The sequence below is a fragment of the Carassius gibelio genome, chromosome A23 (assembly GCF_023724105.1).
Source record: "Carassius gibelio isolate Cgi1373 ecotype wild population from Czech Republic chromosome A23, carGib1.2-hapl.c, whole genome shotgun sequence".
Classification (NCBI taxonomy): Eukaryota; Metazoa; Chordata; class Actinopteri; order Cypriniformes; family Cyprinidae; genus Carassius; species Carassius gibelio.
Window position 1 is genome coordinate 13020358 of NC_068393.1, and position 121896 is coordinate 13142253.

General features: G+C 37.3%; 7 protein-coding genes across 18 annotated transcripts in view; 6 read left to right on the forward strand and 1 right to left on the reverse strand.

Moving 5' to 3' along the window:
- The window catches only part of LOC127945001 (activity-dependent neuroprotector homeobox protein-like), a 10006-nt gene extending 2434 nt beyond the window's left edge, over positions 1-7572 (forward strand). The window contains exons 2-4 of the mRNA XM_052541480.1: positions 1066-1181; positions 3911-4003; positions 4116-7572. Coding sequence (XP_052397440.1) covers positions 1074-1181; positions 3911-4003; positions 4116-6905 — 2991 coding nt within the window. The 5' untranslated portion in view covers positions 1066-1073 and the 3' untranslated portion in view covers positions 6906-7572. The remainder of the gene's footprint in view (positions 1-1065; positions 1182-3910; positions 4004-4115) is intronic.
- Positions 7573-20306: 12734 nt separating this feature from the next.
- On the forward strand, positions 20307-57895 carry LOC127944390 (caM kinase-like vesicle-associated protein). The gene is made up of 11 exons (XM_052540279.1): positions 20307-20546; positions 46157-46263; positions 46476-46607; positions 46947-47021; positions 47683-47821; positions 48760-48880; positions 48969-49044; positions 49770-49906; positions 50019-50097; positions 50210-50297; positions 55299-57895. The coding sequence occupies exons 2-11, from the start codon at positions 46169-46171 to the stop codon at positions 56610-56612; spliced, it is 2256 nt and encodes a 751-aa protein (XP_052396239.1). The 5' UTR covers positions 20307-20546; positions 46157-46168; the 3' UTR covers positions 56613-57895.
- A 3555-nt stretch (positions 57896-61450) lies between these two features.
- LOC127944618 (ubiquitin-like modifier-activating enzyme 1) lies at positions 61451-80584 on the forward strand. Of its 4 annotated transcripts, none has more exons than XM_052540685.1 (26): positions 61451-61603; positions 70928-71044; positions 71241-71299; positions 71401-71569; positions 71759-71893; positions 72017-72123; positions 72208-72298; positions 72458-72590; positions 73285-73382; positions 73472-73618; positions 73815-73988; positions 74102-74209; positions 74324-74404; positions 74863-75015; positions 75120-75285; positions 75396-75592; positions 75694-75758; positions 75847-76042; positions 77000-77074; positions 77166-77355; positions 77534-77622; positions 77707-77799; positions 77888-78079; positions 78168-78269; positions 79306-79406; positions 79525-80584. In XM_052540685.1, exons 2-26 carry the CDS (start codon positions 70928-70930, stop codon positions 79658-79660), a joined length of 3174 nt encoding a protein of 1057 aa, XP_052396645.1. In that variant the 5' UTR covers positions 61451-61603; the 3' UTR covers positions 79661-80584. The 4 variants fall into 4 exon arrangements, with proteins under 4 accessions (XP_052396645.1, XP_052396646.1, XP_052396644.1 ...); XM_052540686.1 differs by having other exon boundaries at positions 61539-61694; XM_052540684.1 differs by lacking the exon at positions 61451-61603 and adding an exon at positions 63955-64243.
- A 996-nt stretch (positions 80585-81580) lies between these two features.
- On the forward strand, positions 81581-90847 carry LOC127944981 (rho guanine nucleotide exchange factor 3-like). Of its 2 annotated transcripts, XM_052541438.1 has the most exons (14): positions 81596-81650; positions 81736-81809; positions 82013-82070; positions 82183-82245; positions 83587-83631; positions 83905-84012; positions 84323-84487; positions 84955-85017; positions 85092-85188; positions 85267-85343; positions 86136-86393; positions 86756-86926; positions 87059-87251; positions 89713-90847. In XM_052541438.1, the coding sequence occupies exons 2-14, from the start codon at positions 81769-81771 to the stop codon at positions 89928-89930; spliced, it is 1557 nt and encodes a 518-aa protein (XP_052397398.1). In that variant the 5' UTR covers positions 81596-81650; positions 81736-81768; the 3' UTR covers positions 89931-90847. The 2 variants fall into 2 exon arrangements, with proteins under 2 accessions (XP_052397399.1, XP_052397398.1); XM_052541439.1 differs by having other exon boundaries at positions 81581-81809.
- A 306-nt stretch (positions 90848-91153) lies between these two features.
- LOC127944413 (ubiquitin carboxyl-terminal hydrolase 21-like) lies at positions 91154-94974 on the forward strand. 5 transcript variants are annotated; one of them, XM_052540315.1, is made up of 13 exons: positions 91154-91332; positions 91803-91971; positions 92371-92424; positions 92523-92640; positions 92856-92970; positions 93104-93265; positions 93352-93416; positions 93539-93642; positions 93724-93810; positions 93893-93971; positions 94089-94196; positions 94295-94409; positions 94614-94974. In XM_052540315.1, exons 2-13 carry the CDS (start codon positions 91840-91842, stop codon positions 94702-94704), a joined length of 1230 nt encoding a protein of 409 aa, XP_052396275.1. In that variant the 5' UTR covers positions 91154-91332; positions 91803-91839; the 3' UTR covers positions 94705-94974. The 5 variants fall into 5 exon arrangements, with proteins under 5 accessions (XP_052396275.1, XP_052396274.1, XP_052396277.1 ...); XM_052540314.1 differs by having other exon boundaries at positions 91155-91332; positions 93349-93416; XM_052540317.1 differs by having other exon boundaries at positions 91156-91332; positions 93143-93265.
- Positions 94975-96701: 1727 nt separating this feature from the next.
- Positions 96702-113000, forward strand: LOC127944619 (coiled-coil domain-containing protein 30). Of its 4 annotated transcripts, XM_052540688.1 has the most exons (29): positions 96702-96940; positions 97280-97328; positions 98350-98529; positions 98670-98790; positions 100174-100364; positions 100686-100754; positions 100913-100987; positions 101437-101590; positions 102324-102395; positions 102611-102726; positions 102839-102913; positions 103065-103129; positions 103204-103396; positions 103479-103568; positions 103662-103787; positions 103935-104072; positions 104138-104316; positions 104475-104679; positions 105526-105609; positions 105712-105882; positions 106005-106214; positions 106292-106449; positions 107336-107501; positions 107592-107713; positions 109675-109816; positions 109895-110031; positions 110114-110231; positions 110335-110399; positions 111038-113000. In XM_052540688.1, exons 2-29 carry the CDS (start codon positions 97314-97316, stop codon positions 111249-111251), a joined length of 3651 nt encoding a protein of 1216 aa, XP_052396648.1. In that variant the 5' UTR covers positions 96702-96940; positions 97280-97313; the 3' UTR covers positions 111252-113000. The 4 variants fall into 4 exon arrangements, with proteins under 4 accessions (XP_052396648.1, XP_052396649.1, XP_052396652.1 ...); XM_052540689.1 differs by having other exon boundaries at positions 96702-97328; XM_052540692.1 differs by lacking the exon at positions 110114-110231.
- Positions 113001-113511: 511 nt separating this feature from the next.
- On the reverse strand, positions 113512-121689 carry LOC127944620 (zinc finger protein 362). Its single transcript, XM_052540693.1, has 9 exons — positions 121550-121689; positions 120009-120075; positions 119313-119559; positions 118004-118108; positions 117601-117922; positions 117265-117489; positions 117087-117165; positions 116420-116578; positions 113512-116326 (listed from the first exon to the last, which is right to left on the reverse strand). Exons 2-9 carry the CDS (start codon positions 120069-120071, stop codon positions 116210-116212), a joined length of 1317 nt encoding a protein of 438 aa, XP_052396653.1. The 5' UTR covers positions 120072-120075; positions 121550-121689; the 3' UTR covers positions 113512-116209.
- Positions 121690-121896: the final 207 nt, after the last annotated feature.

Sequence of the window (121896 nt, forward strand, 5' to 3'; positions counted from 1 at the left end):
ATATAATGAAGCATTTCCACAAAAACATTAAGCAACATGGCTGTTTTCGACAAAATAATAAATGCTATTAATAAAATATTATTTATAAAAATGTTGAAAATTTTAGTAATAAAATGTTAATAATAAAAGCCCCTGCAAAACGAGCATATTAAAATGAGAAGACTGGATTAACGGTGCTGAAAATTCAGCTTTGCCGCCACATGAAATAATTAATCTTAAAACATATTAAAATAGAAAGCAGTTATTTTAAAATGTAATAATATTTCACAATATTACTGGTTTTACTGTATTTTTGATCATATAAATGCAGCTTTGGTGAGAATAAGAGACCTCTTTCAAAAACAATAAAAAAGCTTTCCAACCCCAAACTGTGTATTTAAATTTAAAGTATATTGTGACGTCATAATAATAATAAAAAAAAAAACATTAATGCATTAAGTTCCTTTTTAACAAAGCATGTGTAAGGTTGTGCCACCTTGCTTGGATCAATTATAGACTACCACATATACTCCAGACAGAGGTTGATTTCTTTAGTTGTCACCTCGTACATTGATTCTCCTCGTTCAAATTAACATTCTCATGTAGAAGTGCCCTTGATGGTAATTGCATGCCACCATACAAAGGCCGCAAATTAGTTTCCTGTTGTGAAAAGTCTCTTTGGCATTTAAATCATAAATACATTTGTTGATTGTGGTTTTTGATGAAGAAATAAAAGGTTGAAAAACACTATTGTAAAATAAGAACGCAATATTGTATGCTGTCAAAAGTCAGTTGGCTTTTTTCTGTAGGTGTTAAGGATGCAGCTCATTTTCCCTGGTTGTGATGAGAAAGATGCAGTCCGACTCATTTGTTTTGTTTAAGACCTTTTCTGGCAGTTTCTCTGGCTTGAGCCTGTGATTATGATTTGGCTTAAGATGCATTTAACTGGTCAGATTGATAGTGTCATAGTGAGATATACAGTACTGATATCTTATTCGTGAATTATTCCCTGAAATCATTCAAAACAATACAAAATGTGTGTATTATTCATTCACAATGGTTATAATGTATTGAATTTATTTTCAGGTGGCAGAATGTTTCAACTCCCAGTGAACAACCTCAGCAGTCTAAGGAAAGCGAGGAAGAATGTGAAGAAAGTGCTGGGTGACATTGGCGTAGAGTTTTGCAGGGAGCACATCGATGTAAGTAAATTTCTCTCTATTGTCTTCATAGGCAAGGAAGTACATGCTCAACACCATGGATCATCTGACTCGCCTTAAAGGGATAGTTCACCCAACAATTAGAATTATCCCATGATTTACTCACCCTCAAGCTACCCCATGATTTACTCACCCTCAAGCTATCCTATCTGTATATGACTTTCTTCTTCCAGATGAATACAGTTGGAGTAAAATAAAAAAAATATCCTGGCTCTTACAAGCTTTTTAATGGCAGTGAATGGTAGTCTAGATTTTGAAGAAAAATAAAAGTCCTTAAATCAATCATAAAAAGTACTCCACAGGGGGGATAATGAAGGCATTTTGTGTAAAAATAATATCCATATTAAAACCTTTATAAACTGTAATCCCTAACTACTGCTAACTGTCCTGTGTGTGTCCACGAGAGAGTGGTGTCCAGCCGATGACATAGGACGAGAATATGCTAGTTTTTTAGTCTCCTCATGGAATACATCCAAATCCTCAGATATTTTTTCAGACTTAACAAATTCTTGTTTTATACTTCTAATTAATTACTGGTGTTTTGTTTTGCTCTCTCCTCTGTGCTTCCGCATGGAAACTATTGACCACTAATCACTTAGCCAGGACATTTTCTAATATTACTTCAGTTGTATTCATCTGAAAGAAGAAAGTCATATACACTTAGGATGGTTTGAGGGTTAGTAAATCATGGGGTAATTTTCATTTTTGGGTGAACTATCCCTTTAAGACCACTCCAAATGATTTAGTGCAGGGATGCTCAAATCTGAGATCCACTTTCCTGCAGTTTAGCTCTAAAGGCGAGCGTACACGGTGCGAATTCGGATGGTCGGAAGATCGTATGTCCACGCACATGGCACGAGTGAGTTTATCTGAAAATCGTACGGACGAGATGATATACGACACGATTTTACAACCTGCGAATTCCAGAAGCAATCGCACGAAGTTGATAGACACGTTCGGCTTGAAGCAGCGCTGCACGCACAGGTGATCATTCTGTGCGTGCAGCGGTGCCTCAAGTGGAACGCGCCTAATATAACTGCTCTCCCTCTCTCATAACTGCAAATAAAATATTGATACGAGCCGTGACTGTTTCCTACACGTACAGGTTATTTTTCAGCAATAGGAAACCGGGACGTTTGGTTACCCTGTGTGTGTGTTCTTGTATATGGTTTATAAATATCTGAAATGGGTATTAAAATGTAAACATGGTTTGTGAGGACAATTACTGTGCCCTCGTAAACCAAATGGCTTTAAAAAATAATATACGGTGTTTAATAGAAAACATGCATTTTTCGTGATGGATAGAGGTAGTGTATGGGATATAGCCTACAGTATAAAATACCGTTACGTTTATGGAGAGTCCCTGTAAACTACATATGCGTGTGTGAGCGAGAGAGGGAGGGAGAGAGAGAGAGAACTAAAAAGGCATTGGAATACGTTGCTAGAAACATCATACAGCGCTCGATGTTCCTGACAGATTTCAGCTGCCGTCTTCGCATTTCTTCTTCTGTGGTTTTCCTAGTTCGTGATTGGTCAACTTCAGATAAATCAACAAATCGGCTCGTTCAACCGCACAAATGGCACGAATTCAAACCGATAGCTCACGAATTTTTTAGACATGTTTAAAAATGATCGGGAGGTCGGGAAGTGCTCGTAAGTCACTCTGCTCGGCTCGTAATTCATCGCAAATGATACGAGCCGCGACCATACGAGAATACGCGATTTCCACACGATTGAAAAAAATCGCATGCGAACTCGTACGACAGCAAAAATCGCACCGTGTACGCCCGCCTTAACCCTAATCAAACACCTGAGCATGCTAATCAGTTTCTTCATGGTCATTAGAAAAACACAGCTAGGTGAGTTTGAAAAGGGTTGAAGCTAAACTCTGCAGCGCATTGGCCCTCCAGGGCAAGATTTGAGATTTAGTTTTTCTACATTACATTCTTTTTCACAGTGAAACCATTAGCTGTGAAATCTGTGGTCAATCAGGTTTTCGGCATGCTTTTATTATCATCATCTAACCTTGAATCTTAACAGAATTTTTATTTATTTATTTATTTATTTATTGGCATAAGCAATAACATATGGTTCTGTTTCTTTAGCTTATAAAGTAGGCCCATGTAAACTTTTTGCATTTAAGGTTGCCAGAAATAAAGCCGCCTCTCTTGCTTTTGAATAAATTTACTACTGACAAAATAACTGCACCTGCCACTAGTTCCATTGTTTACAATTTTATGGAGACAAAGCACCACAAAGGAAAATCTGTGTGGATGTTAAATATTTGAATTGATTATAACAAAAGGCTGTATTTTATGTTTTGTTACTGATAAAATTAAGCAACATTGTGAATATCACTGTGATTTGTAATGCACATTTTGGCCATTCAATTTCCTAAAGACCATGCCAGGTATCTAGTTGCTTGCTTGTGATCTTTAAGAAAGAGCTTTTTTATTAACAGCTTTGATTGAAACCTCAAGTAGCAAGACTCTAGGCAAAGTTGGGTTTTTAATTGTTTTAGCTAATCAGTTTAGCTGAATCGATTTATTGATTTGAATTGATTTCTTTTTAGTCTAAATTCGTTTCCACACCTTTCTCTTTTAGACTGAAGTATAGATGCAAAACATTAAAAAAAATTCTTTATATGGTCTTATCTTTAGTGTATTGCGACAAAGTCATTTTCACTCTATACTTTTCTTTTTCCCCTCCAGGACTATAAGGACTTTGTTCCCAATGAGTTCTACATTAAGAACACCACATGGGACGATGTGTGCATGTGGGATCCCTCAATGACCAAATCACAAGTGAGTAGTAACTTAAGTCATTAAGAAACATTTTTTTATAATCTTCTTTCTGATTTTTAAACCCATCTCCATATTTCTTTACCCATATTTCTCATATTTCATATCTTTTTAGGAGTACCGCTCAAAGCCATTCTGTTGTTCAGGATGTACATTCTCCTCCAAGTTTTTCTCCGCCTACAAGAGTCACTTTCGTAATGTGCACAGCGAGGACTTTGAAAACCGCATTCTCCTTAACTGCCCCTATTGCACTTACAATGGGAACAAAAAGACTTTGGAGACACACATCAGACTCTTTCATATGCCCAACAATGTTGTGCGTCACAATACTGGAGGACATCAAGGGGCAGGGGTTGGCATGAAGGATGGTGCTCGTTTGGATAAGACACGTGATAATATAGAGCAAGCAGTGTACTATTGCAAGAAATGCACTTACAGGGACCCACTATATAATGTGGTGCGAAAGCATATCTACCGGGAACATTTCCAGCACGTAGCAGCACCATACTTAGTGAGGCCTGGTGAGAAGACAACACCAGCCACTGGGACAACGGCAGGCTCTGGTACAGGGAGTAGTACTGATTCTTGTGGTACCATCAGTACGAGCACAGCCATCCACTGCAAACGGTGCCTCTTTGTTCCTCGTACCTATGAAGCCCTTGTGCAGCATGTCATTGAGGACCATGAGCGCATTGGTTATCAAGTTACTGCTATGATTGGACACACCAATGTGGTGGTACCTCGAGCGAAGCCTGTGATTATGGTGTCCCCTAAAGCTCAGGGTGAAAAAGGCATCATTGGTGTTATGCCAAAAGGCACAGTAGTTACTGGAGTACGACCTTTATCTGCTCAGCAGCTGAGTCGAATTGTTATTCCTAAAGGGAGCTTGAATTCAAGTGGGCTCCTGTCAGGTGTTCATCTGAAGCAGGGGGCATTCGGTCTGAAGCCAGGTACTACACATTCCTTGACCATTGGAGGGCAACAGGTGCAGCTTTCAGTCCCACAGCAGTCTCAGACAAGCAAACTGCAGCTTTCTGCTAGTCTTCGTAGTTCAGTTTCTGGATCATCATCGACTTCCATACTAAAGATCCCGCAACTGAACTCACGAGTTCAGGCAGCAGCTACTACGGTGTCATCTGTTACTTCCAAGAAGGGCAACTCTGTCATCGGCACGTCGTACACTCAGAAATGGAAGATCTGCACCATCTGCAATGAGCTCTTTCCAGAAAATGTGTATAGTTCGCATTTTGAAAAGGAGCACAAAGCAGAGAAGGTTCCGGCGGTGGCCAACTACATCATGAAAATTCACAACTTCACTAGTAAATGCTTATACTGCAACCGTTACCTACCTAGCGACACGCTTCTTAATCACATGTTAATACATGGCTTATCTTGCCCACACTGCAGGGCCACGTTCAATGATGTGGAAAAAATGGTGACACATATGCGAGGGGTGCATCCCAAAGAATTTGTTGGGCCACGGACAGACTCCCCACTTACATTTGACCTCACACTTCAGCAGGGAAATCCTAAGAATGTCCAGTTGATTGTCACCACATATAACATGCGGGATGCCCCAGAAGAATCGGTGGCATTTCATGCCCAAAACAATGCATTACCACCATCATTGCAGGGCAACAAACAGGTGTTGCCACCAGTCCCAAAGATACCCTCAGATGCCTCAGGCGCCATACCGGCTAAGGCTACACCACAAGCAGCTGTACCTTATAAGAAGGATGTAGGCAAAACTCTTTGTCCTCTGTGCTTCTCAATTCTTAAGGGTCCCATCTCAGATTCTCTAGCTCACCATTTGCGTGACCGTCATCAAGTTATACAAACAGTTCATCCTGTGGAGAAGAAGTTGACCTACAAATGCATCCATTGCCTTGGCGTCTACACTAGTAACATGACAGCTTCCACGATTACTTTGCATCTAGTGCACTGCCGCGGTGTCAGCAAAACTCAGAACGGTCGGCCTGCTCTCTCCGCAAGAGTTGCACAGGCCCAGGGGGCTGGTCTCAAACGGGCGGGTTTAGCAAACGTCAGTCAAACTGAGCCAAAGAGACAGAAATCCGGAAGTGATGACCAGACTGGGCATAGCCCACCACTTTCAGCTGACAAACAAGATGAACCTGTAGTCTTTGCCTTGGACCCGAAGGGTTACGATAATGAGTCCTACGAGACACGAAAAGCTTTTCTCACTCAGTACTTCAACAGGCAGCCTTACCCCACTCGTCAAGAGGTTGAGAAGCTTGCGTCCAGTCTCTGGCTTTGGAAATCTGACATTGCAAGCCACTTCTCAAATCGAAGGAGGAGATGTATGCTGAATTGTGAAACCTTAAACTCTCGGGTCCTGCTGGGATTTAAAATGGAAGACATTATAGATTTGCAGCATCCCATGAGCTTTGAGTCAAAGTGCTATTTCAAGAACCATAACCGGGAACATAAAAGACGAACTACTAGATATCGGATAGGCAGATCTGCCAATGCCATTCGCTTTCGGCAAAGAGCTACAACCAATGGTGACCTGCAGCAGAAGCATGGGATGCTAGCAAGGGTTTCCGCCAAAGCCTCTCTCTACTCCAATGGTCAAAAGGCCATCATAGGGAGCAACTGCAATGATTCACTGATGAGCACCTTAAAACCTGGAGCACTTGTCAATTCTGAACCAATTGCTGTGGACTCGGACAGCGATAAAGAGGAGAATGTGCAGACTGCACAGTCACTTAGTAGAGAGGAACCAGAGACAAATGATAATGTGGATGGGAGTAACTCTGACATCAGGGAGGACGTCCACAGCGAAAACGGTTATGGGTCAAAAGACTTGTTAAACGAACCAAGCGGCGAAAGGGAAAGTACCAGTCAGGTATCTCAAACAAGCTTGAACAATCAGAGACTCAGTTAACCAAGCAACAGGTCTGATTTCTGGACAGGGTTAATAAAATGCACATGTATACCTTTGCATTAAGTTTAACATACTCCAACAATGCTGCCTCATTGAACTTCTAGACCTTGGTTACAGACAGTAGCTTTAAGGTTCTGTTTTCCCCTTAACTCCTAAAGCCATTTGAGAAAGGCAACAAAGTCATATTTTACAGTTTGAAATATTAAGATGAATGCAAATTGTGATTGTGAAGCTTGGGTCAACTTTTCCACAGGATAGGGAAAGAAAAAGCTCAACATTTACCAAACAATCTATAATTTGCCTTCAGTTTAATATTTCTTTAACATAACCAGAAACATACTTGTTAAGCTGTTACACATTGTTGCTAAAAAGAGTGTTTATTAGAGCCAATCTTGAATTTCATGTTAACATATAGTACTGGTTGTGTATATTTGTACAGTCTTTCAGATATGTTTAAGGAGATGTTTAGGTGTACTCACTGATGGAAAAATACTTTTTGTGCTCACGCTTAATGGTCATATGTTCAACTTTGGTTCACATAGACAATGGATGTGGCTTCGGTGGCTGTTTTTTCTGTTTACTTTTATTAACAAAAGTATAGCATTTTGCTTAAAAAATATGTATATCAAAGTATAAATAATGCAAAATAAAAGAACATAATATCTTGCTTTTGTTTTGCCTGTTTATAATTGAAGAATCTGTTTTTTTTTATAAATATGTATTTACGATCCTGTAAATTGTTTTGCTTCCAGAGCAGCTTCTCATACATCTGCGTCTGCCCTAACGTAAGAGTATATGGCAGTTAAATTGACCACTATAGCATTTTGCTAGTAGATTAGCCAGGTTTGGTTCAGCCTCCACTGATTGTTTTCTTTTTCAGCAGTTACACACTTTTTCTCCACCAGCTGGACTCCTGTTGTGACCTCGGGTCCCGAATGAGCATATCTATTCAGTCTTAACTTTCTGTATGTTTAAATTTGTGACCTCCAGTTTATGTTGTCTGTTGTTTTTGTTTTGTTTGTCCACTTTATTCTATTTTCCTTCGTCACTGCAAACATTTCTGAACAATAAAGTGCTGTTTTGTCCTTCTCACAATGTTTCTAACCCTGGTCAGTCTCTGTTTTCTTTGGCTTTTTCTACTTCTTTATGACTAATGTTGCAAAAAGATGAAACATTTCCAGTAAATTTTGGAAATATTCCAGAAATTTAGAACACATTCCAGGATTTTTTTGGATTATTAATCTGACTTTTGGAAAGTTTCCGGTAAATTTCCACCCCTTTTCAACCCAATTCATGATCCTCTGGTTTGGCTGTTTTGGTCTACTGCAAGCTACACATTTTAGGACTGACAAGGTTTTTTTTTAGGACTAATAAGTAAAATATGGTGTATAATATAGATAAAAATCTAATATTGTATAATTTGAGCAACAGTGTTCTCGAAACACCTCGTAATGCAATTCTCTGGTCTCCTTGCCATCTTAGTTGCATGGCCACCAAAATTATTAATGTGTTATATTTTTAGTTCGTAATAGATTTGCCAGTTTTATTAAATTTTTTTGGACAAAAAGTAATGTATACAGTAAAGGGGAATTCACTTGCATCACTTTCACGTCTAACTTTTTTTTACTCATCTTGAAATTAAAATGAAATGCGATTCACAACCCTTTTCAAATCTGAAATATAACATATATTGAGTAAAACGGGATATTTATTCACTTGGGTTGTTAAAAAGGGTCTCTGAATGACAAGTGGAAAGAGGTGAGGGATTGATTAACAAAAGGGGCTTCAACCTTGAGGTCAGACAAGGTGTCCACGATTGTTCTCAACCCATTGGATTCAACCCAGATTGATTGAAATCTATTTCCCATCCATGCTAAAGAAATGTTTTTGTAATATGTATGCAATGAACTGTGTCATGCGAGACCCTGAGGTCAATCTACTCATGCCTATAAATTGAATATATTATGTAAGAGGGATTTCAAAATGGAGGGATGATAAGAAAGTGCACTGTCACTCTCAGAGAAGGACTTTCCTGCTATGCAAGTCTGAAGGAAAGAGAGCAGCATGTGTGCTTCAGTTACTGGGTGTGTGTGGGAGGGTTGGGAACTGAGGGACAGAGGCTGAAAGGGCTGATGGAGGCCTGTGCATGTCCACAGAGCAGAATCAAATGGGGGATGGGAACACGAGAATGTGTGTGGGAAAACTCTATAGTGCCCCCTGCAGCCAGAGAGGAGCTCTACCATTTCTGAAGTGAGAAGTCCTCTGACTAACTTTAGCTCATGCTGAACCCCTTCTGCACATGTACATTGTTACAAATCAGATGTTTCTTTAGATCTATTCTGTGATGTCAAGGTATGGTCGACTAAAATTCATTTATAATTGCCGGAATATAAACACAGTGTTGTTAACGAAAACAAAATTTTTTAAATTATCCTTCATTGTAATAAATCAGTAATAAAACAAATCTTTGTTGAAAAAAAAAAATGAAAATGAAAAGTGCTAAAATTCCTCAGATTAAAACTGAAAAAGTAAGCTAAATATAGAAATTTGTATTTAAAAAATCAGACAACAACTACAAAAATTTAAACATTTTATTGGAAATATACAAATAAATTTCATTCAAAGTATTAATTAATACTATAATATATTAATAATACAAAAATAATACTAAGAGACTTGATGCAGGATTCACTTAAAAGTATTGAACATCCAGAAGATAGAAAGATTTTAAAACAGGTCTTAAAACACACACTGACCAATAGTGGGGCATGTTGTCACAATGGAAACCTGCCCATTTCGGCTGATTTTAAATAATGAGACCATTATGAAGAAGATAACAATTCATAAACCAGCAAATATGTATGTAGTCACAGCCGAAATGACAAAACCCACGTTCCGAAGACCAATGCATTAAAATGCGATTTTAGTGTATTCCCAGGAATTATATACAGTAATTTTTGATCTTGACATCTGTGTTTGTTTAATTGGATTTTTAACTTTTTAATACTTTGCCAAATTCACCCACACAAACTATTAATTAAAAGAGATTTAAATTAAATCATCAGATGTTTTGTCTCATTATACCATGTTGACATATAAAAGGCTGTTCTGTTTTTAGTTCATTTTCAGAAGAACCTGTCTGAAAGATGCATTTATTATTTATATAGATTTGGCTTCTACTTGAGAAACATGCACATTGAGCATAAAGGTTTGAAAAAAGAAGAAGAAGTGAAGTCTTTTGGTCATGGTCAGAGCACAGCTAAGGTATGACACAAGAGAGTCGGGGACTGGGCCATACGTTTGGAGAGAAGAGTGAACTGCTGTGAGGAAAAAAGCTGGCAACTAACCATTAAAAAACACCTTGAAAAGTAAAGCGACAGCATAAGCTTTACTGAATGCAAAGAGGTCTTTTGACTTCTCAAAACATTCAAGGACGTAGACATGCTGAAAGGTTGCTCTAGTTTAGAACTGTATTAAGCATGTTATAAAATCTCTTAAAAGCTGCTGCTTCTGCTGAAAAAGCTTTAAAATGTTTTGGGTCTGAGTCAACATCTGTGTGTCTGATTTTGCAGAACTGCAGAACTGTATGAGTAACTGTTGTTTTCTGCAATTTCTGTAAAACATTTTTATATTAAGTTTTCATCTTCTGACTATATATATATATATATATATATATATATATATATATATATATATATATATATATATATATATATATATGAAAGATAACTACATTTTTGTAATGCAACATGGCATAAACAAAATGTGCTGTGTTGCGTAATGAAAAAAAAAATTGTGTATCTTTCAGTTTTTACTGTTAATATTTGTCATAGATTAAAATACAATTGAATGGTAGTGTAAAGTAAGGTTCAGGGTAATGTTATTGTTGTCTATTATCACTAGATGGCAGTGTTATAAAAGAGTGTTGTGCAGAGCAGTGAGAGGCTAGCCTAAAAACAAAATCAAAAAAGAAAGAAAGACACTAAAATAAAAGAGCTGCAGAAACGTGTTACCTTCATGACCACAATAAAGAAAGTATTTGATGCCTCACAATTACTGTTGTTTATTTTTTCTACACACACACAACAGGAAAGTTACTGCTCCAATGTATCTGCTGTAAAATTACTTGTCATATAACCGTATGGCATTTTAATTGGTACATCTATATTCTGCTGTCTGTGCTGATGGCCGGTGGTGTGTTATTGGCCGGCTCTGGGGGTCTCAGTGGAGTTTTCCATTGCAGGGTTGGAACGTTCTCCACTCTGCTCCTGTTTTGGTCTCTGGCCACAAGAGCAATCTGTGCCCCGCTTCGAGTTCCTGATGGCCGGAACTATAAACTGTTTTCTGCTTCATGTACTATGATTATATGAACCACACATCTAAAATAATCTCTGACGTTGAACGTGTTTTTAAAGTATCCCTTTTTTGCAGTGAAAAAAAGAAAAGAAAAAACAAGTTCTGTTAGATATCAATGCACTTTCCTATTTGTAAGGTAAATTAATAATTCAAAGTGTTTTTCAATTCATGTCTATTGATTATTCATTGCATTTTATTCAGAGAGCAGACAACTGAAATCTTTATATGCTCGGAGACAGGCTGTTGTATATTGGTCCTTTAGCTATTTTGAATATTTTTTTTTTAGGCTTGAGTTCTTGAGTCATAAATTATTAACAGTTTTTTCTCTTTAAAATTATTCATACTTCACAGCTTCTGCTCATTATGCAAAATTTCTGTAACTTGGAAGTGATGATATGTTTCCGTCTTTGTTCTCATATCACCTCCTTCATAACATTTTGCAAACGTGTTTTTAACTGCAGTGACTTGCAGTACATTGATTTAAGTGAAAGTTGATGTACCAGGGCCTTTATTAAAACGGTGGCAATCTATATACAGTGGGGTTACAGTTTATAGGTCTCTTATATCTGGTCAAAGCTTGGTGCTCGATAGAAACCAGTTTCATTCAGTCATTCTTATCCTGCCTCAACATGACTCTGATCTTCTTTAACAGAGTGAAGCAGAGTTTTTTTGTTTCCAGATAATACAAGCTCAAGGTCAGCAGAATAGTTCGAGGGAAACAGCTTACAAAAGCAACAGCCATAGCCCCAGTCAACACTAAAGAAGTTGCTGATGGTGTGTGTGTGTGTGTGTGTGTGCATGTTAGGGTGCGAAAGGTTAAAGCTAACAGCTCTTGCAAAAAATTTGACGAGCCAAACTGGATACAAAGGAAAACCTTGAAAGGAACGTGTGCAAATGAAATATTTTCATGTAGAAACCTGTTACAGGCAAATTGGTATGGTGTAAAATGAGGAAGAGATTGATGCTGCTTGTGAATGTTTATATTTATCTATATTTGTATGTTAGATATTTAAGCAATAAGGCACACAAGGTCATGATATTGGAAATAGAATTGATCTCAAATGAATTTGATTGTATCTTGTTGTCATGTCATTTTTTTGTTCTGTGAGAAACTGTGGAAATAATATGATGTGGGAGAAAACAATACTTCTAGTTTATTTTATGATGTATCTGCTGACTGTACATCATTTCCATCTCCTTGGCTTTTTATGATGTTATTAGTATATAATAGGCATACAGTATATTGTTCTGTGATTAAATTTTTTTTTTTTTTTCTGCTGAATTTTAATGAAAGTATTGGTGTTTAAATCTATCTTTGAAGTACTCTTAGTATTATTTGCTTGAATTGTGCATGAATGAAACAGTTAAAAAGCCTTTCAAAAGCACCTAGTGAGTGAAAGAATCTCCACTCTGACCCAGTTCATGCGTTCCCTCTTCAGGGTATATCTCTTTTCATTAGTGACCTCTAAAATCTGGGGGAAAGACTGCTCTGGGTATAGAAATATTCATTTTCTAATACTGTACAACCTGTGTCTTCTGCGTGTAATAATACAGATTAATAAGGAGATGAAACTGGAACACAGAAATTAAGGAAGGATAAGAAAAATATTAGCTTAGCTGAAGTTTGGAGTGGGCTGTGGATCAACATGACATCACAATATGTTTTTCGTTTGGAGTTATTCCTTTTTCAAAAATACTGTAAAATGGGGTGGAGGTCTGCTATGCATTATGACTTACTGTTAAAGAGATGGATTCTTATGCTAAACAAGTCTAAAAAAAAAAGTTTTTCTCGAGTATGGCTCTTCATGACATCCTAAAGGGCAGAAATCCTTGTGCCAATGCATTTCTTCAAAAGAATTATCAGATATATAAGTCAGAAATATAAAAGTTTAGATAAATTCACCTTTTACTAACAAGGCAATGTTAGTGCAAGTTGTAGAAACATACAGAAATTATGTTTTTGAAAATCAATTATATGATGTTGAGAAACAGGACTAAAAGATTTCTAAAAGCTCTTGTAATTTTTGTTTTAATATTTATGATTATTATTGTTTATTCTTTACATTGGACACTATATGTCATTGACCCACAGCTTCAGAAGTGGTGTATAATGTAAAGCCATACATAAGGAAAAGTTCAACTTTGGTAGAAGTTGAAGTCAACGTTTAGAATATTACTCGTGTAAAAGTCTTAAAATAGGCTATGTGATATTTATTGTACTTAAGTATGAAAAGTATCTTTGGGTAAGAATAAGAAGCACTACATTGGGAACTTAGTGTCTTTCAATTCAGCAAAAGAAAACATTTCTGGAATCTGCATCTGAAATAGCATTTAGATATATTTACACAGTTTAAAGTAACTCAAAGGGGTCATTGATGCATTTAACCTGCAGTTACAAATGCATAAATAACATGAAAAACATACAAATATTAGTCGAAATGTGAAATTAAAACCGCCGGTAGGTGGCAGCAAGTGACTGCTAATGAGTGAGTCTTTGAGATTCAACCGATTCATTCAGGAACAAAGCATTTGACTGTGTTAATAAGTGAATCACTGAATCATTTATTCAACCGATTCATTCAAAAAGTTGATTCAATCAATAAGAAGGCTAAACCTTTTCCATTGCTCAGCGACGCAAAACAGTGCTGTGATCTTTGTTTGGAACTATGTTCGTTGGCCAAATTGAGAAAAAATAGGCAATATTGCATTTAAAATGTACGTCCCTTAATGCTAATTTGATTAAACTTGCACAAAATGACTTTTGTTATGTTATCATGCTGATATCTGGAAAAAAACTGCACTCTTTGTGTGATAACTAGTCTATATTAAATTATATAAATATAAAAAACATGCAGAAATTTTTTTTACCATCTTCATTTAGAATGCCTTGAATTTAGAATTTTAATAGACTAATAAATCACTCCGTGTGTGATTTGGTGATATGGCTCGATAATGTCAGATCGCAAATCAGTACAACAAAACTTAGCATATTATCGCAGAAGAGAAAATTGTATATCGCACAACACACCTCAGTATCGATTTGAGTGGAAAATGAATCATCCGCGGTTGTGAACGTAGGCCTACATGTTTGCATGAAAAGTCTAACTTGCAAGCGACAGAGCACTAATTCGTCAAACCCGCTTGCTTGCAGTCTGTGTTCTTCTGACTTTATTTTGTAGTAAGTAAAGAATATGCTTTGGGTAAAAGTCCAGCTCACCACCGGGTGGTGATCAGTTGACAGCTCAGCCCCTCTCTTTACCCGAGTGTCCAAGACAGAAATGGCCGAAGATCATAAGAAACAACTAAAAAGTAAATTATCAACAGACCTGGGGTGTCCTGGTGCCACATGCACTGATGGACACCCTTATGCTTGAACATGGTGTTCGTTCATTCGTTAAAGTCCCCAAGTAGAACAACAGAGTGCTCAGTGAGAGAGCTTTCCATCACGCCACCCCAGGGACTCTAAAAAGCCCGGGTACGCTGCACTGTTGTTAAGCGCATAAGCACAAATGACAGTTAGAGACTGTTCCCTGACCCGTAGGCACAGGGAGACAACCCTCTCATTCACCGGGGTGGTCTCCAACACATGGCAGTTGAACTGGGGGGCTATTATCAAGCCCACACCAGCCCACCGCTTCTCACCCTGGGCAACGCCAGAATAGTGGAGAGTCCACTCTTGGTTGAGAAGAGTGGTTCCAGAACCCAAGCTGTGAGTGGAAGTAAGCCAGACTATATCTAGACAGTATCTCTCAACCTCCTGTACCAGCTCAGGCTCCTTCCCCGCCAGGGAGGTGACATTCCAAGTCCCAAAAACCAGAGTTGGCATCCAAGGTTTGGGTCGGCCGGGCAGCTTCGGGTAAATGTATCAGAGTAAAAGTAAACATTTTATTTAGTAAATGTAATGGAGTAAAAGTGAAAATTGACACAAATATAAATACTCAAGTAAAGTGCAGTTCCTCCCAAAAAATACTTAAGTAATGTAATGAATTATTATTACTTTGTTACATTACAGCACTGAGCTTCAGTGTGCATTGACCAGAAAAAAAGTGCATTTAGCACCTATATCAGATGCGCAAACGACAATACTGTGTGCAAGACTACTGTAGATTTCAAAGGCTTCCAAGAGGAAAAGGCAGGATAATTGGAGACCTCTGTCTGAAAAAAAGACAGCTGTTGCGCACACAAGACATAAAAATAGCCCATGTTTTTGACCAGCTCAGAAATCCCAATAAAGACAGAAAAATCCAGTTTTCTAAATAAATTTCACCTTTTTCAAAATATCAACCATCACACACTGTCCCATATTTCTCCTCACCATTATGTCCATGTGATTAATGAATCCTCCGACTCACTTCAGTCAATGTGTACTGGGACAGAAACGCTCAGATCAACTTTAACTGACCAGCCAATTAAGGACTTTGAAGTTACGATCACACAAGGATGCCACTGTCAATGTGCTCATTTACTGGATTGGTGACATTCATGCAGTTCAGATGTCAGCACACATGCTGAACCGGACATATGCCTTTATGATTTACCTCTAGACTCAGATGTGTCAGAGAAATCCCTGCCCTACATCCCCATTCAAATATAGCTTCATAATTAAGGCCGTCTAGTACACGTGACCAATAACCCATTAGCCTGGGAATGATTCCTTTTAACCGTATTGTTATACCAGAAAATCTGTACCAGACTAAGTGTTATTCTGCTTATAACTTATTCTTCATCTGCTTACAATATGAAATAGCATATTTCCCATCATTCTCTGTAGAAGCTTGACCTTTATGTATCCTTAAAGCAAGTTTTTTTTTTTTTTTTAGCTGAAAGAACCAATGAAGCAATATGGAGCCAAAAGAGTCTCAATAAAGATAAATGCACACACTACATTCACATATGCACACACAGGATTCATACATGCACACACATGATTAATAAATACACACACAGGAAACACAAATGTGCACAAAATTTACAAATGCACACACAAAATTTAAAAAGCACAGAAGATTCACAAATGCATACAAAATTCAGAAATGCACACAAAATTCAGAAATACACACACAATTCAGAAATGCAAACAACATTTACAAATGCACTCAAGATTCACAAATGCACAGGACAAGATTCAGAAATGTATTTCTGATGCACACACACATATATCTTGATTTATAAACTGCTTGCGGTCTGTGAACTTCACTGCATTTGTGTGTGAATTTTGAGACTCCTCTGACTTGGCTCGACACACAAATGCATGGAATGATCAGCAACCAGTTAGATATCTCCCTTCTTTTAGCCAATCACAAGAACGCACTCCACCTGGTTGTTTACTTATAAGCCAATTACATGAACGCATTCTCACTGAGCGATATGCCTGTGGTGCGGCATATTATAGCCTACTTATTTATGAAATTGTATGAAAATACAGATGTTTAGATTACAATTCAGGTTTATTTTTTATTATTTTTTTTACAAAATATAGATTTCAAAATGTCTCAATACATATAGCCCAGTGACTGCAGAAAAAAAGTTAACCATGGATTCAGAAATTTGCAATAGGCAATTATTTCATTTCATTGAAATATTTTAATGAAAGTAAAAATAATTTTTTTTTACAACTTTTTGAATATTTAAATATATCTAAATATTCTTTTGGATGCAATATAGAAGTCACTTTAATTATAATATTCGATCCCTACATGAAGAGAGAGTCAGTGGTCCGCTGCGAGAGGAAAGTGACTCTCCGGCTGAAAAGTGAGTTGCCGGCTGCGTGAGGAAAGTGAGTCGTTAGCTGAGGAAAGTGAGTCGTTCGCTGCGTGAGGAAAGTGAGTCGTTCGCTGATTGAGGAAAGTGAGTCATTCGCTGATTGAGGAAAGTGAGTCGTTCACTGATTGGCTTATAAGTAAACAATCCCCCACGTGGGGTGCATTCTTGTGAATGGATCAAACAAGGGAGATATCTGATTGGTTGCAGATCATTCCCTGTTTAAAAAAATGCAGTGAAGTTCACAGACTGCAAGCAGTTTGTAAATCAAGAGATATGTGTGTGTGTGCATCAGAAATACATTTCTGAATCTTGTCCTGTGCATTTGTGAATCTTGAGTGCATTTGTAAATGTTGTTTGCATTTCTGAATTGTGTGTGCATTTCTGAATTTTGTGTGCATTTCTGAATTTTGTATGCATTTGTGAATCTTCTGTGCTTTTTAAATATTGTGTGTGCATTTGGGAATTTTTTGTGCATTTGTGTATCCTGTGTGTGTATTTATGAATTATGTGTGTGCATGTATGAATCCTGTGTGTGCATATGTGAATGTAGTGTGTGCATTTATCTTTATTGAGACTATTTTGGCTCCATAGTAATGTTCTTGATTTTTTATTTTAGATGTTTAAAATGTCTTAACGATGGACTTTTATTATCATTATTATTATTTATTTATTTTTTTTACAAATATGTAGCTTCTTACTTCACAAGACACTGAACTGGAGTACTTGTGAATTATTGTGATGCTTTTATCAACAGTTTGGAGTCTCATTCTGACAGCACTCTTTCACTGCAGAGGATCCATTGGTGAGCAAGTGATGTAAGGTTTCACAGTTACTGCACATTTTTTTACAGATATCTTTCTGAAGGATATTATTTTTCTCTTAAGAAGGCTTTGTCACACAAACCCAAGGCCACAGTGTGAACTTGTGTGGGCGAAAGCCAAATTTCACCCTGAAAGGCTATCTGAAAAAAGACAAAAGCGTGTTAGGTCCAGCATAGGAAATAACCGTATGATGAATAGCATTGCAAAGGCTGCCTTCATCCTTTGATCCCTAATTCAGAAGCACATGAACAGATCACTGTGTGTAAACCACTGCAAATACAGATCGCTTATTTATGTGCGTTGAACACATTGCCATTTAAGTCGCGATCTCTTACTTAGATTGTATTGCAATACTGCATTTGGCCAATTTAATTATTACAATTAAATGGTAATGCATGATACAGGGACACTGTGTAGCTGGTTCAATGGTGGGTGTGCCTGTGGTCCAATTATAGGTTGTCTTACACAGGCCTCTGCCAGTAGGGGCATTTCCTCACTTCTAAAAACCCAATTGCTAATTATAGAGCTTTTGGTTTTCTAGACCATGGGTCAAAGTCAAGACTGCCTTAACAAGGCTTTGTTATATTTTATTTTGGTGTTTTATTTTAGAGTACTCTGGAAAGCCGATAAAGAAAAACATTATTGAAAGTCTTTATCCAAGACTGAAAAATCACTAGTTGGGATTTTCAGTTGCTCTTTCTGCAGGTTATATTGTTATACCAGTAGGTGGCAGCAAGTAACAAGTGAATCAATTGAATCTTTAAAAGTGAATCAATTGAATCATTTGGTAAACTGATTTGTTCAGAAAAGCAGATTCATTTAGGAATTAAACAACTGACCTGTCATTATGAGGGTGTCATTAAATTATTAATTAATTCCCTCTTTTTATCTAACCACATTTTTCCTTCATTGAAAATGACCTCAGAGGACTTCTGTATTTATATTAATGCAATATTGTTGCAGTCTTCATTTGAAAATGGAAGCTACACACACACACACACACAGGGGTTAGTTCCTGCGTTATTGCTTAGCCATCTGTCCGTATCCCCCTGGCACAATATAGACCACTGGCCTGATCTCTGTGTGGTTCAATGGTTCATCCCATTAAGAAGAGACTAGCTCTTCCCAAAGAGACATAATGGTTATAGACTGGAAGAAAGGACTTCTCATTTCCTCATCTGACTGATGAACTTCATAATGTTGTGAGATCATGTATATTACCAAACTCATCCCTACATGCTGAGACGCCAGTATTATTTCATTTGTGGAAGACTATTGGTATGTCTAAAGCCTGTAATGACAACATAAATCCCCACAAAACTCATTAATAAACTCCAATATAATAACTCTTGTCGTTGCATATTAATGCCCATTGTGCTTTCCTTAGAGAGAGCCTATAAAATGTCGAAGTTTATAAAAACAAAACTGGACACAACAGTGAGAGATTTTCGCCACCACACCATGCTTTTCATCTGATGCGCAGATAATGAAATGATGTTTGTTGCAGTTTAATCCGACATAGTAATCCCGTCCCTCGCAATCTGCTAGTGCTTCTCAATCCTAGTCCTGGAGGGCCTGAGCACTGTACGTTTTGGAAATGTCCTTTATCTGACACACCCAGTTCAGGTCACTACAGAGCTGATCATAAATCAGGTGTTAAATAAGAAAGACACAAAATGTGCAGTGATGGGGTCCAAAATTAAGAATGACTAAATTAGTCAATGCAAATCTTTTTTAAATACTATTAAATACTAGAGATACAGTCCCATCAGTTGCAGAAATATGAGTTCATGCTTACTCAGTCCAGTCACATCTGAGGATCAGAATTAGATTTATTGCCAAGTATGCTTATACAGATAAGGAATTTGTCTTGGTCTTCCAGTACACATTAAAAATGTAACATTAAAAATACAAGATAGATAACAGAGTCAAGTGAATTATACATGTGTGTGTGTGTGTGTGTGTATATATATATATATATATATATATACATACACACAATTATGACTATTATGAATTATGTATAAGAAAGGTTTAAATAGTGTGTTAGATACTGCACATGCTTTTGAGGTTGTTGTGGGAAAAAATAAAACCTATTCATCTAAAACAATTTTTTTATGGGTCAGATTTTGCCTACATTGCCTTATGATGAAGGGGGTCCAATAAGGTCCAAAAGGACATTTCCTTCTCATTGGGTCTGTCTGGGGAAGTTGGGGTCAATAAAATGTAGTCCCAAGCACTGTGAATTTTAGTGATGCACCAATTCACACAAACTGTGGGGACCAGCCAATAGCCACAAGAAAAATTGCCTTTTATTTTAATATAATATTAATTGTGTTTTAAATAGGTATGCGAGGGTTGACATAAAATATTAGTAACACTAACACAAGAGTCAATAAAACGCACGCGTGTGTGTGATGGAGAGAAAAAGACAGATAGAGATAGATAGAGAGCGCGCAAACTGGAGAGGGAGGGAGGTAGAGATTCGGTGATCCAGATGAAAGCAGAGATTATTTATTTCTCTGGGGGAGCGAGAGAGAGGGAGGGAGAGAGGGACAGACAGCAGCATAGTCTTGTCAGGACTGCGCCGATCTAATGCGTCTCTTACAAACGAGCCATTAAAAGCCGATCAAGCGCTCGCAGTCTTCAAAGTTTGGATTTCCTCATCCCTCCCGTGCGTACTCTGTGCCATTCCGAGCAGGTAAAACAACTTTTGATGTTTTGGTGCATTGTCTGAAAATGTTTGTTTTATGCATTTCCTTTCAAGCTTTTCCTTGACATATTGGCACCGCGAAACAGGCGGAACATCTGTTGAAGCAAACTAGATGAAGCAAAAAATCACGGTTTCTCGCATTTCGACCGTGTTCAAGTTTATAGATTGCGATGGAGTTTGTGAGCGCAGTAGTCCTGAAGATGCCACATTGAACCCCACCTGTCAATGAACATGTTCGGTGTGTGAGGTAAAGATGCTGTTTCCCTGCGCGCGATCGCCTCCAGTGTTGCGTGTTTTAATTATACCTGGAGTAATTCGAGTCCTGACCGCATTTACGCCCGAAAGTTGTTAAACACGTGATTCTAACAGTTGAGAAACAGTTGAGATATGAGATGAGCGACATTGCATCGCTTTGCCTGAGATTTTATTGAGAGCAGGTGCTCTGAGTAATGTGGCAATAAATAGTCATGAAATCACAGCTAGTCTGGGTGGAGAAATTAATTTATTAATAACGGACATATTGTGACATAACGTTCCCTAAAGATCTTATTATTGTTTTTTGTCCATACCAGAGACACGATGTTGTGTTCATGCATAAGTAGATCATTACTTGGGCATTTGTGTACTAGTCACATTTTTTTTTTCCTATTATCATGTTGTCCTTGCCATTTCTGAGATATTCAGCCATTTATTGTAGCTACAAGTAGGCTTAACTCTAGAGTGGCTTAGAGTGTGTTTACAGCTTTATTATACTTGTGAGGGCCAAATGTCCTCACAAATACTGTGACATAACTTGTGTAACATGACAAAAACCAAGGACATTTGATTTTTACTATTTATAAGACTGAAAAGATGTTTTGCATTGTGTCTAATAAAATAAGCAGGTTTTAGAGTAGTTTATATATATATATATATATATATATATATATAGAAAAGAAAACAAAAACATTTATATGAAGTTCTCACTAATATAGATTCAAAAGTGTGTATGTTTTAAATGCATAAGATATCCACAACCACACACTAGCATTTTGATGACATTTTAAAAATGTCTTCGGAGTTGCTCCTATTAACTATTAAAGTCATTAATATTTGGTTTTGTAACATTTAAAAGTGTGTCTGTCAAAGCACTGCATTTTTAGAGCCCCACACATCTATTTTTCTGTCGTTAATGTTCATTATTGTTTTCAGTCAGTAATAATAACAAGAGGTCTTTTTTCAAGGACTTTGTTATGGTGCTATTACCTACTCAGTATTAAAGAACAGAGTCTTGTTTGGTGTGTTTGAATTTTACTTTTAATTGTTATGTGGGAGGGAAAATAAAATATTTAGTTGAACTTTACTGCAATAGAAAGGCAAAGTTACACACTTCTTTGAATCTGAGCATACTTGAACCAAACCCATCTGGCATTATCTAAAAGACTTAAAATGTGTTAGTGCATTCTTTTTTATTAATGCATAATTTCATTTTTCCTGGTCTTATAATTAATAACCCTGTGAAGATACTCTCTGGCATCACGTTGCAATAATTTGTTCTATCAATTGCCAAACACACTAAAAGAAATCAATTCTTTTTGTAGACAGATCGGAGATCTTCATCATAATAACATTTCAGGTAATCTTCTTAAATGAAAACATGAAAATGGAGGATTTGCTATTAACAGTATAGCAAACAGTACTTGCATTCAGTAATGCCATGCCTTGCGGATGCAATGATCACTGTCGAATCTTCTAGAGCTTTCAGCTGCAGATCGTAGCTGCTGAAACAGATACCATTTTACCCCATGCCACACTTAAACAGTCTTTGCAGCCAGAGAGGTGTTTGTGAAAGTGACAGACGCACCCACAGGTGAGCTGTGAACGCGACTGAAATCTTGCACATCCTTTTAGCACATAGCAGCATGATGCAGGATTTCCCAGCTAACACTCATTTACAGGATTTCACAAATGCTAAGCTTCTAGATCAGATCAGTTATAAATGGTCAATGGCCGTGACGGATTCAGATTCAGAATGTGCCAAAAGCCAGCAGCTAAACGGACGGCAAATGGTCCTAGCAAGAAAAAATAAACAAACAACAACAACAAAAAAATCTTGGTAGTACGGATGTGGGATTAGCTTGATATCCGTGGAATTGCGCTTAGAATATAAGAAACTCTCATAAAATGTAAATATACCCATTGGCGGTCTAGAAAAAAATAAAATAAAATAAATGTATTCTTGCAACATAAATAAAGGATTCAAGTCATGAGGGTCAGCTATGGGGTCGAATCTCTGCCAGGTTGTTTTTGTTTTATTTTTAAGTTATATTTGTGGCATTTTTGCCATTATTTGAATAGGACAGTTAAAGAGAGACAGGAAACAGAGGGGAGAATAGGACTGGGAAAGGACCAAGAGCCAGGACTCGAACTCGTGTCAGCCAAATGCTGTTGCACCATATGTCTGTGCACTGCCCACAAAGATAGAAGAGCTGTGGTTAAATCTGTCTGATCGATGGACTCAAGTCAATGAAATCAAGTTAAGACAAGTTCCCAGACAAGATTAAATTCCCAGTTGAGGTTTCCAAGATGCCCATGAACACCTCTCCCACTTTTTACAGCAAATCTGAATGACGGCTTTAGCCCACCACATGACATTAGACATGATTTAAACAAAATGTAACATAACATCTTAGACATTATCCAATTAAGCAATGCAAATAAAGACATCATTCGCTGTTTTATTGACGTAATGGTGCATCGAATTCATATAAAAGCACCCCTGAGTCTGCTGATATGCCGAATGTCAGCATTATTATCTGTGTTTCTGCTGGATGGAGCTCTGAATCATTTCAGCCCCCATCCTGTGTTCTATCACCTCCAGCTACTCAACAAATTACGCCACTTATGAGAGTAAGTGCTGGCAACCCTCAGCTAGACAGAGTGGAGAACCTTTGCGGGAACATATGCTATAGCGAGTTAGCATTTTTCAAAAGGCTTGTTATCGCAGCATGGAAACATTACATATTAGACTCTCCTTAACAGTGGTGGAGGGAAATCACAATCAATGAATCACAATTGAAGCTATATATGCAGTCGGTTATTTATAAGCATGCTAATGCCCATTAACACTGTGTCTCACAACATTGTTTTCACCTCTTGGATGGTGCCAATTAAGAGGTTACTTAATTTTGGAGACTAATCACAGCAGCTCCCCTCAAGCTCTGAGACAAATATATTCAGTGAAAAATAATGTATACATGTAACCCACCATATGAGCACGATATGAAGCCTTTCTCTGTTCAGTTTCCAACCAGTGCAGCATCCAATCCAACTCCTGTGGGCCACCTTGATGCTAGACTACATATAGCAAGCACTTTCAAGTTCGATTCGTACCTTTTGCCCACACACTACAGGCCTCCCACAGATGCGTTTGGTAAAGTCAGTGTATGGACGGGTGTATTTCAGTTCTCCAGGCGTCTAAGTCTTGTCCAGCATTCAGCTGATAAGCTCAGATTTACTATTTGCCGTTTTAAACAAATGAAGTAAACACTTAATAATCATGTCAGCCTACAACTAATGATCTACTCTCCTTGATGGACTTGTAATGTCTGTAAACACCCTCGCATAATGATAAATGAAATAGGAATCATAAAATGATCGTGGAACATATTCTCATAGGTTGTATAGCTCATATTTAATCAGCTTCACAATAACTATAAAATTGTGATTGTGTTATGTGTGGCCTGTATAGATAGAGGGTGCTTTAATAAACACACAAGCCACTCTGATCTCATTATTATTTTTAGGTATTCATATATAATTTTTACATATCCATTTTGCTTGTGTGTGTGTATACACGTGTTTGTGTGTAGATAGATGATAGAAATAATGATAGAAAATGGCATGTAACGCATTCAGTTTAAACATCACGTCACAAGTAGAAAGACTGAAATAATATTTTCTTGTACCATGTATTTCAATAATCCTATAACCATAGCCATAAACATATAACATTTTATTTGCAGCTTCAAAAAATATTTTTTTTACACTGTGTATGTGTGCTAGAACAACCTGAGATTACTAATGAGATCACTTAAACGTACACACTTGATAACAATTACTAAATGAGTCAGCTTGAAGACACATAGTATGTATATGTCTTCCTGTAGTTCAAACAGTAGAGCTTGATGAGAGCAAGACCAAGGTCACAAGCTTGAATGCATTTACTGATTAATTGTATTTGGATTAGAGTTTCTATCAAATGTTTATTCGTGTATATGAAAAGAAAGAAAAGAGAGAGTGTATCAAACGGGTCACAATATGTCAGAACTTGTTAAGATGTTAATTGTTGCTTTTAAGTGCCCCATTACCTCCAGCACATTCCCTCATTAATGCCCGCTGAGGTTCTTCTCGTTTAGTAATCCCTCTTCGGCCAGGGGTCGTAAACAGTTAAGTAGAGAGCTTACAGCACTTTTGAGATGCCATACATCTACAGCCACGCTGAACACCAATAATTTTCACCCCCTGCAGCACTCTTCACTAACATATTAAAGAAAGGCAGAAGTGTCATCATACCCCCTTTAGCAGGAACTAACACGGGACAGAGCGGCAATTATAGTGTAATCAAGATACACAGACAACTAAACCATTATGAGGATCATGTGAGTCTTAATACACTCGATCACACGCACACATTCTCATTCTCTCCCTCAAATTACTTTTAATCATCTACATTATATCATTTCAAGCAGAGGTGCTCTCCACCAACTCCACCTCGCTTAGGCACCTTTTCATGTGAAAATAGACAGAACAGCTTCCACTTTAGCATTTGTGATAATAACAAAGCTAAAAAGGCTTTGTGAGAGAGATATGCACGTCTTTCCACATCACAATTAAAGCTGGTGCTTTGGTGTGCGCTTTTATGACGGGCAACACTTTCTATTACATTCAAAGTGAGGTAAATATATGCGAGACATGGGAGCAAACATAAATTGGTGATGAGGACTCTTTCCTGTAGCCTTGTTTTGTCTGCCATTCCTCCCTACCTGAGGATGAAGAGAGATAGAAAAAGAAAACCGAGAATGAGATGAACAACAACAAAAAAAAAAAGAAAAAGAGATGAAGCCTTTGCCATTAAAAGCTTGAGCCTCATTATGACAGCGGTGCTATAAATTCTCTTGTCCCACACTGAGCCACTAATCGTTCTCTTTCTGTTTATTTATCTGGGGAGGACATAAAAAACACTGCAGCACTGGAAATTAAATTACTGCTGTTGCTGTCGTAATATAAATGTCTGATAATCTAATTTCATTTGCAATAAAGACAGTGATAAATCTCTGCTGTTTTTTTAAAAGCGCTATGAACGAGAGGTGTGTTATTCAGCTCAGATAGCAAACCACAACCGTGGACATGTGGAAGTGTTGGTGAGGACAATTTGGAGCCTTTGTCCATGTTTTAAAAGAAAATTTCATAAATTGTAAGCCTTCAAACGATTAAATAGCAGTACAGATTGGCATCAAACAGAACTGACCTTTCACCAAAGCCCCGCCTTAAAACATTACCGACCAGTCATACCTTAGCAACTGTTGCCAGCCAACATTTTCCTATAGACCTACAGGCTTTTGCTCTTTTATAATGTAAGTCTGTGGAGAACCTGTTTATATACAGTTTTAAGTTCAAGTTAAAGGAAATTATCCAAATATACAAAATCTTAACTTTCAATCTTAAAATCAATCTCTAAATTAATCACTTAAGTGAACAAGTTTATTTTGGCATAAATCAGTACTAATTTATGTAAGTAAATTAAATGAAATATTTTTTACAAATATATATTTTACATTTGTTTTTATTTTTGTGCTTTCTGTTAAAGGTATTTTGTGTTTGTCCATGGATTAATTTAAAGATTTAATTTAATTTAATTTAATTTAATTTAATTTAATTTAATTTAATTTAATTTAATTTAATTTAATTTAATTGACTTTTTGCAATTTTGAGTTTTTTTTATTATAGTTTTTTTGTTTAAAATATATGCCTTTATGTTGTTGATTTTTTAATTTTTATTTTAGTTTAAAAAAATAGTTTTAGTAATTTTAGTACACCAAATTGAAACTCAATGAAAATTTTTTAAATGAAAGAAATGTTCTTTTGGCTACTAGCTGAAGTAAAATAAGTTTTCAGATTTTATTCTGATCAGATTTTATTTTAGTTAACATTCATTTTATTTCAAGCAAATAAATGTTTATGGCTTTAGTTTTAACTATATATTAACACTGTAATGGATTAAATTGTTGTAGAATTATTAAGAACAGGTCTGTTTTTATAACTTTAAATAGTTAGCAAATGTGTTTCTTTTTTTCAATTTACTGTGAATTTTGTTTTGTTTTGTTGTGCTACTACATAATTGAACTTTTTTTTTTCAAAGAAAAACATCAAATACAAATTATGAGTAATGTCACAATTCATTCAAGGTTATGTCAATATAATATTCAATTATTATATATATATATTTTTTACCATTTTATGAATGCATCTCACTGAAAACCATGTTGCCAGAGCGGAGACCAGTTAATACCTTTGGGACCTTCTGTAAAGCAAGGGGTGAGGATTAGCGGAAGGGTTAAAGTAGAAAATAATGCTTGTCTTAAAAATAAAAAAGTTAAGTCTAATAGGTTTCCTCACCATTAATCATGTCTTTCATTGGTTGAAAAACAGCCCATCACCAAAATTACACACTTTACCTTTAAATTGATTGACTCAATGTTGAAAATCAATGCAATTTCCTTTTAGAGTATAACTATTTTCTTCCATCTGTAAAAAAAAGAAATGAAAGATTTTTAAGCTGTAAACTTTCATTATATTGTTTCAACTTTTTCACAATCTGACTCATGTTTTCTGTCCTCCTACAGATGTTCTTCGTATTCTGCCCTTTGGCCTCTTGTCTCCTTGTTTTTCCTCCTTCTCCTGTCCTCCTTTCTGCTGTCTTTCCCAAGCAACTTCTTTCTTTAAAAACATTTACCCATCCGTGATAGCAAGTCAACTGCTGTAGCATAATACGCACAGTCATGCGCACACATACGCTCTGTTGTTAATGTATTCAGTTTTAGACTCATTCACCCCTCACCACACTTCTGTCCCTCTCTGGGTGTGCTTTAAATAACCAAACCTTTGATGTCTAAGCTAATGTTCTAGATTTGTACGAGGCTGAGACGATTGACTACTACAGTCCTGACAGAGAGGAGAGGTATTATGCAACAGTTTATTGGAGTATCGAGCAAATACAATTGGAAGTAAAGGGAAATTAGCCCTCTGATGTCTTTCACTGACCTGATTTTAGATAATCCACCTAGTTAAAACTTTGAATAGTCACCCCAGGTCCTATATTTGGCTGAGTTATAGCCATGGTGCCTTAGGTTAGAATATAGGAGATGATGCTAAGTGCTAATCTGTTAGCACTGTGAGTTTTTGTGTGTTTATGTGACAGGCCGCTTTCACAGTTGGCATCACAGTTTAGAGTGAGAGGAAGCATCCAAACTGTCCAGATGGGCACTTTCCAGTGACTTTGTCCTGCTGATTCACTTTCCTCTTTGGTCACCGCTTCTGACTTCTAGTCAATGTGTTTTTCTTCTCTGTGCTAATTTGCATGTGAGCTATAGCATACTGTAGAGGCAAGAATTTCTTAGTACCATTTGCAATAGTATGGGAAAATTTTCAGCCCCGTGGTTTATGGTTAAGAGGTTAAATGACGCTGAGCGTTATTGTAACATGGCCACCATTATCTTTATTTCAATCATTAGCTCTCCCTTCACCAGGGAGCGGATTTAACTGCTGAATATTTTACACTTGCCTTTCTGTTCTCCCTCCCCTTTCATTTCCCTGCTCTGGTGCTTTCGTGCAGCTTTCCTGGTCTTCGATCTCTGAAGCTGATGCCTTTAGCTGAGGAGTTGTCCCTTCATTACACCTTCGCAACATGCCACTTCTATAAAAACAATCATCTGTAAAAGAGTTGAAGTGCTGAAGTTGACTGCCTTTTACATTTAATATTACATTTTGCTTATATATTGATGATTTTTATCATACATGTTTAAAATTCATACATTTGCCTTTTAAGTTGCAGACATAAATGTGCAAAAATCTGGTGCATGAACTGAATTTGGCAGACTGTTGACTGTCACCTGTATTAGCCAGTTATCTATTTTCTGTTCACTGTCAATTGCCATGTTGAGGGCGGCTAAATTATTGATATTTTCCAGTTAATTGCATCTTAATTTAAAGCTCGATTTTGATTGATGTCCGGTATTGTTAAATATAAAGCAAAATAAGATAGGCGTTACCTGAATTTACAGTCTGTAATCAAATTTGATGAGACATAATGTCCACGGCTGGAAGTATGTAATAATATATAGTCAGCACGGCAGCCGTTTTTAACAAGAAATAGAATTTAAATTTGAATTAACTTGCTCTCCATTGAGCCAGTTGTGTTTATCATATGTGTGAAAAACAATATAAATAAAAAATGATTAAAAAAATAAACCAATATTGAAGTGTACCTTAGAAGGTACTTAGAATGTTAACCGTATTAGCTGAGAGATCATTTCTTTCATATATTAGCAAAATAAGATATTCCAAAATGAATCAGAATTTAATTTAATGGAATCAGAATCAACAGCTTCAGAATTTGAATCAAATCTGTATCAACACCCAGCTCGAGGACACATTTATGCACATTCCCATTTACAGTGGGTCTAGAAAAGAACTACCCCCCCCCCCTTTAAAATAATCACAATTTGAAGCTTTGCAGCCTGAAATGAAGACGGACACAGTTTTTGCTGAACCACGTTTTGCTTTAATTACAGTCTTTAGTCTGTTGGTATATGTGTCTGTCTCTACAAACTTTGCACATCTAGACGTCACAATAGTTGCCCACTCTTCTTTGCAGAACTGCTCAAGTTCAGTTAAATTTGATGGCGAGCATTTGTGGACTGCAGTCTTCAAGTCATTCCATTTTCAATGGGCATTAAGTCTGGGCTCTGATAGGCCATTAACCTTTTTCTCCTTCAACTACTGTGTGCTCAATTTGTGCTTTAGGTCATTGACATGTTGGAAGGTAAACCTTCATCCAATTGAAAAATTTCTGGCAGAGAGCAGCAGATTTTCCTCAAGAATGTGACAGTATTTTACCCCATCGGTTTTTCCTTCTATCCTGACAAGTGCTCCAGTCCTTGCTGCAGAGAAACACCCCCATAACAGAACATTACCACCTCCATGCTTTACTGGAGGAATAGGGTTATTTGAATGGTGAGCTGTAGACATATCATTTCCATGTTGAGGCCAAAATAATTACATTTTAGTGTCATCTGCCTCAGGATCTTCAAGCTGCGTTTTGGCAAAGCTCAGTCGTGACTCCTTGTGGCATTTCTTGAGGAGTGTTTTTTTTTCTTGCAACCCTCCCATACAAGCCACATTTGTGGAGAATTTGTGATATTGTTGTCACATAATCACTCTTGGTCATAAATACCTGCAGCTGCTTCAGAGATGCTGTAGCCCTTGGCTCTCTGCTCAGTTTCCTCCTGGCTATCCAGTTTGGAGGGACGTCCTGATCCAGGGAGGATGTGTGTTATACAGTACAGTACCAAATACCTTCCATTTCTTAATAATAGACTTCACTGTGCTTCTTGGCATTGATAAACTTTTGAATTTTTTTTTGTATCCACCTCCTGACTTGTGGCTGTCCTAAACTTTATCCCAGAGATCGTTTGACTTTGCCTTCCCACCTATAGTTGATTGATTGCTTGCTTCAGTTGCACTACCAAATACTGAAATGCTCCTGGAAAGCTCTTTTCAAGCTGAGCTAATCAATATGACCACAGATGATCACAGTTGAAAGTCAGATGGCTCTGTGCGCCAGAGAAGGCGATTAGCTACACCTGATTGAGTTTAAAAGTCATTTTTAGGAGGGGGGTCCTTTTTCCAACTCTGTGTTGGTGATATATCTTTCACTTAGATGTCATAATTTGCACTGAGTAACAACAGCTTTATAAAAACAAAAACAGTCAATCTTCATTTCAGGCTGCAAAGCAATAAAATTTGTTTTTTAAAGGGGATGATTCTTTTCTATACCCACTGTATTTTTTAGTTTAATATAAGCATCTCTACATCATTCCATTTTGTAGAGATACTTTTGCAGTCTACAAATTAAGACTATAAAAAGAAAGTGTTCACAGAACTTGAATAAAACATAAGGCATAGATCATAAGTTTGTATGCTTTTTTTCAGATTTCGAAGAATTTATTTGCTTTAAACTCTTAAAAAAAGCTTTTTTATTGACAGTGATGTTTGCATGAAGAACCTTTAACCTCCATGGAACCTTACCTTTGCACAAAAGGTTCTTTATAGTGGGAAAAGGTTGTTTAGATTATCAAAATGTTCGTCACCACAAGAAGAAATTGTTCTTTTAAAGAATGAATCACTGAAAGGTTCTCATGATTTGAAATCTGTCAGAAATGACATTATAAGAAACCTTAAGAAAATGAATCCTGACATACTAGACAACACGTTTCTACACATGGCGACAAAATCAGCAACGATAGGGTAAATAAAACTGGCAAAAGGTCAGTACAACTATATTAAGTATGTCCCAGTGCATGCCCAAGGACAAATTTGTAAACATTCCCTTTTATTTTTTTTATTTAGTGCATATTTCCAGTTTTTCAGCTTGGCACATTTCCAGAAGGCCAGCAAGATTTTCATTTGAAGTTTGGTCCCATTGGAAGTCCCTTAATATTTCATACATCTATTCCAGCCACTAACTAATTACCCCAGTACAGTGTCAAGCCTTACAGTACAGAGCGGGAGATGAATCTGTGTTGTAGAATGAGTGAAGGGGGATGGAGGAACACATCACTGTACTTTGAGATTTGAGCTGAAGAGCTGTTGTGACGTGCACAAGATCTGTGGTTTGCTTTAGAATCACGTACATCTTTACTCTCTTGTGTAAACTTTAGTGCAGTTATGTCGGGTTTTTCTCTATGATGCTTCATCTTAAGAATGTTTCACAATAGCATCTGTACATCACTGCAGTTTGTATAGACACTTTCACAGTTTATGCGGTAAAATTAGGTTTTAATAGAACTTGACTGAATAAAGCATTCAAGGCAATAGTTTGCATGTCTTTTTCTGAGTTTTTTTACGTAAATATCTTGACTGAGCATAATGTAACATTCTCATTATTTAAAATCAGTCATAAATGATCATACAGGTAACTAAGAAAATGAATCCTGGCACACAATACGACTAAAATCTAAATGTGTCAACAAAATAATCAACAGTGTAAATAAAACTGGCAAATGGTCATTAAAACCCTATTAATTGTGTATGTCCTAGTGCATGCTGGGAAGAGGGTGCATGGGCCATACTACAAAGGTTTTTTTTCTTCTGTCTTTTCCCATGTTAGGGCTATTTGACCTCAAAAAGGGTAAATAAAAGCATTATTTAAACTCAAATGCTATTGAGATTGACAACATGACAGATATTTCATATGTTCCTGAGTTGTTACAAGTAAACTGAAACACACGCACACACACGCACACGCACTCGCACACGCACACACACATACACACACACACACACACACACATCCCTTTGGATAAAAACGTCTGCAAATGTAAAAAGCATGCCATTGGTAAGTTTGTCATTATTATTCAATGCATCATTTAGTTGATCTATGAATAATTTTTTGCAGTGTACATGTTTTTTTTACAATTGTGTGGAGGCTTGTAGTCAGAGCATTTAAAACAGCAAGTGTTGCACTGATGCAGAGCTGTTTTTCTGTTGGTACCATCTACTGAAATCATTTCAGGTGTTTTCTCTCTCTCTCTCTCTCTCTCCTTCATCCTTCACATTTAACCTTCTACTTTGTTCAATCCATCCCTTGTCCCCACTGTCTTCTCTGTTTCACTAGTTTGTTCCTGCTCTTTCTCTCTCTTTTTCCCTCTGATTCTCCCAGGAGCCCAACTGACCTAATTCTCCTCCGAAGACATGGCTGCACTCGCTTGGGCGTGCAACGCTGTTTCTCACACTCATATCTTCCATATCCCAGATTCACCTCACGTTATGAAAAAAAAACAAAAACAATATTTTTATTTCATCAGCCGCAGTAGTTTCATGCAGTGTCCTCATTAAACTACCATGAAAGCCTTTTTTTTTTAATTCACAGCAACTTTAGCGTGGTGCTAGCAGCTTAGAAGTTTGTTGAGTTTACTTCCTCAGTGGACCCATTACTCTTGTTTGTTGCCAAGGACTTCATTAGCTTGAAGACCCTTCTGATAAAGGTCTGATTAATGAAGATTAAAGCAGTGGTTCTAATTTGGTGGGCCACTCACAAACCAAAATGGGTCACAAGTCTGTTCTGATTGGGCAACAAGAAAAATAGGCTTAATAACTTTTTTAAAAAGTGTGCTATGTCAAGTATCCTTCGTTCTTCTGAATTTTGATTTAATATTGAAAAATGAGAAAACAGCACCTTTTCATTTCTTCAAAAAAAAAAAAAATAAATATATATATATATCGCTTGATTTTTAGTTTTTGCATTTAAACAACGATTCATGCTGAATTGTTGTTTTTCAATTATTTTGAAATAATTAAAAATGAATGTCAGAATGAATGTCAAAAGAATGTCAGGAATTCAAAAAAAAAATTCATAAAGCTTTTCATTAATTAAAGCTGCGGTAGGGAACTTTTGACGCTCTAGCAGTTAATAAACAAAACTGCTTGCGTCTTGCGGAAGAACATCATAGCCGGAACTACTTCTCTCTGTTTATGTCTGTGAAGAATCACAAAGGTACTGGGTTACTCCGCCGCGGTATCCCGGAAGCAATCTAAAATAGTCAGAATATAAACACTTATTATAGGTGCACCCTAGTGATTCAGGACAAGCTAAAAACACGGTTTGGAAAATGGATTCATGGTGTACTCACTTATTATGTTCATTTTTCTACATTTTGAACACAAACAAAGTTACCAACCGCAGCTCTGATTGGATGTTTTTTACCGGGAGCGCATGACTTTCTGCAAATGGCAATAGGACCACTGGGAGGAGCCAGAGGAGCTTGATTTTTTTCACAGATTATCTGTCTCATATTCTACTGTCAGGACATAATGACAGGTATAATAGATATGTAAAAAAATTTTTTTTTTACAAAAGTTCCCTACAGCACCAACGCCATTTTATTTGAGAAGTATCAATGTGGCATTGCAAAACAGCGCTACAGTGTTGAATTTTTCAGAAAATATTTCCACAAAAAAGTTTTCTCTGATGGTTGTTTTGAATCTGCACAAGCCATGCCCAATTCAGGACTTAATGACTCTTTTGAATTTCTCATATTAAATTAATTGTTAGAATCTTTTTAAATAATCGACTTTGAAATGATTGGAGCGGTTCCAGCATAGGTGACTTCAATTGAATCTGTTGACACATATGCGTGCAACATGCAAAACTACACATTTGGACAATCAATAGCAAATATTTAAACCAATAACAAAACATACTTACAGTAGCTGAGTCAGAAGCGCCAGATTGTCATAGCAGAGTCAGAATGACCTCCTCTCCTAGGTTTACGAAACGGTCGTCCATAAAATGCGATGCTGTTCTGTTGTAAGTAATCTTAAAGATTCCTAAATGCATCTACCTTCGGAAGGCCAAATGAAGTCCTTTTGCTTTCACCTAGATACACACAGCATCTCCCTGACATGGCTGCTTTAACAATAACTGCAGTTACTGAAACCAAGCTGTCTTTCTTTGCTGAACATGTGGGCGGCGTAACGCAAATATTCCCACATCGTGACATAGACATGTGGGGGTGCGTTTGAACGAGCCTTTTAAGGGGGGCGTGACAGAGTCTTAACTTTTATAAAGAATATCTCTTTGGATTCGAGACTTTAGTCTTTGCAATTTTACAGATCTTCTTCATGCACCAAGAGCTTGTAACACTCCAAAGAGAAAGGAAAACTTGAAATCGCATCATGTGACCCCTTTAATATGATGAACTGCAGCCCAAAATACATTATGAAGAGGGTTTTAGTGCAAGAATAATTGTGCATTATGAAAGATGTGCTTGTTTGTAGTGTGGAGATTGTAACATTACATCTTATATTTTGCATTATGATCTTAAATACTATTTAATATATATATAATCTTTTTTACACCTATATATGGGCATAGTAATATTATTATGTATGATCATTTGTGGTATGCTCCTGTGCTGGTGTCTAATGTAAAACCAGGATCCTAAAGCTGAATGAGTTGATAATGGGTGAGAGTAAAATTTTATAGCATGTGCAGATGTGTCATTTTTATAGGAAACATTATAGATGCTCATTTTGAGATCATTCTAACTATATTTTGTCATTATGTCTGACATATACAGTATTTGACCTGCAAACTACTTTGCAGGTGTTTTAAGGTATTTCTGTATTTCTTTTCATTTAATTTGTGTGTGTGTGTGTGTGATTGTGAGCAATGAGTGACATAACAGTTTTTTAATTGGCTGTGTGAATAACAGATGCTCTCCATTTCTGTTGCCAAATTTGGCTTGTATAACAATGTTAAAAACAAAGCTTTTGTACACTGCTGATTTAAATCTGAAAATTGTATCATCCCAGGTTGTGCCCTTTATTCGCTCTTCTCTTCATGTGTTCTTTCCATTTTCATATTTGAAAACAGAGGCTGAGCAGGAAGAGGGGGAGCTGGGTAAATGAACAATAGTGTAAAGGTTCAAAGCTTCGTGAGAATAGAGATATATAGTGTGAAGACCAAATGTTTAGAGAACAATCATCAATTGGGGATTGAGGGGAAAAGAATATAACACAGCTTTTGTAATGGTTCATTTTATATGAAAAAAATTAAGTAGTATGGAGTAGTGGAAGCATTTTTCAAACACAATCTTGAACAGTCTGCAATGCTAGTTTAGCATCACAGCTGGTGAAAGAAAGCGCCAGAAGGATGTGTGTGTGTGTGTGTGTGTGTGTGTGTGTGCGCGCGTGTGTGTGTGTGTGTGTGTACTTGCACATACGCAATTATCAATCAACCTAAACATTGTGCAGAAGAGAAGGTTCTTAGAAACAAATCAATAATTATTATGCCATAGATTCTCCCTTTCCAACACTGAATTTATCAGCAGACAGGTCCATTTAAAGGAATGGTTCACCCTAAAATGAAAATGTACTCACCCTCAGCCCATCCAAGAAGTAGATGAGTTTGTTCCTTCATCATAAGAGATTTGAAGAAATGTAACATATCTCTTGCTCACCTATGGATGATCTGCAGTGAAAAGGTGCTGTAGGAAAGAAACAAATCCATTGTTAAAGTGTAAGTTTCTGGGCAAAATACTAATCCATAATCCTTAAAGGGATACTTCACCCAAAAATGATATTTTGATGTTTAGTTGCAGTCTGTTAGTCATATAATGGAAGTGAATGGGAATCACAGGTTCGAAAGTCAAAAAAATATACACAAACAAAACCAGATTAAACCCTGTGGCTCGTGTCGATACATTGATGTGTAAAGACCATAGACTGTATAAAAACATGGACGTAGTGTCCGTGACGTCACCAGTAGACTCCTGAAGTCTATTTTTGAAGCTTAAAGTGTGCAGAATGGCCGCCGCCATCTTGGCAGCACGTCACCATGCGACTCCCGTGGACAATCAAAAATGGGCAAAAAGGCGGGAGCTGGTTGCTGAAGCCACGCCCACCTAGCTCGACAGCAGTGTCAGCAGCGGCAATCGACCCGTCACTCAAGTGGCCACACCCTTAATTATGCAGAACTTTAAATCTTAATATAATTTAAACGAATGAGTAATAAAAAATTCACCCCCTCACAGTTGTCATAAAGGACAAAATTAGCTATATACACCAAAAAAAGTTTTTGAACCAGGCTGTAAATATGTTTTTTCCTGCTGTGAAGTTGGGCATTTTAACATTGGGAGTCTATGGGATTGACACCCTTTTACAGCCAGCCTCAAGCGGCCAATCGATGAATTACAGTTTTAGTCACTTCCTTGTTGGCCTCACAAGACCGAGCGGGAGATTGCCGCTCGTTAAAAAAAGAAACAATCTTCTTCTTCTTGCAGACTTATAAGTGCATTACCACCACCTATATCTCAAATGCAGCATTGACACTCCTAATTGAGATTATAGAGTCAATGGTGGTAATGCAGGAGGAACACATTCAGGACAGTTCAGAAAATGCAGTGAATCAGAGGTAAAAAATTATATAAATATTGTTCCGTTTCTTGCACAGACCGATTGTTTTGTGTCTTTACACATCAGTTTGTCATCAAGAGCCGCAGGGTTTAATCTGGTTTTATTTGTGTATGTTTTCTTGACTCAAATCTGTGATTCTCATCAACTTCCATTATATGATTGACAGTCTACAGTGGTTTGAAAAAATCTTTGTTTGTGTTCTACTGAAGAAACAAAGTCACCTACATCTTGGATGCCCTGGCGGTAAGCAGATGAACATCTAATTAACATTTTTGGGTGAACTATCCCTTTTATAACGTTTCCTCAAAGTTAAAAAGTCCACGATCCACTGGTGAGAAAGTGATGTGATTGTAAATTTCTCTTAATGAAAATTTTAATGCAATATTTATATGAATCTAGCATGATCAACCATGACATGTAGATAAATTTTGCATTTTTCTTCCATCTAGCAATTAAAGGTGGAAGCACCACCTTCCTGTTTTCACAGGTCTGCAAGCTGTTTCTTGCTGTAGGTTAGCACACGCGGCCTTGCATAACATTAGAAACGTGTAGGTAAGGATTATTTTTATAGAAATGATCTGGGTTTAACAAGTTCAGTGTTATCAACAGCATTTGTGGCAGGCATGCTGTCGATTACCACAGACAATTTTTACTCGTCCCTCAGCTTGTAAAATGGGTCTAAATTGTTTTCAGTGGTAATTGACAGTATGTCACAGATATTTCCGATAGAGCTTAACTAACATGGAACCAGAAACTTTCCTTTAACAAGGTGCCTGATCGAATCAATCTGACCTTTACACCTGAGTCAAGTAAGCATTGTTACTCATGTCACATTTGAAATGAGCATTTAAACAGATGCAAAAAAACAACCCATTAAAATGAATATTTTGGGTAAAAACAGTTTAAGCACTGTCAACAGCATGACAGGCTGTCAAGTATCACATAAAATAATTTTGATAGTTTTTTCAGTTTATAAGAAATGTTTTTTTTTTTTTTTTTTTGCATCCATTCCTTTTTTATATATAATTTTAGTGTATAACTTTTCATACAATTTTAGTATATAACTTTTTATTTAACCTAATATTTTATTTCATTTAGCCGCCAAAACAACTTTTGCAATTACAGAATTTTTTACATTTTTTTTTATACTTTTAGTTTGCACTATGAATTTGACAATCCACATATTGTCGCTTATTTATCTGTATCTCTGTTCTTGTCTTATCCTTATTCATACGATAAGCTTGCAATACTGGTTTAGCTACAGTATCGAGCAATCAGGTTGGATATGGTGGAAAATCATTTGTCCTTGCTTGTGTATGTCATGTTTATACTTAGAGAAAAAAGATCCAGGCTATTATGGTGGCAGATGTTACTTGCTCACATGAAATATTTTTCAGAAATATGCCTTGTAGGACTTTCTTCTTACTGTCAGTGGTGAAGAACGACAGATTCACATGAACTTATAAAATGTCGAACACAGCTGTCATAAAAAAAACAACTTCACAAGTGTCTTGCGATTTATGTATAAGCCACAGGTGGCGATAGAGGGGCCAGAGTTCTGTTGTCAACTATTAACGTTTAGTCAGGTGATGTGTGATTGTCTTAGATTTCACAAACTACATTACTATAAACAGTTTTTTGCCTGGGACAAAAATGAGGGACAAAATGAAATGCTAAAATACCACTGTTTTTGGTGCAGGAAAGCTTAACATTGTGAACCTAAGGGAAAATAATAATAATAATTACAAATGTATGATCTGACCCCATTATTACACTCATCAAGCTGAAAATGTGGATATGTGGGTGGTTTTAATTTCTGGATCGCACAAATCCTCCTATTGCTAACATAATCATTAGACTTTCAAACCATCAGTGACCGTGTGTGTGTGTGTAGGGGCGTTTTGTATGTGTGTTCACTTGAGTAACCACATCTCAGACCAAAACACTGAGCAACCCAAAGGTTTGTGCATAATACTGAATTAAAATCACTGTTTAATAAGTAAGTGTATCTTTTTTTCATTACGGCATTTAAGCATGAGTTACCGTGCTGCCTTTCAGCGCTAATCCACTCAACGCTAATGCATAATTCATAAACAATAGTAAGTGAACGCATATTTACCCTCCTAACACTCTATCACAAACCATTTTTCTCAATCCATCAAATGTAAATCTGCCAATCCAGAACGAGAATGTTTTATTCCTCAAATATCGTGTTTGTATCTCAGTTTTGGACTATAGCTGTTTGTCACTCATGAAATGTATTTTTGCTTCAGTAAATCGCTGCTTTTATCCGCAGGTGTCCACTGACCAAAGGTTATACACACCAGCTCCTGTTTTAGCTCCACTGTCTCCCCACTGGGAGATATAAAGTATCTATAGCTGAAGAACAGCCTGTAGGGAGACAGAGAAAGGTAATGATGCGGATGTCTTGTATGTGGCCCCGGCTGTGCAAGACCCCAGGGACCTCATTTAGATTCTGCTAGGACACAGGCATCTGTGTTAAAAAAGCAGCAGAATTGCAGAAAGAAGGGTCTCATGAAGAGCCCTTTTACCACAGCTGCCAGCATGCTTTAAAAACTCGTTATATAGCAAACCGGAGAAATAGTCGCATCTCCTGCTGTCCTAGGCAGGCGACAAGCCCGTCTTCTAGCTTTTAAATGTCTTCGGTTAAATTTTATTTTCACTAATGGGTTTAATGTAACAAAAAAAAAATGTTTTTTTTTTAGTTGCAAAGAATTGGGACCTGTTCGCAACTCCAAGGCTTCATTTGCATTTGTTCTGGAGCTTGGTTTTATAATATGTCCATAATTCTGACAAAAACAAAAAAACATCTGGCATTCCTCCTGTAGACTGATGTTGTACATTTACATTGGCGCACTGAGCTAAGTTTACTTATTAAAAAGGCAGGTGTCAATTATTTTCTGCTCTGTTGTTGCTTGCAGACAGTTCAGTGATGAGGGAACTATGAACTTTGTGGAGATTGCTGATTATAATTGGGCAGAGGGTTCGCTCATGCAGCGTGCAGGCAAACGGCTTAAAAAAGGAAATCCAACATTTGCATTGGCTTCTCAGAGGCATAAGAGAGTACAGCGAGCAGCAGGAGTCCCTCATTATATTGTGGCAAAACCACAATGAAATCAATTTGTGTCATCATAAGTAACGATTCCACTTAATATTAAAGACAATAGGGAATGAGTAAAGACACAGACGAGAAGACGAATGAAAGCTTTGATGGTTTCTGTCTTTCTAATGAATAAAATCTGTCCTCCCACAGTCTTGTTGTACCTGCGGTCTTTTAACACAATGAGTTCCTCTCCTACACGAGTCTCAAAATACCATTATGGATACTTTAACATTTCTCATGAATCATTGAACCGACTTTTACTGTACATTTAGAGTTTTCCTTTAAGATTTCTTTCCCTTCCCACTTGAATATGACAAACATGTCAGTGGCACATGGTTTTTTCTAGCTCCGTGATGCAGTTTTCACTTTAAAGACATATTGGACATAATTTTTTGGTTAGCAATATTTTTCTATATGTATATTAATTATTAAAATAAATAAATATATAAAAATAGTATGTCCCTGTAGCTTGAATAGTAAAATATGGTTATAACAATTCCAAGGTCATGGATTTGATTTCCAGGGGACGCATGTACTAGTAAAATTTATATCTTCAATAAAATCTTCAATAAAATTACAAATATCAAAACCACAGTAAAGTATCATTAAAAATGTAAATTATGTTGTCATGTCAATGACTCTTCTGCTTTGGAAAACAATACACAAGATTTTTAAAAATGTCTTTAGTCAGTGAAATTTAGTGCTAATGGTAGTATACCATTGTCTTTCATTTTATGGACAATTGAACCATTTCTCAAATTATCTTCTTTTTCCCCCCCACAGACATCAGGTTTGGATCAAAATGAGAGTGAGTAAATGAAAACAAAATGTAATTTTTTGGGTGAAATATCCCTGTTTTTGACAGTGTGATCAGCCAGTCAAAGTGACGTGACCATGCTTTCTGTCCTTACCTTCCTCTGCTGTACTGTTGATTATTGTCTCATTGAAATCTCCTCCTTCATAGAAAACACCCTTGCTAAACATTTGTGTGTCACAAATGGTGCATTCTCCCAGTTCTTTTCAATCTATCCTCCTTCTTTTTTGTGTTCCCCGTGTATTAACCTATGTGCACTTAAGCTCAGGGATATGGAACTCATTCTGGTCACGTGCATCATCATGTACAACCTACAGAAGCGGGCAAAATCTACATCCATGTCTTTGGCATCAGTCCTGATCAATTCATAGCATTCAACCTGAAGGGTAACAGATTGATTTTAATCCTGACCTACGCTGCCCTTCCTGTACAGAAGCTGTCCTTTTGATTCAGCTCCAGATTTTCTGAGGCTCCCTCCTGAGGAGCAGACAGTTTGGATGAGCATCTTGTGTCTGAATGAGAGCTCTTCCCTCCTCCCTCCTCCCTCCTCCGATCTGTGGAGCATCCAGCTGCTCCAAGCAGCAGCCCAGCTGGACTCACTCAGCCTGGGTGCACTTAACACTGCCCCAATTACATTCATGCCAAAGTCCATTCCAAGAATTCAGTAGTGAAGTCCGACAAGATATTGATTTTGGAGTTAGTCTAAGTCATGGATGGATAACTGAAAAATGAACCCAAGGCTGTGTTTACACTTGGTATTAACATCTGTCTCAGGTGATCTGTTCACAAGTGGTCAGGCCAAAAGAGTCAGTGTGTTTCTGCATGTTGATGAAGCAGGAACAAGTCTAAAAAGTTCATTTTGACATCATGCAAACATAGGAAAAGTTATGAATGTTTTAACAGTAGAAGAATATAATTTTGAAGAATGTCCTAGTCACTTACTCTATTTCATGCAATTAAAATGAACAGAGAACTAGAGTTTCAAGCTTCGAAAGTATCCACCCTAGTTCTCCTAGCCATGCTCATGGGAGAAGTTGCAATTTTTTAGTTTGAGTCAGATATTTTGAGGGGAATCATTTGAATCAGTTCACAAAATGATTCAGGATGGTATGAAGTTTGGATAAATTAATTAGCATTTTTGAACAAGTAATTCGTCATATTTTTTAACTGTAATTTTAAATAAGATTTGAATAACTATATCTTCCAGTGACATATGCCAGACTTCTCTAATCATTTCATCTATATATAAACCCTGCCCCTTTCTTACAACTGACTGCAACGTCACATTCAGATCTGCCTGCATCCAATCAATAACGAACTTGAGTTGAACTAAGTGCCATACTTACATTTTATTTCCCATTTCAATAATTAGTTTCATTTGGATGTATGTAAAAGTACGGGGGAAAACACTACTTCCATTCTGTCACAAGAGTACATGGTGTCCTGTTTACATTTCCCTTACAGCACTCTGTGATACAGTTGTTGATTCTACATGAAACTATACCCCAAGATGACCTGTAATTGTTACAAAAAAGCTGAACTGAAGGCAGAATATCTGCTTTACTAATTCAGTCTTTTCTCAATATTTTCACTACATCTCAGGCTTGAGCCGAGGCTCTGGCAAATATTGCGCCTAGCGGTGCCAAAATTCTGTTTCAGAACACCAAATGCATAATAAACCCAGCAGGATGATAATGATTATAGTGTTTGTCTGTGAGAGGTGGACATGAACATGGGACTGCATGCTATAATTTAGCACCAGATTAAGCAAGGAGAAGAAGGGAGGACATCAAACTTCTATGCTCCATGCTGTGACTTTTGAACTTGTTGCTGTGCTGGATTGTGAGGAGGTGTGTGTGCTTGCTTGTGTGTGTGTGTGTGCGTGTGGGAGGGGGTTTGGGTTCAGATGTGTTTGGAGAACAGCACAGCTCCTCTCATCCATCCCGTGGGATTGGATCTGCTGTTTAATGTGTCTGTCTCTGGAGATGAAGATTCATTGCTTTAATAAGAGCAATACAGACAGGAAAGAGAAAAGCGAAGCTTTACAGAGAAGTGTCTTGGGGAAGGCTGATGGTTGAGGGTCTTATGGTCTTTAATGATGGAGGGAGGCATCTGTTGCAAGCTCATCTTTGTAGAAGGCACCCCTCGAGCCTTTTGTCGCTGCCTCGTCTTTGTCTTCGTATCTTTCTTGAACTCTGTCTCCTGTGGACGCGTTGTCTTCTGTGAGCTGGGAGAATGTTCGAATGCTAATTTTGGACCCAATGATGGGTGTGTGTATGTGAGGCGTGGGCGTGTGCAAAAATAGCCATTATGAATATGCATGGACCCCAATTAAAACGACATACATTTTTGCCAGAACTGATCTGAGAAATCGCAAGCTCCTCATAATGGAACCTTAAAAAGTCTTCCCTACGAGATAGAATTTTTCCACACCGCAGAGAGAAGGATGTGTTTATGGTGCACCTGAGTCTTGTGACACAGGGCAGATGCTCGTGTTGAGAGCAAATAATGAGCGAGAGCTGTCAGATGTGATCCATCCTTCCAGTGCAAGGTTACCATCAAAACATGCGCATCACTACCCTAATGTAAGCATGTCACCTTTATTTGTATCCATCTCCAGAGGGAATAGATGCTCGTTGTGAATATATCTTGTCAACATGTTCATGCCATACAGAAAGAGTGTTAAAAAGTGCCTGTAGGATGGAAGTAGCAGCTCTGGCTCAAAATGTATAACTTCCTCTGCATTACAGCTTGGCCAAAGTTGTCAGCTAGTCATCCCCAATGAGTACTCTTATTTAATTTTTTTCCATAAAAAAAAAAAAAAGCTACAGAGCGTTTTTTTTGGCCCTCTTGTGGTTGAGGGATAGGACTGCAAAACACTTGCTGAGTAACATTGTTTTGGTCAATACATGAGTTTCAGCATTGCTATTCTGTGTGGATGAATATGACGTTTCTGTCCTGTCAGCTCTAAAATATATATTATCATTGGCTTGCCATTGTGATTTAGGGTATGGCAAAAACACTGTTTGAAAGGTGGTTTTATGATGTACTTGCTCTTAATTTTGCTAAAACTTTTACATAGTGTAGGCCTAAAAATATTTATTAAAATATTTACATTTGAGATTAAAGATTACATAATGTCTATTTATATATAATTTAAAGTTATTTATTATTCTAAAAGTATTTATTATTAATAAATATTATAAATAAAATATTTCTTTAAAACTGTATTTTTGTAAATAAATATTTATTGATTTATTATTATAAAATTGTATGTAATTTTAATTGTAATTTTGTAAATAAATATGTATTGATTTATTATTATAAAATTGTATCTTGCTGCTGCTGGTCATAATAAAACCCTCTTGCAAAAGAGGCCACTGCATTTTGAAAATATTGTTCTATCTACAGAGAGAAAGAGGAGGAAAGAGAATGGGATTTGGTCTGTGCCAAACTCGAACCACACAAGCTCCTCAGCCCTTTCATATTTCAGAAGCAACACAATACCTTCTGTGCCACAGCTCTGACATAAGTGTTGCATTTTTAAGATAGCATGTCAAGTTAAAAATAGTTTAACATTTTGAAACACGTCTGGAGAGCCGTGAGTTCCGTTTCATTCTGTTGTGCCCTATTTAGTTCAATTTGAGCACAAGAAGACATTTTATGTAAAGGACCCTTGGGAAATGTCTCTGACTGGGGTCAAGTGAGCCCGAAACCAGACGACTCGGGAAACTAAGAAAACCTGTCCATTGTAGCTCCTTATATTTTATTAATGGGTGAGAGCATGTTTTTTGTTATTGTTGCGACCTGCATATTTAGATACTACTCCACAGCATTGTTCTCATCTTGACTACACCTTAATTTAGACAGAAGCACTATGACTAGCAGTGCGCTCTTGTAACATGTTTTTTTGGGGTGTCATATTTTATTTATTGAAATGTGGAAATGTTCTAACAGGCCTGTCAAGTACAAATCATCACAGCACAATTTCATTTTAACTGACTGTTACTGGGTTGTTTGTGTGGTACCAGAAGGCAGGTAACAGAAATAGCTATGCAAATATAACAAACACGATATCTCAGAAGTACGAGTAAAAATGCCATGTTGACTTTGCTGTAGGGTGAACAGCTGTCAAGCACAAGCCTGGAAGTGCCTCCATGGGTTTCATTTCTTCACTGCCTTTTCTAAGCAGACAAAAACAATATTCCATTTCACTGCTTCATATCGGATATTCAGTGTGAAATCAGCATAGACCTAAATAGTGTTCCGGTTATGTAATATTTCACTTGTTCCCGACCTCTCCTACTGTATGCCTGCCCTCCCTTGCATGGATCCATGTGAGGGATTAGGGATTAAGGGCAGGAGCCGGAGCTGGATTACACAGCTAACAGCCCAGCGCTCTCTCTTCTGATAAAGATGCTGTCACTCTCTTCACGCTCTTCCTCACTGATACCATCGGTCTTAAACGTCTTCTTTTTCTCTGCACAGACAAACCTCTAAACCATCTGTTGAATCACTTTCACTTGAGCATTATATTTCTGATCTTGTCATTGTGTAATACATCCGAAAATTCTTTAGAATGTGACACAAAGAGAGATTCCGGTTTCTTTTAGCAATCTATCTATCTATGTATGCAAGTGTGTGTGTATTTGGCCATTTTATGTGATGTTGAATTTTTAATAGGGTCAAAAGCATGTTTGTTATTATGCAAATATGAGAAATATACGTTTATTATTAACTAACAGAACTAACGTTTGGTCCCAAACTAGTTAGCCATTAGTGAGAGACAACTTACAAACCACGATACATTATCCATTTTTGTTTATTGAATCACTTATTTAATTTTATTGCTAGAATATAATTAAATCACACAAATCGAAATTTTATGCTATATTCGGATATGTCCCAAATTTTAAAAGAGTTGGGGGAGAAAAACTGGTAATCCAAAATGAATGGAAAATAAATGTAATATAATATTTATTCCTTAAAAACATTTCTGAAGGCTAAACATATCTCCTTTTAATAATTCATTGCTGAAAGAAAAATGAGTTTCTGTTAATTTCTAATTAATTTCTGTGTAATGGAATGGATTGTTTCACAAGAATGTTTTACACAGAAATTGTTCTGCACATGTTGAATGAATAATGTCCAATATTTCCAGTTAATGTTCCAAAAATATTGAATTCATTTTTTATATATATATATATATATATATATATATATATATATATATATATATATATATATATATATATATATATTTATATATATAACTTATAGGATTTCGCAATTTCTGTGTGGGACCTGTCTTAGTGAGGCTAGTTTGTAAAGACACATGCTCCTCTGGAGTGAAGGACATTAGTTTTATTGAGATTGATGGCTGTGTGTGTGTGTGTATGTGTATGCTTGTTCTCCTCTGGACAGGTGGATGCTGTCATGCCATTTGGGTGCCTTGCTCTGCGAGATGGGCGGTCATACAACAGCCTGTCAGACGTCACTGACAAATACGAGATTGGACAGGTCCTCAAGGCGTAAGTGTGCATACATCTGCCATTAATGCCTTAAAAAAGCCAATCCATAAATTATAGACATGTGATCTCATTAAACTATGATTCAGGATGCATTTCTCCCAATGCATAGGTGTTTGTCAAAGCAGTGTGCTTATTAAAACAACCGATTTACAACCATAAGGGGTATTTATTGGAGCATAAAATGCAGCATTCAGAATAATTTCTCTTTGCAGAAAAGAATTTTGTGAGCTGTGCCTGGTAAAGGAACGACAGACGGACAAGGTCTATGTGTGCAAGAAATTCCTCAAGAAGGATGGCAGGAAAGTGCGGAAGGCAGCCAAGAACGAGATCATGATCTTGAAAATGTACGTGGTGACTCAAAACATCAACAGATGATGTAGGGTTTTGTGAGAGTGCTGATCTGAGAGGACAAAGATAACATTTAAAGGGATAGTTCACCCAGAACTCAAAATTCTGCCATAGTGTCATTTCAAACCTCAATTTTCCTTTAAACTCTGGAGCACGAAATTGAAAATGTTGGAGGGTGAGCTACTCCTTTAAGGATGGAGAGGGTAAGAGATGCTGTATGTATCACCCTTGGTGTGATTATTTCTGTCCTTTCTCACTCTTTTTGAAACACTTTTCTCTATTTAATGTGAGATAAAGAAACTATTCAGCTTTTTGCTTTGATGTGTTCATTCCAGGGTCAAACACCCAAACATCCTGCAGCTGATTGATGCATTCGAGACCAGGAAAGAGTTCTTCATCATACAAGAGCTGTGAGTCTGACCTCCGTTTGCCGTGATCAGTCATGTTCCCTTCCCAGTGTCATTCAGTAGGCCAAGGACAATCTCTTTACATCAGAACATCACTCTAGAAAATGCACTTCTTCATATCTGCATCTAGCCAGAACTAAGATCTATTAAATCATCTGCTTTTGCATGAATGACATTGACATGCTATTACAGCTATTAAGATTGCAGTAATGAGTTATTATAATAGAAAATATGGTTTCTGGGTATTTATTCATTTATCATTTCCATTTCAATCTTAAAGATCATATTATATTTAACTTGCACGATACTAGATGTGTAACTGGTTGCAAATCTGGTATTCTGCAAATGAAATATTTGTAGTGTTTAGATGTCATTTTGGTGGTAAAGGTTTGTCAAAGTTGCTCTAAATTAGATGCACATGAAGTCAGATGTAGAATTGCATTCAAAAATGATGATATATGAAATATAAATAAAAATTTATTTTGCTAGTAACTAAAGTTATGAACAAATGTCAGATTGTAAAATCTTTGAATATCTTCTCAAAATGTTGTCATTTTTAAAAATGCCCCCAAGGTAAACATCATTTTTTGTTGAAATCATAACAGTTTAAGAAGATATAGATATCTTAAATAATACCTAAAAATAATAATAATAATTTTCACAGAGCCACAGGTGGAGATGTGTTTGACTGGATCTTAGACCAGGGAAACTACACAGAGAGAGATGCCGCCAATGTGATCCGTCAGGTCTTAGAAGCAGTGGCATACCTTCACTCCCTAAACATAGTCCACAGGAATTTAAAGGTGGGTTTGCAATCATAATATGATATTGTTCATCAATCATCAATGAAAAGTACATATGTGCAGTCCATATGCATTGTAAAAATTTCAATAATGGAGTGCAAAAACATATGCATTAGGTGGAATTGGCAAATTGGCTGACATTTGTAATGATATCTTGTATGTTTGCCTCATTTTTGTACTTTAATAAAGAGTCTGAATGTGTGATTGTAAGGCTGTGACTCGGTGTTAACCCATGTTATTGCCTATGTGTGCTGGGTATTAAATGATAATCAGTCATATTAATCAAACGCCTAGTCCCCTACAGACTCATAATACTGTACATCTGTAATATTGCAGATGCTCCCGGTGGGTGTCATTATTGTTCAAAACAAATATGAAAGTAATGAACAGTATTGCCACCTCCCGTGGTTCTAATGCTTCATGCTAAAGCCATTAAGGTTATGATTCTTGTTTGTCATGAGACAACATGTGTTTGTAGTGCCCTCTAGTGCACGGCAGCAACACGCTGTGCACAATATTAGCATCACACATTCTTTGTTAAATGTATATGTGCATCTCATTTGTTCAAAGATCATTCTCGTCAGTAATGCATTATTCTGTATTGCCTCCTGGGTTTATTTTTTTTTAGATATAGCTTTGATGCATTTCTTTTTAAGGCTTGTGCTTGAAATACAACCGACTCAGAACCATATATTATATGTAGCAGGTCAACAGATTTATCTTTTAAAAATAAAACCCATTCCTCACATTGAGCGGGTGAAGTGTGTGTCCTGTATGGTCTCTATTGGCTGGCTGAAAGACGAATATCAACATAATTTGGGACACAGTGACCTCTTCAGTCATACTTTGGCCTAATGCCATGTTTTTCCTCCTATAAAGTATTGATTTTTTTTTTGTTCCAATTTTTTATCCTGTGCCTTTTTTCCCCATCATTTCAGCTGGAGAACTTGATGTACTATAGAGAGAGCAACCACAACAAGGTCGTGTTGCGAGATTTCTACCTGTCCAGGTTTGAGAACGGCTCAATCACAGAGCCCTGTGGGACACCCGAGTACCTAGGTATTTATTTAACACAAGATCTCTTTATTTACCTATACTTGTATGTGAAGCACTTACCTTCACAACTGTTTCTCATATTTCCTGTCAGCTCCTGAAGTGGTGGCTCGTCATCGCTATGGAAGACCAGTTGATTGCTGGGCAGTGGGGGTCATTGTGTACATACTGTAAGTTGGTGTTGGATACACTCTGTTAAGATTCAGTTGGTTTGTCATCAATTCTTTATTTTCTTTATATGTTTTGTTCTTTAAAACAGGGGGTGGTGGCTTTCTGCTTTCATCGCGATTTTTAACTGTAAAAAAAATGTCTGTCTATAGTTATATACAGTATCTATGGAACAAAAAGTTAGAAAAACCTTGATTTAAAATACTTTGGTAAATCTACAGCATATATTCATAAAGGCATACTAATGGATTCAACATAACAGATCATACTTACGGTGGCTGAGAGCTCAACACACTGCAGTTTATGAAAACATATGCAAATAGAAAAAGCACTAGCAGATTAAAGTAAAAGTGTAGTAACAATATTTGCATATCGATTACCATTTGGATAACCACAAGTGTACAAATACCATGGTTTCACTATAGTAACCATGTTTGTTTTTTGCTTTTTTTATATTAAAACCATGGTAAATATTCATAGGGAAAGTTGTGAAAATTATCCAGCCGGCTTACATAAGGTTTCACATACAATGCTTGTATATTTTGTCAGCTTATTTAGGCTTATGATATCCAAAAAGCTAAGGAGTAGTATTTACAGCACATGTATTGTCAAACTGATGAAGATGTTTTCTTAATTTGTTGGAGTTTTTTCTATCTGCATGTTTTTTTTTTTCATTTGCAGCCTGCTGATCTCTCTCAGCCACAAATCATATAAATCTCATTTGTAGGTTGTCTGGAAACCCTCCGTTCTATGATGAAACTGAGGAGGAGAACACTGATATGCACAACCGGATAATCTTCTGCCGCATTGTTGCTGGAGAATTTGAATTCGATTCACCATACTGGGATGAAATTTCCCCTGCTGGTACTAATATCAGGATCTGATAAGTTCCTGATCTCATCCAAACTAGTAATAATTAAAATGCCCTTTTTTGGTGCATTAAACCTTCACTCTCCTTTTCTTTAATGTGATTCAGCAAAGGAGCTTGTCTGTAGACTTATGGAGGTTGACCCGATGCTGAGAATCACTGCACAAGATGCACTTTCACATGGATGGTAAATCTATATACAGATAAACAAACTCAAACACACAGTTCAGAGTTTCAGAGAAAACATGTCAACTTAATGTTTTTTTTTTTTTCTTTTTGTCTTCTTTTTTTTTGGCCAGGATTGCTGGAAATGGGGCTTCGGAAAAGAATCTGAAGGAAGGAGTCTGTGCTCAATTTGAGAAAAACTTTGCTAAGGCCAAGTGGAGGGTAAGAGGAATCTACAGACACAAAAGTCAGGTGCAACTTGCCAAGTGCCTCTAATGATTGTATTAATCACTCTTCTAGAAAACGGCACAGTAAATAATACGATAATGGATAGGGATAGTAAATGTAAAGATGGTAATGCCAAATTAACCTGTTGTTTAATAAAGATTCTGATGGTTTTATATTAATGTTTGCTTTTTCCTTGCATGTGATACCCAGGAGTTGAAGGTACTGTCGATATTAGCGGGGCAGCCTAGAGGCAGAGATTCTTTTCTCTGTATAACAATCTTTGACTTGGCCAATCATATTTCCTTTGGCATCATACCTAGTGTACGATAATACATGGTTACTGTGTCTCATGGCCCGGCCTGATTCTTCAAGCAGAGATCATTCAGGAAATATGTCATTCAAGTCTGATTGTTGGAAAGACTCTCACTGTACTTAAGCTTCCCTGTATCTGCACACCAGTAACTAACAAATGTATCACTGCCCAGCTGGTCCCATATGCATTCAGTCATATGCCGTCTGGCTTTTACTCACAGTGTCCTCAATATTCCAGTTTAAATTTGAGTTAGTCCTTCATTCACTCGGACAAATCTCCAGATTGAATATTCATTGTAGTGTGACATGTATGTGTATGAAAGGTTGTCCCTGTGTTTGTGTGTGTGCCAGAAAGGACCAGAGTGGTCCTTATGAAGAGAGAGAGAGAGAGAGAGAGAGGGGCAAAGTGATTTGCCCTCAGATGACTTAAAGGGTTAGTTCACCTGAGAATGAAAATTTGTCCATCTTCTACTCACCCTTGAAGCATCCTAGGTGTATGTGACTTTCCTCTTTCAGAATAATCCAATCGGAGTTATATTAAATATTGTCCTTGCTCTTCCGAGCCGTCAGTGGGGGTTAGCGGGTGTTTGTTGTCAAAAGTTCAGAAGATGTGAAATTAGGGGCGCGCATCTTTAATAAAACGTCCCTCACACAGCTCTGAGGGGTGAATGAAGTCCCCCTGTAGGCAATCCATGTGTTTTTGTAAGATAAATATCCAGATTTCAACTGTAATAAACACTTTTTTTCTAACATCTGCTGACTGTGGTATGTGGAAGATTTATGCATCACGCGCGTGCCTGTCGTAAATCTAGGAGCAAAGGAAACAAAATCTACTCTTGGTTTATTTCGAAATCCTCCTATGTTTTTCTTTACAAATCCTCATCTTGTGCTTCTAATTCCTGACCAGCGTTTTGTTTTGTTCTCTCTCCACGCTCGTCACTAACCACGCAGTGCTGACAAACTACAACATCCACCTGCACGTCTTCCGGTTCTCAACAGTCAGCAGAAGTGAGAAGAAAAGTGTTTATTATGTTTGGAATAGTGTTGGGCGATATGGTAATTTTTCTATTTTTATATCCTCAGTCCGTGAGATCGATGATACACGATTTTATTGTGCATGGGTGGAGCATAACTATTTGCTGTTTTAAACCGTGCAGTTGTGCGAGAGAGAGCTGAATCAACAATACATACTGAAAAACTAACGTTAAATATAAAAATATTGTATTTAAAACAGCTAGTTCATATAAAGGCAGACGCAACTGTCATTTTGCGTGTCCTGTGACAAATTTGCCGCATCTGCGCATGGAAGTTATAAGTCTTAATGTTCTGCAAAGTCAGTCAACGGTGAAAATCAATAGTAGATTTAATTTAAACTCAGTAGTTAGTTAGTTTAGTTAGTTTAAAACTAATATTGGACATAAACGAACACGTTAAATATAAAGTATTGAAAACAGGTTAGTTCATATATTTGGAGTAAAGTTGAATTGACCTGATGCATCAGTCATACTGCGCTCCAGACCACGCGCCTCATGATGAGCTCGATGCACTGCCACAGAAACAAGAATGAAATGCGTTTTAACATAACTGTGCAATTAAACTAATTAAAATAAAAAAGTTAGTGAGGGCTCGTTTAAAATATTACACATATACAGGTTGTTCAGATTACTTGTTTAAGTGCAACGAAATACCTTATATCTGCAGACGATGTATGTCTGTTTGTGGATGGAGACTTTGTAATGGCCAAAACAATGTATTTTGCATGCATCACATTATAGTGCAGAGTGCATGAAAATAATAACAAGGCGGCAGAGCGAACATATAATCCATAGTGGTTCTCACGTAGTCCTTCTATGTCATCACCACACAGTGTGCATTATAATTGAAGTGATGTAGCCGCACTGGGTTGTGCATAATAATTAACTCAAATGATATATAGGGAATTTGGGTAATTAACCAGGAATATGATTAATACATATATCTCATATGACAGTTACATTAAAATTATTGAAGATGAAAAATTGTTCAATTGCATATATCAATAACTCATTACAGGGCACTGTAATTTACTCATTAATATGTCAATATTCCATTCTTCATATCAATTTTAGTGATATCTCTTACTGTAAATTACTGTAAATCAAACAGTGGTTTGTCCAGCAAACGGCCATAAGATTAACTTATCAATTTTCAATAAAGTTATCACTTCTTATAATTCAAGGAAAAATATTCTCTGGCCATGAAAACATTATCCTATCATTATGATAAATTTAGTTACTAAAAGTAAAGCTTGTAGCTAGATCAGGCATCTCATTGACTCGTAATGTGAGCAGTTCAGAGGCAATCATGACTATATATTGGTCTTTAATAACTGAACTAATAATACATCAAACTACAAATCACACAGAGTAAATACGCGTACGACAATACAGACAGTAAACTTTGTAGTAGACATAACGGAATCCAAATGAGGGAGAGAGAGAGAGAGAGAGAGAGAGAGAGAAAGGGGCGATAGGGAGGTGAGAGAGAAAGCGTGATCACAGAATGAGCTCAGTTATGCAAACTCACAGACAGTAACCCTTGAAAGACAACAACGAATCAAATCAAGACAAACTTTAAGCAGCATTTAAATCTCCATAGAAAAATGATCCTTGCAAGTGTCCAGCGTGTGTGAGCGTGGTCTTTTGAGACCAGCGTGCGGGTTCTCTCGTGTCTCAACGGGAATGGAAGCTCCCGAAGGAGCCATGAGAACGGCTGTCCTCTCAGCCTCCGTGCTGAGAGAGAGGGCGATAGGAGGGCGGCCCAATAGGAGGGCGGCCCAAGGCCACGCAGAAGGACGAGCCGGGTCTGAGGCGTGGAAGCGAAGAAGCAGTAAGAGTGAGAGAGGGCAGAACTTCCTGGGTCAGCTCTTATGGCTTGAGATGGTTCACGCCTCTGTTCGCGTGAACAACCAATGAACGTTCACGATCTGAAGCGGGAAAAAGTTCCTTTGTCTCTGTGGAAACACCCACCCTAATAATTTAGGGCTTATCAGATATCAGCAGTGATATTCCAGCAAGTTTGTAATTCCAGATTAATAAATTTTACACACCTTTTATACAGGTGGATAGTTGGGTCACAACATGACAATTCCAAAAACACCAAACAGTACATATATAACTGATAGAAACACGAAGTTACATTCAAATGCAGAATTACACAGATTTAACGTTTGATTAATACACGGTAAAACTGCAGATGCTCCAATTTATACAGGGAAACATCTACTGCACAAAAAAAAGGTAATACTCTAAACATTTAGACTACATTTGAGTACATTTTACCATTCTTTTTCCTAAGAGTTAGCTTCCCTGTCCTGTTTGTTAGGTCATAAAGTTTTACGACCTGGTCAGGAGTAGTGTTACAGAAACATGACTCTATTTGAGAACCTTAAAATGAGGAGAAACATTTCCAATTTATAGGATAGCAACTTATACTCTTCACATAACAAGGATTAACCATTTTATGCAACGCGCAAATATTTTCAAAATACATATTATTAAGGACTTTATTATTAAGAAAGTTTGTGTGTGTTCAGGAATGTGGGGGGTTTCGTTTCTCCTTTGAGGCTCGCCCATGTGACTATGGAATTTCTTGTCGTAAATAATTTAAATCCAGCCAGGCTGGCGCCAGGCCAGGCCAGGCATTTAGTGTAAAAATGTTTAATTTTATATGCCTGAATTTAACCCATGAATCGATGACCTGCATATCCGTTACAGTGATCAGTCTTTAAGAAAAGGAAATAGCTGGGCAGTTTGATAGCCAAAATATAATAGGCCACCTAATAAAAATAATAATGTTTATTATTATTGTTTAATACATTAATAGGAGAATGAGCCTAATATCATCTTGACTATCGACAGAGACATCTGCTTACGTCGATATCTCTGACTATCGTCGATACATGATACAATCGTCTATCAGCACAACCCTAGTTTGGAATCTGGATATTTATCTTTAAAAAAAAACGCATGGATTCACTACAGGGGACCTTTTTTCACCCACCGAGCCATGTGAGGGATGTTTTATTAAAGATGCGTGCACTTTATTTCACATTTTCTGAACTGTTGACAACAAACAACCGCTTACCCTCATTGAAGGCTTTGAAGAGCAAGGACAATATGAATATAACTCCTTTTGGATTATTCTGAAAGAAGAAAGTCACATACACCTAGGATGCTTCGAGGGTGAGTAGAAGATGGGCAAATATTCATTCTCAGGTGCACTAACCCTTTAACTTGGCCCTGATTCATTGATTCACATCATGCTTTTGTTGATGACACATACATATCAAAATCATTTCATTCAGGTCAGCAGCCAGTAACAAACACAAATGAGCCAAAAACCGCTCTTATTTTAATTTCATTCTGGTTCCGGTGTAAGTTTCAGATGTAATGTGTAGTAATTTGAACAAATGTAACCGTTAAAAAACTTATTTTGATATGCCGGCGAAAAAAAAAGTGACGAAATTACTAAAACACCCATCACCAATGTGATTGTCTCATGAAAGCGATAGAGATGGAAAACTTCTACCACAGACTGCCATGCTGTTAACAATGCATTTCACCTCCATAGCAAAGAAGACCTCATGTTACTTTATAATTGACTAGGTACTAAGTGTTTGGTATGTTTTCATTTCACTTTCAGAAAGCGATTCGTGTCACCACATTCATGCAGCGTCTCCGAGCCTCTGATATGGGATCTTCTGATGGGGCAGCAGAAGGCCAGGGCAAAGGGGTCAGAGTGGATGGATTCGATGGTAAGGGGATACAAACAGACTCAGGCGGCATTTCTACTGTGAGCATGTCCCATGAGGTGTCCGCTGAAAATAAACCTGTGGAGAATCAAGAAGAGGATAAAGCAAGAAACCTAAAAGCAGAAGAGAAAGAAGCAGAGACCCTTGCCAGATCAAACAGCTCTTTAAAAGTACAAGCAGATGAGCCGAACATGAAAGAGTCTACCGAAGGCACTTCTGAAAGGGAGGACAAACCTTTAACAAGAGCGAGCCAGAAAGCAGCACCCAGCCAGCCTAACAAGACATCAGACAACCGAGAGAACAATGTCCCCAAGGAGCCAGAGGCCACAACTGTTGGCAATGTCGAGAAGAAATCATCTTTCCCCGATACTCCAAATCGACGAAAAATGGCTGCCAATCTCTCGATGGATCATGGCTTATGTTCAGATGCCAAAACCAGTACCAAGGAACCACCTCTTAAATCAGAAGAAAAAAAAGACACAGTCCATGATATGGCCGCAAATAGCTGGTGTCAAACACAGCTCCCAGAAGCAGTAGCAGAGAGGCCAGTGGAAGTAGGGGCGACTTGCGAGGTCAATCCTAAGAGCAGAGAGTCGAAGAAAGGACGAACGGACAAGGGTAGCCAGTCTGTGAAAAACATCCAGTGTACATATGCCAGTTTGGGATCTTCAAGTCTCGGCCATGATAAAACGGTATTTGAGCAGGAGCTGCAAGAGATGGTCCAAGGTGCATCAGGGTTTGCTAGCCCGTACTGTCCAACTTACTCTGTTGGACAGTACGCTGGTTTAGATCCCGGAAGTGGAGCCAGTGCGGATTGGCAAATGGATTGTGTAATCGAACAAATTGAGAAGCAAATGGCTGCCGTGTTAGAGAAGATCGAGGGGGACATGCCTTCGTTGCTGGAGCAGATCAGCGACCATCCCAAGACCCTTCCGAGAGCAAAGAGTGCCAGCTCTTCCCCGTCACCCCGATCTCGCTCATACCATCATTCGACCCCACCACCCCTTCCCACCACACCTCGCCCAGCAATGCCTTCTCTACCACACCTGACCCTCCCGCCTCCCTCGTACCCACCACCTTCCCCACCAAGTCACATCCAGGGTCACAGCCATCCAACTGCCAATGACGGTAACAGTGATGGCCAGAAGTCTACAAAGCGGTCTGGCCAATCACCAAGGGGAAGTGTATCAGGAAAAGGGTTGTAAATATGCTAAGAGGGTGTGAGCGCTCAAGAATGAAGGAGGTGCACCAAGAACAAAAAATCTTTGGGCTATGGATTATGGATCCATGAGTACAGCATACGTTTTAGGGCTGAACAATGATCTTTGGGCTCCAACACAAAGAGCCTTTTTACTGATTGTATGTGATGGATGAAAAGCTTTTTTTTATGTGTAAAGAAGAAAGTAACTGAGCAAACTGAAAATATGGAAAATTATTTTGTTTTATTAGAGAAAACAGTTAAGGTTATTCCACTACAAATGGTTGTAAATGGTTCTGCTCTACACTACAAGATCATAGCAAACACTATTATGTTTCCAAAATAACAATTAAATTAAAAACTAAATTAAAATTTAATTTATGCATTTATCAGATGCTTTTATCCAAAGCAACTTACATTGAATTCAGGCTAACAACTTTCTCCTAACATGTGTTCCCTGGGATTCGAACCCACAACCTTGCGCTTGCTAAAGCAATGCGTAACCACTTGAGCTACAGGAAACTAATACCATACAGTTATTATAATGTAGAGTCTGAGGAGGGTTTGGATACAAGAGTTTATATAACTTGAAAAAGTCACCTTTAAATAAACTTGTTCCCTTAAAGCAAGTTGGCATCCTGCTCTGTTTTGGAGAACCACTGCGCATTTGCTCTTCACCACGTACTGAGTTTGAAGAGTGTTATTTTTTTTTTCACTTCATCTTGGATTTTTGCTCTGAGACAGTGAAGTTGAAGCAGTGCATCTGTGTACTCTCATCAATCATTTACCTTCTTCAAAACTTCCAATAAGACTATTTCATTTATCTCTCTTATATATGTTCTCGCATTGTACAGCAGTTTCTATAAGTCTCTGCCAAACAGGTCATTCTTTCATTGACTGAGAATAATAATGCTCAGAGGGCGATAATAGATCACAACTTTGAGACTACAGTACTTTACAACTATATTCTCTTTCCTGGCCTTTTTTATTCTCTGTTGTATGTGTCCATCTACGTGTCTGTTTGATTCTTATTCTCTTACTCTATTTTCTCAATTTATGATGTAAACTAATATATCTTTACATTGTATAGTACTTTTGCTAATATATCCTAAAGTAAGCTCTAATGTCTATATGTAAAGTCCTTGCAAATGTCTGTGAATTGTAACTGTGGCTTTCACCCCAACCCCCAAATAATATTATATAGATTTTGGTGATGTGAATATTCTTCCAAGTTTATTTTATTTTTTGCACTCTCTACATGACCATTTCAATAAAATTCAGATCAAACCATCTTGTTTAATAGCCTTTTCTTTTGCCATGATCGGTATAAAATGACATTTGTTACATAACTAACCTTATAGTAAAAATTACAACTCAGAATGACCTTGCATCAAGTATGCCAAAGTTGCTTAAAATACATTGTGAAAAGGCTAACACAGACACTTGCCATCTATCAAGTTTGCTATCTTAAGTTACGGATGTTTCCAGTTAAGCATGGATATATGGGCATATAACAAATTAGAAGTGTTATGTTTTCACTTTTCACGTTTTTTTTTTTCTTTTCAATCAGACTACTAGTTCACTCTCTTCTTAGCACTTTGTCATTTTCCTATCAATTACAGATATGGGCTGCTGCTCATCTTTTCTTCAAGTGAACACAACATTCATCATGCCTCTCTAATGCATTATTAATGTCTGCTACCGATGCATTTAACTACTTTTTAATACATTTTACTCAAGGATATCCTTAGTGCTCCTATCCCATTCCTTCAATCATTGTTTAACAGATTTCCCAATTATTATATCATTTAACTTAGTGTTTAGATAGGCTTCAATAGCGAGTGTGATTTCACCGAGTACAACATGTTCCTGGATCGACATCTTTGTTGATCCTGGAACAACATTCCAATCAAGCAATCAGAACTGAGATATAATTTTTCCATTCAAAATATCTGTTTTAGGCTTAAAATCAGGGTTACGTGCTTCTACACCCTTGTTAATCAGCTATTATTTCCAACTAATTTTAGAAACAAATTATGGGTAGGGTTAGGTTTAGGGGTAGGGATTGGGCCTGGGTTAAATCTATATTTTTGGACAATAATGTTGATCCATGATCCTCTGAAGATGTTGATCCAGGAACAGGTCTCACTTGGCAAAATCACGGCGACAAGGCTTCACTATGCCTGCGTATTGTTTGCACTGTCTATTGTCTGAATTGTCAATATCCTGCAATATGAGCTTCCTCTTAAGTGTTTCAATGGCCAGGAAACCATGTGTAAGTTTTGAACATGACAAAAGAAGCAGTTATACTTCAGAATCACAATGACATGCCATGTGGTGACACACTACAGAATCTTAACCCTTAAATGCATACTTTAGAGACCCGGGACATCATTCTCTACCCTCTCCCTCCTTCATTTTTAAAGCTAGACATCAAAGTATTCCTCGATCTAATCATTATAAACTATATAAAAAGAAACAAAATAGTAAAATATAAAAAAAATGCCTGTTTTCTGGTTAATTTGTTTGAACAAAAAAAAGGGGTATACGGTCGCTAGACCCAAGGTATGTACATGTCCTTCTCAAAAAATTTGCATATTGTGATAAAAGTTCATTATTTTCCATAATGTAATGATAAAAATTAAACTTTCATATAATTTAGATTCATTGCACACCAACTGAAATATTTCAGGTCTTTTATTGTTTTAATACTGATGATTTTGGCATACAGCTCATGAAAACCCAAAATTCCTATCTCAAAAAATTTGCATATCATGAAAAGGTTCTCTAAACGAGCTATTAACCTAATCATCTGAATCAACTAATTAACTCTAAACTGTTGCTCAGTGGTCCAAAGTACTTTTTTTCGGATTAAAGCAAATTTTGCATGTCATTCGGAAATCAAGGAGTCAGAGTCTGGAGGAAGACTGGGGATAAGGAAATGCCAAAATGCCTGAAGTCCAGTGTCAAGTACCCATAGTCAGTGATGGTCTGGGGTGCCATGTCAGCTGCTGGTGTTGGTCCACTGTGTTTTATCAAGGGCAGGGTCAATGCAGCTAGCTATCAGGAGATTTTGGAGCACTTCATGCTTCCATCTGCTGAAAAGCTTTATGGAGATGAAGATTTCGTTTTCAGCACGACCTGGCACCTGCTCACAGTACCAAAATCACTGGTAAATGGTTTACTGACCATGGTATTACTGTGCTCAATTGGCCTGCCAACCCTCCTGACCTGAACCCCATAGAGAATCTGTGGGATATTGTGAAGAGAAAATTGAGAGACACAAGACCCAACACTCTGGATGAGCTTAAGGCCGCTATCGAAGCATCCTGGGCCTCCATAACACCTCAGCAGTGCCACAGGCTGAATGCCTCCGTGCCACGCTGCATTGAAGCAGTTATTTCTGCAAAAGGATTCCCAAACTAGTATTGAGTGCATAACTGAACATAATTATTTGAAGGTTGACTTTTTTTTTTTGTATTAAAAACACTTTTCTTTTATTGGTCAGATGAAATATGCTAATTTTTTTAGATAGGATTTTTGGATTTTCATGAGCTGCATGCCAAAATCATCAGTATTAAAACAATAAAAGACCTGAAATATTTCAGTTTGTGTGCAATGAATCTAAAATATCCGAAAGCTTAATTTTTATCATTACATTATGGAAAATAATGAACTTTTATCACAATATGCTAATTTTTGAGAAGGACCTGTAAATGTGTATTTTTTCCTGCGTGACTCAATTTGTGCAATGCATATTTTTTCCTCAAGGTGGCACTGTTTGATACACAATGATGACGTGAGGTTTCCGCAGGCATAAAACAAATGAATATTGCCAGCAAAAATAGAACTGGTTTGAATGGCTTTACTGCAGAGCAATTAGTGATAAATAAATGTCACTGCCATTTGATGCTAAATGTGGTGATGCCAGTGATCAAAATATTGTTTATGAAGTCATTGAAAACGGTAGATTTGAGAATATGTTTGAGATGGCGAATAAGAGCCAGAAGCTGAATGCACTGTGGAAGTGTGCTTTAACTTTGACAGCGATGGTTAAATTATCTTTTTCGAGCTTCAAAGGAAACGTACGGAACTTCTGTAGGAAACGAAATATGCTTCATTTAATTCTTCTGTAATTGTTTTTAAAATACCAAGATAGATTTTTGCTATTGCAGGAGTTGGAGGTCAATCCTGGGTCGCTAAATATCGTAATATGTAAGCATTTTTGATTGGCGATTAATTATTGGTGAAAATTACACGTGTGTGTGTGTGTGTGTGTGTGTGTGTGTGTGTGTGTGTGTGTGCGTGCATTTTTAATGCATTATTATGCTAGTAGTTTTAATGACCTCATACTTTGTTATTAAATTAAGATTTCCCACTGCAGGAACATTTCAAATGATACAATTATTTTAGACAAACTTTTAAACATTAAACACTCTTTCCCGTTAATATGAATTTTTACCAGAAGTCTTGACCCTTTGTGTGTGTGTGTGTCTATGGGAGATGTAGTTTGTATGCTTTGCTATATATAGGCCTACATATGCATATACAAACACGCAGAACATTTGAACGCATAAAAACTACATCTCCACTATGGCATAGCGCAACCCAAGCTTTGGGCGAGTCTATTTTGTAACTCGGTGGGGGGATAGCCATGGAAAATATATGACTTGGACATATTTATTTTAAAGGTTTCAATTATTACCCAGTTATGTTTATCAAAAAGATTATTCGAAATGTTTAACATTTGACCATGAACACATTTAATGTATGTGATGGTTAAATATAAACACATGTTTGTGTTATTCCCCTGTATCTTGAATAATAGCACAGTCTCAGCTCAAACTCTGCACATGTTGGTTCTACGCTCCTGACCCGAAGAATACTTGCCGAACTGTTAACGGTACAGGGAATAGCCGGTCAGGCAACCGTCCAGCCTTCCTCACACTGGAAAGTCACGGAGCTCCCGTCACTTCCAGGGATAAAGTTACAGAAACGGTTTGTTTTTACCTTTTTTGTTTTGTTTATCTTTTGCCGCGAGGTATTTCTGTATTCAGTACCGTGGAGAGGCCAAGTAATATCGGATGTGGTGAGTTCTGCATACTTATGTGCCTAGCTAATGCTAACTAGCTAACGTGTCCACAAGAACACAGTCACCGGTAGCTAAAGCAAAGTTTTTACCGCTGAAGTTGCCTAGCCAGGCGCAACTATTTGCCTGTGGATTTCAACTGGCCACTTTTTCCACGAACAGCCAGCTAACGGCATGCGCGAGACAATGCGCTCCGGGCGCGCATCACGAGCCGGGGATAAAAGAAACCAGCTCATGCTTGCGGAAAAGTTGACTAGTCCTCCCGTTATATGATTCGGAATATTTTTTCAGAATTCCTTCATGCTCTGCAAGGTTGCGCACAGCTAACAAGCTTCGTTTTTGCAGGCCAACGTTATCGCAAAACGTCCTCGCATCGTCTCCCTGAAAGCTAGCCTGTAAAGATAGCGAGTTAATCTGACTGCCTATATATCTGCACAACTGCTCCGATTATAGTCTTTTAAAAGTATCTCAAGAATCACCCTAGGAAAATAGATCACATACTGAATCAAACTCGTCAGCATGTGGGGTACCCTGTCATTGTTTGCTTCTCTTTTTAGATCACTGACATGTTTATGTAACCCTGTGTATTGTTAGCATCGATTTGCTATAATGTAAACTGCAGCTTCTTTAAACCCAACGATCCCTTCTTTAATAAGCATACAACCGCTATGTGAAGCTCATTTTAAGATGGTGTTTTGCAGCTGGCTCACTCGGACTGTGAGGTTTTGACTGTCAAGTGCAGGTGCGTGAGCGGCAGAAGGATGTGATGCGTTGGGGGTTGTTGAGATTATTTGTACCTGCTGTAAAGGTAACTCACACAGGGGACATTTCCCATTGTATGCACCATAGGCGAGAATAAGCGGCCCACTTGGGCCTTTGTCACAAGTACCACCCCATCCCCCAACGCTTATTCCTTTCATTTACAAGAAAGCCCATGCCTAACCCCTCATTTTAGCAGTCATTGCTTTTGAAAGGCACAGTTTTACATGGGTTGTTGGTTCAGGAGAGGTAAACTACTCTATGCAAAATAAAGAGTGCTATTTTCAATGTTATGGATGCATCATAAGTGTGGATGTTCAGTCTTTCTACCAGCTGTTATTTTATGGTTTTGTTATGACTTTATATTATGCCACAGTTTATACCCATCTTCATGTGTGGAGTATTTTACCCAGATATTTTGTCAGGTATGTGTGCTCTTTAGTAAAATAGTTGTGACCTACTTTACAGAGGCAGCTGTCAGCTAGCAGGTTCTATGGCTTTCTTCATGTTTATGTTAAGTAGGGTGAATAAGTGCTGCAACTGCTTTAGTGTTTGGGCACATGATGTCTATTAAGTTATCAAATAAGCACGTTATTCCTCCATTCAGCCATTTGACAAATATTCTATAGATTTGCATGTTTATTTTATTGCAAAAGGTTTTGCATGGCATAATGTTTACTCTGAGTAGTAATATATATGTACACTTGTACGCATGTACATTTAGTTTTGGATGTTAATTGTAAATAAATCATTATCTTTAAATTGCTGTAGCCTAGAGTGCCATTGAGAGACATTTATGACAGTATCTTACAAAATGGTGTCTTTAAAAAAATAAAATTGAGAATTAAAACGCATAAACTCATATCCCATCCACAGCAAGATTATGATTGTACTGTTTTTACATATCCATAGCGTTTATATGGGCAAGGACGTTGAATATCTCAGAAAACATATATTGTTATTTTCCAATATATTAGGATTCAAATAACACATAGATCTTATTTTTTCCTTAAAATGTTGCTTTAACTTTCATTTTAGTTTGTATCTCATGTAAATTCTCATTTTCTTTAACCTTCACCTTTAATCTTTCAAAAAACTGTTTGCCTGTTTTCTGTGGAACACACAAGATGTTTTTTTGAAGGAATTTGGTAACCAAAAAGTTTTGGATACTATTGACAAAACATTGAATAGACAAAAGATAGTGAGAACGTTTTTTAACATTTTACACACAAAAAAATAGTCATACAGGTTTGGAAGTAAATTATGGAATTTTTCATTTTGGCGAACTATCCTTCTACAGCAGGGGTTCTTTACCCATAACCTCATGACAATAGATAACGTGGTTTAGTTCAATATGCACAACTGAATATCAATTACAGAAGCCTGAAGTCCCGGCATATGCAGAAATGGGAGGGTTTTCCTTAAAGTCATAGGTAGGGCAGCCAATGGGTGCCTGCAGAGGATGGCAGCAGTCTTCGCCAGACCACCTTTTCCTGTTCCTCTTGATCCGAGCAGCTCCGCCTCTGTGCCGTAGCTGCCATTTTGGTTTTGTTTCCGTTCGCTGAAACCAACCCAGAAACGCGACACAGACAGGCAGCAGACTGAACGACACAGTGACTCGGCAGGATAGTGAAGGGGCTTTACTCGCGGCATCTCACCCAGTGCTGTTCGTGCTGTTGCGGTCCGTTTTCTCCTCGCATCTACATCAGCCCGCAATCCGCACCATCCAAGTTAGTTTCACACGAGGAGCGGTTTGCTGACAACTGAGAGTGGACTGGGAAAGATTATTGGTAAGAGGCAAAACATTGCGCTCAGTGCTAGCAACTGTCCGCTCGAATAGCGCTTTATAGCGTGTAATTCCCCGACTTTGCTCGCCCAGGCTCGTATAATTTTGCGCTGGGTGATCAGCATGGATCAGATCGTTGTGTTTGTACAGGCGCCGAGTTCTTTCATTCACTGATTAGCATGCGAACTTGGGACTGTAGTGAGCTAGAGCTAGGCCTCAGGCTCAGTAAACTGCCTGCACCAACTATTACAAAGCATGTAGCAGGCTAGCAAGCTAGGTGTCTAAGAATCCCCTCGTGTTCCCTGCTAAATGATCATTGGGTTAAATTGGGCAAATATGATTAGCGGCAGGCGACTTGCTTCTCATGTCTAGTTTAACATTTGATGTCTTGACATAATGCGGATGATTTTTGTGTGTGTGTCTTTTCGAAACGGAAGTGTGTGAATATTTGAAATTAACAAAGCAGGTGTTACCGTTTATGTAAACGAGATAATCGAGCTTGTGTGTACTTTTTTGATTGTGTCACCAGCAGATTTATTCATGTTTATATTTCGCTTCGGTCAAATCAGGGTGGGCAGGCGCCTCAGTCGGCTCATATCGTAATCTTTGTGTGTCAGTACATTAAGTTCATTTCACCATCTGTACACGAATGGAATTTTTGTGGGCATTATTCTGGTTATATATATATATATATATATATATATATATATATATATATATATAAATATATTAAAAAAATAACAATTTGGTAATACAGTCTCATGTTGTTTTAAACCTGTATGACTGACTGACTTTCTTCCGTGGAGCAAAAAAGTTGTTGTCGGGCAGACATTCATTTATGGAAAAAACGAGAGTGAATGAGTCTGTTATTTTCTGCCTGACGACTTGTTTTGTGTAGCACCGGAGTCACCATACAGGTTTAGAACAACACGAGAGGTAATGCAGACAGTTCTCGAAGAACTATCGATCAAATGACGAGAGTTCTGTTCAGAACGGCACGGTTTCATGCAGAATTTCCGCTCGTGAGTTTGTATTCGTTCTAGAATCTACGCTTTCTTTCGAGGTCCGTTGAACACCGCAGCTTAAAGAGTGTTGTAAAGTTTCGTTTCGGTAAATCAAGTCTTCTTCCTCCTGTGTCTTACACCATATTTTATTGAATGTCATAAATGTTGAATTCCGCGTCATACTTGGTCACTCAGCGCCTTATTAGTTAGATATCCTAACATAATACTTGGAATATGACTGTTTGGGCAACCAAGTTTTTATTTTGCACCCTCTGCACGGAACAGGTCTTGGAATGCGACATTCATTGCAGTTTCGTTTTAATGAATCAGCGTTTTTAAGGCAGAATGGGTGAGCCAGTAAATGTACGTAGCCCTTCACCATAAACACAACGCTTCTCTCCGCGAGCTATTTATAGCTAAAGCGCTTCATCTTGCGGCAGAAATCTCCCTCTCCTTGTGCTGTTGAAATAGAAACCTTATTGTATTTATTCCACGTTGTGAGAATGTAGTTTGGTGCTTTTCCGTTCATTAGATTTTTTTCTTAGGACAAACTCATAAAATGCAATTATTTGCGAAATATGAGTAATCTAATAATAACTAGCCTTGGTTTTATAGAGTAGAATTTCTTTGTGTCCTTTAGAATGTGGCTGTCTTTACTGCATTGCTCTAAAGGAACTGTCCAGTGCTGAAATAACCATTTATGGCTCATTTTCCCAGAGCGGTATAGGTCAGTACAGTACGGTATGGTACGATTCGGGACAGTACACCCGGACCTGTCTTGCTTTTCCACCATCAGCAGTACCATTACTTGATCGGTTTGGTGTATGCTGGAAATTAGCAACATTGTATGCGTGTGAAAATATAAAATTATAAAATACATAGTTATATTTTTTGTTTGCGCACTCTGATGTAAACTAGCCCAACACACATGAGCAGCATGGCAGAATCGGGTGAAGGAGATGCTTCAATCCCCTTTTGTTGTCATTCCCTTGTAGCACACGCTAGTGACAATTGTCAACCAATCAACCTTCTGCAGTGAATCTAGCTCCACCCTTTAGTTACCGGACTACTATGCTAGGTACCCAAATGGAAGGATCCCAAAAAAGTTGTATGGTTAACTATTTTGGTATGGGTAGGCCAACATGACCAAAATCTTAAATCGCGATATGACAAATTTTATCACGATGTAAATCATGATGTAATTATTTTTTTTTTCATTTTAAAAAGGTTTTTATGATATTGAAATCTTTCATACTATAGAATTTTCATAAAGCGGGCAGTTAATTCACTATGCAGCTTTCTCTCGTGGTGGTTTTATGCAGTTGAGGCACTGCTCATGTTGGGGAGACTGTGATTGCACGCGGAACATAAATACAAACCAAAAAACCTCTGAAATTCAATTTGAAAGGTTCTGAGAATGGTCAACATCTGTATTTTATTGTTTTGGAATTGTTTTGTTATTTTTCATTGATATTAAGCAGATGTCATTTTTTGTTCAGATCGAAATGTTATGACATTGTCACAATTGTAAACTTAAACTGTGAACCTTTAAAGCAGGAGTGCCCAACCCTGCTCCTGGCGATCGACTGTCCTGAAAAGTTTGGCTCCAACCCTAATCAAACACACCTGCCTTAAATTTTTAAGTGAGTCTGAAGACCTCAATTAGTTGCTTCAGGTGTGTTTGATCAGGATTGGAGCTAAACTTTGCAGGACAGTCGATCGCCAGGAGCAGGGTTGAGCACCCCTGCTTTAAAGCAGGGTCTAAAAATATATATGGTATTTTTATAAAATACTTTTAACTGAAGAATCCTGCAATTTCATTGAGTTTTTCCCTCTTTTCTCAAATCGCATAAAAAGTCGTTGAATGTTACAGGGACTGATTATTGCAAATGCAGATCCCAGTGTATTGTGGTTAAACAACTTTTATTTATTTATTCTTTTGCTAGGGTTTGCATATGGTGGTGTGTTCTTAATGACATTTTTCCAAAAAATACTATATCCTTTTCCCAAGACAAGAAATATCCCAATATATCACCTTGCTTACAGTATTGCAATATGTCGTATCACAATCCCTGTACCGTGAAACATATCGCATTGCCAAATTCTTGTCAATGCACGGCCCTAGTAAGTGATGAAATAAGGATAAGAAACTAATTGCAAACAATAGGACAAAAAATCTACAATAAATAAGAAGCTCTACATACATTGTGTAAATTAGTCTTACTGTGTGTTAGGGCTGTTTCATAGTCAACGCGAGAAACGCGAGCAAGCAAGCAACGCGAGCGACGCGCTCCCTTTCATAGTCTAAACAGTGAACGCAAGCGTCACGGGTAATCCGTGTATGCAATACACCGCTCACCCAACAGGGGGTAGTAGAATCGGGTGAAATTAGTAGAGTCGGGTCGCGTGATATTCAGATCACAATGGCAACTGAAGAGGAGTGTATTCTGTTGCTGATGAACTATCGTATAAATGTGGATGAATACGTATAAGTTCGCATAATTTTTCCTCTTCGCCCGCCATTGTATTCAAACCTTCTTCTTCTGCAAACACAATATACTTGAATTAATGTACAATACTTGCGATGTCGCCACCACCGACAACGCATAGTATCGAGTGAATCGGCGCGTCGCATATCAAAAACTAGGACGACACATTTGGCTACACACCGACGCATAATGGCGGCCGAATCGTAATGATGCGTAGCCTCGGGGACGCGTATGCATACAGATGCGTTGACTATGAAATAGCCCTTACATATATATATTAGGAGTGTGATTTACTGAAAAAAAATCAAACCGTTCGGTTCTCCACACACAGTTTGCGAGTTTGCGGTTCAACTTAAACCTACAAAGCATCAGTAATATGGTTTGCTATAAATAACAATGAAAAACAAACAGGGCTCAGCTAATATGTGTTTTGTTGATGGATGCACACTCTGGCTTCCCAGACATTACAACAATAGTGCTGAGAAAAGAAAAAAAAAAACTTGAACAAACCATTCACTTTTGTTCAGTGCGAATGTCATATGCTGGAATATTAGCAGTCATTTATTCTTTAATTTATACTGTCAATAATGCAATGCTGTCTTACATTTCATTTAGGGCTGGGATAAACGATTATTTTTTAAACAATTAATCTAGCGTTTTTTTTTTTTTTTTCGATGCATCTAACGATTTTTACATGTTGATTTACATATCTGAATGAAAAAAAACACGAATTCCTTAACATTGCAATATGTTTATTGCTCTTAAAATTACAAAATAAAACATCATACAAGTGCAAAGTAATGCTTTTATTAGTCAGAGGTAGCATTCAATAAAACCTTGAAGCCTTGAAAACACAAAGGCCTAGGTTACTGAAAAAAGTTAATCTTGTAATTCTTTCAGATGAAAATAACCACTTGATGTCTAGCATTCAATAAAAAAACGTCACCCAGGCTTTCCAGACTTTCCACTGTTCGATCGCGCCTTTTAGCTCACGCCCACGCCTCTTTCTTTCTCTCTCTCTCTCTCTCTCTCTCTCTCACACAAACACACACATTTTATTAGTAATTAATTACCACAGAAAACATACACTGTGACCTAAAACCTTAGGTTTCGATAACGTATTATAGCCTACTCCAACATCGAGGGCAAAGTGGGGAGTTGAAGAAAAACGTACAGTGCTCTGTCATCTGCAGCTGCTCCCGGGTGGCGCCTCTTCAGGTGCTGGTGCATTGCTGTGGTGCTGGAATGGAAGGCCATCTCCATTTTGCAAAGACAACATATCACGGAATTGTTTCCTTTTAAATTAAAGAATTCCCATACTTTAGAGGAACGAGTGCGTGTCATCTTGTACGTCTGAAAGTCTGAGGAGCGAGTCGAGTTGCTTCTACTCTCCGACGCCAACATTTTTGTTTTGGGTCTGACGAATCAACGTGCATATTTTGCGTCAACATATTTTTTGTGTTGTCCCAGCCCTAATTTCATTACTTTATTCAATTTCTGTACCTAAAAACTTGTTAGACCTAACTAAAAAAAAAACTCAAAATCACTGTTTATCTTATTTGTATCTTTACTCTATTGTATTTATTTGTGCTATTGCTTGTAGTTAGGTAGATCACTCTTATTTTCTTTTGTTTTTATTTGACCGTATAGTTTTTCCATAAAAATAACACATACTGAACTGTCCCGAAACCATGACTCTGTGCTACAAACATAAGTTGAACCATTCCACCTAGTGCTGCAACGACTCGTCGACGTCATCGATTACGTCGACTACAAAAATGCGTCACACTGTTTGTTTACATCTCGCGTAATGGCATACTGGGAATGGAGAAAGTTGCATTCGATCACAAAAACAGAGACCACTGTTATCAAAAGTATGGGAATACTTTAAACAGAGGACAAATAAAATGGCCCTTTGTTCCCTTCACAAAACCGATATGGTGAACCACGGCACCACAACTGTGCTGCACGAGCACCTCAGAGGAAAACTTCTTGGAGCTCTCCGGTGTTACGGTTTAACTGGTTACCTGGTTACGGTGTGATCCGGTTACCGCTTGCGGCATTCTGGAAAGTTGAGATGTTTTTAACTCGAAGCGGTGCGGACGCGCCTGGAAAAAACGAGCGCGTCGCGACCGCGTCGCTTCCATTATGAGCGCGCTTATCACGCGCCTACATTGGAAGTAATGAACTTGAGCGCGCAAAAGACGTGAAATGCGAACGGCCCCTTAAAAGACAGTGAGCCGTGAGACAACAGTCACAAACCACCGAGCTACCCAGAATCAGCTCCAGATCTCTGGGAACCATGCTAAACCATAGCAGAACCCTGACTACATTTTATGGTTTGTGATGCTAAAGAACATTTCATGATGTCTCAGACAACTGTAAATTTATGGCTACTGTGGTTTAATTATAAACGCTATCATAAACTCATATTTACCATAGTAAAATAACTTTCTTTGCCTCTTTATTATTTTATACTGTTAAAAGTTCAACCACATTGTTTGAAAATAAATAAAGGTTGAAATATTATATTAGAAGTTGTACTTATATTTTTTTTTGTAAAGTTATACAAAGGATTCATTAGCTAATTAAAAAAAGAAAATTAGATTATTTATTGTAATACAAATAAGCGTTAGATTAGTCGACTAATCGAAAAAATAATCGTTAGATTAGTCGACTAATCGAAAAAATAATCGTTAGATTAGTCGACAGAAAAAATAATCGTTAGTTGCAGCTCTAATTCCACCCCATTCTAAATGCATGTTACGGTTTCTTTTTAAAAAAAATTTTTTGTTGCACAGGTTTTCGTTTGTCTGTTCTTTAAAAAAAAAATTAAAATAATAATGAATAAAAGTACAGTTAGTAGAGTTATTTCTGTCTATGTTTGCACATTAAATAATGTCTTCAAACCATCTGGATGCTGGTTGTTATTGTTTATTTGAACCACTGCTTTCCATTTGTTTGTGGGGAATAATGTGAGCTTTTGCCAACTCCTAGAGCAGATAGCCTGAAAATGCTTTTAAACCTGCACCTAAGATGTTAACAAGTGTTTCATTTTCGAAGTGACCTGATCTTTTTTTTTTTCTCTATAGATTTCATTTGATCTGCAGTGTTTGCATGAAAATATTTAGGTGCTCCAGATTCATAATATTCACTCAAAAATACAGAGGTTGAGCTTGCTTGCTTCTCTTCTAGATGTCCAGCTCGCCGCTGTCCAAGAAGCGTCGCGTGTCAGGATCAGAGACGAAGACGGGATCCCATTGCTCCTCCTCTAACTCTGTCAGAACCGAACTGTCTCACACACCAGCTAACGTAGGTTCAGGTCAAGCTTTTTAAAACTAACTTTTGCATATAACCGGGACATCTAGACAGTCTAAACTGGTATGTGTAGGCAAATTTTTTCTTAATATCTTCATTCTTTACTGTGCATGGTTGTTGAAAGGCAACCAGTTTCATAAGTTATGTCTGTCTATTTATAGTCTGTTAACGGTGGTTTTGGTCTCTGCAGGGCATGGCTAAGAATGGAAATGATGCTGAGATCGATGAGGGCTTGTACTCCAGACAGCTGTGAGTTTGACCTTCATTTCATTTTGATGTTTTCTTAATGTTCTTTTTGAGCAAATGAGAGCTCACGTGAGTAGTTGTTAAATTTAGTATGTGTCTCTCAGGTACGTACTGGGCCATGATGCTATGAAACGCATGCAGATCTCCAGTGTTCTGATCTCAGGGCTGCGAGGTTTGGGTGTAGAGATTGCCAAGAATGTCATTTTGGGTGGCGTCAAGAGTGTCACCCTGCACGACCAGGGTGTGGCTGAGTGGAAGGACCTTTCGTCACAGGTCAGTGGTTGGTCATGATTCATAACTATAAGTGTGTTTATGTAAAATACAGTCGTTACTGCTAGTAATTCTAAGGGGCTATAAAAAAAAAAAAAAAGAGTATAGCCAAAATCCACATTTGATGGCTCTAACAACAATTAAATTAAGTTGTAGTAGTAATATAAAAGAAGTGTTTGTTACATGTCTTAGTTTTACCTGCGTGAGGAGGATCTTGGGAAGAACCGTGCAGAGGTCAGTCAGCTTCGACTGGCAGAACTCAACAGCTATGTGCCTGTTACCTCCTTCACTGGCGCCCTCACCAATGAATACCTGACCAAATTTCAGGTACTGTTGTTATGGCTCAACACATGGACTAAATCCTACTTTTCCCACATGCATACAAAACTTTGCATTAGTTTAAGTTTAATGCATTTAAAAGAGTAGGCTAACAGGTGTTTGTGTGACCAGGTTGTTGTGCTTACCAACTCCAGCCTCGATGAGCAGAAACGCATCGGTGACTTCTGCCATAGTAATGGCATTAAGTTTATCGTAGCAGACACGCGTGGGTTGTTTGGGTAAAATACCTTTCTTGTTTTGTGTTGAGTTAAGGTTTTGGGGTATTATTTTGTCTATATCATGTATGTTCTGTATTTCAATAGGCAACTGTTCTGTGATTTTGGGGAGGAAATGACTGTGTTTGACATCAATGGAGAGCAGCCACTGAGCGCCATGATCTCAATGATCACAAAGGTAAAAATTGTTAACTGGACTTGGCTAAATTATACTGTGTGACGGTAACTTTTCAACCTTGATTATTGTTGAGTCAGAGCGAATGAAGTGCCAAATTGACTTTTGTTAACTTCTGGCTGTCTGAAACTTTTGCTCTTTTCGTGTTGTGTGTGTGAGCAGGACAGTGCTGGTGTGGTTACATGTCTGGATGAAGCACGGCATGGATTTGAGAGTGGAGATTTCGTCACTTTCACAGAAGTGCAGGGCATGACAGAGCTCAATGGCTGTGATCCAATCGAGATCAAGACACTGGGTGAGTTACAATAGGTTTCCTCATTTAAACTTCTTAGCCTAGAGACCTCCAAAGTAAAACGCACTAGATCAACTTTTTGACTACAATAAGTAAACATAATAAAAATTATTACATTTCAGAATTCCAGGAGTTCTAACAGTGAATTATTTACATAGCCTTCCAGTTGTTTGTGATTTACTCTGTGGAATAAGGATTGGAAAAGATTTTTACTACAATAAAATATTTTTTTGTGTTCGGCATAACAGCATAAGTACTACATACATAAACATTCTTGCTCAGACTGTTTTCATTGGACACTTCTTTGTCTCTCATCTTCCTTACTGTGTTGTTCAGGCCATTCGCATTTGTCTACATATTGGCAAATTTACAAACATTTCAGATGTCTGGAACTTTTAGACTATTTATGGTTGTTTATGACTGTTTGATAGGTTTTACTGCTGTTTGTGTCGACCTACTTTTTAAAATGTTACTGGATCCGCATAAGGCAACAGATGTCAATCACTTTAGCTATTGATCACTTTAGTCGTCTACCCCTGTCCTACAGGAACAGAAATGTGGAAATAAGTTCCTGGTCTCAGAGGGCAAAGCACTGTACTTGTGTTACTGTTACTGTAGAAGATGTAATGTTAACTGTACACCATTTGAAGGTCAGTCTTGTAGGCTGTCTTATGACTGTGGTGTCCTCTGCCTTCAGGTCCTTACACCTTCAGCATCTGTGACACCAGCTCATTCTCGGACTATGTGAGAGGTGGTATTGTCTCACAAGTGAAGATGCCCAAAAAAGTTGCCTTTGTAAGTTGACGCCCATGCTGAGGCTAACATTAAAGAACTATGTAAAGTGAAATAGGGGATAACATATGCACACTTCTTTCTTCAACCAGAAATCCCTGTCCTCTTCCATGGCCGAACCAGAGTTCGTGTTGACAGATTTTGCCAAATTTGATCGTCCAGGCCAACTGCACATGGGCTTTCAGGCACTGCATGCATTTGAGAAGAAGCACAGTCGTCTACCGAAGCCCTGGAGTCAGGTGAACACGTCTGCTAGTTGTTAGATTTCTGCATAAGGTCCAATCCACTTTCAAGTTTATTCTTGCCAAGAACTGCTTGGAATTTAATGCATCAACCACTACGCAGTGTTCTGTTTAATGGCATGTGAATGCTGATCTGTGGACATCAGTCTCAGTGACTCAGCTCATCTCTTTCACTCTCTCCGTACTGCTGCAGTCTGATGCGGATGAGCTTGTGGCTCTGGCTGAGGAGGTGAATGCACAGTCCGGATCTGCTAAGCAAGAGCAACTGGACCAGGCAGTCATCAAAAAACTGTCCTGCGTGGCTGCCGGAGACCTGGCACCCATCAATGCCTTTATTGGTGGGCTTGCTGCCCAGGAGGTTATGAAGGTAATACAGTCTCCCATCATTGTCTTTGAGCTTGGGATCAATGTGATGTAGCAGGAACACATTGTGTTAGACTCCTCTGTCATGGTCTGTTATTTATTGCCTTTTTTTTTCAGGCTTGCACAGGGAAGTTTATGCCCATCATGCAGTGGCTGTATTTTGATGCTTTGGAGTGCTTATCTGAGGCTGAGGATGCCATTCTGACAGAGGAAGAGTGTGCACCTGTGAGTGCTTCTTGTACAATTGTCTTGCGAGATCTTTTCATGTTTTTTGGAATTTGTTTAATGCTAGATTGTTGTTTGATTGCAAGGAATAATTTATTCATCTGTTTTCTGTAGAGGAACTGCCGGTATGATAGCCAGATTGCTGTTTTTGGGTCCAAGATGCAGGAGCTGTTAGCCAAACAGCGATATTTTCTGGTGAGGAGCTGAAACTGGCCATTTATCAAAATGGGAGATGATTACACCAAGCCAATTATGCAGTTGCACAATGCTTGCTGCTTTCCCCTCTAAATTATATTGAGCCAGTCAAACAAAACTTCTTAATCACATTTATCACAAGTCAAGTTTATGCTGCAAGAATTAACTGCTCCAAACTAAATAGTTTTGCCTTTAGTCAAGTGTTATTGTAAACTAAAACTATTAAGAGCATTTTTAATTGCAACAGAATATAAATATTTGATTAAAACTTAAATGAAAGTGAAAAATATTGCATTTGCATCGAACTAATAAGTGAAAGTTGAAGTACTAAAATTACTCATTTAAAAAAAATGCTATTTGTAAAAATAAAACATCAATAATTGTTAAAGTTAAAATTATTTAAAGCTACTTTATAATTCTAAAAACTTTCATTTTAGTGACTTGTTTCCTGTGTTCAGGTTGGTGCTGGAGCCATTGGTTGTGAGCTGCTGAAAAACTTTGCTATGATGGGCTTGGCCAGCGGTGAAGGAGAGGTCATAGTTACTGACATGGACACTATAGAGAAGTCCAATCTCAATCGACAGTTCCTCTTCAGGCCATGGGACGTTACGGTGAGAGTCACTTACACAGATTGAAAAAGGAATTTTGTGGAGAGAATCGAATTGTAAAGTCTTCCTTGAACGGTTGCTGATCCTTTTGTTCCTCCTCTGAGCAGAAGATGAAGAGCGAGACCGCCGCTGCAGCCGTGAAGCAGATGAACCCCTCAATCCGCATCACAGGTCATCAGAACCGTGTAGGGCCTGAGACTGAGAAGGTCTATGATGATGACTTCTTTGAAAGCCTCGATGGAGTGACAAATGCTCTTGACAATGTAGATGCCCGTAAGTAAGAGTTTTAGAAAGCAAAGTGGCTGGTGATGTAGGTTACTTCAGAATGTAACTTTTAAATAGCTGCTTATGTGAAATCGACTCTGTATGCATGCCTTTTCCAGGTATGTATATGGACCGGAGGTGTGTGTACTACTGTAAGCCATTACTGGAATCTGGTACTCTAGGCACCAAAGGGAACGTGCAGGTGGTCATTCCCTTCCTCACAGAGTCGTACAGCTCCAGCCAGGATCCTCCAGAGAAGTCCATTCCTATCTGCACGCTCAAAAACTTCCCTAATGCAATCGAACACACCCTTCAGGTAATCTTTTTCAACCTTTTTTTTTGGGATGAACTTTTGGCGTCTTGAGCCTTGATTACCTTTAATTGACCAAAACTGTCTGTTCCCGCCTGCTTTCTTAGTGGGCTCGTGACGAGTTTGAAGGACTTTTCAAACAGCCTGCTGAAAACGCCTTGCAGTATATGACGTAAATATTGTCACCCCAAACAACCCGTGAATTGCTACGCATGATGCTGTCAGCTATTTAAATATGTAATGTTCTCTTTCCTCCCCAGAGACCCAAAGTTTATGGAGCGCACACTGAAGCTCCCTGGAGCGCAGCCGTTGGACGTGGTGGAGGCAGTATATAAGAGCCTGGTGACGGATTTCCCACGCAGCTGGAAGGACTGTGTAGTCTGGGCCCGCAACCACTGGCAGTGTCAATATAACAACAACATCCGTCAGCTACTGCACAATTTCCCCCCAGACCAGGTGAGGCCTGTCTGTTCTCATTTGATCAGCTATCATTGGGCTCTTCATAAACATTTGTCTGACTGGAAAATTGTTAATTTTTGATATCACAATTGACAAAGTGTTAACACAATTGACTGGCCAGTGTGTAAACAAAGGCCAGTCAGAGGCGTTTAAGAATCCACACTTATCTCCAATGAACAGTGCTCTAAATATTAGTGGGAAATGCTGACATTGAAATTTTTTTTTTTTTTTTTTTTTTTTTTTAAATGTCATACTTTTGACAGATATGTCTGTGATTGGCTATAGTGATCAACACTTCACGCTCTTCACAGAGCGCTTACTCGTATACACATGGGAGCCCCGTCTATCAGTGGTTCCCTAATATATCTGCTCATAGACTGACCAAGAACAAAATGTTTGAGAATGCACACAACTGCTCAATGCTAGCTGGAAATGCTTGTATCGTCACATTTTGTAATTTCAGTCCTGACATGGGTACTTTTGACAACACTACTTCAATGTGTTATGTATGATTTTTTTATTTTTATTCAGTATTGAGGCATACAGTCAAAATCGTCAAGGTTATACAACTGGCCTGAGATCAAAATTTTAATCAGAGCCTTCAAGTATTGTGCCCCACATCTAAAAGTGAAACAGATTTTGAAAAATGAAAAATTTAGAGATGGACTTTTTTTCTGTCCATTGAATGGAGGCAGATCTGAATGCAAGCTTGCAGCCTCTTTGTAAGATCGGGACAGGATTTAAGGGCAGACTAGAGAAAGTCTGACTTCACTTGAGTATTGAGTTATGAAATTGGTTAAAATTAACAAGGGGGGAAAAAACGTGCATGGATAAAAATCTATAAAATGCATTTAGAAAAAACGATGTATTTGAATTTCCATTTCATGCACACTTTAATGAACATTTAGTTTAATATCTTCTGGGTTTTTTATTTATTTATTTATTTTTATCTAGCTTACAAGTTCTGGGGCGCCATTCTGGTCAGGTCCAAAAAGATGTCCTCATCCATTGGAATTCAGCACTAACAATGTAAGTATTCACTGTGAAAAGACTCAAATAAAAGATTTAGAAATGTCATGTCATAAACAATGATTGGTTTTGATATCATTGTGATTGGTAGAATCTTCACATGGACTACATTATGGCAGCAGCTAACTTGTTTGCCCAGTCATACGGCCTGCCGGGCTCCACTGATCGTTCTGCTCTGGCTAAGCTGCTGCAGGATATTAAAGTGCCTGAGTTCATACCCAAATCAGGAATCAAGATCCATGTGTCTGATCAGGAGCTGCAGAATGCCAGTGCATCAGTCGGTATGCATCAGTAGTGGAGAACATTTTGGTGGATGTGGATTTGAAACTGTTGCTGAGCTCATCCTTTTTGTTTGTAGAGTTTATAAAGTGATTCTGCAACAAATTGAACCTGATGCTAAAGGAAATGATAGTTTCCACTGTCCCAACATTGCTCATTTTATTATTGGTCTGTTTTTAGATGACTCTAGGCTTGAAGAACTGAAGACACTGTTGCCTTCTACACAAGCAGCTTCTCAGTTTAAGCTCTGTCCCATTGAGTTCGAAAAGGTACCGCTTATGACACAACCCCAGTTTTCCAGCTTTTAGAATTATTGAACTTCAGTTCAGTGCTAATTAAATTCTCTTCCTCAGGACGATGAAACAAACTTTCATATGGATTTCATTGTAGCAGCTTCTAATCTAAGAGCAGAGAACTACGACATTCCTCCTGCAGATAGACACAAGGTGAGGGGGCCAATCAAATGGTTTCTCAACTGTCTTAGGAGACAAATCCCACCATCGCTGATCCTCACCTTTCTTTTTCTTCTTTCAGAGCAAACTCATTGCTGGTAAAATCATTCCAGCAATTGCCACGACGACAGCTGCCGTGGTGGGTCTGGTGTGTCTGGAGCTGCTGAAGATCGTTCAGGGGCACAAGAAGCTCGAGTCTTACAAGAACGGCTTCATGAACCTTGCTCTGCCTTTCTTCGCCTTCTCTGAGCCCATAGGTGCTCCCAAACACAAGGTAACCAACAGCGTTCTCCATTACAGCAGCAGAGTTGGCATCCCTTTGAATGAACGAGCTACTTTGACACACCTGCTTTCTGTAATAGTATTATGAGATTGATTGGACGCTTTGGGACCGTTTTGAGGTGAAGGGCATTCAGCCCAATGGTGAAGAGATGACACTCCGACAGTTCTTGGACTATTTCAAGGTAATTCTTCTTTCTCATTGTTGATGTGTTTGAAGAAACTAGGGCTGGACATTGAAGATTATTTTAGTACTCGGCAGATAAATGAAACGACTACTACAATTACCCTTAACCCAAATTGTTATTCTGGACTATATGTTTTTAAGTATATATGTATTTCAAATTTGAAATTTAAAAAGGTGAACTTTTAATAACACTTTCTGACTGGTTTGGTTGCATAAATTAAGATTTAAGAAATGAAGAAAAAGTGACCTTTTTCTTTTCTCTTCTTCATATGGTTAAGTTTATAATTATCAATTATTCATGTTACTTTTGAAAATGTGTAATACTCATGCGTACAGCTGCATGATAAAAATGACACTTTGGAAAAGATTGATCAACAATATTTTACTAATCAGTCTTTTTATTTATTTTTTTTGCAATACTCAGAGCTTCATATCAAACTGCCGAAATAATTTTTTTTTTATTATTTGAAGTTATGACAAGTATATTTCTATTGTGTAGTAAAATGTACTTCTTAGAGTCGTCATGCTATAATGATATAATGTATTGTGAAATATCATAGTCAAGATGTTTTTAATCCATGTTGTGATTTATACATTATAAAAGGTAAATTTGGCAGCACTTTAACAAAAATAAATGCAGTTTTTAGTTGTAAATTATTTTCATTTGTATTTTAAAACATTGTTCAAATTGTTAATGTCACATTTAATTTTCATTAGACAATTTTTTTATGCTTTTGTAATATAAAACAAAATTTATAAAAAAAACAATGTGGGTAAAAAATAACATTCATTTCATCATCTTATTCTGTGGAATTTACTTGTAAACAAATTATATTAAATAACAAACATGGAATGCATTTCCTTCACCTTTAACTTCATGAATTGAATATAAATATTAATATTGAATATCATGGCAGGGGTGTGGGTAAGAAGGTTATTTGCTATATTGCCATGCCCTATTTGTGTGCATCCCTAGTAGAAGCAGGCACATTTGTGCTGGTGTACTCATGGTTCACACTCTGTTGTCCCCTCAGAATGAACACAAACTGGAGATCACTATGCTCTCTCAGGGAGTTTCAATGCTCTACTCTTTCTTCATGCCTGCGGCCAAGCTTAAAGAACGACTGGACCTGCCGTGAGTTGGCTCTTCCTATCTTAGAGACCTACTCAATTCTAATCATGTTGGTAGAACTGAGGCATGTGAGATGGAATAAAATAAAATAAAATGTTTGTCTCTGTTTTTGTTTTCATAGGATGACTGAGATCGTGACTAAGGTGTCTAAGAAGAAACTGGGGAAGCATGTTAAAGCACTAGTTTTTGAGCTCTGCTGCAATGATGAGACAGAAGAGGATGTAGAGGTCCCCTATGTCAGATACACCATCCGCTGAGAGGGTTGTTGGGGCAGGGAAGGGGACTGGTCCGAGGGGCGGCCCACTGGGGATGGGGAGCATCAGTATGCTTGGAGAGCCCAAAGAGAAACCAATCAGTTTTTGTTTATTTTTTAAATCAGTAACTGAAATATATAAGTATTATATCTCAAACATCCCTCTTTCCCAACTGGTTGAGCACTTTAGGGTATGAATCAATCAGGCTGGTTATGTTTAGGACTATGGGGAACATGTGAATCTTTGGCTGTAACTTATTTGAACCGGTTGTTGTAACGCACAGCTTCAGTGTATGAATTTATCTGTACACCACTCGTCACTCCCTTCCTCTCAATCATATTTTTCACACCAGTCTTTGTTCCTCTCCTCATGATCTTTTTATTGGCATCATCATCTTGCTTTGTATTCCGGAGTAAAAATATTGACTGATGCCAAAAAATAGAGTACAAGGGGGAAAAAAAATCACTTAGTTGCTTAATTAGTTTTTTTTTTTTTTCAGTTCACTTCCTTGGCTTGATGTCACCTTTTAAATGTAATCTGAAGCACTCTTTTGGCCAAGGTCTCAGAGCGAGTTGGTCCACTTACTGACCTCCTGCTGTCCCATAGGCCCAGTGGGAACATCCCTTTGCCTCTCTGGCTTTTGTCTGGGTTGGGTTCAGGAACTTGCACATAACCATTTTTTTTTTTTTTTTTTTTTTTGGCGGCAGACTTCTGGTGTACAACTTGTAGAACATTAACTCTGTATTCTTTCTACTTTGTTAAACTCCGAAAAATATTACAGTACAAAAAAAAATGATTTTACTCCGTAATGGGAGCACTTAGTGTGTTAGTGAATAAAGTTGAAAACATTTTCTTGCTTTGTCTTTTCTTTGCTACTGTTGTTTTTAAAATGTATCTATAACGTTAATAAAAACAATCTGCAATTAATCAAGCCGGGTATCAGTAATATTTCAGTGTTTCAGGTAAACTGCACAGTACACTTTTCAACCTTGGGTATTTTCACTTTTAAAAGAAAGAAAAGTCATTTAAATATCATTTTAAATCTATTTGCAGATTAAAGATAAATGTTATTTTCAAAATCTTTAATGCATCAATAATAAATAATAAAAAATAAAAAAAAATCTGGGTAAATATTTTGAGGATCAAGGCTTTGAATCAACCTGTTTAGAAAATTGCTTTTACATCATTATGTGAGACTAAATTTAACCAGGCCAATTTATGCCATTAACCTTTTTGAGTTAAATTCTTAAGCTCTTACTGGCCTTCAAATTATAGCACATTGTCCCATTAGTTTTTCTGTTTAAATTGTACCTTGCACAACCACTGATTTATCTCATCCCTGCTGAAAGCGTGATACTGCCACTATGTGCTTCACTTTGGCAACTGTTTGTAGTGTGGTCATAATTTTACAAGTTTGCGCTCATCACATTATAGAATCATTCTGCAGGTTAAGTGCTTGTGGGTGCACTTCATGTGGTTGTTTTTGGTCCCAAACTGATAAACCCTCATTGAGGCGTTTACATTTTGGCATCCTTACCAATCAGGTTTTGTTTTTGATGAATTAAGGTTTTACATTTTATTTAGATTAGGTTTTTTTTTTTTTACTTAGTTTTAGGCCGTAATTGTATGTTTTGTCATGTATCTTTGTCTCACACTCCTGTCACACACTGAGCTAGTCATGATTTCATCAGCTGAGCAGTAGACACCACCGTATCATTTTCAGAAATGGGTCAGGGTTTGCTTTAACTTCCGTCCTCTTCATTGATGGAGTTATGTAAGGCTGCCTTATAATTACACCGAGCCTCAAAGATCTGTCAAGAGTCGTTAAGAGAGGTTGATTTGTCTTGGTTCTGCCTGACAACAGGAAGTTCAATTTTTTTTCTTGCACAGGATGTGGTATCAGACATGCAAGTGTAAGCGGAAGAGGGGAGGGCTGGGAGAGAGTGCACATTATCTTTTTTTTTTCTGTCTATTCTTTGAAAAGTTTGAACAGGTGCTTCTAAGATTTATGGTCTGATTTTTAATCGAATACTCTTTATATATATATATATATTTATACCGGGGTTTCTTTTAATAAGCACATTTGGAGATGCTTTGAAAGAGGAAAAAAGATGGAACTTCAAGAGACGGAGGTTGATACATCACCTTCCTGGTATGACTTTTTCATTTATCAATAGTTGCTCAAACTTTTAATAACACTGACATTTCGATGTTTAACTGTCTTTCTGATCAGCTGTAGTGGCCTAGAAATTCACTATAACAGTTAATAATTTGGCTTATATATCCTGATTCCTAATAGAATACATTCATGTCTGTTTCAGTGTCATAATTTCACTTTATTTGATTCTTTTTCAGGTCTCCTGTGTCTAGAGACAGGCTCCTCACATGCGCAATGCTGCCAGATATCGCAGGGGTAAGTTTCATTTTGGTCATAAACCTTATATATTTTTTAATGGACAGACCTTAAAATGTAGGTCTCGCTCCTTTGAGGAACACCAATGTATTATCTGTTGGTTTCTGAGCAGAAGAAAAGAAAACAAGACCCAAGTAGTGATGCTGAGAATTCAGCCCGAATCTTGGAGGACTATGTAAGTTATCTATGATATAAGTTGCAGCATGCCTGATCGAAGTATGCTGTAAATCATTTTTATATTGTCTTCTAGAGTACTTGATGTTTGAATATGATTGTTTGAGCATCTGTTACAAAAACAGCCACAATATTTCCTGTTCGTCTGTCTTTAGATGATCTAAAGATGATCTACTCAGTGGTTAAAGTTCCACCCTATAAGCTTTGACTTGATCATTGGTTATGTATGAAGATTAATGTACATCATTTGAGGGGTCTGACAAATGTGAAAGTGGTCTGTCTGTCTGTGCTTTACACCAAAAAATTGTAGAGACCAGGTGTCTCCATAACAGTCCATGGTTTTCCTGGTCTGTTACAAGACATCCAGAAAAAAGCATTTTTCTTTCAAGAGAAATGAAGGAAGTTTACAGTAAAAGTATGAAGCAACTTGTGCTTAGCTGTGAGTAAAAAGCTCCAAAAAAAAACAAAAAAAAACTTTACAACTCAGTTTCCTGTCTCGATCTGCTGCATGCACACCCTCTGAATGATAGCGGTTCAGTCTCACTTTGCATTTGTCGTTGTTTTTTCAAATGCCGGCACTTTTGAGCCTGTGGACTTTTAGAAAATAAAGTCTCCCAGTAATAAATCTGTGAGATGATGAACAGGTCAAAGCTGTTAATGTAAGGTGGGAATACAACATGGCTTGAACACTATAAAAAAAACAATTAGAGTCTTGGACCAGGACCAAATGTTTTCTGAATTAGGTCTGATCATAGTCTGTGGTGGAAATGACGTTGTGGAAATGGCCTAATTTAATGGCCTCGCATTTAATGGCCTAGTGACAGCTAATGACAGCTTGATTGGAAAGTACTGTGATAGTCATGGTTCATATTCCATATCAAGCTCTTCACGGACAATGTCATTTCCTTAGTAACAAAATGCAAAAAGTTTATCAAATTTCTTTTAATAAATAGTAATCGTTGCTATGGAAATTAAATTATAATTGATCTGATTTTAATGAAATAATTATATATATATAAATACATTTATGCTAAATGTATGAGTATACTTTTTTTTAGATCATCATAGTTTTTTTTAAATAAATTTATTTTATTTTAGAAATGAAGTCTATGGCAAGGTTTAAACTGAGCAACAAAAAAAAAAAGATGAATGCTGGAAAATAATCACAATATAGCAATGGTTAATAAAAAGAAAAGTGGCTGTAGTTGACTGATTTGTGAGTGACAAACGTTGTGTTCTGTGTTATTATTCTGTAGACCTGTATAGGTTTAGTGCTTTCATCTGCTTGTGGTTATATGCTTGTGCTGACTGACATCTGTGCTACACTACACGTCTCTTTCAGGAAGACGATGACTTTCCCATCAGTGACCACATACAAGATTCTGAGGTACAGAAATTAATATGCATCCTTGTTCTAGAACATTTCTGCTCAGCACAATAACGGCCTATATACCTTAACATCATGTCAAAACATCATGATCAAAGTCTGATAAAGTTCAGATTGAATTGCTGAACTGTCAGTTAACTTTCTCGGTTTCAGTGAATGTCTTCGTGTTGCATGCGAGATATTCAATGGTCCATATTTAAACGTCCACTTGTTTTAATGATACAAGTACATATTAACCTTGACGCTTATTCTCTGCTGCTGGCCTCATATTAGGGTCCGTGTAACAAAAGAGTCAAACCAGTAGACAAAAGTGCTTCAGTCACTGGTATCATAACACCGGTGAAGACCCCAGCACTGAAACGCTTGGGCCAGTCCATACAGGTAAAATTAACCCCTTCATGCACTTACTCTGCTTTTCTCATTCAGCCACAATGTTTTAACTTCTCTTATATGAACTATCATCAACAATTACATTGAGAACTAGGTTTTTACGGGGTTCTTTGTTTGCATACTGTCCCAAATCAAAACAGTCTAACTCCAAGCCCTTAGCCTTAGTATGAGTATAACAGTGACCATACATATGTACACACACACACACACACACACACACACACATTACATATATATACGTTCATACTGTATATGTGTGTTTGGAAATGTATACTTATGTAATGTATATATATTTTATCAGCGTTCTATCAGTTTCCGGACAGAGGCCCGTCCGTTGCCTCCAATGCCAATAAGAACCCGTCAGAAGGCCTCTTCCTTTCCACGGCGGCGGAGCAGCCAGCTGTGGAGCGATACAGTCGACAGTCTGAGCCATGAGCTCAGTACCAAAGAGATCAAGAGACAAGAGGTGTGAAAAGCTGCTTCAATTAATGCCACATAGAAATGCTTCTTACTCTTTAAAGTAGATTTCTTTGTGTTTTGTAATTCAATTCTTTATGAATTAAACCCTTAATTAGTTACATCTCCCATGTTTGGGCTTTCATTTAAAGCAAAAAACTGGTAGTTTTGGCTCTTGTACCTTAATATCTTTTTAAAGAGCTTCCAGCTGCCCCACTCTGTCTTTACTACCTTAGTTGTGAAACAGGAAGTGTGCTGGTATACGAAGCCATGTTCTCTATTTCAGTGTCAGAATTTCCTCTGAAAGGCTCCACCACACACTGACAAAACTGACTGGTAACTTGTGACAGTAGCGCAGTTATAAAATTGTGAATATTTGTGGTATCGTCTACTTATGCAAGGCCTCGTGAGGTTAAAAGGAACTGCAGTTTTAACCCTTCATTCGTGTATTTACCTCTTTATTTCCTTCTCATGCAGATAATCTACGAGTTGACCCAGGGTGAGAAACAGCTCATTGAGGATCTAAGTCTAGTGAAAAAGGTTTGTGCAGAAATCAACCGGTTTGTTTCTACCATTTTTTATAGAAGTGAATTTAATTTCGACTGTCCTGACAGGTGTACTACGAACCAATGCTGAAATTAGACATCATGACAGAAAGTGAGCTTGGCCAGATATTTGGAACCCTTGATTCTTTAATACCACTTCATGAAGGTAAATGTCAGTAAACTCTTTGTAGTTGTTTCTTTGAAATATAATGAGATATTCACAATTATTTACCTGCACATTTAGATCTTTTAACGCGTCTTGAAGGCCTTCGTGGAGCAGAGAAGACCGTGCAAGAGGTCGGCCCGACCATGATGGACTGGGTCAGTCTTATGTTACACAGCCTAACTACATATAAAGATAATAACAAAACATTGTTGTAGTCCTTGTTTCTTAAAACACTGACTCTGAAGGCCTGTTCACATCAAGAATGATTAGCAAACTATAGTTTCAATTATCGTTCAAATTCTATTAAAAAAAGGGGGGGGGGTATGGAAGAAATATATATAATAATAAAAATGGTAATTTATCTCACAATTGTGAGTTTATATATCACAATTCAGACATTTTTCCTTACGATTTTAGGGTGGAAAATTGAAATGGAAAAGAAATATAGAAAATAGAATTCGCGACAGAATAGAAATAGAATTGCAAAATATTAACCTTGAAGAAATGTCCAAAGATATAATCTCAGAATTGATATATTCTGACTTTCTTTTATGTTTACAACATTCAGAATTGTAAGACAAAAGGTCGAAGGTTTTTTTTTTTTGGCAGAAATGTGCTTCCATAAGGAAGTCTGCATAACAGCTAAAGACACAGATAAATAATATAATTGGGATTGCTATCAGAATGTTTTTTTTCCTCCTGCTGAAAAAAAACAAAACAAAAAACAATGACCAATCAGAATACACCTAACTTAAAAAAAAAACATGAGTTTTTAAAGCAGCAGACAACAAAATGTCAGCTTGCACTTAAAATAAATCGAGGAATATCTGAAGTTTAGAATTGAAGTCTTATTTATAGTAATAAATAAAATAGTTATTGTTCTTGGTGTGAGCTGACACCCACCCAGCATTTGAGTGGATTATAAGCTCTTTGCTGTCTTTCCATAGTTTCCATGTCTGGAGGCGTATATCACATACTGCTGTAACCAGGTTGGGGCGAAAGCACTGCTCGATCAAAAGAAACAGGACCGGCGGGTTGAGCATTTCTTGCGGCTGTGCCAGGAGTCGTCCTTCAGCAGAAAGCTGGATCTGTGGAACTTTCTGGACTTGCCTCGCAGCAGGCTGGTGAAATATCCTCTACTGTTAAAAGAGATTCAGAAGAGCACTCCACCTGAGCATCCGGACGAAGATGCGCTGCCAGAGGCAGTAAGTTGAGATGCTTCCACATTTATACTAGCATTGCATATGAACCCAAGTTACTCCTTTTGTTACTAAATGAAAAAAATTGTTTCTAAAGATAAAAAAAAATTGGTTGAGTGATGATTAAATGATTCACACATAAAGACATATTTGTGCCACACATCTATATAGGAGAAGAAATAAGGTTAGTATGCTAGGTTGGTATTTTGAATACATCAAGTCTTTTGTTTGGTACAGGTTTATTGCTAACTAACGTTTTTGCAACTGAACTATCTTTTTCGTTGCCAGTAAACAATCGGTTGAGTGATTAAATGATTCACTTTTTAAAACCTGCAACCTGCATTTCCTTTTATTTCATATTTCCTCAGATAGAACTTATCCAAAAGATTATAACAGAAGTCAATCTTAAAACTGGAGAGGCTGAGTGTCAGTTTTACAGAAGGGGGCTGTGCTACTCAGAAGACAGCCAGAGGGTTCCAGAAATCCAGGCATCTCGTTTTTTATACTGCCATGGTGAACTGAAGAGTACTAAAGGACAGGTAACTTCATATTTTTCATATGAATCTACATTTTATCTTTTCAAGTGTTTAGCAGGTCATTGCAGTTTTTTTACAGTGTTTAAACTAAAAACAATCCACACAGATATTTAACTTCTCATTTCTCTTCTCTAGAAGCTGCATGTGTTCCTCTTTGAGCTGGTATTGGTTTTGACCCGACCAGTGGCGCAGGACAGGGAAGGACCAGCACAGTTCCAGGTGTATCGTCAGCCCCTCCCAGCTGTTCACCTCCATCTGGAAGACCTACCTGATGGAGAGCCAAGCAACTCTGGATCCTTTCGTGGGGCTTTTACGGGCAATGATAAAGGTAGCGGCATTGCATCTTGTACTCATTGTTTTTTTTTTGTTTTTTGTTTTGTTTTTGCAAGCATATGACGCATGCAGGATTCTAATAAAATGATTACCATTGAATTTGAATAAATAGATTTTTTAGTTTAACATCAAGTATTTAATTTCTTTGTTTCTGTGTCTGTGTTTGTTCAAATTTTTTAATTATTATATAATATTAAGTATTTTTAAATGTTCAGTATTTTAATATTTGTTTTAAAATAATAATAAAATATATATATATATTGATCAATTACTTTAAAGAAAAGAAAATAATAAGCTGACTGGGTTTTTTTTCAGTTTGCATGCACATCAGAGCATGTCATGAGTGTGATGCTCCACTACGTTTTCCGCTCTCTGGACGTGGGCTCCACTCAGTCTCTCTAACCGCCCAAGCAAGCGCTCCGACATAAAATTTCTCTTTTAGGCCTAATTGTTTACTGTTTGTAAAGAAATTCCTGGATAACGGTCTAAAATTCTGCATGCTGATAAATAGCAATTATCATGTAGCCTATCAGAACGAAATTCTTAAATTCTTCTTAAAGGGGGGGTGAAATGCTCGTTTTCACTCAATATCTTGTTAATCTTGAGTACCTATAGAGTAGTACTGCATCCTTCATAACTCCAAAAAGTCTTTAGTTTTATTATATTCATAAGAGAAAGATAGTCTGTGCCAATTTTTCCCGGAAAAACACGACCGACTGGAGGCGTGACGTGTGGGCGGAGCTAAAGAATCACGAGCGCGAATAGGCTTTTGCGTTGAGAGCCCTTGGAAGCTGTGACACCATGAGGAAAAAACCGTCATCCAAAACAAACCATGGCTTACAGTCAGATTCAGCCGTTTATTTATGATCCAGAATCAGATCCCGAGGCTGAAACTGAACGAGAGCAGCAGCAGCAACGACTCGCTCCGAGCGGGGCTCGAACCCAGGTCTCGGCATGGGAGGGGACGCACTAAAAAAGAGGGCAGAGATATTTTAAGCAGTTTTACTCACCGCCTGTGGTTCCAACACACGATCGTGACCCTTTTTCATTGGGATTGCATCATCCTTAAGAAATAAACGATACGCAAATCCGTCGTCAAACTGGGCCTTGTTTGAAAAACAAGCATCTTCGAAATGCAGGGAACAAACACAAACACTTGCACAACTCCGTTGATGCTCTGTAGAAATAAACTCCATCCACTGGTCCCTTAATGCTGTTTTTTTGGTAATCTGTGCAGGGTTGTCTTGCCCTGGCAACCAAAAACACACTCCTTTTGTGACTTTTCGCGACGCTCTCGCTCAGATCAGTGAATCGCTCTGATCAGTGAAGTCTGTTGTGCTCTCAGTGCTCTGCTCTACGGGAGCGCGCGCTCTTCCGGCAGACGTGCCCTCAGGACCCATATAAGGAAATTCCGCTCCATCTTACGTCACACAGAGCCATACTCGAAAAAAACTTTCCGAAACTTGTGACAAACCGGAAGGAGTATTTTGGGAACAAAAATACTCCTTCAAACGTACAACTTAATTTTTGAAACTTTGTCCATGTTTAGCATGGGAATCCAACTCTTTAACAGTGTAAAAAACTCAGTATGCATGAAATAGCATTTCACCCCCCCCCCCCCCCCTTTAATTTTATTAATTGTATTAATTACAATGTATTCAATATATTATTCTAACCTTAGCAAACATGGCTAAAATGCAAAAAACAAAACAAAAAAAAATCGTATTTAATTTTCGTTCACTTTATTTCCGTAAAAATAGCTGCCGTTGTTGTGCAATAGAAGGAGAATTTAAAACAGGCTCATTAAAACAAACGCACACACACACTAGATGAAATGTGTGTAGATCTTTACAATTTACACCTGGATTACAAAGCCTGTGAAAAGCATACACAAGATCAAATGCATTCATTCATTATGAACTGTGTTGAGCGAGCGTCGCTGAGCATAGTGCGTGAGCGGAGCGGAAACTTCAGAAAGACACTCTGCGCTCTTAAGGAAATATTACCACTCCGCTCAACTCCCCTGCTCTGATGCACGTCATGTAAAGGATAGCAATTAAATGATTAAAATAGAAGAGATTTGAATTTGAATAAACCATTTTTTTCTCGCAACAAAAAAAGATTTACATTTACTAGTGATTAAACATTATTTTAAAATGGTTGCAATCATATCAATGATTTAGATCGACAAAAGTGTTGAATTAAGTTCTTTTCACAGGCAACATAACCTGATGTTGAAAATCTTCAATATTAATATTTACATTTTCTCTTTTTAAAATCATTTAAAAAATATAAGTAGTTTGATTTACTATTGCTTTTATAATGCATGCAATTAGAGGCTTAAATGTTTAAGTGTTTTTGTTTATTTGTAATTCTAGATGCTTTTTGACATTGGAGGTGTTCTAATCACTTTCGTTTCATTCTAATTCCACATTTTTCTTCTTTTTAATTCCCAGTGAAGAACTGTTTTCGTGTGAGCACCACAGGACGCTCCAAGTCTCAATCCCACAGCCTGCAGGCTAATGACTCCTTCAATAAGCAGCAATGGATTTCCTGTCTGCGCCAAGCAATGGTCCAGTCACGGGACAAACATGCTCAAAGCCCTGACCCTGCCCTCTATAACAACATCGCTGAACTCAACATTAACTCTGATGTGGAGATGCCAGACACATAGACCAGGGCCACCGGGTGCTTTCCAGTTTAATAGTTCATTCACAAACACAGGATTTCACTTTTATTGTGACCATGACGGCAAACTTTCTCAGGACAAATGTGATCACAGAGCTGATGTTTCCCAATCTGTCTAGAGACTGTGAGAATAAGGTCATGTAGCTATATACATATATATATATATAATCATATGTGGATGTTTGTTGGTGTGAGATGTCTCATAAGGGTACCTTATGACTGTATTTTATATTAGATTTATGCTTCTTGCTTAACAGGTTATATTGGAATTATTATTATTATTATTATTTTTACATTGAGAATATTGTGTGATATTTGTTGGATATATGGTTTAGGCTATGGGACATGAACTCTCAGTTCCTCGTTCCTTTAAATAGCACACCATTTCCATCTTATATATTTAATAAACAACAACATTTGTTTATTCTGAATGGTAACTAATCTTATATGAGTCCAGGCCTTTAGTCATTGCACTTTGGCAGCATTAGGGCTAAAAGTAAGCCTACTGCAAGTCTTTCACTGATATAACCTGAATGTAGCCTAAATTCTTATTTTTTCTTGATATAAAGCAATTGTATTTACATTTTTGTTTTCGTTTAAATATCAATTTCAATATTATTCTGAAGGTACAGTGACTTATGCGAAGGGCGGTTGGCCTATTATAAAATTTCGTTAAAAGGGCTGATTGCTTTATGGGGTATGGCAGCAAAACAGCAATCCACTGTAATTACCACCGTGATATATTTACAACAGTAAATTAAACTAATTTAAGCTCCAAAATTGCAAAAATACAACTGCATACAGTTGCTTGGAAGGTATTCTGTGCCATTTTTAAAAAGGTGTTCATTACCATTTTCCTTTTGGTGCGTAATTTTTTTGCAATAAACTGACAACTTCCATAAATGTGGACCTGTTTATTTTTATTTTTAAAAAAAATGTATCATGGTTTATCAATATGCATAACATGAGCTTCACCAGGACTAGTGCTAGTTGTCACTCACTAGAGTTTTAACTGACAGTTCATTTCTATATAGGGACGTACACAAGTCATGTTATTATAATGACAATATTATAATTTCTGCAATTGCGGTTTAATATTGTGACTGTGAGTAGCGTGCGGACACCGTCTCCTGTCAGTGTCAAAGCTGTTCTTAAGCAAAGGCGAAGACATCGCTAATTATAGAAGGTCCTAAAGAGAGAGGAAAGATTAGCCTTGATTAAAGCTCGTTCACAAACACAGTGACAGGACAGACAGGTGAACAGCAGGTGTAATGAAAGCACAGGAACACTTCAACATTTTCAAACTGGACTTGATGTTTGGATAGAAACATTGCCACTCTTTGACCATCAATCAAGAAATAAGTGGAGACGACACTGGGTCTTTACGGGTGAGTAAACGAATTTTTATGTGATCATTTTATGTAAATTATCTCACTCGCTCTCAATACTTTTTGTTAAAATAATGATTGTGCTACTGTTTCTAAAATAATTAAATATTATGGCAAACTATTTGTGCATGCTGCCTTTTCTGTAGCCAAGTGAAATATCACCTCTCTTTTATATTCACTTTAAAGGAAAAATTCTCTCAATAATTAAACTACATTAAAAATTTATATATTTTTTTTTTTGTCAAACTGATCGTAGAAGTTAATTAGTCAAACTAATTGTTAAATAAATGTTTTGTCTGAACATATAATCTCAAGTTCCCATTATTGCAAAACTGACTTGTCAAACAATGTGACCCTATTAATAGTCATGATACATTGCATGTTGGGAAGAGGACTGAATCACAAACCAGTATTTAGCAATATGACTTGCTTAAGTAAATATGATATTCAAATGAGTTTTCCATTCACAGGTCCATTGGCAGGGATGCCCGGCATGCAGATGTGGTGATGCCAAGAGCGTGTCAGGCCCTGTGCCGAACAATAGTCACTCAAAACGGCCTAGAGCCAGAGAATGTGGACATTTCACAGTCAGTACTCTACACATCCATCATGGGACTCCTGCTGGTGACAGACAACGAGGTGAGACAGTTTTATGCCATTGACAAACTTCTGTCTGAAACCTCATGTTTTATTAGTGTGTTTGACACATGGCATATATTATATTTTGGTCTATCCTGACAACTCTTATATACTGGAAACGACAGGCCTAGCTTATAAGCAAACCTTATTAATAATTAATATAAATAATGCTATGTGCTTTTGCACCTGTAGGTGCTCACGGTGAGTTAAGTATATCTGGTCTTAACCTCAGTGTCATATGTGACAGTGTCTTCCCTCTCTGTTATAATTGGATCATAGATCTATAAACGTACCCTCAGTCACTGCAGGAGGGCCAGTGAATGGCAAACCTGTTGCCGCTTGTGATGTAAACGAGGAAGTCACACTGACAGTCATTTGCTGTCGTTTTTCATTCTCCAGAGAGAGCTGCAATTGGGAAATGGACAAGTTGGACTGCGCAACGTTGGAAATACTGTATGTTGTAATTCACAAACAGGCTTCAATGCATATGTTTGCAAGAGAAATAATAGTATTCGCTCCCATCCGTATTCAGATGTTCTCTTTGTTTTTAGTGTTTTCTCAATGCGATCGTGCAGTGTCTCTCTCACACTCGTAGTCTTCGTAACTACTGTCTGATGAGAACCTACCTTCAGGACAAGCACTCCAAACAAGAACCTGTGCTTATGAATGGTAGGCACACTTCAGCGGTCATTTATATATTAGGGTGAAGTGGTGCAGCAAATCAAAATGGGATCAGTGGTGCAGCATTATTATTTAGAAAATACTAAGTTTTATTTGAATTATTATTTTACATTTAATCTATCAGTTTAATGATTTTAAATCAGATTTCTCTCTACTCCTCATCCACTTTCTTCACAATATTTTTGTTGATGACTTTATTGTAGAATTCTCTAAAGTTTTGGCTGGCTTGTGGGAATGTAATGGTGGGGAAACCACAGTGAATCCTGGGAAGTTTTATCACGTGTTTAAAGACTCAGTGCCTCATTTCAGTGGCTATAGGTATGTTCAATATGAATTATTACAGATATCTCTTCAGAGTTCTCTGATTAACACAGTATTTAAAATATGTGTTAGGGTATTGGTGTTTAAAGATATCATTCTCAGTTGTTATGTATGTATATTTTTTTTGCAGACAGATCATTTATCCATTTCATTTCTCACTCACACACAGTCAGCAAGATGCTCAGGAGTTCTTGCGGTTCCTTCTGGACAGGCTACATACAGAAATTAACCGTCGTCCATCCAAACGTCCTGCAGTTATGGAAATTAAGCAACCAACATACACACGATTCAGGTATTCCACAAAGAGACTGATTTTGAAAGGAGCAATCTGATCTAAAGTCGGTCGGATCCTTTAAATCACTCCTTTGTCTCCAGCAAGATTTCAGAGGAGGCCTTTGCAATGTGGCAGAGGCATCTTGACAGGGATGACAGTAAAATCGTTGGTATGTAGTAGCCCTGTTAAAATAATGGTATGATAATAATACGTTTTACTTTTTTTTTTACCTCGGTCCATTTTAAATCCAGGTGCACCTGGTGCTCAAGTATTTTCTCCCTCCTCTCACAGATTTGTTCTCAGGTCAGCTGCGCAGTTCCTTGCACTGTTCAGTCTGCTCCCATTACTCCAACACCTTTGATGTGTTTTGCGACCTGTCACTCCCCATCCCAAAGGTAACCCTCTCAGGCCCTGTCCTCACCTTCTGGTCTTGTGCAGATGATGTGGCATCATTTTTGTTTGTGTGTGTATTGCAGAAGAGTGATTATGGACGAACTGTCACACTGAGAGAGTGTCTAGACCTCTTTTCACACGAGGAAAAACTTGATAAAGAAAACTCGCCGGTGAGTAAAAAGCATGGCCAGTTTTTGCTTGCATTTAAAGTGGGAATTTCTTTTGAAAGCCACAGATGTGTATGTTTCTTAGATGTGTGAGCGGTGTAACCGTCGCACCCAGAGCACCAAAAGACTGACCATCCAAAGGTTCCCTAGAATCCTCGTCATGCGTATCCTTTTTTTCTGTTAGTCAGTGCTGAGTTAATCAAATGGTGATTATTGATGGTGTGAAGCAGTAAGTGCATGGCCTTGTGACCAAGTACGTTTTACTTAACTTGCCATTTCAGACTTAAATCGATTTACCATGTCAAGGTACTCGATATCAAAGAGCACAGTGCCAGTTTCCTTCCCTCTAAATGGACTGGACTTAGGGCCATTTGGACCTGTTGACTGCGGTGAGCAGTTAATTATGAATAAATATCATGCACATTGTAAATTCTGATTATTGTTATGTGCAGAGGTGTATGAAATATTACTGAATGTTTGCTTTCAGGTCCAGTGCTGTATGATCTTTATGCAGTATGCAATCATTCGGGCACAGTAAATATGGGTCACTATACGGCTGCATGTCGGGAGGAGGAGGGCTGGTGCTACTATAATGACTCATGGTGGGTGCAGTTTTATACAATGAAGTAATGATATTTAAAGGGCAGTTTTCTCACACAATATACAAGAATAATAATTTGTTAATTTGTAAAAAAAACTGTAGTATTTCTTTGTTTGATGAAGTTCAAATTTTTGTTCGTAATAAATAAATAATATTTAGTTTAGTTCAGAAATCTTTAAACACTAATGCTCTGTTTCTTTCACAGTGTTGGTGAAATAACAGAGGAGAAGCTTCAGTCAAATCAGGCATATGTTCTCTTCTATGAGCTAAAAAGCTTCAATATCACCAGGAACTGAGGGCAGAGAATGTTTGTTGTTATGAGAGACTCCAGTAATTATTTGGCAAATTTCAGATACCACAGAAAAAAAGTTCAACTGTGATGTTGGCAGAAAGTGAATGAGCTTGAAAACTGGTCATTGTACATGATTTAATTTAATTGTAAATTCATGTTATTGAGGTATTTTTGCTACACTAAACAATGTGTTTTTATGAACTTTATGCACTTAGAAAAGCACATTATTTTAGAAAAATGTCTGTTATTAAAATAAAAATCTGTATATATATGTTGTTTGCATTGAAATGTTGTTTGCTTTCTTTTTCCCCCTGCATTTTTTATTCTTACTGTAATTAAAATCTGAGTTTTGCTGTAATGTGTTTTAATTACGGGGGGAAAAACAGGGCTGAACTAAACAGGGTTAATGCAGCTGGTGGATGATATTAAACCTTTGTCTGATTTGACAGACAAATATTGTATTTTCACTCCAAAACATTTCTATCAAGGTCCTTGCAGTAGAAAGTCATTAATATAGGAGCTTTGAAAGTCAATGGGTGATTTCTATCTTCTCTTAAACGTGACTTCTTTCTTTTTTTTTACACTGCTAAAAAGTAATCATTCTTGTAGGGTTACATGAAGTGATTTCCCAGCAATTTTTTAAACACTGACCAGTAAAATAAAAGATATTTATTTACAACATCTCAATAATAAGAAGTTAATGTTGTGGTATATATTAGACACGATATTTAGTAAAATTGTGTAAATTAAAATACTTCCTATAAAATCTGTGTGTCTAACAAAACACAACAGGTGTTTGACTTGAAGCAGGACTGCACTGTGCTGTGTAAGACATCAAAGTACAGTGAGAGTAAATGCATACCATAAAAAAAAAATGTTTGATGTCAAATTAATCTCGCTGTTTTTATTTTGTGTTAAAGCAGTGTTGCTGTTGTACAGTTATACATCTTACAGTTGTGTTGCTGGGTTTTAAAGCAGGTTTGATTTTTTTTTTTCTTATAAGAAAAATTTCCGTCCACTCAAATGTCTCAAATGTGGATGATTGGCTACAGATAGATATGTGTGCACACACTGCCAAAGCTGCCATGCTGCTTATGTGGGGGTAGGACGGGGTGGTAAACTCACTTTTTCATATTTAATATCCATTTTGTTTAAAGATACTTCAAGCTAGTCAGTGTAATCAGTAAGCATAAGAGGCATAAGGTATTACAAGTATAACATACAACAATAATAAAATGGTGCATTGACATAAAAAAAATAAAAATATTAAAAGTAAATAATTATGTACTTTTACTTAAGTAAAAATCTGTCTTTACTACTTTTACTTGTAATGGAGTAATGTTTGACCAGCAGTATCTGTACTCAATTAATAGAGTTGTGTACTTTGTCTACCTATGCACCATTGTACATTATGTCTAGCTTTACACATATGAGCATCTCTTCTCCATCATATACAATCTCTTATGCTTCTGTTACGGATTGACATGTAAAATAATGTGCCAAAAATGAATGCCTAATCCCTCCACTTTAAATCTTTTTGATCTTGTGTTAATTTTGCTATTTAGATTTAACACTTATCCAGTGTATAAATGTAAAAAAATTAATTATAATATTTGTTTTATTTTAGACGTAGAGGGATGTTTACAGCATGTCACCCACACTTAATTATCTTTAATATATTTATATTTTATTGATGTGACTCCAGTTCACTCATTTGAATTCACCCTGATACTGCATTAAAGAAATATAGGTTATTGCAGACCTGAGAATATATAGAGATAGATAGATGAATAATATAAAATATATAAACACTTTATTTTTCTTTTACTTTATTTTTATAAAACAAAAATATGAATTGAACACTTCAGGCATTCAGTGTTGTATACACTTTACTCTTTGGTGGCTTATTGATTTATAGAGCAAACAGCGCCATCTGCTGGGCTGATGGGAAACCTCAACCCCACCCTAACTCCTTGATGGTTTAACCCGTTGCCTAGGCACCCGGTCCAAGCTACTGCGCGCAGCTGAAACAAAACACTCGTTAGGCCTCAGGAGATACGACATACATACAGTCATCATTAAATGCTTCGAATCGATTTTACAGGACGACAATAGGTCAATAGTAATCTGTTTTATTTTTAACAGGCGTCTGGAGGACATGAAAAGAAGCTCATGCATAACTTTGCCTATTTTTTGGCTAACCTGCGCTAGCCAAAGTTAGCACACTGGATTGTGCTAAGGTTAGAAAACTTTTTATATTGCAGAAAAATCTAGTAAAGCCCGTAGAAACATGTTTCTTGTCAGATACACCCGTGACTGGAGAAAAATTATGAATATGTGAGAGAAACATTTGATGACGGATGATAATGCAGAAGTGCTGAAGATCATGTGTTATTAGTCATTTGTTACAGTTGGAGTGTTCAATTTAAAGGCATACATACTTCAGTAACACGTTGAGTTATGTTTAATGTTTTTCTTGTTTTATAATAAAGTGATGATTAGATCAGAGACTGCCATGGGCAAATGCTAAACTCAATCTAAACTTTGTTCCCACAAAAATCTTTCGGCTAATTTGCAAGGGATGCACGGACTCCAGGTGAGCTGTACTCGGCCATGGAAAAAAGAGAGGTAAGGTGTTGTCATGTTTATATTTATAGGTATGACATGGGATGGAAAAGTTAGTGAACATCTTGTAATTTGTTTGTGATGGAAATTATTTTGTCAGACAAAAAAATAGACTTGTTGCTTCACTAATCGGGCTGGTGTTTCTCATTTCAACATATGCAATAATCTGTACTTTATTAATACATCTAATGAAATAACTTCATGACAGTAATTCCCAAGGTCCTACACACACAGTATTTATTATTCTATCTCTGCTTAAAGGAACTTACAGAAAGTTTCAACATTTTGAGTCTGAGCGCCACATTTGTCCACAACAATATTCAAAGGCCACCCATGTAGGCTCTGCTCTAATAACAAAGCAGTATAACAATAATATATCGAATTATATTTTTAATTATTTATATTTTCCTTATGGAATAAGGTTTTAAAAATTACTTTTAAATGGCAATTTATCAGCAAATGTTACTAAAAAACACATAGCGCTTGATCTAGAATAGTTATTCATTATAGAGATGTCCATGACTTTATGAATTTGATCATTTGTATATCTTTTCCCAGTCTAGAAATCTCACATTAAAAATGTACTTATATATCCAGGTTTACTACCTGAGCTGTGGGAACCCTGGTTCTTAAGAAAAATTATAGTTGTTGAGGAAAATAATTAAAATTGAAAATACAATGTCAGATTTCATTTTGTTTTACAGTTATTTTATCTTATTTAAAATCTTGTTTGTCTCATTTTAACTCAGAAAGATATGCAGAATACAAATGTTAATGAAATGTACATTATTTGGAATCATTCTAAAACATTCTGCAGCACCTTTAAAAGTTTAAAGGTCTCCTAGTGGTCCTGACCCCCTATTTAAGAAACACTGCTTAATGAGGCGCCTTTTGATTTAGACTTAGCACCAAGCAATTACTGTAGATGTGCCATTGACAGGGTGACAGAGGGTTGACGAGGGTTTCGGGTAACCCAGGTCTCATCAAGAAAAAAAGAAGACTCATTGTTTTGTTTTGTCCTAAGGAGAAGGAGCTGGACGAGCTCACCCTCCGCTTGCAGAGGGACGGTGTGTCCTCGGAGGCTTCAGTAGAGGAGCGTGAGCTGCACCTGTGGCGTTTGCTCCAGCGCAGCGAGGGCAGCCTGAGCACAGCCTCTGAAGACCTGCAGACTTTACGCACACAGCAGGCCAGTGAGATGAGAGAGGTGAGCCAGCAGATGGCAGGCCGGGCATCCACCTTAAAGAACATCTAATGATGGTCTCCCATCATTTACAGGCACTGTTACATGACTAAAACACACTGCTTCTGATGCTTCTTTGTGGTTGTTTGATGGGTTTTCTCAAGGTGGAAAATTACGTGGAGCATATTCGAAAGATGCTGGAGGAGCGGGAATCTCTTACAGCGGAGTACGAACATGACAGCGAACAGCTCCGTGCTGAGCTCGCTCTAATGAAACACCAACAGGGTGAGTTAACATACTTAAATTTACATTTAAATTACTTAAATAAAAAATAGATAGTTTGCCAGTGAGTAATTTTGTTGCATGCTACTCATACTGTTTCCACATTGTGCATACTTGTGTACTAAATATAAGTATGCATAGCGCATTCTGCTGTGTGCACAGTATGGAAATATTCTGTATGCATAGAACTCTACATTTGTCAAATGTACACTATATTATAGAGCATGCTGTGTAGAATACTGTATCCTACATTGCAATGTGCTTGGCTGGACCTGGAAATAATATCAATCACTATTTTCTTGATCTGACAAAAACAACCAAGACTTAAAGTGTTTTTACCAGGGTTACTTTAATATTATTTACATACTATTATAGTAAACTACATTTACACTTACATTATCCAAAGCGATTTACAAATGAGGACAATGTAAGCAATCAAAAACAACAAAAGAACAATGATATATAAGTGCTATAACAAGTTTTAGTTAGCTTGAACGCAGAACACGTAGCAATGGCTTTTAAATAATATATTAAATAAAAAGAAAACCGATAGAATAGTAAAAGAATAGAGCAAGCTAGTGTTAGAGGTCTTTTTTTTTATAATTGTATAATAAATGAAAATAACATTTCTTAAAAATATTAGAATAGTAGTATTAATAGTTTGAAATAGTTTATTATTTTAACTTTAGTTTTTTTAAATAATTTAAAGTTCTTTGGTCATTTGTGTTTCACATTTATATTTTGTCATTTAGTTTTTTAATATTTCTATTTATTTATTTTTATTTCAGTTTTAGTTTTTTTTAGTACTTCAACTTAAACAATCCTGTTCACACCAAGAACAATAACTATAAAGATAGTTATAACAATAATTACAGCATATTACCTGCTTACATTAATATTTAACATGCTACATTAATGTTGTCTGTGGATTCTAATGTGAATTTCTTTTTTTTTTTTGTTAAAATCATTGTTCCTTTGTGTCATAATCATATTTGTGGTGTGCACTTCCCTATTCTCTCAGGAATTAGAATTGTTATTATAGTTATCATTATAGTTATCATATTTGTCTGGAACAGGCTTTTGAACTTACTTTATTTCAGTTCGTTGTTGTTGTTTTTTCATTGTATATTTAAATATTTGTATTTATTTATTTGAGCTTTATTGCACTTTTATTTTGTTTTGTTTTTTAAAAATAACACGTTATATACAGGATTTGATTAAAGATGCAAAATAACTATTTCTGAGGTGATAAAAATAGGTTGCGGTATTTAGTGCATACTGCACTGTAAGTAGTACACTAGTATTCAGTTCAGCACAAAGCTCTTGCATGCTGCACAATGTCCTTATAGTCTAGTGAGTGATCTTTATTGATGTTTTATGCGTCAGACTCCCAGTGTAAGGAGGTGGTGGAGATGCTGGAGCAGGAGGGTCTGGCAGAGATCAGTCAGAGCAGTGCCAGTGAGCAGGTGGCCTATCTGCTGGTGGAGAGAGTCACTCTGCTGGAGAGACTGGAGGCTGCGGAAAGAAAACTGGACACCCAGACCCTCACCGGCAACCTCCGAGAGGTGCATCTACAGGTACTATGAGAAATACAACTTAATGTCAGTTTTCATAAAAGTGTAGGTCAACAGGTAGACTTTTAAAATACCAACATTTTATTTAAAATACAGAAAATGCTGTGCCTATAGCAACATCCCCATACTGATAATCTATACTTTGAATGCACTTTGGATTAAAGCATCTGCCAAATGCATACAATGTACATATTAACATGCTAATATTGAATATTAAATATATGTGTTTGTGGTTGAAAAAGAGCGTTCTCTTAATAGCAATACCTCCGTTGTTGCTCATCAGTGTTATGGTCATTTTAATATCTCCTCTCTTATGGAAATCAGGAAGAGCTGGATCATATGCGTCACACATTGGAAGAAGAACTCGGGCAGCAAAAGGAACACATGAATGAGGTGAGAAGATCTCAAGCAACTTCGAATGCAGCATGCTCTGAAGTAAAATCCCATTTATCTACAATTTTTTCCCAATTACAAATATCTACAAGTTTTTCATTGTCCATCTCAATGCATCATCATTTCTCCTGATTCTTTGTCCCTCCCTAAATGGACAGGAGTCATCAGTTCAGAGTCCTTGGAGGAAGTTCTTTGGTGTGCGCAAAGCTACACTAAGAGCACAGAACCTTCCTGTACGTTTCGATTGGACTCATAAAAAAGGCATGGCATAAATGTAAATCAAGAGAGGTGGAACCTTTCTGTATTATCCTTGCGAGGATGATCCACTTAAAGCAGATTAGGGCAGCTCTGTGGTCACCTCATGAAATAATGCATGCCTTGGTTGAACACAATGCAGAGAATAACGATATCCTCTCACATTCTGAGCTTAGCATAATCACATTAACTCAACATTAACAGCACTATGGACCCTTCATTGAGGGTGCTTACTAACCATGTCTCTGATGGTTATAAGGGAGCAGGTGCATATTAAACTCTGTTCACACTGGAACATGATCCACATTGAGCTTCACCTGTGTTCTGTGGCTCATGCATGTTAAAAACGCATGGAAGCTGACACGCTTCTTGCTTATCCATGAATAAAACGGGGTTTACATCTCACTGAAAGCTCTGTCCTCTGTAGGCCCACAGTGAAGAGTTCATCAGAGAATGCACAGCGTGCCAGAGGCTGGAGAGGGATCTGGAAGAGGCATCAAGTCGTCTTGCTATGGCTCATAAAGAGATTCGCCACCTGACGGATGAATTAGATCTTGCTCATAAGGTCCAAAACGTGTGTGGTAAGTAAATTCAGCATTACGCTTAAAAAAAAATCACGATTCTTCAGAAATCATTCTAACATACTGATTTGGTGATCAACTTTTATTTGTATTATTAATGTTGAAGGAGGTGTTATAGAAAATTCAAAATCTTTTATTTTGAATATAAATCTTGTGCAACATTACACCTCTTTACTGTCATTTTTTATCAATTTAATGTGTCCTTGCTATATGAAATTACGATTTTTTTTCAAAACTGACCTTAAACATTTGAACAGTAGTTAAAAAAAAAAAATCCTACTAATTAAAATCAGTACTTTGTCATTTCAACATGTGAATTTAGGTATCAAAACATGAAATTGTGCTGAAAGAAAAATAGATATTCATTTTGAGATTGGTTTAAGATTGCATTTAACAGTGTTCATTCTTTTTAAAGATTAACTTTTAAATGAGTGTTAGATGACAGTGATGGTAATATAATCTGAATGTGAAAATATGAGTGTTGAGTATGAAAATGTAAATATTGAATATTAACTGATGCCAATAAATTAAAAAGCAACCAATATGTTTCCATTATGTTGTGCATCTGTAGTAATTATTATGTTTTTATATGCAACTAGACTAGCTATTTTCTCCTTTTACATGACCAAGCATCACTTGTTATTTAAAAAAAAAGAGTAAAAATCTAGTTTTGAATATTTGTTTGCAATTTTGACCTAGCGCATGTAAACTCAAAACAAAATTTGAATTTCAGTACCTGACCTGCATAAAACTGGGGAGGAAGTGGAGCAGTTGAAACAGGAAGTGGACAAGCTTAAACAGTGTGGTGAGATTGTGTCTGTTACAAGCAAGATTATCATGCACCTCTTTAAAAAATTCTCACATTTGCTCATGGTTTTTGATTATATTCGATTTAATTCATAAAACACTTTAAAAAAACTAGTGTAGACAAAAAGCTGTAAATAAAGACGGAAACGAACCAGAAAAAAAACCATAACATTTCAAAAGATGTGTTTTGGTTGTAATGCAAATATTGGACAGATATGGTGGAGCTGCAGAAGGCCAAGGAACGCAATGAAAAACTGGATAATGAGATTTGTGTGCTAAGGGATAGAGTTCGCTCTTTGGACACAGAGAAGAGGACTCTTCTTAAACTGGCAAGAATAGTTTTTATTTCTTTTTTTTTACTGCCACTGCCTGTCAGATAGCACAGCAGTCTTATATGCAAACAGAGAAATTCTATAATTTGTCATGATGGGTGTGCCACAGGTTGAACAATCAAAGCTGCACTCAGATCAAGGGATCACAGTGAGATTAGAGCACAATAAAACAAATTCTACACAGGTAAATATGTGTTACACAATATTACAATCTTTTCTAAAGAGTTACATATGCATACATATTTACATATGCTTACAGTATATTATATACAAAAGTATTTTTGTATAGTTTCATCTGAGAGCACAGATGTTTTGTTTTATTTATTTTTTGTCAGGGTGTTGGGAATAACGTCAATCCTGATCCATCATTGGATGCTGAGGATGAGATACTCCACAAAAGGTGAAGCTTTGTCTTCTTTTATCATACTTAGAGTTGTACATTCCATTGCTTTAAAGATGTGTGTGTGTCGGCAGGTGTCGGAGAGAGTCTGAGGATAAGGACAGCCATCTGCGAGAGCTGGGGAGGAGGTTGCAGAAGCAGCAGCGAGAACACGAGGAGCTGGTGGAGCGTAATGAGGAGCTGGAGGCACTGCTGGGAGAGGCACAGAATGCAGCGAAAGAGGACCGGGAACGTCATGAGTGTGAGATAGACGGGTTGCAGAGAAAGGTGTGTTTTCAGTCATCGACCTGGGGCTGAACTTGATAAGTAACCACCTGATTGTTGAGAGTGACTCTGATTTTGGTTCTAGATTAAAGGCATTGAGGAGGAACTGAGTAAGAGAGATAGTAAGAAACATGAGAAGAAAGGGGAAGATTTGGTTCATGGGACTGAGTCTGAGGTAAAGGTTAAGACAAAGCGAAAAAAACCCTCCTTTGTACACTCTGATGGTGTGGTAGGAGATATTATATTTTCATGATCTTTTAATCCAAAGCTTAGCGAGAGCGTTCAAGAAAGACTTGCGTTCCTCGAGGGTCGGCTTACTGAAGAAAAAGGTTGGAGGAAACAGCTGGAGGTGGATCTGTCTGTAGCCAAGGCTGCTCTCAAAACGGAAAAAGAGGTAATGTCATTGTCACACATGACTCATCATAAAATCGACATTTAAAAGCTTTGGAAAGTTATTCATATTGCACTATGAATTCATTTTAATAGAATTATAATAAGGTGATCTGAAACCATAAATGCCACATGGTTATTTTGTGGACAGGTCATGCAAAGAGACCATGAGGAGCTGAAGAAATTACGTGTGGAGGTCCAGAGACTAGAGATTGAATGTCGACAAGGGAAGACCGTTAACAAGAACCTCACGCAGATTAAAGGAGAAAAGGGAATTTTGGAAGAAAAGGTAATAAAAATGAAGGCCATTCAATTATATTACTGTAGCTTGCAAATACTGTTTGTTCTCTGCAGGTGGCCCAGATGGAGCGTGCTCAGACACGACTCCAAGAGAACCTGACACTTCAGACAGAGAACAGCCGGGCCGAAGAGGACCTGAAAGACAGCAGGAGACAGGTGGCAGAGCTTAATTCTATGGTGGACAAGCTGAGAACAGAATTGACTCGACTGGAAAAGGAGCACAACGCATTAAGGTAAGACACTCTGTCACAGATGCGTCATTATTTTCCTCCTTTTCATCTCTGTATGATAGTGTTTTTCGTCCAATATAGCTGACATTATCCCATCTTCAATAAAGGGCCCTGGTCTATGTAGAAAGCATGTCGTAAGATGTTCTGTGTCTATGTGTTAGGGCTGAGCTGATGGAGAAGCGCGGGCTTGTGATGGAGCTACAGAAGGAGCTCAGTGAGAAAGCTCACGAGAGGCTTCAGACTGACGGTGAGAGAGAAAGACTCAGTCTGGAGCTCCTGCATGTCAAACAGCAGCTGCAGTGTGCTAGAGAGCAGATACCCAGAGCATCACAGGAGCATACAGCCAACCACAATGGGCTTTGTCAGGTGGGATTCCTTTATAAGGGGTTTCTTCAATTGTGTAGCCTAATATTTTAAAGATCTTGGCTGGTGAAATGACATTATAGCTAAATGAACATGTTCTTGAAAACTTTGTGCATTACTGAGTCTCTTAAGATCACCATGGCTACAATAATTTGATCAAAAATATAGTACAAATATTAATGTATTTATTATTTCAATGTGATTGTGATTTTCAGCATCATTACTCCAGTCTTCAGTGTCACATGTTTCTTCAGAAATGATTCTGAAATGCTGATTTGGCGATCTTTAAACATTTCTTTTTATCAGTGTTGAAATCAGTTGTGTTGCTTAATGTTTTTGTGGAAACTGTGATGCGTTTCAAAATAGAGAGTTCAAAAGAACAGCATTTGTTGAAAATGTAAAATATTTTGAGACATTATAAATGTATTTACAGTTTCTTTAGACCATTTTAAATGGTCTTTTTGTTCTGGTTCTCATTCTTGTCCAATATATTTTCTGAAATGAAGAGGCAAAGTCATTCTTTTTTTCTTTCTTTCTTTTTTCTCATTTAGTTTTTAATGTTTTTTTTTAATCCAATGTTAATTCATGTACCAACTTAAAGGTGCAATGTTTAATATTTAGAACTATCTATTTACAGAAAGGCAATATAATATACATAACTATGTTTTCAGAGGTGTATAAAGACTGTTATATTTTTATTACCTTATTATAAAGCAATTTCTATCTACATACTCCGCGGATCCCCTTACATGGAAGTGGCCACCATGTTGTGGTTGTGACAGGTTGTGTATATGAGGTGTTTGCTGGAATCATGTGTAAGATGTTTGATGTTATGTGCTGCTCCTCTAGCTGGCCAGTGTGAACTCCACCCTGGAGGAGGAGAGACAGCTGGCCCTGCAGGCCCAGATCAGTGAAGCACAGGCCAGGACTAAGGTTAGCCCTGCTATAGCTAGCCCTTTTATAATTTTATAAAAAAAAAAATATTAAAAAAAATATATATAAAAAATAAAAAAAACTTTATGTGATTGTCCACAGGCTCAAGACTCACTTCTCCAACAGAAGGGAGAGGAGAATAAACAGCTGAGACAGGACCTGCAGAGAACCCAGCATCTCTTCACTTCTGCCGAGCGAGAGCTGCGCTATGAGAGGGAGAAAAATCTAGATCTTAGGAGACACAATGCACTCCTAGACCAGGAGAAAATTAAAGTAAAAAAAAAAAAGTGCCGGCTGCCACATTTGTATTTGGACCCTTAAGTTACACTTAAAATGTATGAATGTTTTTCTGTTGATTTTAATGCTTGAAATCCTTATGTTTCTGCTCTTTGTAGCTGTGTGCGGAGCTGAAGCAGGCCCAGGCCAAAGTAGCCCAGCTGGAGGGTAGCGGAGCAGGACAAGTGGTAGAGCTGGAGAGATTCCAGAAGAGGGTCAGAGATCTGGAGCTGGAGGCGGCCAGAAGCACTCAGAACCGACAGACTAACAGCAGCTTGATGGAGGAGCTTAATTCAGAGAGAGCACGTGTGATTGCTGCTGACAAGAAGGTGTGTGTTTAGAGCAGATTGATATTCTTCAGTAGTAAAGCAGTTATGAAGAACATGTTAATTTAACATCTTTGCAGGTTGTAGAACTGCAGCAACAACTGAAGAACGCACTGCACCAGCTGCGTCTAGAGGAGGCCAGAGCGGGAGAGACCAGCAAACTGGAGAGAGACACCAGAGACATTTCTGATAACCTTTCTGCCCTCAGAGCCCGACTGCAAGACGAGCAACTACAGAGGTCAGAAAGGTCACTGTGTCAATGAGTGTTCATTTTGGAAGGTGTTTTTTAATATAGTCCTGTCAAATGTTCTTTTTAGTTTTTTATCATATTTAGTCAACATATGCTGTTTTTTTGGTTAAGTTAAGTTTTGCAAGTCTGGAAAAAGTCTAGGAGTTTTAGTCAATGAAGAAATTGTCATGTTATAGTCATTCTGCATAGTGGTTGCAATTATTGTAATATTTTAAATATTGATATCAGTTTTTATCTCATTTAGTTTCCGTTTTTTTTTTATTGTTATATAAAGAACACACTCTACATTATCAAAACTGGCAAAATTATTTATTAATTCCAATAGATTAAATAAATTTGAAATGCCAAAAATTATATTGATGTATTGTATTACACTTCAGTTTAAGCAGAATATCTCAGTGTATATCACTAAACTCCAACATGCATGTTTACAGATTTTTTTCAGGTCATCTGGACTTTTTATTCAGTGTAGATAGAATGTGTGTTCATGGTTGCCAGATTGTGAAGATGATTTAAAACCCGGCAGAAAATCTTATTTGTTAAGAACAAAGCCGTGATGGGGGATTTAAACTCTGGCAAATCCAAACATGAAACCTCTTGGAGGTCTATTCTTTTTCTCTTTTTTGAGAAAATATTTCATACAGCAATTTTTTTTTTTTTTTTTTTTTTTTTTTTTAAGAACATTTAAGTCTTGTCTTTTTTCGTCAATTATATTGCATGGTGATATAGTCACTGTGTTTAATATTGTCAGCTTCACATCATCATCTTCTCATTTTAATCATGGGAAAAAGGTTGACAACAAATATTTTTGACACTAATCACATGCCAATATACTTGGCTGTGGACTTTAAGATGACGTTGTGTTTTCTGACAGGAAACTACTTCAGCAGAAAGATGAGGAACTCCAGCAGCAGGTGCGCTCATTGCGGGCGAAGGAGGCAACTCTGACACGCACCAACTCCGAGATGTCTCGCCGCCCACAGGAGCTGGAGATGCGGCTGAAGGTGCTGGAGAGTGAACTTAACACCGCTAGAGAAGAGGTTTGTGGGGTCAAACTGAATCTGTATTTTGCTGAAATGATGTGTCAGTGGAGCTCCGTCCTGACCATGAACTACCAATGTGTCCTGCAGCAGAGAAGCAGTCAGAAGAGCTGCCGCGGGCTGGAAGAACAGCTGCTGTCTTCCCAGCATGAGTCTGAGAGACTGCAGGAGGAACTGAAGCTGGTCGTTCAGCAGCTTGACACTAACATCAGGTATCATTCTTTACTGAGTGGACATTAGGGATGTTCATTTCGGTTATTTTTCCTAACTGACAACCAACGCTCTTTAACCGATTATTAATCGGTAACTGACAAGTTTATTTTAAACTAGAATTGAATTACATTATAAAGGATAAGTTTTAGTGACCCTTTAAAAGATACTAATATTAGTTTACCAGGGATTTATTTTACATGCCAAAAAGCAGCAAACAACAGAACATGAGGATTCACATGGTCAAATCACCCACCTGCAGCGCTTCTTAGAGCGGAGAAAAACATAATAAAATTAGGATATATATATATATATATATATATATATATATATATATATATATATATATATATATATATATATATATATATGTATGTGTATTAATATGTATTATATATATATTAATTAAGAAAATAAACAAAAAATGCAGTTGCGGTTCATTTTTGTGCTGCACTAAAGGAAAAAGGATGCCAGAAAGCAGCATCCTATTTTTCTTTAGGCTTATTTTACGCACCAAGAATTGTTTTTATTGTGAATGTACACAAATAAAGGCAAATCGTTTAAAATTCTGATTATCTTTGAATAAAAGGAGTAGTTGCTTCCACTGTTAGAAGGAAACAATTCAGGTGATTGTGCTGGCGCCGCATGCGCCACACAGTTAAGCTTTGCTACCTTTACAATGCAGCCTTTTTCTTTATTATAATAAACATATTTTCAAACATAATGAAAAAAAAACAGAGCGCCAACCTCCTGCTCTCTCTCATGTGGCCAATAAGGAAGTGACTAAAACTGTAATTCATCGACTGGCCGCTTGAGGCTGGCTGCAAAAGGGAGTCAATCCCATAGACTCCCCATGTTAAAATGCCCAACTTCACAGCAGGAAAAAACATATTTACAGCCTGGTTCAAAAAATTATTTTGGTCTATATAGCTAATAAACTGTGAGGGGGGTGATTTTTTTTTTTTATAACTAATCCGTTTAAATTATATTAAGACTTAAAGTTCTGCATAATTAAGGGTGTGGCCACTTGAGTGACAGGTGGATTGCCGCTGCTGACACTGCCGTCACGCTAGCAGTAGCTCCCGCCTTTTTGCCCATTTTTGATTGTCCGGCAGAGTCACGCGTTAACACGCTGACAAGATGGCGACGGCCCGCTCTGCACACTTTAGGCTAAAAAAACACACTTCAGGAGTCTACGGGGGGACGTCACCGACACTACGTCCATGTTTTTATACAGTCTAGGAAAAAAACACACATTGATCAGTTTAAATATGTAGTCAAATCTGTGCAATGAAATGTTATCACCGTACCACCATGATGTTATAAAAAAACATATTGTTTAACGTGGATATTGGAACTCAAGTGAAGTATGATATATAATAAATAATAATTTGGTATTCAAATACATCGCAAATATGTAAAAAAAAATTGTGTCGAATGGGAGACCCAGAGTTGGTTTCAGCTTTGTTTTAGCCTAAATGAATTTGTTTTGGCTTGTCGTTTATATTGCTAGCCTTACTTCTCAAAGGGCTATTTTTAATTCTTTTTTTTATTTTTTATACTGTTAATTGAAAGGATTTGTTGTTGAGTGAGGGGAACTAAAATAGCTTGGCTATGTTTACAGTTTTTTTATAATGTTTCTGAACATTTTGTGTCGGCATTAGGCTTATTTCTGAATAAAATTATAAAATGCGTCATTTTTTTTAGACGTGTAGCATATTTTAACCATGCAGCAAACCTTAAAATATTTTGATAAATTACTGAAAATAAATCAATAAATAATTTTTTAACAGTTTAACTGATTGTATTAATCGGTCAAAATTCCTAACGGTCGGTTAACAGTTATCCGGTTAAAATAATTTGGAGATTTTGGGCAGTCAGAGTTGAAAGATTTCACTAGATTAAAAGTAAAAATATTAAATGCAGTTTGTTCATATGAAATGATGAAACTCATGTTTTGCAGGAGACACAACGAGAAACAGTCTCAGCATAAAACCAAGTTGCGCAGAGCTAAACAGATCTTCATGAAGACATTCACCCAACATGAACAGAGGATCCAGCAGTTAGAGAATGATCTGGCTCTTGCGACAAGTCTCTCAAAGAAAGTGAGTGTTTTCTTATCTGACCTTTGAAACTACATGCGTAACTTGCACTTGGTCTTGAGTGTGTTCCACTATGAGCAGGAGAAGGACTGGATTAGGACTGTGACAGAAGAAAACGACCAGCTCCTCCTGGAGAGACGAGAACTTCTGCAGCGAACAAGTGAAGCTGAGGAGATGGGAAACAATGGACTGAGAACCGCCACTACCATCCAGCAGAGGTAAAGATCTCATGGTCTCTTCTGCATCAGTCCGGATATCACAGAGGCATGCTAACTATATCTTTGTCCTGTAATCTCTTAGAGTTAAGTTCCTGGAGATGGAAAATAAACAGCTGCAAGAAAAAACTCTTACACTGGCCAATCAGATAGGAATTTTAGATCGGTCATTGAGAAACCTTCAGTCGCTGTGTACTGTTGAGGTACACATTTATTTAGCAGTTGTTCTTGTTATTAGTATTTAAATAAATGTTTTGAGTGATCTGGATTGCACTGATATTACGATTTTGTGTTTTTCTGTCTTAGGAGGTCAAGAAAATGTTTTCTTCTGGATCTTATCCTGATGGCCAGCTGGGGACATCAACTCCAAGGTATAATTCAGAAACAAAAAATTATTTCTTCCAATTTACTCAGTATTTCTGTTCCAAAAATCTAATCCAATCAAAAATACATAATACACAAAATGTGAGGTTTTATAATACATGTCAATTTCACTATTACGAGCACTATAACACTATTACTTAATTTAAGTATTCACTATGCACTACTATACACAAGTTTTTTATTTTTTATTTTATTCAGCATGGATGCATTGTATTTTTTACTTTAATTTTACAGTGTTACAAAAGATTTCTATTTCAAACAAATGCTTTTTTAAAACATTCTATTAATTAAAAAAATCCTGAACAAATGTGTCACATTTACCACAAAAATATTTTAAACAGCACAACTGTTTTCGACGTTGATAATAATAATAAATCCGTATATTAGAATGATTTCTGAAGAATGGTGTGACACTGAAGACTGCAGTAATGGCTGCTGAAAATTCAGCTTTTGAGACTTCTTTTAAAAACATATTACCGACCCCAAACTTTTGAACTGTAGCGTATAATCTCGCCTTGTCTGACATTTTTTATTGAATTTTTCTGATGAGACTGCAGTACATTATGGGATTATTTTTCAGTCTCAGTGACCAAATTGTGACATTTTGCATTGCATGTTGCTGTAGTCCCCAGCCTGGCCTCTGTGACTCATGGGGAATATTGGATGCCATTCGCAAAGTCAAAGTGGGCGACTCTGGAGTGAAGAGCCTGGAGATCTCCTCGTCTGTGCCCGTTTCACAGTCCACTGAGATAGGCTACCTGAACGTGGCCTCACCTGTGGCTCCCAACAGCAGGTTAGAGCAGGAAGAGAGTCTCAGTGCCACAAGCGATGAGGCCTGAGGGAGTTACAGTGACCTGCGAAATGCCATTACAAGGTTTGCCAATCTGAAAAGTCACTGGAGCAGTCAAGGCTTAAAAATAATTGAACTGTAGATGGTTAAAAAGCAGACAAATGGTTTCTGTGGCACTGTGACAGTCTATGTCATGTTTTGTCTTCAGTTACTTATTTTGCTTAAACATCAGTTGTTTTTTAAAGCGAATGTGAAGAGCTGGATTATTGCTCAGGCTCATACTTATCTCCTGGGTTGAATTCAGTTGCATTGCCTTTAAGGCTCACATAGAGTGATATCATCCACAAACATTATGCTACGGTCAGTAGCATTGTCACATCTGTAAGATGCCATATGTATTTTTTATATGTATTTACCCTATAATGGTATGACAATGAAGAAGCACTTAAAGCACTATTAATTTGACGTTCAGATGGTACAGTTTACAGTCGTTTACAACTGAAATGCACTATATCCTTTGGATATGCGTGAGTATTTGAAGTCAAGTGTCTGTATATTTTAGAGCGATTTGGTGTAAATGCCACCTGATACACCCTTACATGTGTCAGTTGACCTTTTCTCATTTTCTGTGCTGCTTTTGGGTGGACAAACTTGGTAAAATGTTACATGGAGCTGAGATTTCTACAGTCTTTGTAGATAAAAGCATGTACACTATTATTCAATGGTTTGGGGTCAGGACTCAGAAATGAATACTTTTATTCAGCAAGGATGCATCAATTTGAACAAAAGTAACAGTAACAAACAAAAGCAGCCATGTTTGTCTGGTTTTGTCCGATCAGTGTTTTACCATCTATCACCATACATTACACGGTTGGCTTGTCTGCATCTGTCAGTGCAGTGTAAATTGGCCTTAAGAGACTTAAAAAAAGTATTACAACTATCTTACCATGCTTTTGAATGGTAGTGTACATTTGTGAGTTTAATTCACTTTGTCAAGACAAATGCTATAAAAGCTTGCTTTATAGCATGATTATTTAGTATGATTTTATTTTGCAAATCCACTATATTGTTTTTCCACTGGAAGAAACCACAGCTATTAGAATGTCAAAATACTAATTTAGACCTTACTTATGTGTAGTATATGCTTTAAAGTGCTAATGTAAGCAATGTGGTTGTTGAATAATTTATCATGGAAAAAGTTTGGTCTCCTGGTATTAGGTTCCATTGAAAAAAAGAAACGGACATGGTAGCATTATCAGCCGTACGGGATTGTTGTTTAATTAGGGAATGGGGTGAAATGGGAGGGTTTTTTTTAGATTGTACAAAACTTTTTATTTTTTTTTAAAGTCCTCAGAGACTGAATGACCTGTGATCTGGGAGCAAAGTCATCTGACAGAGGAGAACTGTTGTATCACTTTGAACAAAGTGGTGCTTATTGCAGAGCCAAATGACATCTAGCTCCACATCTGTGGACCTAATGGGTGGAGCTCGTCTTAGTTCTGTTTAGGAGTAGGGTGTGGCTAGACTGTGTCCAGAGAGGAGGAGCTGACCTCAAGCTCCACCCCCTGGCTCTGCAGAGAGGAGCCTCTGTTTTAAGCTGTGGCAAAAAGATCAAGATCCTGTAGTTGTGCCTGTACATTATTATGAGAGCATTGTACATTGTGTCCTGCTGCTATTCAATATTAGGATGCAACTTTCACAAAATCTTAACATAGGGCTCATGTCATTTAAACTGAGAAAGACATTAGTGTGCACGCTACACAAAGCATGTATTTTCTTAATAAACCTATTTTCATGATGCCTGTTTGATTGCTTCAGTCAATTTTGAATGTCATATTCACTAACAACATATCCCAAAATGATGTTTATGCAATGCCATTACCTAAATACGGGTATTTTCATACATAATTTTACTAATAAAGTGTATAAAATGTAATATTGAGTTTTGGGTAACACTAAAGAATTACACAATAAACTCTTAGCTTTAATCACTGTATTAAATAACATTATTAAAGGGCACTACATTTGTGATATTATGTATTAATCTGTTAAAATTATTAAATGCTAGTTAACACAAAGAGTCCCTAAAAACATCATATGCAATTGCCATCAAAGTAAGGACCTAGATCTTAAGACAAAAGGATTCAAGCTTCAATCGGATTTAGCGGAAATGAATCTGTTACTTGCAAACTTTTAAAGTAACCCTGCAGATTTGTATCAATATTGTGTCCATATCAAATGTAGTGTGCCCAGTGTTTGACAGGGTTCACTCTTTTGACTCCAGTGCATCTTAAAAAAATTACAAAGGCTCAAGTATAACCGTCTGAATTTAATAAACAAGATAGAGATACAAAGTGTTCTTGACATTGATATTTTCTTAATTCACCTATCAGTCTTGTCTGTGCATATTTATATGAAACCACAATGCAAGACGAAGGAAAACGTGAGTTATTTCAGAACATACATAACAATGTCTTACATAATACATGTTAACAGTTAATAACGATTACTGTGTTCCATGCGGAAAAAAGACTTAAGAAAACCGAATACTGAAAAACACTGACATGAAAGGGAGAAAGAGAAAGAAACCGGTCTTTCAGCGATGATAAAATAAAGCGTACACATAAAGATGACAAGGATGCCTATAAAAACAATGATCAGTACTTACAGAAAATAAAAATTAATAAGTTGAAATATACTAAACAGATACAAAAATGATTAAAGTACAGTATCTAACCCTTGCAATTTGCACTATCAATGAATACAGGGTATATTTTATAGTAAATGTACATGTCTTACTGATTTAAAGTGGATTTGAGGCTGAACAAGCCAGGATTATACTGTAATGTAATAATCTATTCCTGGCAATAAGATGAGGTTTTATAAAAAGCACCAAGAACAAGTAGCTCCTCATCAAATTGCTGTTTTCTAAAATTGTTACATTCCCGAATATTAAAGGTGCTGTATGTAGGATTGACACCGTGTGGTTGAACTAGGTACTGCAGTCCAAATGTAAAATACTGGAGCGGGTTTTTTCACCTGGCCCCTCCTCCTCAGTTGATGCACACACAGGTTGCCAGATTGAGGACAGAAACAGGAACAAGCGCAATTGATGATGAATGAAATGAAATACGCTGTGTTTTCCGTCAACTGGCAACCGGGCGTGCCGAAATACAGTTAGGTAAACTAGCAGTGGGCGGGTTTCACAAACCAAAACAGAGAGAGACATTCCGGCTCTGAACGCACATTTTCAAAGGAGAACAACTGACTGTAGCATAGATTTAAAAAGTATGTTAACTTGGCATGTTTCTTAAATAGCTGCAAACATATTATGGTATTTTTATGCTTTAGTAAAGTCAAAAACTTACAGCACCTTTAAAGAAAAAAATTCCTTTTGCCCAGTAAACCATTACTGTGTAACAAATCAGCTAAACTGTATATATATATGTTCATTATATATATTTTAGGGCATTTGAGAGCAACAACGTGGTCCTTTGCAAACAAAAAATGTTTCCTAAATATACCGGAATAAAAAAACAATAAGCTTAACAAATGACTGGTATAAATGACTACAAAAATAAATGAATGTTGTAGAGCTGCAGTGTTGTGGCCTGTGAAATTACATATGGTATGATCACATATGATCAAATTTGGCTAGAATAATTCAATAAGATCACGTGTGCTTTAACTCAGTAAGAACATTTTGTACTGCTGCCCACTACTGTTAAAAATGTTTTATCAGCTTGTATGCTGGTTTGCTTATATATATATATAAATCAGCAAAACATACCAGATTTATAGAGTTATTCGTTTTTGGATGAATTTATGTAACAGAAATGCAACGCTGGAAATGAACACGACTACATTCAAAATTAGCTTTTTTTTTTTGTATACTTGATTTTCTTAAAACATGATTACTGATATTCTGGTGTACAAAATTCAAATTTGACAAATAAAAAAATTTCAAAATAGGCCACTGCTATTAGATTATATCTTAATATTAAAACAAACCTCATGAAAACTTTCCATCGGTGTAAATTAATGTCTCAAGGTGCTTTTGCATTGCTTGTGTCGGGAAGAATAGAGGGATTAACACTTAACGGAGTTCAGAGGTCAGGCTACACGGTAAATTTGTGATTTAGATAAAAACACTGAACCTGTATGACACTTCCTCGGTCACATCATGACGAAAATCCATTTAATGGACATTGTCATCATGCAATTATGCCATTTAATTTAAAAAATGACAAAAAGGACACTTTTTCTTTAATATACTATGATTGGAATGGAGGACATTAGCATTGCAAACGAAAAGGCCTATGTAAAACATTAATGATGCAAATAGCACAAGTCATTCTTTTAGAGAGTGTCACATCTTATTTACACTCTTTTATGTTAGCAGGGGATTTCTCTGAATTCCGTCATCTCAAAACTACTAGGGCAATGACCATGCTTATAAAATTCACAAAATTGACTTTAACGCAACTGTGTCACGGCACACAGAACCCACTTTTCATTTCTCCAGCATGACCTTATACCCCATAAAAAAGGATAATAGAAGCTTAAAGTGGTAGAAGTGTCATATCCACAGCAAAATAATACACAATATCCTGTTAAAACAAATGACAAGGAGGAGAAGTGGAGACGGAAACCAACCAAATCCGTCGGACTTTCTAAAACGAAGTTTTAAACTCTCATAGCTGCCCAAAGCGAGAAGCTGCTCCTATTCTGAAAAGATTCATTCTACTTTGAGCCAAAACCACAAGGCTAAAAAAGTACTTAAAGAGTATCTTTGGAAGTCTCCCTTACACACCTTTGAAACCAAATGTTTAAATGATCACTACATAAAATCACTAAGAGCTAAAAGGGTAAAGACAATATCAGACTCAAATGTCCTCCGAGGTCTCTTAACACTGTTCGTGTTGTTATTCTTTTTCTTTTTTTTTTAACGGAAGACCATCGCAGTGAACAAAATACCTTTTAATTCAAGAGAAACATGAGGGGGACTCAAATAAGTGCAATGCGTATGGGGATGCTGGGAGATTCTGTTCTCTGTGGGGAATGGTGACTGACCAGATGTTCCACCACAGTGTGTTTGGACATGTGCTTCATAAGGTAGGTCTCCTGAAAAAAACAAAACAAGAAGATGGTGTTATAATATGACAAAAGAGGAGGGGTCTCATATTTTCCCATAGGTTAATGTGGACTGATACTCACTGAGGTGTATGCACGACCACACATGCTGCAACAGTACGATTTAGCGTTCTTGATGGCATGTGCAGAGAGATGGATCTGTAAGGAGGCGGAGTCTGTGTATGCGCGGTAGCAGTTGGGACACTTGTATGGCTTGTCTTTGTTATGTTGTCTCTGGTGAGACTGAACAGGAAAAGAAATGAGGAAGAATGTTTAACACCTATAAGACTCCGTTATCATGCTAAAGAAAATACTGAATATATATATATATATATATATATATATATATATATATATATATATATATATATATATATATATACTGTATATATATATATATATATATATATATATATTTATATACTGTATATATATATATATATATATATATATATATATATATATACTGTATATATATATATATATATATATATTACTGTTCAAAAGTTTGGAGTCAGTAAGATAAAAAAAAAAATATATATATATATATATATATATATATGCTTTTTATGCTCCATTACTTCAGTCTTTCTTGTCAAAAAAAAATCCTTCATAAATCATTCTAATATGAAAGTTCAAAAGAACATTTATTACATATATAATATGTCAATTTTTGAATTTACTGTCACTTTTGACCAATTTAATGTGTCCCTGCTAAAGTGTCCTTTTCCTCTTATTGTTGTTTTTTCACCTGTAGGTTTGAGAGTTGTGTGAATGCCTTTTCGCATCCTGGCTGGGCACATTTATATGGTCTGTCGCCAGTATGAATCCTTAAAAACAAAGACATATTTGTTAACATTCTACCCAACTCAGAACTAGTTTTACAGTTTTGCACGTGCACTAAAGGCTTAGCTGTGAGTTCTGCTGACCTGGTGTGCTGCTGGAGATGTGATAACTGGCGGAAGGAGTTCTCACAATAGGAGCAGTGGTAGGGCTTGATGCCTAAGTGAATACGTAAGTGCTGTGCTAGGTATGAGGCGTTGGCGAATGACCTTGAACAGTGAGGGCACTTGTGGGGTTTGGCCTCCGTGTGGGACTTGGAATGAATCTGCATCTCTGACTTGTTTAAGAAAGTAAGGGGACACACTTTACACCTGAATGAAACGCAAAAATGCAATAGTTGGTTAGTGAAATTAAATTTTGTGCGTAATACAAGATGCAATACAGGTCCTAAATGATATGATACATTGCTGAAAGCATTAAACCTGTATGTTTTTCCCTCTTTGGCGATGGTAACCGCCTGGTCAGGGCCTGAGGCCAGAAGCGGATAGGGAACCACCAGCAAAGGGCCAGTATTATTCTCTGCTTTAATCTTCTTGCGGCCTCGTGGAGCTTTGGGCTGTGGTCCCAGCATCCCCACCAGACCTCCACTTTTCACATGCTCCATCCCAGGACCGCTGGCCAGGCCAGAAATGGTGTTTAAGGATGGTGCGCCGCCCAAACGGTGCTGGCTGCTAGACGTCGGGGTTGTGGGAGTTATAGCCTCAGAGGTGTTGTGGCTTTCTGAGCGGGATGACAGCATGAGACCTGTTTTTGAAAATCGAAAAAGGTGGTTTTCACAACTTGTTGTCACATGGAAACATCTGTTTATACATGCATGTCTTTCACCTGAGCGATGATTCGCTCTGGAGGCTTGGTCCACCGCTTGTCGCATATGCCAGTCTTCCCACAATCCCTTTGCCTTCACTGCAGACTTGTCATCTATATTCAGCTCTGAAATTATGTAAGAATATAAGAAAGCACGCATTTTAAAGTACATGAAATGTATGCTTTGCTGTTATGTTGGTTTCATATGGTTTTGAAAAGTTCAATTGAATGAATAGAAAAATACCACGAGGTGTAACCACACCAAGTAAAATTGAATAATATTAAGTAGCTCTTGCTTTGCAAATATCAATAATATTACACATACAATATTATTAATTAATATTTCAAAAATATATTTGGGGGAGTCACAACACGTGACTATGATGTTTTGTTCTGCGTAATGGTTGCACCACATGATTTCATTAAATATTAAGAAGCAGTGAAACAGTTTTTTTTCCTAAATAAATAAATACATTAATAATAATAATAATAATAATAATAATAATAAATTGATTTTAAAAAAGTATTAGTTTTAACATGATATTATGTATGATAAATTTGTATCATACCACAATTTGTATAAAGATTTTTTCTAACAAGAGTTAAAAAAAAATGTTTTTCATGATTATATGTTTTTGGGACAATTAAAGGTATCAATTTATTTTACATTGTCCTTGTTACACTTTACATGTATTTACTATAGTAATTAAGATAAATTATGCATAATTACATGCAATAACCCTAAACCAAACCCTGTTCCTACCCCAATGCTATAGTAAGTAATATTACTCAGTACTTAAATATATGATTACACTGGAACAAAAACACTGTAAAATAAAGTTTAGAAATTGAAAACATGCACACTTTATTTTAAAGTGGATGTCTAATGCTATTTCATGCATTCTGACTCATTGACACTGCTAATTTAATGCTAAACATGACCTAAAGTCTCCTGGAAGAGCACATGCACCAGCAACCCATCAACATGCCTCATTCAGGTTACAGAAATTGTCGAGATCTGATTCTGCATCTAATATATATGTCGATGTCACAGCTTTCATACGATCGCTATGAGAACGCTTCACGTGCTCGTGACTCTTTAGCTCCGCCCATGCCACGCCACCAGGACCTCGACTGTTTCTGTCTTTTATAAATCTGATAAAACTAAATACTCTTCAGAGATATGAAGGATGCCATGCTACTCTATAGATACTCAAGGGCAAAAAATAGCATTACATTGTTGACCAACATAATACACTACAACATGTACAGTGCATAGCGGAAGCATAACGTGAACTCCGTCATGATAACACATGGAAGGGCTATGTACCTGCGATGGTGCTGGATGCTGGACGGGCGTGCAGGGCGATGTCAGGCTGAGAGGAGTTGTGGGACTGAAGACCCGGCACCTGCTGTAGCTTGGGGATAGACATCACGTGTTGTCCACCATCTGAAGGTGGAGAGGCCACCAGCAGAGTCTGCTGAGAGGAAACAGTGGTGGGCGGCAAATGCGGAGATCTAATTTTTTCTGCCATCAGTTGCTCTTTGATCTTGTCGATAAGAACCAGGTTATCCAGCTGTAAAAGTCATTGGTTAGGTTTGACAGGAGACAAAGACATCATGTGACGTGAGGCACTAAACCAAACTGAGTGATAAAAAGGAGGGAAATATGTGGGGGAAACTCATATCATGGTTTCTGTGATCGCTTTGGCAAACCACATTGGCATAATGTACAGATTTGCAAAACGTGCAAACTGTCTTGCTTTCTAGTGCTCAAATGCTCGCTAAATGCCACATGATTTTGCTCTTTTCTCAGTGGTACAGTATGTAAAAATGACTGGAATTATTTTTATATACATGCATTTTTCATATATTAGTAAATACTATGTTGGTTATATTTTTGTTGAGTTAATTTAAAGTGAGACATTCATAAACAGTCACTATAAATCTGTTCATATGTGAAATTAACCATTACAAATATATAATGAAGCATGTCAAGCAAGACATTATAAAACACAATACTCACTTGACTAGGCATAGAGGGAGGAGGTGGCCAGAAATATGGATTATTGAAACGAGGCTCTGCCATCCTTCTAATAAAACAGAATAAGGGTCAAATCATAATATTATAACATAAAGCAGATTAAACGTACACACAGGCCTAAAAGGATTGAGTTAGAAACATATTTCTCACCTAAATCTAATATCTAATAAAATCGAATAATTTACTGAAACTGTATCAGTGCTTGTTTGAGTTGTTCTCACAATAGATGAGTCATTTTCACTGACATGTCATAATTTAGTTCCTGTAGTTCCCCCAAAACTCATCGTCATATCATTCCAACCTTGCATGTCGATCTTTCTTTTCCCCGTTTCGACTTTTTTTTTTTTTTTGTGGTCTGAATTGAATTTATTTTATTTTCCTTGTTGTCATTAATCTCTTTGGTTGTTAACACTAGGTTTAACAGTAACTGTAGTAACAACGACATTTTTTTAGAAACTTTGCTTAATAATAATAATAATAATAATTTTTTCTCATAGGGTGCAATATTTGTTCCCAGGAATTGATTTTCAAATAAATTCTCAATTGAAACAATTATCAACCAAATAAAATAAAACGACATTTTGCTATACAGTCATTCAACATTTGTATTATACTTCGCCTAATTTCTGACCCTGACTGTTGTCATGGAGTTTTGTTTGTTTATTACAAATGACTTGAGTCATCAGCTCAAGTGTCAAAATTTTTTGCCATGTGACTCAAGTTTGAAGTGAGTAAACTTCAGTATTTAAGACAGTTCATTTAAATTTGAAAGCACGTAATCAAATCTATAAAAAGGACCAAATTCCACAGAACTCAAGTTCCTCTTTAAACAAAAAGGCGATCCGTAGGATCTAAAGAACAAACATTCTGACGCATCTTTAAACTTTAGTGATCATTTCCCCATACAGCAGCTGCACAACACTGTTATCTCTCATCTCTACTGATCACCAAGAGCCTCCGATTCATTCCTGCACAGTTTCACCAAAAACATTTCAGACAAAAGAAAAGAACAAAAATGGCAGCCTGTTATATTTTCATAAGGACGCCATATTCTGCAGAGCCCCAAAATCCACGCTCAACTCGGTTTATATTTCTTCTCGGGGAAAACCCGATCGAGCAAGGACATGTTTGTGGTTGTGTGTGTGCTTGTTTATGAAGAATAGCACCTTTGAATTGCCCGGCCCCCCTTGAAAAAAAAAAACCCGACACTTCCGACAATCGTGCCATGCAAAAATGCCTAACAATTGGCGAAATGCTGCGCACGGCCGAGTCATTTTACAACATCTGCCGCCCCGATCGCGTTGTAACAGTGTTATAGCGAATGCACATTGAAATCATTAGTACATGCATGCACAATACATTAAAATATTTCAATTTATTCTCTTATATTTCGCTTTGTGCAACCTGTGGTAGATCAAAGGCGATAAATCGCGCGCGTCAAACAGTTATCTGTCGTACAATGCAGTAATGTGCACGATATCTCAGTGTGGGAAAAAGGAGAAAGACGCCATGAGCGCACAAACCTTCTATATCGATGTCAGAGTATGTTATTATTTCTCGCAGAAGAGGCTTTAATAAAGCAGAGATGAGGCTGGATGTTCTCTATGCGCCTCCAGACAGCTCAGCTTCCGGGTCAGCCTGTTCACTTCTGGGTGCTCTATACCAAAACCTCTCATTTTAGCTGGGACATATGAAAGGGGAGCATTGCTTTTAGGCTTAAGTAATTGATTGTGCACTGTGCTTCCTTTGTAGCAGAAAAAAAAGGCATTTGAGATAACAGAACTGACACTTTCCCATGCAATATATAATAGGCTATTGTATATAGATTTACTGTATTTACAGTTCCATTAATATCAGAAGAAATGCTTTT

Coding starts and splice junctions, on each gene's coding strand:
- LOC127944390 (XM_052540279.1), top strand. CDS start 46,169: ATGCCATTTGGGTGCCTTGCTCTGCGAGATGGGCGGTCATACAACAGC. Junction 46,264..46,475: donor ATTGGACAGGTCCTCAAGGC/GTAAGTGTGCAT, acceptor TTCTCTTTGCAG/AAAAGAATTTTGTGAGCTGT. Junction 46,608..46,946: donor GAGATCATGATCTTGAAAAT/GTACGTGGTGAC, acceptor TGTTCATTCCAG/GGTCAAACACCCAAACATCC.
- LOC127944618 (XM_052540685.1), top strand. CDS start 70,928: ATGTCCAGCTCGCCGCTGTCCAAGAAGCGTCGCGTGTCAGGATCAGAG. Junction 77,356..77,533: donor GAATGCCAGTGCATCAGTCG/GTATGCATCAGT, acceptor GTCTGTTTTTAG/ATGACTCTAGGCTTGAAGAA. Junction 78,080..78,167: donor TAGGTGCTCCCAAACACAAG/GTAACCAACAGC, acceptor TTTCTGTAATAG/TATTATGAGATTGATTGGAC.
- LOC127944981 (XM_052541439.1), top strand. CDS start 81,769: ATGGAACTTCAAGAGACGGAGGTTGATACATCACCTTCCTG. Junction 85,018..85,091: donor ATCTAAGTCTAGTGAAAAAG/GTTTGTGCAGAA, acceptor CTGTCCTGACAG/GTGTACTACGAACCAATGCT. Junction 85,189..85,266: donor TTTAATACCACTTCATGAAG/GTAAATGTCAGT, acceptor CTGCACATTTAG/ATCTTTTAACGCGTCTTGAA.
- LOC127944413 (XM_052540314.1), top strand. CDS start 91,840: ATGCCAAGAGCGTGTCAGGCCCTGTGCCGAACAATAGTCACTCAAAAC. Junction 92,425..92,522: donor TGCGCAACGTTGGAAATACT/GTATGTTGTAAT, acceptor CTTTGTTTTTAG/TGTTTTCTCAATGCGATCGT. Junction 93,417..93,538: donor GGATGACAGTAAAATCGTTG/GTATGTAGTAGC, acceptor CTCCTCTCACAG/ATTTGTTCTCAGGTCAGCTG.
- LOC127944619 (XM_052540689.1), top strand. Junction 103,397..103,478: donor TAGACGGGTTGCAGAGAAAG/GTGTGTTTTCAG, acceptor TTTTGGTTCTAG/ATTAAAGGCATTGAGGAGGA. Junction 110,032..110,113: donor GCCACTACCATCCAGCAGAG/GTAAAGATCTCA, acceptor GTAATCTCTTAG/AGTTAAGTTCCTGGAGATGG.
- LOC127944620 (XM_052540693.1), bottom strand. CDS start 120,071: ATGGCAGAGCCTCGTTTCAATAATCCATATTTCTGGCCACCTCCTCCC. Junction 117,166..117,264: donor CATCTCCAGCAGCACACCAG/GTCAGCAGAACT, acceptor TTTGTTTTTAAG/GATTCATACTGGCGACAGAC. Junction 116,579..117,086: donor CACAACTCTCAAACCTACAG/GTGAAAAAACAA, acceptor TTTCCTGTTCAG/TCTCACCAGAGACAACATAA.